The sequence below is a fragment of the Coturnix japonica genome, chromosome Z (genome assembly GCF_054131305.1).
Source record: "Coturnix japonica strain WE chromosome Z, WE-NBRP24, whole genome shotgun sequence".
Taxonomy (NCBI): Eukaryota; Metazoa; Chordata; class Aves; order Galliformes; family Phasianidae; genus Coturnix; species Coturnix japonica.
Window position 1 is genome coordinate 58,502,613 of NC_140702.1, and position 144,179 is coordinate 58,646,791.

A 144,179-nucleotide genomic window follows, 5' to 3' on the forward strand; every position below is an offset into this window, starting at 1 on the left:
CTTACAGTGCATTATGGCATTATGTGGAGCAACGCAGCAAAGGAAGTTTTTGAGAAGGGAAAGCAAATAATCCAGATCCTTCTGCTTGCTGGCTTTACTGTTAAATGAAACAAAGTGAAAGGACCTGCTCAGGAAATCCAGTTCCTAGGTATAAAGTGGCAGGATGGATGTTGTCACATCCCAACAGATGTTCCCGGGCATAGTGGGCTTTTGGAGGATGCACGTTCCAAACTACAGCCTCATTGTAATCCCCCTTTATCAGGTGACACAGAAGAAGAACAATATTACATTGGGCCCTGAGCAGCAGCAGGCTTTTGAACAGATTAAACAGGAAATAGCCCATGCTGTGGCCCTGGGGCCAGTATGGACGGGATGGGATGTAAAGAACATCCTCTACACTGCTGCTGGAGAGAAAGGTCCCACTTGGAGTCTGAGGCAAAGAGCCTCAGGAGAGACCCGAGGCCGACCCCTGGGATTCTGGAGTCGAGTGTATAAGGGGTCTGAAGAGTGCTACACTCCAACTGAGAAGGAGATCTTAGCCATGTATGAAGGGGGTTTGGGCTGCTTCCAAAGTAGTCGGTACTGAAATGCAGCTCCTTCTGGCACCTCGACTGCCAGTGCTGAACTGGATGTTCAAAGGACAGGTTCCCTCCACCCATCTTGCTACCGATGCCACCTGAAGCAAGAGGATTGTGCTGATTGCACAATGAGCGCAGATGGGAAACCTCAATCGTCCAGGAATCCTAGAGGTGATTATGGACTGGCCTGAAGGCAAAAAGTTTGGAACATCACCAGCAGAAGAGATGTCACGTGCTAAAGAGGCCCCATCATACAACAAACTACCAGAAAATGAAATTTGCCTTGCTCACCAATGGATTGTGTCATAGTGTAGGGAAGCAACACAAATGGAAAGCTGCTGTATGGAGCCCCACACAAGTTGCAGAGGCCACTGAAGGAAAAGGAGGATTGAGCCAATTTGCAGAGGTGAAGGCTGTCCAGCTGGCCTTAGTTGTTGCTGAACAGGAGAGGTGGCCAATGCTGTATCTTTATACTGACTCATGGATGGTGGCAAATACCTTATGGGGGTGGTTACAGTGGAGGGGGCAAAATAACTGGTAAAGAAGGGGTAAACCTATTCGGGCTACTGAACTGTGGAAAGACATTGCTGCCTGAATAAAATATATGGTTGTAAAGGTGCGTCACGTGGATGCTCATGTGCCCAAGAGTCGGGCTACTGAAGAACAACAAAACAACTGTCAGGTAGATAAAGCTGCCAGAACTGAGGTGGCTCAAATAGACTTGGACTGGCAGAATAAAGGCGAATTATTTCTAGCCCAATGGGCCCATGAGACCTTGGGCCATCAAGGAAGAGACACGACATATAAGTGGGACAGAGATCGAGGGGTGGACTTAACTGTGGATGCTATTGCACAGGTTATTCATGACTGTAAAACATGCGCCATAATTAAACAAGGATGAAACCTCTCTGGGAGGAAGGGCGATGGCAAAAGTATAAATATGGGGAGGCATGGCAGGTTGATTATATCACCTTGCCACAATCTTGCAGTGGTAAGTGTTATGTGCTTACCATGGTGGAGGCAACCACTGGGTGGCTTGAAACACATGCTGCACCCCATGCTACTGCCCAAAACACAATATTGGGTTTTGAGAAACAAGTTCTCTGGTGACATGGCACCCAAGAAATAATTGAGTCTGATAATGGGACTCATTTCAAAAATTCCCTTGTAAATACTTGGGCCAAAGATCATGGCATTGAGTGGGCTTATAATACCCCTACCATGCACCAGCTTCTGGTAAAATTGAACGATACAATGGGTTGTTAAAAACCACGTTGAAAGCAATGGGTGGTGGAACATTTAAGCACTGGGAGATGCATTTGGCAGAAGCCACCTGGTTGGTCAGCACCCAAGGATCTATCAATCATGATGGTCCAGCCAGCTCCCTACATACTGCCAAGAGAGATAGGGTCCCCATAGTACATGTAAAGAACATGTTGGGAAAAGCAGTTTGGGTCCTTCCAGCTACTGGGAAGGGAAAGTCTCTTCTGTTTTCACCCACGGATCTGGGTCCGCTTGGTGGGCAATGGAGAAAAATGGGGATATTCAGTGTGTACCACAAGAGATTTTGATGTTGGAGGAGTGCAGTCAGTAATTCCATATATATATATAGGTTTAGCCTCTTCTGTTTTTGCCCAGGGACCTGGGTCTGCTGCGTGGATGATGGAGAAAAATGGGGATATTCAGTGTGTACCACAAAGGATTTTGATGCTGGGGGAGTGCAGTCAGTAATTCCATGTATATATATGGGTTTGTGTGTGTGTGTGTGTTTAATCCTTGTTAATTATGGTTTGTTGGTATATATTAAGCATGATGTAGTGATATAGAATAAGGGGTGGAATGTCATGGTTTGATGATTTTTGGTTACTGGTATTCCACATCTTAACATCATGTAATGCAATGGGAGTTAATGGGAGTTAAAGTGTTAATGCTCCAGTTCTGGGTACCTGCCTGGAGAAGAACTCCATTCCCCGGGGGGCTTTGCGGTCAGAGAGGAGATAGAACTCCTGGCAAGGTGACCTGATCAGGCTCTTCTCTCATTCACCTCCTCTCTGCTGCATGTCCCAACTGCGCGCATCACTTCATTATTACTGTAAGGCCTACAGCGTTTCGGACAGTCTTTCCCTCATTATACTTCATTTATTAGCTTCAGTTCTAATTATATTGTATTACAGTGTATTATCTTGCATTCCGATACCATATTCAGTAAATTAGTTTGTTTCTGCTCAGATCATTGCCGCTGTTTTTAATTATTTTGGGTTCCCCTGTTTCCCTTTTCTGGAGGTGCGGATTTTGTGAAGTCCCTCCACCCCACGAGTCATGGAACCAGGCTGAAGCAGCCTGTCAACCACTGACAAGGACAAAGCATAGGAAGAATAAAATTTCATCACAGAACTCTGACAAATGCCTTGAGAGCTCACTAAGAATTGCAGCCATTGCCAGTGAAGTAGGGTGACACATTAGTTTCACAAATACCAGGTCATATACCTCACTGTTTTATGTTGCTATTGTTCACTTTATGTTCTGATAAATATCTTAAAATACTTTGTTGTTGATGTACAAGTACATATAAAATATATGTGGCCCAAGGCAATTCCTGTTTGCTCAATGTGGACCAGGCAACCCAAAAAGACACCCTTAGAGTATTTTGTAACACCAGTGAGTTCACTTGAGTTTCTTTAGCTAATTTAATTTCTAACATAACATATGAATATTGGGATATGGAATCACAGAATGACTTGGGTTGGAAGGGACCTCAAGGATCACCCAGTTCCATTCCTGCTCCCTGTGAGCAGACACCACCCATCTGATCAGGTTGCCCGGGACCCCATCTAGCATGGCCTGCAATGCCTCCAAGGATGGGGCATCCACAGCTCTGGGCAGCCTTTCCAATGCCTCACTGCCTTCTGAGTAAAGAATTTCTTCCTAACATCTAGCTTAAGTCTGTTGTTGTTGTTTAAATCCATTCAACCTTAACTATCACCATCTGCCTGCATAAAGTCTCTTCTGTTCATAAGCTCCTCTCAAGTACAGGAAGGCTGTGATTATGTCTCCCCCCAGCCTTCTTTCCTACAGGCTGAGCAAGCCTAGCTTCCCTAGCCTGTCTTCATAAGAGGGGTGCTGCAGCCGTCTGAACTTTGTGGCCCTCCTCTGGACACACTCCAGCTGCTCTACATCCTTTTTGTGTTTGGGGCCCCAGGCCTGTATGCAGTGATGTGGAACTGAGTCAGTCAAATCTCTTACAGAAGTCCAAGCAGTTGATAATCGTTTCTTCCTCCTCTGCTTGACTTTAATCCCAGGGAACAGAATGCTCCCACACTTTCAGAAAGCTGTCCTTAAACAGCTGCCAGCTCTGCTCCATTCCTTTACCCCTAAGAGGAGTTTCCCAGGGGATCTCATCCACTAACTCCTTAAAAAGCTGTAAGTTCACTCTCCTGAAGTAAAAGGTCCTGACTCTGTTCTTTGCCAGGCCCATATTCCTCAAGATCACAAACTATGCCAGGCCATAGTTGCTACAGCCCAGTCTGTCTCCAAACGTAACCCTCTTAATCATCTCCTTTGAGTTGCTGAGCACCAGGTCCACTAACACTGCACCCCATTCTGGGACATCCTGCATGAGAAACAGTTGCTTCCATACTATTCCTCTGCACAAACCTAGAGATGCAGCCAGGCTGTAGATCATAGTGGGTACCAAAGAGGACACGCAGAAAAGAGGCAATTAAATTCCGCCCACTTTCACTAATCCTTGCAAGTGACATGGCCTGTACAAGCTGAAATTGCAGCCCCTTAAGAAACTGACTGTGTGACAGACCTTGCTGTACTTACTGGATCTAAACCAAAGCTGAAGCAGTACGAACAAATACAAGCAACTAACGTGTCACAGCAGTGAATGATGTGGTCAATTACTATGATGGGCGGGCACTACTTGACAAGGACAATCATATTCTGTTTCCTGTGCTATAAAGCAACATTTATAAGGATGCACCAGAGAAACATTTGCTCCTGTGTTGCCTGCATATATTGCTGTTACTCCATAACCGTAATTCATAAACAGGTTCTACAAGTTAGAAAACAAGTAATTCAGTTTTCTGAAACACTCCTTCCTGAATATGCATGTTCCTGAATCACTGATTTTTAGAACTCTGTAAAATGAAGGTGAATTCTGGAGTACTTTTTGGTTATCTTTCTTCGCCATTTACTGTGGTCTTAAAGAAGATGAGATACCACACACAAAACAAATGACTGATGCTAGTTAATATAGTTAGTTATGCTCTCAGCTCTGCATGATGCCACAGTGCTATAGTTACCATTTTCCTGAACCTTAAGACAGATCAGAGTGGATTATGGCTGCTGTGTAGAGTTAATGCTAGCTTCTTCAAAAAAGCTATGCCTTGTCTTTAACAACAAACATGTCATCAAAACATTAAGCAACTTCACTCAGGACACTCATACAAAGCCTGTAAGACAAATGCTCTTGTTTCTGAAAAGCAATAACTGGGATTTCTTTAGCAGTATTAAGTTGCTAACAGACTTGGAATGCCATTGGCTCCTGGAGGACAAATGAAAGACGTGGTCATTTCAAATCAAGCATTTAACTGGAATTACTACAATCCCATTTTTGTTGCCAGATCAGATTATATCCTATTGTAGGAAGATACTGAGATGAAGTTCATGACTGAAGAATACAGATTTCAGTTATGGCAGCATCAATCCCCATGTCAAAGAGTATACTGAAAAATACAGTTTTGTTTGGAAGTCCAGCACTTCAGCCACAAAAGAACTGAATGCTTTTAAAATATGAAGTAGTATCTTCTCTTCTGTTGTTCATGATAAAATAGCACAAATTCTTCTTAGTAGGAACCAAAATGTGGATGCTGTATTCTGCTGCATTTGTGAAAAGAGCTTCTCCCTTTTCAGTCACTTGGGATTAGATAAGGTAAATACAGATAAGTAAATACAGAAGTTCTTTCGCTCTTCTGGTAAAGTCTATGAGAAATGGATGCCTTCCGAGTTGAAGCCATGCAAGAGTCTGAAAAAAGTGAGATATCCATGTCACAATTTCTACTAATTTATACAGGAGATTAAGTCATTAAGAAATGCTTACTGGCAAACTTTGAAGACAGGACATCCAAAATTAAATACAAGAAAGAATTGTTACACAGCTTATATTGGAAGTTACTACTAAGTTTGCCACCTTAGAGATACAGGTATACTTCCACTGCAGTTATTTATGTTGCATCTTATCAGGTTTCCTACATCTCTGTAAAGAGTGGTAACAGCACTGATTGTTGTGCTGACAAACATGTAGGAATTTCAGATGATTCCCATTCCAACTTAAAGTTAATAGCCAGAAGGTAGAGCACAGTATAGTAGGCAATTACTAATATTTCCAAATTATGGCATAGATTAAGGCCCAATCCTGAAAATAGGTAAGAGCCTGCAGAAAAATGACATTAGTCAATCATGTTATTAGAAGAAGAGAGGTAGAAGTGCCTAGTACACACATTACAGAAGTAGGGATCTTTATATGGTTGCTTATGAATACTGTAAGCAGCAGTTAAAATACAAACAGAGCTTAAGTGTTCAAGTCGGAAAGAAAAGAGTGTTTGGTATTCAGTGGAACATAGGGATACTACTTTTCCTATGTGACCCAATATTAATCTGTTCAGCATAGGTACAGGTGAATCCAAGAAGCAGGTGGAATCCAAAGAAACTTAAAAGGATGACTTAAAGAGAAAATAATTACCGAATGAAATCATCTATATCCATGGAACGGGCTCGTTTTTCAGAGTAACCTGTATCTTTTAGGACTGTCTGTATTTTCTCTGAAATTTTGAAGTTTTCAGGTATTTCCTATCAATGGAAAATAGGATACAAATTACTTTCCTAGTCAAAGCACAGAAAAATATCAATTTATTATTTCCCTTGCTTTTAGAAGACATCTTTTAAGCAATGTAAGCTGTATTTTTCTTTTCCCCCTATGGATTACTGTATTCTTGTGCCTGAAATGATACATTAGAACATTCACTATAAATGAATCACTAACAGTGTTGCTAAGCTGACACAAAGTTTTCATAGCAGACTGTGAGATCAGTCCTTGAGACATGTGCAGCCACAGCATTAACAATCTCCTCAGATTTAATTTTTTTCACTGCAATTTAGTAACAGTTTCAGATCTTACTTTAAGAAAAAAGTAGAATTCCTCCCAAAATCTTCTCAGACATGCTTTGACATGTTGAGCCTTTCCACTGTGATTTTTTATACTTATAACATTAGAATTTAGGTCACAGCACACACGCTTAAAATTTAATGTATCAAGAAGGAACTTACTGCATTATGTAAGGAACAATGAATTCGGTAGTTGTGATCCAGCAACTGCTCTACAGCACTTGACCTAAAAGAGATGTAAATCTAGAATGAAAGCTGATCTTTATTTTTTTCCTATCTGTTTGCCTTCACTATAAAAAGCAATTAATGATTACATAGAGTTGTTCTTTTTAAACAGGTACCTGTTAAAAGAGTTTTCTCCTAAAAGTTTCATTTTGTAAGAGTCTGTGATCTCAGCATAAACCCTCCTTCAAAGTTTATCCCAGACTCTGAAGGCACGCATTTAACACTGCTAGAAATTTTCATTAAGTGAATGGTTAACCACATGAGCTCTCAAAGCTTGAAAATTGTTCCTCAAATAGAATTTACTTACTTGAAGGCTGCAGAAAGTGTCTTGTTTTTCCTAACGAAGGCAATCCTTACCAGACCATCCCATTCCTGAAAGGAAAATACAGCTGCTACAATCAGGAATAAACACTTGGTAATTCTGCAATACTAAATGATCTTTCAGGAGAGTACCTTTCTCAAGAATTCCATGAAAACCCATACAATCTTGAACAAAGTAATACAAGTTGAGGAGAAGCAATAAAAAAATACATCACTCAATAAAACAATTTACTCTTTCCTGTGGCCAGCACCTCCAGGCCAAACTTTAACTGCTGTAGATGCAAGATGCTTCAAGAATATTTGGCTATTGCTGGACAAGGTTGAAAAAGTCTTTATTTTTTAAATACTTTGATCTTAAACTCCAAAAATACTATCTTGTAGCATCTGAGACTGTGAAGAGTCACTTGAAGACACTCTTAGACACTCCTTTTATCATAAACAACAAAGTCATCTGCCAGAAGAATCTCTGGGATGGCACTATGAAAGGTACATTACGAGTTGCAACTCTCTGACTGATGATGATGGAATTATTATCTCAGTTTTGTCAGAACCGGAATCATAGAACTGCTTATGTTGAAACAGACATTAAAGATCACATATTTCCAACTCATCTGCCATAGGCAGGGACAACTTCTATGTTATCGGTTACTCAAAGACCTCAACCAACATGGTGTGTAATGCCTCCTTAGATGGGGCAACCACAGCTTCTCTAGGAAGCCAGTGCCTGTGCCTCACTGCCCTCTGAGCAAAGAATTTCTTAACATCTTACCTAAAATCTCCTCTTCAGCTTAAAACCATTTTCCTTTCTCCTATCTGCCTCTGTAAAAGGTCAGTCTTCCTCTTGCTTATAAACTTCCTTTATGTAAAAGAAGATGGCAATGAGGTCTCTTCACAGACTTCTCCAGGCTTAACAAATACAGCTCCCTCAGCCTGCATTCACAGGAGGAGCATTGAAGTTGTCTTCAAATGACAACAACCATTTTTGAAGCCCTGTTCCAGTCCCATCCCAACATTTCTACATTCTTCTTGTGTTTAGGGCCCCAAGACTGAATGCAGTATTCCAGTTGAGGCCCCACAAGGGCAGATCAAAGGGGAACATTCCCATCCCTTATCCTGCTGGCCACCCCTGTTGATGCAGCCCAAGATACACTCAGTCTCCCAGGCTGCAAGCTCGTACTGCTGGCTTGCATCAAGCTTTGCATCCACAAGGATCCCTAGGTCCTCCTTTTCAAGGCAGCTCTCAAAGAGTTCTTTTCTTAGTATGCACACATATCTGGGACTGCTTGAAACACCTTGAAGTTGGCCTGGCTGAACTTCCTTAGGTTCACACAAGCCCACTTTTCAAGCCTCTCCAGGTCCCTCCCTCTGGATGGCATCCCTTCCTTCTGTTGTATCAACTGCACCACTCAGCTCAGAGTCATCTGCAAACTTCCTGAGGGTACACTGAATCCTGCTTTCCAGATTACTGGCAGAGATGCTGAAGAATACTCATCCTAAGATGTCTGTGGGTAAGACATCAGCCTCTACCTGGACACAGACCTGCTGACCACAACCTTCTGGCTGTGACCATCTAACCAATTCCTTCACTTCACCTTTCAAACCTACATCTTCTCAATCTATAGATAAATATGTGGTATGACAGCATGCCAAAGGCCTTGCAGAAGTTCAGGAAGATGTCATCACTACCTCTCCTTTGTTCACTGATTTTGTCACTCCATCCCAGAATTCCATCCAACTGACCCTTGGGGAAGTTACTCTGGCTGTTTTGTATCACCTCCTTGTCTTGCATGCAAGATAATAAGTAGTCCATTACATTGTTAGTAAAGTACATGATGCTCACCTGGAAGTTGATGGGTGGTGGTGGGTTCTTTGGCTCTATTCTGACAACACTGGATTCAACTTTAGGAGGAGGTTTGAAGTTGTTTTTCCCAACCTGTTAAAAGTTAAGCAGCTGCACGATTAAGCTGCATATCTCCACATTCACAGAAACGCAATTTCCTCTTCTATAGCTTTGTTATGTAATGCAGAATGGCATACCTTCATCAGATGGTCCACTCGAGCTAATAACTGAGTATTAATAGAAAGTCTGCAGTATAGCTTACTTCCTGGCTTTGCAACCAAACGAAGTGCAAATTCTCTTTGAAACATAAGTATTGCACACCTGGGAGAAACAGAAACGAGCAAAGAAATTCTAAGTTTAACCAACTTTTAAGTCAAAAGCCAACAAGCAGTTAGAAAACACAGTTTTTTTCCCCACTTGAAGAGTACACACACTAGCTTAGTTAATTAGCTTGGACTGCTAAAAAAAAAAAAGCCTTCAGTGAAAGCAGCTGAATTGTTTCAGAGCTACTACAGAATTGATCCTTTCAAACGGATGATGATCAGAGACAGGGGCTAGTCTCACAGTTTCATGCATGGCTAACAAATAATCTTGAGTACTTCTATGACAAATCCTTCAAATCCAAGTTCTCTAACCAGTAACATCAGTAAATGTTGTGACATATTGATATCTTGAGAACTAAAAATTTTTTTAGGAGTATCTATAAAACCTGGGGGGCTTTTTCTTCTACCTGGCAATCCAGAACATTGCTTCTCCACATACCTGAAAAAGGGTCTATGAAGCAATAACTTGAAAACAAACGGTGAAGAAATCTGAGAAAAAAGAGTAGTAATATCAGTACAACTTCTCAGCAATTATGAAAAAAAAAATAAAATGAATTGTCACGTTATTTAGTCTATACCTGGTAAGGCAAGTTGGCTACACACGCATCAAAGAATGGTAGGTCTGTTTTCAAGACATCTCCAACCTTGATTTCAAGTTTGTTTGCCAGACACCTATAGAACACCAGGGTTATCTTTAAATAAGTGTGTTGCCAGTGTTTGCCAAGGCAGCTCCACTGCTTTAAGTTTATGTAATTTCCACAGCTGATACTTACGTGCCTTGGACTCGTTTCTGAAGTTCACCCACAAGTCTGGGATCAATTTCACAAGCAATAACCTGAAAATAACATATATATTTGCAATGCTTCATATGAACTCCTGACTGGGGCTAAAATTACAATTGTAAAACAGGTACAAGCAAGTGCTGCGACAGGATTAAGCAGCTTTTCATCAGTCTATACGTGTTTTTTTCCCTGCCATCAGGAAAACATGCAAGAGATACAAAAACTTACCTTTTTCACTTTCTCCAGCATTTTTACAGTCAGGTTACCAGTTCCAGGGCCTACTTCCAGAACAACATCCGTGCGCCGCAACGCTGCCTAAGAATAAACAGCATGGCAGTGTTATTCTAGAATAAATCTTTATTGTAGTCATTCAGTTTCCAAATGGAAGGTCCGTGCAGCTCAGTAAGAGCACGAACTGCACCAACACCCGGAGCACGCACCTTCTCGATGATGCTGTTGACGACCAGGGGGTTCTTCAGGATGTGCTGCCCGGCGCTGGTGTTGAACAGGATCCCTGCGGCAGAGACAGGCCGTGCGGTCAGATCGCCAGCCCGACCGGCACATCCGCAACCCACGAGCCGTTCAAGGCTGGCACTCACCGTTGGCGCGGCCCTCCTGGAGCTGCTGCCGCTTCCTCCCCTTCACCTTCGGCATGGCGGCTCCGCTCCACGTGCGGCCAAGGGATGTCTGTGTGTGTGTGTGTGTGAGCGGGGCGGAGCTCCCGGCAGGCAGCACAGCATCGCGGGACTACGGCGGCCGCGTGGGGGCGGGAGGGTGGCGCTCCGCCCCGCCTGGGGCCGGGCAGCGCTCAGAGCTGCGACCGCCCCGTCACGGCTGTAGCACCGTCTCGTACTCTCACAGCGACGTAACTCGGAGGCGGGGCGCGGGGTGGAGCGGGGCGGCCTTCCGCGACCCGTGGCGTGCTGTGGTGTGGCGGGCTGGGCTGGTTGGGGGTGCGGCGCCGAGCGGGGCTGGTCGGTGCTGGGCCCGGCGCGCTGCGGCGTGGAGGCGGCAGGGAGCGGCGGGACGAGCGGAGGGAGCGGCCTGTGCCGGGCGGGGCGAGCCGACAAGTTGCGCGGCGTCGTGCGCGGCTCTTCGGGCGCTGTGAGTCGGGCAGGTGCCGCTGTTCCATTGCCGCGGGCCCGACGGGACGAGCGATCCGCGCTGCCATCGTGTGATCCGCACGGCCACGGGGCCGCAACGAACGGGTCCGAGCGGGGAGCGCCGAGGGGAGCCGCGTATTCACACACGGCTGTTTTGTGCCCTTAGGCTGACAGCACACGGGAAAGCAGCTGCTCCCCAAGTCGCGTAGAGGGGCTCGGCACGGCTGCGGTGAGTTCAGTCTGCCCTTTCTGTTGCCTTACAGCACGTGTGAGGTGTCACGGCCCCGCAGCTGCCTTCGAAGCTGGCTTCGACTTCCTGGAGCTCCGGCGCTCGCCTGTGTCGCTGCCTGTCCTGTCCCATCGCTGTGCCTCTCTGTTAGGAGGCTGTGTGCCATAAATCCGTATGTATGCCATTCTAAAGGCTTTTATTGCCCCAAAATGAACGTGTTACGCTTTTAAAAGCATATCATCAGGTGTAGGTTTTAACTGCTTGTTGGAATGGTTTAATGTGAATTTATTTGATTAATTAAGCAGTTAATAATTAGTTTAATGCCTCTGTGTGAGAGCAGGCTGAAGTTTGCGTTTTTATGTCTGCTGTTGTGAAGTATTCAGTCATGTTTATGAAATGGCAAAGGTGAGCAGAGTTTGGGAGAAATTAGATGAATGAGATGGGCTGTGTGAGTTTAAATCATCATGGTAAGTTTCCAGTGACTGGAAAAGGGGAAGCATAACCCTCATTTTCTAAAAGGGGAAAAAAAATATGCAGGGAACTGAAACATTTACCTGGACTTGTGCAAAGTGTTTGGCTTTGTCCCCTGCAATGTCTTGGCCTCCAAATTGGAGAAAAATGGATTTGACGGATGGTCCACTTGCTGGATAAGGAATTGGCAGGATGGTTGTACTCAGAGAGTTGTGGTCAGCAGCTCAGTGTCCAGGTGGAAACAGATGACAAGTGGTGTGCCTCTCAGGCCAGTACTGTTTAACATCTTTGCAGTGGGATTGAGTTTACCCTCATGGCAGATGACACAAAGCTGGGTGGTGTGGTTAACATACTAGTGGAAAGGGATACCCAGCGGCTATCTTGGTCCAGAGGGACCTTGACAGGCTTGAGAGATAGGTCCGTTCCAACCTCTTGGTGTTTAGCGAGGCCAAGTGCAAGGCCTTTGGGCAGTCCCAAGCAGAGACACAGGTTGGGTGGAGAATGGCTTGAGAGCAGCCCTGAGGAGAAGGACTTGGGAGTGTCAGTTGGTGAAAGGCTCAGTGTGAACCAGGAATGAACTCTTGCAACCCAGAAGGCCAACCGTATCCTGATAAGAATGGGCAGCAGGCGATTATGCCCCGTGATACTCCAACAGGAATACTGCGCCCAGTTCTGGGGGCCCCAACACAAGAAGGACATGGAACTGTTGGAGCAGGTCCAGACAAAGGCCATGAAAATGATCTGAGGGCTGGTACAACTACAGGGACAGGTTGTGGTTTCAGCCTGGAGAAGAGGAGTCTCTGAGGTGGCATTATAGTGGCCTTTCAGTACCTGCAGGGGGTCTACAGGAAAGCTGTGGAGGGACTATTTGTAAGGGCATGTAGTGACAGGTTGAGGGGAAATAGCTTTAAACTGGAAGAGGGTGGATTTAAACTAGATATAGGAAGAAATTATTTACTGTGTGGGTGGTGGGACACAGGAACAGGTTGCTTGGAGAAGTTCTGGATGCCCCCTCCCTAGATTTGTTCAGGGCCAGCCTGGATGGGGCTTTGAGCAACCTGGTCTGGAGGGATGTGTCCCTGCTTATAGCAGGGGGGTTGGAATTGGATGTTAGTGAAGGTCACTTTCAACCATTCTGTGATTCTTTGAAACCTTACTGATAAAGAATGAAAATATTTCTTCCTTTGTGCATTCCTTTCTCCTTTTTCTGTGTTGTTGGTGCTGAGCCCCGTGACATGTTTTTTCCTGAGCAGTGTCCAACCATCCTCCTTTGAATAGTCCCACTATCATTTCTTATTGCCTGCACCTTCTGTAAGGAGTTTTGGTCAGTTTGCTTTTGTTCTTGTGTTCCACCTTCTTTCTTTGCCCTGCCACCTTTCTTTTTCCCATGTCAGCTGATTTTTATTTCAAATATGGGTTTTAGTTCCACTGTACCAATAGGTTTGTATGCAGATTCTGTTGTGAGTTGTAGTCTACCAAAATTCATTCTAACATAGATGTGTTTATTTTTCTTCCTTATTACAACTATAATTGGGCAAAGTGTAGATGATGTTTCCTATTTACATAAAGAAATAATGAGCTATTTTTGAAAGTCTTCCTAAGGACTAACATGCAGTTGTGGTGATTTTGGTCATTAGAGTAGTTGCTAACTATAATACTTGTAGTATTTTTGTTTGTTTTTGCTGCTCAGTAGGAACATGAACATCTAGTGTGATTGACACAGGCACTATAACCTCAGGAAAAGAGGCTCGTAAGAAGATGATGGAGAGAGGTTGGAATAATTGCCAGCTGTTCCTGAAATTGAAATGCTTACAGTCACTGCTGATGGCATGGAACACTGACAGCAATGCTAGCTTTCATCTGAAGTATGTTTTCAGAAGACAAGCCATTGCTGTTTCTTGTGTCTGTTCAGAACAGAAATTTTGTTTTTCCTGTTTTCCTCAAAACAAATGTGCTGAAAAAAAAGTCTCTACTTGAATCTCCCAATCTGCAGCTTCTAGCTTTTAGCCCCTGTAGTGTCATCTGCATTAACCTGGAGTCATTCTTGCCTTCTTTGTATGTGCCCCTCCTGTGGTCATTTTTATGTGTCTTTTCAGCCAACCTGTAGCTCCCACATTATCAGACTGAACACAACCTCTATTCGTAAGTCCTTTACTCCAACCTCCTTTTGTGAGTCCTCTATCCATAAGTGGTAACACCCCTGAAGCCACTTGCCATATTCCTCCTAAAGTCATCCAATATGTAGTTAACATTATTTTCAGTGAGAACACTGTATTTTTGTGAAATATTAGTTTCAGAGAATCTAACTGAAACTGTTTCTGTACTTCATCGTGGTGGAAAATATTTCATTGAATTAACAAAAGATAACAAAGTTATACAAATTAATTCCTTGGGTATGTGTGAGTTACTATGCTGATTCTTTGGAGTGTAGAAAAAGCAAAGGTTTTAGATATTTTCTGGTAACATTTTTTGCCCATTTGCAGATATGTAGCTGTTCTTGGTTTGTTTTCATAGCTAACGCAATTCTAGAATTTGATTGTATTTCAGTGTTACGAGAAAAGAACCTGAATACTCACCTTCCTCCATCTTCAGTCATTTAAAGAGTGCAAGGGCAAGCACAGATTTTATTTATAAACTGTAAACAAAAATTACCCCATCTTCAGCAAAATCACTACCTTTGTAGTTGTTGTGTTGCTCATCACCTAATGTTGTTTGAGGAATTAGAGTCGACAGTGCCCGTGTGTGGATGACTAGACATCTTGAGGGCAGTTAAATTCAGATGCCCTATATCTAGTAAGTCCTCAAACCAGAGTCTTGTGGAGGAAATAACACTGAAGGATCGTCTGCTTCTGATAATCTTACTTGGGCATCTGTATGGTCTTTCTCAGAGACAAAAATAATCAGTTAAGTAACTTTTTATTCTGACCTTTTAAGGTCATTCCTCTAGCAATGCCTGCCCATATTTTTATGACTTTTTTTTAGTGAAAATATAAACTTTTTAACGTATGTTTGAAGCTTTGTAAACATGTTTGTTTTGTTTTGTTTTTGTTATCCATATCTGTCAGGTAATCACTTTGAAACAAGAAAATGGTGAAATCCTGGTGGGTATTTGTGTTGTACTAACTTCAGTAAGTCAGTCATCTGACAAGACCTGTTGTTGGTGAAGCACATAAAGTTTTAGTGATCATACCATTCCCAGGGAAGGAGGTGAAAGAAAGAAAGGCTGCCTTTTTTTTTTTCTTTTTCTTTTTTTTTTTTTTTTTCTCCTGTATCCTTCTTGCATTGAATATTGATATCAAACACTGGGATGTGTGCTGCAGAATCAGTGTTGATAGGCAGGCAGCTTTCTGAGTAACTTTTAGAAGTTCTGTAGGGGGGAGTGGGTTCATTTCACATTGAAACTAATTGCTGTTTTGTTGTTATTTTTTACTAGGTGCTTGTTCAGTGGTGTGGGACTGTGGGATAAGAATGTACTTCTTCTGGAATGAAAATAATTTGGCTTTTAAATAGAAACAAGCGAAGTCACTTCAAATACAGAGTATAATTTTGGTCAAGCAGGAATTGAGCTGTGATTTCCTCCTTAATGCAAGCTCTGTGCCTACTTCTCTCAGCTTTTCACACGTTTACTTCTTTTCCTCCTTTCCTTTCCATCACTTACTTTTTTAGGGTCTGTGAAACTCTGTTGGCTAGGCTAGACAAACTTCCTTTATGCAGTGATTATACCAGAAAAATCTGAATATACATTTTATTGATGCTTTGTGTGAGCTTAGTTTACTGAAGCTGTTAGTGCTTTGCAATAGAGATCCTATTGTGATCCTTTCCTTTCAAGTTAATCCTGTTTTTCTGTGCTGTCAATTTGTTCCTAGTGAATTTTGGCTGTTCAGTGAGGTAGACAGACTGAGGTGTTCAAGATATAAAGTATCTGCAGAAAATAAAGACATTGCATTATTTCACCTAAATACCTCTTAATACTCCCTGTGATGTCAACGACATTATTTGCAGGTTTCTCATTTAGTGATTATTTTGAATGAAAAAATGAACCTGTCAAGACTTCTAGTATAACATCAGGGCTTTACTTTGATGTTGATTCTTTGTTCTGGGCGCTGTTCCACAAAGGGAAAACCATTTCCAGTTGGATTTTACTGTATAAGTCAAGGTCCTGGTTTTGTGGAAATTGATGGTCTCCTAAGAAGCAAGCTGAGGATTTGGGTGCTTAAATTTGTTATGGTCTCATAATTGTAGGAAATTTGTAGGGGATCTGTAGGGTGATGAAGGTTAAAATGATTGGTACAAGTAGTTGAGGAGAAATAGGAAGCATTTTGGCTTTGCAGTGCCAAAGAGAGATACAAAGCAGAGAGATACAAAGATATATTGTATGGAAGGTATAAAGCAGAAGATTACTTGTTTGTTCTTATTAGTTATTGCTGTTAAGAGATTATTTAGTGGTTACTAGTTTTGAAAGTATGCTTTTTTTTTAATTTATCTGTGAGTTTTTAACTTGAAAACATTTTTTTTGTCGGTTTTCGTTAAGGAGGATGTAAATTGTGAGGTCTTTAATCTTGTTCGTTTATTTTGATGTTAGGATGATGTTTTTCTCAAAAATTAAAATTTCAGACCTGTTTTGGAATAAGGGTTGATTTGTGACTTTCTTAATGTAATCCTGTCAAGTTTCCACTTAATTTTTTTTGTGTGAATGTTGAAATGATAAGCTTTGCTTTCTAATATTGAAGAAAGGTAAATTCTTGAGCCTTTTCGTAGAAATAATCTGTGCTTGGTTGTTTAAGAGAATTAAGTATAGTAATATTTTAAATCAGATCTATATTGCAGTAAGTTTACTTAGGTTATAAATAAGAACTTCTATAGGCAGAAAACTGGCTATGCTCACTGTCAGATGTAATTGTTTCTGTGTATTTTCCTCTTTATTTCATTGTAATTCTTCTTCTGCAGTCATTATAAATGTAATCTCTGCCTTGTGTCAACCAGAGAGTAATGATTTTGTTTTTCTTTACACCGTGTAAATATGTATTTATGTTTGAAATTAAGCAGTTGACATTCTCAGTTTGTCTGATTGGTCTATTGTATGTTAAATAGATAATAAATACATGTATATTGAGGAAAATTCAGTTTCATTTAGAACTCTAGTTGAGTAGAATTCCACAATTCACCCTCTTTTGAATAGACATAAAATGCCTGGATTCTAGATGGACAGTTGGAGTAGCTGGTGTAGAGGTCTTAGAGATTTTATGAATTACAGAAATTAACTATCTGAAATGTATCACCTTTTCTTTAGGAGCAAAATTATTCAGTAAATAGCTTTTAATACTCTACATCTTGCTTGTTTCAGGTAACCTCATGGTTTTACCTGCTTACTTCTGAAGTTCTAGTTGCAGTTTGCTGTCTGCTGTGCTTCACACAAGGTAACCAATTAATATCCAGATATTTTCTCTAATCCTTCAAATCTAGTAAACATGCTCATAGTTATAGATTATGCTTGCTTTTACTGTGGAGAATTTTCTGAAAGTAAATTAGTTTAATCAGTCTGTACCTTGACAGTGCTTATGAGTGGGTGGGATGTTATCTTACACTATGTAGTCTAATAAAAAATCAGTACAGGATGTTTAGATAATGTGCATAGAAATTACCAGTCTATATTTGCTGTCTTTTTTTTCTTAAGTGTTTTTTCTTTTTTCAATGCTCTCAGGTTTTCATGGATCTCAACAGTGCAAGCAGTATTGTTTTGCAAGTCTTGACCCAAGCTACCAGTCAAGATACTGTAGTGCTGAAGCCAGCTGAGGAACAACTGAAGCAGTGGGAGACACAGCCAGGCTTTTACTCTGTATTGTTGGTAAGATACGATGAAAAAAGTGCCGTTTCTTAAACTGTCAGCAAGCTGAAGGTGGCTTTTTAGAATAGTGTTGTATAGTTACCTCTGGCTGAGGGTGGCATTGAGTTGTCATGGTCCAGCTTGCTGGTGTTCTTACACAAGCTGTGCTTGGCATTGTTCTTGCTGTTGCTGAGGAGATTTGATTGCCAGTCATTTAGGTAAAGGAGGAAATAGAACTTCTAGCAGCATGAGTGGTTGAGCCTCTAGTGTTAAACCTGCTACTGGCATGTTTTGAGATATTAGAAGATAGCAGATGGCCAGGAGGACCCTTGCTGAAGGAGGTGGTAACATTGGTATGTACCTAGGCAGTACCACCTTTGTTGTGGAGGTGATGCGTATTGGGACAGTTTTCATAGAATAAAAGCTTCTTCAGTGTATTCAGTTTGATACTCAGGTAGTACTGATTTCCTTCTTGTCTGTGATAGAGGGTTTTCTAGGGAGATTAGATGACCTGGCTGGTAGTAAGGTTCCAGGAATAGGGAAGATGAGAACCTTCTTTTACTGCTACTGCTGATGAAACAGATCTGTTAATATCATGCAAGGTGATGAACTACATATTCTCTAAGAAGCAGAGAATCTCTACTTCTTTGTTTAACTTCATTATGGCACTTAGACTGTCTGGAAGAAAAGGTATTTGGTACCTTCTTAGTGGAGCAAGGGTTGTAGCAGCTGGTTGTAAATGAAGAGTTGTTAAGACATTCAATCCCTATGGGAAAGGGAAATAATGTAATTACTGATGTCAGATACCTCTTCTGGGATAAAGAGAATAGAGAAAAGTATAATGTGTGATGAAATGTGTATCTTTGAATCTACAGTTTGTAGTACCTAGATGTTGTTACGTGTTTTTGTACTTCTTTTGTAGTTGTTACATACCTTGTGATGAATAGAAATGGAAAGGCAGTTAGAATGCTTGTTTGTTTTGTGAAATAGGCTCTGTCTTTTGCCAGTTCTATGAGTTTTTATTGTTTAGCTTTGTTCCTGTAATTCTGTGGCAGCATTACAGCTACAACCTTTGATGTTTATCTAATGGTTGCTAGTTAATTTTCAAAAGCACCATGTAAAATAATTACTGTATGCATTTGTGCATACATGTACATACATGTGTGTAGGAATGTGTGTATGAATGAATATGTATATGTATGTCTTTAGCAGTTGAAGCTAATTTTCAGACACAAGCATAGGCAAACTGACAGTTTCTATCCTACCAGCATTGAGCATTTTTGTAAGCTCTTAATATTAGTTGTAACATATTTTGCTTGTCTGTCAAATGCTGACTGATGCGATTTGTTTCTATACACTCTTGTACACAGAAGGGTGTGTTTGTGCATGTGTATGTCTATACATTTGCCAGTGCGTGTTTTTGTGCAGCTTCTTTCTGTTTGATCACTTTTAACTTTTTTTTTTTTTCTTTTTTTTCTTTTAAAAAAACACAACCAACAGAACATCTTTACAAATCATGCCCTGGATGTGAATGTCAGATGGTTAGCTGTATTGTATTTTAAAAATGGAATTGATCGTTACTGGAGACGAGTTGCACCGCAGTAAGTTCTGACTACCTTTCTCTTAACCTGCAGTAGCTGAAGTTCTGGTGTCCAGCAGATGTCAGTGTTGGACTGTGTGGATGGTAAATTCTTTGGTGATCCTGTGAGTTGTTGAAGACTTGTGTGTGTCACATAAAAATGCACTCTACCACCTGAATCCTTATTAATTTCATAAATTCTATAACTTTCTGTCCACTTGGCTTATCATAAATTTCTGTACTTAAGGTGTCTCTTCTTTTGCTTTGCTTGTAAATGCCAAAGCTAACTTATAATATTTTTATTTGTAGTAATGAGTTGTGGGTTTACTGTTTTGGGGATGCTTGACACAAGAGACAGTTAAGGCAAGGGCCTTCATGAGCTCACAAAATAATGGAAATCATAACGTTGAACAATTGGAACATGTTCTTTGTTTGCTGTTCCTTAAGGCGACAGATCTCTGTAATCACTGAAATGTGCAGGCTGTAATTAATTGAGGTTAGATTTCTTAGGTGCATTAATAGTGTCTTCCATGCTGTAGAAGCCATTCAGATTATGCCTGCATATTTGGAAATTACATGCTGTGTTTGTGTATTTACAAATACAACAAAAATACAAGCACCGTGGAAATTTTTCTTCTGTCAGTAAATGAAAGTACACGGACTCCATAATTAAAAGTCAGTTTTTACTTTGTATAGTTTTTCTTGTCTCAATATCTTACTCTGTGCTTCTCTTTTACCAATTGGGTCTGTGTAGGTCACAGTAAAACCTGATGCCAAAAGACCTTATAAATACTTGAGTGTTTCACTTTTCCTTCACATACGTTGAGATAGTTGAAAAACAAGGGTTGGCATCTTCATGGTTTACATTTGCACATTATTTTCTTTGAATATATATTTCAGTTTGACAGTCTTCACCCCATCACTACAGTGCACAAATTGTAGTAATTGTTTAACTTCTGTGTCTAACAGTAGTGACAAGTCTAAATAAGAATTACTGAGTTTTGTTGGAAATGAAATTATATTCTAATAAATGTATCCTGACAGTGCTCTTTCTGAAGAAGAAAAAACAACATTGCGTGCTGGACTTATTGCCAACTTTAATGAACCAGTGAATCAGGTAGGTGATAATTAACTGATTTGGTATATATATCATAATTCAGTATTCTTTGTCTTTAGCTGTTATTGCTTAGTTTTGCTTTTTGTTCTGTTGCTGGTTGCAGTGACAGTTTGTTACCCTTTGCTGTTTATGCAGACATTTGGTGAGATAGTTCATGGAATGGATGTAGCCCAAGAATGACTTTTTCCACTCCCCCTCCTTAGTGACTTTCTTTTTTCAGATGTGTCTGTACACTGATCTGTCTCTCAGTGTAACTGCATCAGGAAGGGTGGTGGCAGTGGTGTAGCAGGAATGAGCTGTTAAGAATATTGCAGCATAGACCCAGTTAAGCAATATTGCTGCCTCGTGTCTAATCATTGCATAAGAGAACTTAAATAAACGCAATAAAGATTCAGTAGGATAGTGTCTAGTCATACGTAATTTAAAGTGACTAAGCTGCTGTTTTGATTAGAATGAGGAGTTACTGTTGAGTTTTGAGCCATTAACATTGGCTCTAAATATTCATATGCAAGATGAATCAGTCTTCCTTCTGCTAATGGATTCTTGCTTATACAAATAGAAGATTCTAGAAGGAATTATTAGTTAATATTTTAAGCTAGGTCTTGACTTTGATCACTTTAGTAGTCTTAATGTGAAATGTAAACATTGCTTCCAGTTTAGCATTTTTCTTAATATTTAATCATAAAGTTGAAATAGGTTTTTTTTGCACACTTTAAAACAGCTTTAGGAAAAAAAAAAAAAAAAAGGTGCAAAAACTTGCTAAGTTAACTTGGTTTTAATTGAGGCTTTGGCTGTTAAATTCTGCAGTGTTTGTTTCCTGGATGGTCTTTGACTTTATGGTACCTGTGTATTGTTTTGATTTTTGTTTCGTTTTATTTTTCAGATAGCAACTCAGATCTCTGTACTCATTGCTAAAGTTGCCAGGGTGGACTGCCCAAGGCAATGGCCAGAACTTATACCCACACTTCTAGAATCTGTGAAAGTCCAAGATGACCTCCGACAGCACAGAGCGTTACTTACATTTTATCATGTTACGAAGACCCTGGCTTCCAAACGACTTGCTGCAGACAGGAAACTTTTCTATGATGTAAGTAACGTGATACAGTGATGTACAGCATAAGAAAACAACTTGTCTTACATGCTTTTCACTTCCCTCTGACGAGCTGAAAATGAAATAATGGCAGTTATGTGGACTTTTACATCTGCCCCTGAAGTGGAGACGTGCTTACTTTGGGTGAATGTACCATATGTAGTTCTTGAAAGTCAATTGCTATATGAAATAAACATATTTCAAACTTTTATTCATTTTTAATCTGATTTGAAGCAGCGTTTGAGGCATGGACTCAGATGTGAACGATCCAAATTGTTTATTACAAGTTCTCACATCCCTTATATACCTTCACAAGTTTTTGTTTGCTAACTTTCCCATCCGCCCTTAACAACTTTCCCAGCCACCTTTACATGTCAATGAAGCATTCTACAAATACTTTTCAACTGTCCATGCAGGCACATGTCCAATCAGAGCTGTGAGACCCTTCTTCTCCTTCCAGAGATGTCCGTGGTTCTCATGCTTGTTTATCTTGCTCCACAGCTGCTGCTCTGAACAGCTTTTCTTGTATTCCCACAATTTGAGTGGTTTTTTAATATTTTTATGAAGAAACAGAGTTTTATCTGCAGCACAATCTTTGTAAATCAAGGGTTGGTTAACATATCGCAAAACAGATCTTACAATATGTAAACTAGCACAGTTTTTGGAAGAGTGTTCTAGATCCATAATTCAGTGGTCTTTAAAAATGCTGGATTTTAGACTCTATTTTTTCCTTTATTGTCAATTGGAATGTGTTTGTGATGATTTTGCCTTCATGAGATCAACTTCTTTCTCCAGATTAATTGGAAAATAGGATTTGAATGAAAATGTCAAATCTTGTCTCAAGGAGTTTGCATTTTCTGTTTTAAGAGCCTGCTGTTTAGAATGCAGATTTGTCTTTAGCTGCATTTGCAGTCATATTTGGAGTTAGACAGTGATGTGACATGATTAACTGAATGTAGCAAATTAAACATCGGTTTAACTGTGTTGCGGAGAAAAAAAATAACAAAAAATCTGAACTGTATACATGCACAGCTTTTAGAACTTCAGGTGGAAAAAGAAAGATTTTAAAGCATGTGATACTGTGCTTCATATTTAAGTTTTTTTTTATTTTTTTTTAATCTCTTCTAGAAGCAGCAAACTTTTGAGGTAAAGGGAATTCACATCTCTTATGTGACATTTGACTCCTCTTGGAACTTGTCTCATAACAAATAATGGAGCCTAAGCATTTTTCCAATTTTTTAGTAACTGCACGTCAGAATATGTGTAGTAGAAAGAGAACATCATTTTTCATCCTAACTCTCTGTCTTACTTTTGAATGTTCATAACCTTGGAGGGGCATTCTACCTTTCTAATATTTCTGTGAACTTTTAAAGAAAAATAACAAAATTGTTGTGTTTAGCTCATTGTTTTGCTATGGTGGGTTTTTGTCTATTTTTTTTGTCCTAAGAGAGGAAGAGACTTTCAAAGACTGTCTTACTTCTAGTACTGCTAGTTTGGGTATTTTTGACAGTTTTTCATTCATATTTTATTTTCTGTTTTGTATTTCTTGAACTCCTTGAACTACAGAAGCAAAGGAGGAATAAAAATGATGTTGATAGACTTCTTGTATTTGTGATCATGTGTTCTTTGACAGTATCAGCTCTTGAACAAACTCATATGATCATTTTCTGCTATGCAGCAATTTTTTTTTTTTTGTTTAATTTCTGAAAAGCAATCGTCAGTGGACCTCTCTTGTAGTGTTTGCCACATCTGGTCTTTTGTTGTTAAAGAACAGTATGGAACAGTAGTACATAATGAGCTGAAGTAGTAGAAGCTGCAGTATTATTTCCATAAAGACACATTAGCAATATCCTTCCTTACAATTTATTTTTTTGCCAACTCTTTGAGATACGGTCCAGAATAGGACACTTCAGTATAAATCCTTATGGTCATTGGCAGCCTACAAGATCTAACAGTGAACAGGTCTTCCATCTTTGATTTTTACCATTACTTTTCATCTTGAGCAGTTTTCATGTATGATAACCCTTTATGTTTGTTCTTCTTTCATTACTACCACCATCAATCTTCACATATTTCATTGACTAAATTTAAGGCAGTCTAAGTCTGTGAATAGGTTTTCTTAATTTGTGTTACTGCAGTACTTGATTGATATTTAAACGACATCAAATGTGAAAATATGTGATGGATTCTCCTATTGGGTAGTGTGTGTATTTGTGATTCTCTTCCACCACTTATTAATAAAGTAGTTAGTTTTAAATTCTGTCAGCTGTGCTATATTTTAAATTGTGTGAGTTGAAGTCGGAGTTTGTGGTTATCATAAAAATTAGCTTGTGTAGACACTGTTCAATACTATTTGATTAGATGTATACATGCAACTCCTACCTGTATTCCCAGAGTAAGTTGAGTCAGATGTTAGCTATGCTGTGAGACAAATTGCTTAAATCTTGTGAGACAGGAGGCAATCAGGAGAGCTTTGAGCTTTTTGAAGCTTATTCTATAGCTAGAATTGATGAAAATCAAATAAGAAAGGAGGCAACTTTAGGTTGCCTCTAAAGTTTGCCGAGACTACAACGTCTGTAGTTGCCTGGGCCCTGGTAGAATCCATCATAACATATTTGAGATAAGACAAGAAGTTTTTTCCAAACAAGAAACAAGATGTTTGGAAAACATCTTTAATCTAGTATGACTCAGTACAACAAAGGAATGAGTGTAACACTGTTGTCCATATTATCCAAGAAGGTAGAGTGAATAATTTAAGCCTAAACTGGCTGTTAAACTGTACAAATTTATCATAGGTGGCAGATCCAGGAAATTAAGTACATTGTTGATTTTTTTTTCTTTCTCAGCTCGCATCTGGTATTTATAGCTTTGCATGTTCCTTGTGGAATCATCATACAGATACGTTCCTACAACAGGCTTGCACTGGGAATGAAGCTGCTGCCTCAAATTCATTAGAAAGAACTTTGTTGTCATTGAAAGGTAATAATACCAAATAATATTAAATATGTTATTGTTCTCTTCGTATCAAATGATCAAGCCTTCTCTGGTAAACAGTCTTAGTGATACATAACAGATCCATGCCTATTGAGTAAATAGACATGCCTATAGCAGGGCAGAATGAGGTGGTGCTTTGGAAGAGGAAGAAATACCTTTGTTCCTCTGTATGCACTGTTCTGATATGCTTGTGGAAGTCAAAGTTTAGGAGGTGAGAAAGTGGGGGAAGTGACAAGATGCCATTTTGTGCGTGTTTGCATCTGTCTGTCTTATTTTAAGCACTTAACTGAGGAAACTGATTGATAAGTTTATGTTAAGTTCATCTTAGGATCAGTGAAGAGGTATAGCCATATCAGTCAGTTTAAATTTTTAGATCAGTTTAGACTGATGCTCAAGAACTTATCAGCGAAACTAATGTGTATTTGTGCTACATTTTCTTGCACTGAGGAATTATTTGTGTGCATACCTGTGATATGGTTGATAGCAGTTTTTAGACATTTCAGAGGTTGTGGCATAGGGTGGATTTGGGTTTCTGGCAGTAAAAAGCCTGAGAAAATTAATAAGGTGATGTATGGGCCATATCTGACTTGTTCCTTTTATAAAACCAGCTCCTTAATGGGTGAATATGTAAAACTTTTGTAGAACTCTTCTTGATGATTCAGTATTTTTGTGTTTTCGTAACTAGTTTTCACTTAATATATTGAATTTTAAAATAATTCAATGAGATTATCATCATGTTATGTGTAGTAGGACCATCTGAAAGCCCAAAATTAATGTTTTATTTGGAGAACTGGAAGAAGTGCAAAGCAACTAGTCATGTTCTGAACTATCTTGGAACAAGGGCTGAGAAATATCTGCTCAGTAATTTCTTTTTTCCTAGTTCTTCGTAAACTAACAGTCCATGGATTTGTAGAACCTCATCGAAATGTAGAGGTGATGGTAAGTAACTTTCATCTGTTCCTATGCTTACATTAGAAATCTTCTTTTATTGTTTCAGCTTTAAGCAGGCCTGTGTAACCTTTTGGCTGCCTGGGCTATGCTGAGCAAACAGAAATTGTCTTGGGGTGCATAACACAAGGTTTGATCTGAAAGTAATGCCTCCTATTTATTTCCTTGCAAACTACAACAGATAGAGCACAGTAACACTACTGTTAGAGCAAAATCTCAGCTGTAAAACATTAATTTTCAATCTAGTCACCTCCATCAGCTATGCATTGTTGCTAGTGATGAAGGAGAGCCTACATGGTGTGCTTGTAATAGTCTGCACCAGTGAAAGTGACCTGCTGTTGCTGCTGCTGAAATGTACCACCCAACACCTCAGTGTGCTCACATCAACTGTATAGTCTCAATTGATGTTCAGCAAGCACCAGCGAATGTCAGTCAGTGCCATTTTTTCCTCATTGAGGAATTTAGAGGCACATCTTTGCTTCATACGTACTTGTGCCATTTGGTCAGACTGCCTCTCTGCTGCCAACTGTCTTATGGCTTCATAATAATGGAATATTGACAGGGAGATTAACCCTAATCACACCACCAGCATCCACCTCTGATATCCTGGGCCAATATAACAAAATAGCAGGCATTACTTTTGGAGCAGCCATCATAAACTTATGCTGTGAATCATATATATAAGTAACAGAACTTACCTTAATTTTTAATACTTCTTTATTGAAACAAAAAATGCACAACAAAAGCCCAGAACCAGTGGGATACGTGGTCTTTTTTTGTGTGTGAAATTAATGCATCAATCCCTGTTTTGATGGCAGTGGCTGCAATTGTTAGTGAGCTCTCGAGGTCAGAGATTTTTGGTTATATGTTACTCCTGTACTTAAACTTTGAGAACAGTTGTTCACAAGGGAATATGCTGCTAAGAAGTGACGGTGTGAATGAGGCTGACTCTGAAGTGAGGCTGGGCTGTGGTGGCCATGGGGTTGGGCATGTCTGGTTTAAAGAATGTTCTCGGTTAATGATCAATGTAATGTCATATTTGTCCATGACTGAAAAAAAAGCCAAAAAAACAACAAAAAAAGAAGAAACCCAAACTTTTCCCTTCTCCATAAACTCACACTCAGAAGTTGAGAGCAGTTGTATGCATCCAATTAGATGCTGCGTTCAAGAGGAAATATTGTAAAACATATATCTGTATTTTTGCATACGCATTTTTGCTGCTTGTGTGGAACAAGGTCAGTTCAGATGCAGTTTGATAGCTACCTTATTATGGGTTTCATGGGAAAATTGTATGTCCACTGTAATTAATTACTGAATTAAAAGTGATCAGGACAACAAGTTGTCTGAGCTGGTAACATGTCTGAACTGACTTCAGTTTAACTGTCTACTCATGCTGTACTACAAATAGGTTTAATCTTTAATCATATCCTTTTATATTTTTCAGGGTTTTCTACATGCGCTGTTTGAACGGCTAAAACAGTTTCTGGAGTGCAGTAAGTACCTTAATGTTTGTGCCTCTGTTAGTTAAATACTGGATTTTGTATAAAGAGTAATGCAGTTATATCAAAATGATATTTTTTCATACTCACGACTTTCAGTTTATAACTTTGAGCTTATTCTGCTATAGACTGTTCTCTGGCTTCTATAATCCCTGAACTACAAATAATACAAGTTATTCTCCAGTATTAATATCTTGAAATATAGTTACCCAGAAATAAATGAGTCTGAAAAAATGATTGTTGTTGAATATCTGATTTATCAGGTAGAAATATACGGACGGGAAATGTTTGCAGAGATCGTCTAGAAAAGACTATAATTCTGTTCACTAAAGTGGTAAGTCAATTCTGTGGTTGCTGAATGGTTTTCAGTAGTGAGTCCCTATTCAATTATGTCTGTTTATTAAAGGCTGTAGGTCTCAGATCTCTTAAAGAAAGGGAGGGTACTGCAAATTCTTTGTTATAAAGTACCCTTTCCTTTATTTTTTTCAGAAATGCTTTTGCCAGAATTGAATTTGTTGTATTTAATGGACGGGTTTAAAATGTGTCAGATATGTTTTATAAACTGCATTGTTCCCAGGCTGGTCTAGTTTAAAACAAGTATTGTTTCTTAAACAAAATTATCATCTTGAATATGAACCAAGAATTTCATGGAGAAATTAACTGTTCATTAAGCACAAATACCGATCTGTATGTAATTTAGATTTTCTGTGATTTCATAAATATAAGTGAGATTTGATTTATCTTTCTGCTTCTCTACTTGCTTAATTTTTAGCTTTTGGACTTTCTGGATCAACATCCTTTTTCATTTACACCGTTAATTCAGAGATCATTGGAGTTTGCTGTGAGCTACGTTTTCACAGAGGCTGGTGAAGGAGTTGTATTTGAGCGCTTTATTGTACAGTGCATGAATCTCATCAAGATGATTGTAAAAAACTATGCTTACAAGCCATCCAAATATATTGAAGGTACTACTGCTATTTGCTAAAACAACTTTTTATCTTGAATATTTTGCTGGTAGTTGCCAGCAGTTAAGTTCCCTGAAGGCATTCCTTTATAGGACTTGATGCTTCAATACTTAGCAATTAGTGCTTCTGTCTCTCTATTGATAATTCTTATTTTGATAGTTAAAGTACATGGACATTGACTTGCAGAGGTCATTTCAAATTATGAGGAATGCTAATATCTTTCCTTTAATTGTCTTAGTTTTTGCAGAAGTCATTTTAAAAAGTATGAAGGTATGGAATTTGGCAATTTTTATCAAATAGCTTAATAATTTAATATTAAGCTATTAAATATAATATTAAATTATTGGGTGTTGTAATTATCTAATACTGGAACTCTGAAATACAGAAACACTTTGAATTTATGGGATGCAGTGAAAAGCAAAAGTTTATGTTCTGTTTCTGTAGGACTGTTGCATACATACCTCTGTAAACGCATAATGAAAAGTAGTTCTCTTTAGCTCTTTATGATATTCTATTTTTTTAAAAATTCCATAGTAGTTTGGCATTTGCCCAAAATGAAAAAGCATTTAGCATTCTCTTTCACGTTTTAGAAGGTTTCATGAGCACTGTGTTGTCAGGACTATGCAAGCCAAACATCTAAAGTCCTTCAAAATGTTGGTGTATTTTACTACCTATGAACTTCAGTACTATTCCATGATTCACAGAAGTGTTCTAAAATCCAATTTTTGCAAGTAGAAATTGCTATTAATAATCAAAGTTTCATTTGAATTTTTGAAATAGAAGCGTAGTTACTTGAGGCATGAAGAACATAGTATATTCTAATAAAAGCTATAGCATTTGACATTTTGAGAACTGTGATTCAAAAAGAATTGTAATACAGAAAAATCATTTTTCTTCAGTTCTGACTGACATGTAGTGTATATGTTGGTTGTATAGTTTGCAGTATATTTATTGCTGCTTTCAGTAACTGTGTTGGCTGTACAGCGTGCAGTATTTGTATTTATTGCTACTTGCTATAAGTAGAGTTAACTCCTTACCAAAAAATGCACACTAAAAAAACAAAACTATCACCATCAAAGAAACCACCTGAGTTGTTTTTAAGATTATATTTGGATATGCTTTCTAAATAGCAATAAATGAAACTATTTGAAGTCTGTTTGCCATAATTGATTAGTAATGCTATATGTAAAAGAATAACACTAAAGCAACAGTGAAACTGTTTATCACCTTCGTAGTAGCCGAAAAGTGTTGTAGCACTATTCAGTCTGATAGTTCTGCTTGAGAACTCTTAAATGAATGTAGGAGTTTAACTTGCTGTAAAAGAAAACAGCACCAAAAACCTGAATGAAAATCTGCCATGAAAACAGCCCTTTTTTTTTTTCCTGAGGATGAGGATTTCTAAATTGTAACTTTCTAGTGCTGTTTGATCAGTAAGGTGTTTAATTATAACCTGGAATTTTTTGCATTTCATTTCAGATAGCAGCCCTGAAACTCTTGAAGCACATAAGATAAAGACAGCCTTTTTCACATATCCAACACTAATGGAGATATGTAGGAGATTAGTCACTCACTATTTTCTACTGACAGAGGAAGAATTGACAATGTGGGAAGAAGACCCAGAAGGCTTCAGTAAGAAATATGTTGTTTAGTTGGCTGTAGTTTATTTGGATACTAATGGATATTAATGGATATTAAGAGTTTCATATGCACATAACCTCTAGAAATAAATTACCTCCTATAATATTAGCTGGTTTGGGTTTGTTTTTTTTTTTTTTTGTTTTTTTTTTTAATGTCTTCGTACATAGGCAAATCCTTCATCCATAATGTTTCTATAATATGAGATTTCTCAGTCATCTGGTTTTTTTGCGTATCTAAATACTAAATTTTAATTGAACCACAGTTGAAATAATGCTTCCTTCTTTTCTTTGTGAAATAACAGCTGTAGAGGAGACAGGAGGAGATTCTTGGAAGTACAGTCTCAGAGTGAGTGTTTCAATTTGAAATAAAACATTTGACGCCTATGAATGCACTTTTACCTAGGAAAGATGATACTTGGTGGACAGATAAGCTCATACTTAATAATCATAATAATAAATTAAAATGTCAAATGAATTAGTATAAGTTAACTTAATGCGTTTCCCAGTATTGAAACATTTTAGAATGTACTGGAAACTATGCACTTTTTTCCCCATGTTAGAACATGGAATTTGAATATTTGCATTGTGTATTATGTGATTAAGTCCATATTTATTAAGTTATGGTTATTAAATTAAGGTCCAGTTGAAGTTGTCTCTTCTTTAAACTGGTAACTGATGTTGCCGTTAATGACTTTGTCAGATGTAATGAATGAAGAATGTTTTAGATACATCTGCACCTTTTAGTTCAGATCCAGGTGTGCTTTTGGAGTGAATCTCTCTGTTATCTGTGCTATGCTTTGCTATGCAAGGAGAACTCAAAGCTTATTTGCTGGGTTACTTTCAGATTAGAACTAGAAAAAGCAACCCTGCACATGTCTTCCGAAAAATGTGCAATCATATCAATTGAATGAACTAGAATTAATTAAATAACCCCAAAAGTAATGGAAAAGAAAGCTGAAATATCTACAGTTGCTGGCTTCTCAGTTCTTACTGTTTTATTCCACCAATCCACTCTTGTACCACAGAGCTTGCTAACATAGACACTTTCATCAAAATCATATATACTGTATAATGCCAAATGCTTTTTCATATAAAACTGTTTTTCGTAAAGTATATTACGTTTTAAATTATCACTTTGGTGTAAGATATTTGGCACTCAAGAAATTTAGCCTAAAATACATTTTAGTTGCCTTTATTTAATTCTTAAACATATTCTTTCAATTTTTCAGCCATGCACGGAAGTTCTTTTTATTGATATTTTCCATGAATATAATCAGACGCTTACTCCTGTACTTTTAGAAATGGTTCACAGTCTGCAAGGTAAGTTGTTTAAAACATAAAGGAACAAAAAATGTAGCATTCTTTGCCTTTTATGAACAGTTTCTCAGCTTCAGTGAAATGTGACACAATTTTGCCTTCTGTTTTCTGATGTTACAGAGTGCATTCATGTGGTGTTTTTGAAAGCATGTTAATATTCTAAGATTGCTAAACTTAGTGTGAGGAAAATGCAGTGTGTGTATAGGTAGAGGTGATTCTAGGTGGCTAAACCATTTCTATGCCTGTGAGCTTTCACGCTTTCTTGAGAATGATTGATCAAGTTTAATGAAGTCTTTAAGTTGGTTTTAACAGGGAGCTTCCTTTTCAGTCTTGCAGGGCTGTTTATGTTAGTTCTACCATGTTTATGCAGAAGTCAGGAAAAAGACCTTTTAAAAGGAAAACTAGAATTATTCTCTTTGGAGACTCAAGAGTACTTTCCATTTCTGATGAATTTATTCTAAAACCTTAGCCATTTTTGTACAAAATCTGAAGTGTTTGTATGCTGAGAAATTATTAAAGTTTTCTTTTTATAGTGGCTGTGGAAGTTAAGAAATCATAGCTGTCACTTTTTCTCCAGTCATTTTGGGTTAGATTTTGTAAGGTTGCATCATACTTTATTTACTATATTGTTTTGCATTTACAGAGTGGATAAGTGCCTACTATTAAATAGAAAATACAGTCAGAAAATGAGTATTTCTGATTTCACATCCAGCATCTTTTCTTATGTATTTGGTGTCTGTAATTTTCTGGATGATTTGCTATGCTGGAAATGGCATAAGGCTCATTACAAAAGGTTTGGCAGTTAATTTGTTTTCCAAGAATTAAAGATACTGCTTTTACACTAAGAGACGTGCTCAAGCATGCGTTTCTTGCTCCCATTGCCCCTAGTTGCATTTCCCAGATATTTTTTATTTGAGAATTAAAGTACTAGATGATATTTAGAAATTATTCATTCTCAAGACACTGGAAAATGTTTACTTACACATTCTAAGCAGAAGTCCTCACTTGTATGTAGTATGTGGAAGTTAGGTCTAGGTAGTGACAGCTGGCAATAGTACCACATGGTAGACAGAGGCTTTTGTTGTTTGTGGATTTTGAGTCTGCTCATTAAAATACAACCTTCTGGCTTTTTGTTGCTATTAAAGTTTGTCAGCTCTGAAATAATGAGTTAAAAGTACGGTATGAAAACAGATCTTATTTCAAGTACATTCACTGAAAAAAAATGTCAGAACTGAAATGCTGAATTGTAATTAAAAATAATGAAGCTGTCTTAATTTACAGCGTGTTTAGTTCAATTATAAACTCTTAAAGAGTTTGCTGGCATTGTTTTAGTTACACCTTTTTCTTCAACTGTTTGTCTTGTAGGAACCACCAACTTGGAAGATACCAGTGCTATACTGATTAAAGATGCTGGTAAATTAAATTTTGCTTTACCTTTGAAGGAACAGAGCTGCTGTTGTGTATGTGCTTGACTTAAGGATTATATGAAGATCTATTCATATAATAGAAGTAATTATATGAGTTATATGAACTGCAACATCCATGAAGATATTCTAACCATTTTTTAAATGGAGGTATTTTATGTCGTAAGAATTGTCTGAGAGCTGTAACAGAACCATTCTTAAGAGAATGAATTCTTCATTGTGTGTCGAGCTTTTGACTGCTTTCAGCAGTCTATGAGTTTTCTTCTGTCATACCTTTTGTTAAAGTATCCATGTTCTTGATAGTGCTCTTGGGAGTATATTTCTTGGTTTTGTTTTCATTCTTTTAGTCAGTTTATAACTTTTTTTTTTTTTTTTTTTAAATTAAATTAGCCTGATTATAAATAAATGAAAAATGAAACATTTAAGCAAAGAATAAGCATAACTGTTGTTTTTCTTCAGTGTATAATGCAGTTGGACTGGCTGCCTATGAACTATTTGATAGTGTGGATTTCGATCAGTGGTTTAAAAATCAACTCCTAGCAGAACTTCAGGTTTCTCATAACAGGTAAATATTTTGGACTGTTACATATTCCTCATATAAGCATGAATTCTTAATACAAATTGGAAAGATACAGTGTCTCATTATTGTAGGCCTGAAAAATGATCAGTATTGAAACACATCTGTTAAATGAACAGAGTGTGAAATATGAATAGGTAAACAGCCACTGATGTGGTTATGAAGCTTGTCTTTTTTAATAATATTTAAGGTGTTATCAGGTCCACTTTCCATATTCTATAAAGATATTATATGTTTTCCTCTTTCAGCTGTTTAACTTGATTAAGCTTTCACAGAAAAATCGTATTTGCTTGTTTTAAAGGTACTTAGTTAGGCCCTCTGAGTTCCCATAGCCTTTTAAGCAGCCAGGTCTCATTGAAGTCTGTGAAAGTGATTTCTGTGAATATCTTAGCTAAGGTAGTAATTTGTTCTTTTGTTGCACTCCATTCTCTTCAAGCATAATCCATCTGTAGCACTCTGGTTCATTCTGCCAGAAATAAAGTAGGGAAGTGAGAGCAAATTTGAGTTGTGTTAGACAACTGTGAATAATTGAAGCTGACTCTATGTAAAGTGTTTTATAGAGCCTGTCTACTAGTGGCTTTGTTTCCTGCCAAATTCCTGTTCAACTGGATCATCTTCTTATAAGTACCTCTTTTCATTAGTATCTGTCTTATGATATTGTGAAAGATTACTTTTGGCATCTCAGAGCAGAGATAGACTCTGTCTGTCTCAACAACTGTATAGAAGAACAGTATTCTTCCCTGTACCTCGAGCTGTCACTCTTCAGTCTGGTAGGACAGCAAATGCTATTACATATGGTCTTATCAGGTGGGTTCCAAATCACCCTTTGACTCTGATTTATTAGGTTTCATTTTTCTCATTAAAGTCATTGAAAGTGACCCTAATGTCCTTTGAAAACCTTTGCTATTTTTCTTCTGTGTTTGAAAATTCAGATAACTGTTAAGTCTGGTAAAATGAATTATTGAACTAATTTATATGCTAATGCCTATAGGAGGTACAATAAATTTTAAGTCATTTTCTGCAAGCAGTGAGAATTACTAGTTGGCTTTTTTTATTTGTAAATGGCAGTTTTAAGCATATTCTTTGCAAACACAGTTGAATTTCATGTGCAGTGGAAGATGCTGCTAAACTCAAGAAAATTAAAATAGTTGCCATTACAATACACTTTTTTTTTTTTTTAATTACTTACTTTTGGCTGTATAAACTTGATTTAGAGTTGTAGAATTACCACAGTTGTTTACTTGGTGTCTCCTAATGTTTTCCCTTTTTTTTTGCTCATTAGTCTTGCTGACTTTAATAAAACATGTTTGCAGCTTCATTCTGCTGCCCACTGGTGGTCAAGCACTATAGTGCTTTGGCTAAATGTCAGGAGAACAGGGGAAAATTAAGATACTGTACATATGCTTAATCCTTTGCTGCTGTGCTCTAACAGCACTCATCTCTGAATAAAGCTGCCAATTGTATTTGTAGCTTATGCTGGCTTTGGCATATTTATGGCATCTATCCGTATACCCCAGCATAAGTGAAAACTGGCAGAAATCCTCAGTGGCTGATTTAGTTATATTTAGAGTAGGAACATACTGTCTGGGTGGGATCTGTGACAGCTCAAGATGAAATACCTGTGGGGACGAGAGCTTAAAGTAGAGGTGAGTCTATAACTTTGAAGCCTTGCTTGAACTCCTTCTACTGCCATCATACCTGGAGACAACCAAGGTAGTTCTTACCTTGGGGTTGTGTGGCTGCTGCTGAGTGCATGGTGAGAGCAGCACAGCTAAGGCCTGAGCAACACATGGCAGCGTGTGCAGTGCAGAAACTTTTTGAAGCCCAGGGACGGTAGGTTTAGGTGAGATATAAGGAAAAATTCTTTAATGGTGAGGCACTGGAACAGGTTGCCCAGTGATGTGGTTGATGCCCCATTCCTGGAGACTTTCAAGGTGAAACTGGATCAGGCCATGGGCAACCTGATCTAACTGTGATTTACCTGATGGTTTCAGCAGAGTTGGACTAGATGGCCTTCAGAGATCCCTTCCAACTCTAAGGATTTTATGATTCTAAGATTCTAATGTAATGAAAGGGGGCCATGTTAGAAGCGCTGTTTTAATGGCACCTTCAGGAAAAGATGTGCAGTTCAGATATAGGAGATCAGTGGGTATGATCTACCCTTCCACAGACTGTCATATTGTACACAAGCATGATAATCACCAGTTAGGTTAAATTTGTGGATGAAAACCTGGGGGCTGCTGGCAGTGACCAGAGAATTTGCTGCAATTTGTTTTCTGTGAATATCTTCAGCTGTTGTGAGAGTGATAGTGAGACTGTCTACCACGACCATAGCACTCAGTAATTAACTAAATCTTTTCCAGTCTGAATTATTCTATGATTCTGTAAGGAGTGGGTGATAAAGAATGCAGATTAGAAGTATGGATTGTATTACAAGTACCACCAGAACTGAGAACATTTGCTGTTGGGAGACAGCCATGTACTCCTGTCAAATGTCATCTAAAGCTTATCTTTAAATAATAGTGGTTTGAAAACTATTCAAGACTGTTTTCCAGAGGAAAAAAAATAAAATACTTTTTTCAATGATCTGAATTTGATGAGGTTGCATATCAGGCATGAGTATTCCAAGAATGGAGAAAGTTGTTTTGTCACAGGTGCTTAAATAAATAGTAGGACAGGACAGGTGTCAGTGAGGCGGTCTCTTGTGAAAGACATGCTACAGCAGCATTTGGTAAGAAATTATTCCTGCTTCACTGTCACTCAGTAAATCTAAAGCAAGAGTAGAATGTTTTTCCTCATTAGCTTTGTGTTCCAGTCTGATGAAATGCTGCACATATGCTACTTTGACAACGCCATACTCTCTGAAGGTGTGCTTTGTCAATTGTCTTATGGTTATGGGAATTTTTAATAAACTAGATTTATTCACTGTAAAGAAACTTCAGTAAGTTGTTTAAATTGATGTCTTCGTGACTTATGAAGTGAGAATTAAATAAAATGAAAAATATATTAATGATGCAAAATAGATTGTTACTTGAAAACCTTTGGTAGGATTTGTCTTGCCAAACTCTTTATGTCTGCAAGTTAAATACTGGTCTTAAAAAAAAACAACAAGCAAATGTTCTAATAATTATCCTGGGAAAATTGTTTCTTATCAGATTTCTTTTTTCAGCAAATTATTTTAGTACAGCAAGTGAGAGTTAATGAGTACCTTTTTTTTTTTGTTTCTCCTTCTACTTTGAGATATAAACCAATACGTCGACGGGTAATTTGGCTGATTGGACAGTGGATTTCAGTCAAATTCAAATCAGACTTGAGGCCTTTGTTGTATGAGGCAATTCGTAACTTGCTTCAAGACCAAGACTTAGTGGTGAGTGTAAATAAGTGATGTTTTCTGCTAGATCTTTTATTTAAACACTGGTGATACATAAATTCCATGCTTTCTGTAAAGGTTGTTGAGAACTCTGTAATGCTGCCTTTCAAAGTCTATTACGTTTTATAGAAAATAGTATGTTGGGAAGTTCTGGGGGTGCCCACTTCTGGATTTTCATGATCAATCATGAAACCAAATATCATGATGCTTGCCAGGTGATAATTGTGGGCGAATGACTGTCAGAAGCAAATCTGTGTTTTTGTTGTTGTTTTTCTTTTTAAACAGAGGTGTGAAGTGTCTTGTTAGAGCTCATTTATTAACTTGCAGATACTTTGTGTAGATAAAACAGTTTTTCTGTGATACAGTCAGTGTAGAAATACAGTATTTTTAAAGCATCGACATAGCTGTTCTTTGCTGGCCAAATAACATAAACAGCATTGATTGAATAAAACTCTGGAGTTTCAAGCAGCGATTTCCATTTACCGTCATGTAAAGTTAAGCTGAGAATCTGCATTCCTATTTCTTTGTTTTAAACAGAGCTAACGTTTACCCAGCAAAGAAGACCAAAAATCCCATGAAAACAATCAAAAGTGAAAAATCTGGCTAGCTTGTTCTTTAATTATTACTAGTTGGCAATCCAACAGTTCTCTGATGCCATACAGCTTCAGCAGAGCAGCAAGGATATCTTTGTCAAGTATGTGACTTGAAAGCAAGAGCTTTCCAAGCATCCACCAAGAAAGGAATTGCCACTTGTTGAATTTATTTATTTATTTACTTTTCAAGTGACAGCAAGATGTGATAATTCCAATTAAACGTCCACATTATACGAGTTTTTGTCATGGGCTAGGTATTTTGTTTAACATTTTCTTGACCTCTGTGATTTTGCTTGAGCACTTTATCCAGGTAGTATCTCTGGGCACTGCAAAATAAACTGTAGAGCATCCTAAAACAAAATCAAAGAAACGTGTCAGAGTAAACTAAACAAATCTTTTTACAGGATTATAGAAGAAGCACAACAGTTGAATTATCAAAACAACAGTTTTTCAGATACTGTGCTGAGAAGCAGAAAGCTTAATGGGCACAAGGATGATGCATCTTGACTTTTGTCTTTCAGGTCCGTATTGAGACAGCTACAACACTGAAGTTAAATATCCTTTAATTAAAAAAGATGCTGGCTAGATGTTAACAGAGAAATTCATATTTGCTGGGAAAAAAAAAAAAGTAGCTTTAAACTTACTGCCATTTTTTCTTTGTTATTGTTGCGTGAAATGCTTGCTTATTGGAGTCTTCCATCTATGTATAATGTGTATTACTTTCCTTAATGGCTGTTTACCCGTAGATGACTTTGAATTCAGAACTGACCAGTTCCTACCGGTAAGGTCATTTATATGTATGTAATCTCATGAGCTGATACATTTACAAATGAAAAACAATGTAATTTCCCATTTTGTTTGTGTGTGTGTGTGCATTTACTTATAGTTTGCATAAGGCAAAACACATAAAGATTCATACTGCTGCTTGTAATGTTTTTAATGCACAGTATTCAATCAGACAATTCTAATCTTCTCTGTTGTGTGATGATTAGAATTTCCTATTGTCACATTTATATAAACATGTATGTGCATGTATGTATATGTGTGTATATATATGTGTGTGTGTATGTATGCATATAAAGTGTATATATATCCCCAAACTGGATGACCACACCTTTGCTCTGATTGGAACAGTGTGTTCCTTCTGTAGAGATGTTCTTCAGCCTCATAGAATTTTATTTATGAAGTTGTGGTTATACTTATTGAAACATGAAAATTATGTATGTTCACAGTGATTACATATTTGAACTGTTAAATAACAGAGTATCTGATTTCTCTATCTGGTTTATGCTGTGAATATTAATTGTGCATTTTTTGAAAAAGCAACATTTTGCACACCTTATAATTGTCTTTTTGAGGTCATAAATGTCTTAGTATTGTTAGCACACTGATATACTACCAATTCATATTGGCAGCTGCATTTTTGATTATCTAATGCTTTATTATTTCTTTTTCTTACAGTATTTGGAATCCATGTTTACGCTGCTCTTTCAGCTTCTTCAGGATGTAACAGAATGTGACACGAAAATGCATGTCCTTCATGTTCTGTCCTGTGTGAATGAAAGAGTCAATGTACAGGTATTTTTTCCCAGACTTCAAACAGCATTAGCTTTGGACTGACACCACAGAGAACTTTAAAAATATTTTTCAGCTTGTACAAAATTAGTAGAAAAATATCCTGGTTACTAGGCTGGTTTTAGTTATGGTAGATGCCTGCAGTATTTGCTTAGTCATCTTATGATTTTTAGTTCTTTATCCTTTGTCTAATATTGATTTATTTTTTTTCCCCATTAGTAATCTTTTGAAAACATTTATATGTTGGCTCACCTTTTGGAGTACAGAATAAATTCTACTGCTTACTGTAATGTAGTTCTTGCAGTTTTGAAGAAGTTGCTGTTTTCTATTCCAGTTGTCAAGTCTTATGTCTGATCTATAATTTTACTGAGTTTCATCAGTTTTAACTTATTGTTTCCTATTTTCTGCATAAACATTATTATCATCATTAGTTTGCTATAGACTGGGTGCTGAATTTAAACCACCATGCAGTCAGAAAGCAGCTCAATTGCAAAGTAAAGAATGCAGTGTTTTAGAAAGAGGAAAGAGAAGTAAATTCAAGCAATTGTATTTTTAACTATGACAAAAGTAGCGTTTACATATCAGAAACAACACTGGGGATAAATTAATGACCTTGTTTCACACATTAAGAAACATGTTTATGTATTGAATTTCAGATACGGCCGTATGTAGGATGTTTGGTTCAGTATTTACCTCTTCTTTGGAAACAGAGTGAGGAGCACAATATGTTACGGTGTGCTATTCTAACTACCTTAATCCATCTTGTTCAGGTAAGATGTCAAAATTTTCTAACATTTTCTTCAGTATTCCTGAAGGAGACTTACCTATGGTTTGTGTATATCATGTTTTTTTAACATATGTATTTATATGATAAATATGTAATGTTCAGATATACTGTGGTTTTAAAGACTATTGCTAAATGCTGTTCATTCTTAAAATAAAAACATGAGACTGTGATAATGGAGGTAATAATGGCTGATGTTAAGCATTCAATGTTAAGCATTCAATTTTGCTTCTTGAGGCTTGCTTAGGAAATGTACTTCTGTAATCAAATTTTCATGTGTTCTGGAGGACTGACATTTTGATTTTGTAATCTTAGAACTGAGCCTCTCTTATTGTCCATCAAGCATCTAGTTCTGTCTTCATTTTTTTTAGGTGTTAGAAGTGTCAGTCTCCTCTTAAACAGAGTGTATGACTCAGGCTTGATTCTGCAGTGGAGGTGCATCTCTTTTTCCCATTGTATTCCATTCAGCTTTTGGGGGTTCAGCATTCCTTTTTGGTTTCATACTTTAAAAAAACTGCAGGAAATAAGCAGTTTCTAAATCACAGGTCAACATACAGGTCACCATAATAAGCTATAGTGTGGCTTTTTAAAATTTGGGTTTTAATTCAACTTACCATCAAATGTTTGTTTAAATTCTGAGATTTTGTCCTAATGTTTTTATGAGTTGACTTTGGCATTAACTAATTATGGGTCAGCTTCTGTGTTTAGCATTCTGACCCATCTTTGTTTTTACTATTGACTTTTTACTGTGCAACCTCCATATGCTTTTTTTTTTTTTAATGTAGCATGTGGGAAAAAATACCTCATCTCTTCATAAATATCCCAGCTTTTATGTTCTCCTCTGCTTTGTGCTTGTGTTATATGGAGCAGAGATAATAGCAGCTTTGAACCTACTTTGTTACATAATAGATTTGTATTACGTACAATTGTATGTCTGTTTCAGACTTTTTTTCCTTCTTTTGAGAATTCATCCCAAGCTTCATTTTTGAGCATACTTGGCTATCTCCTCTTTTTTTCAGTATGTTATAAAATGGAATAGTCAGAGCTATCAAAATGTCTTTCAGCAGGGACTACTATCGCCTTGCCTTTGTTAGCAAGTACATCTAGGTGCAGTAATAATAAAGTAATAATGCTGGGAAGAGAAGTGAATATAGTGATTCTCAGACCATAATTTTTCTCCCACAGATTTTTGATTATCTCTTTTCGAGAAAGTTGTATTAAACCTTCTATTGCCAGAATATGTTGTTACTGTATAAAAACATTGAATTTCACAGAATCATAGAATGACTTGGGTCAGAAGCGATCTCAAGAATCATCAAGTTCCAGCACCCCCAGCTGCCCCAAGCAGTTGCTAACTGCTAGTTCAAGTACTAGACCAGGTTGTCCAGGATGTCTTTCATCGTGGCCTTGAACACCTGCAGTGATGGGACATCCACCAGCTCCTGGGCAACAAGTTCCAGCACCTCAACACAGAGTAGTTTTACCTATGGTTGTTTATAGTTGCCCATACACCTGCTTTTCAAGACCCAGGGTAGTGTTTCAGGTGGTGGTGTGGGGCATGAGATATTTTTCCAGTCATCTGATGGTTGCTCTCACCACTATAAGCACCTTTATGACCTTTGCCATTGTGATTTTGATGTAATCTACCTGCCAGGCATCCCTGTATTTGTATTTTAGTCATCCTCCTCCAAACCAAAAAGGTCTTATCTGCTTGGCTTGTCTAAATACAGTATGTTTCACATTCACAGATGGTCTGCAATAGCATGGTCAAGTAAATTCCTTGATCCCAAGGCCATCTATTCATCGCATCTTTTCCTCTATGGCATGAAGCACCATGGGCTCACTGATTTAGAAATAATTCAACCTTATGTTGCCAGTCCAAGTATACCTGAGCATATTCAATTTTAGCAGCCTAATCCATCTTCTTGTTCTGATGTTTTTCAGTGACATGACTCTTCTACTTTTCTAAATGCTAGTTGTCAGAACTATAAGTAATCTAATTCCTCCACAGACTTGCTTTAGGTACAGACACCAATAATTTTGAAGGCTTATGAAAGTTACTATTTGCTTTATCTACAGATAGTATTTAAATAAATGAAATGAATTTCTAATCTGTGAATAAAAAGATACAGGTTATTAGTAAATAATCCTTAAATTTGAAATAAGTAGAAATATCTATCCTTTTGTCAATAAAAATATGGGTAAAATGTAGTAGGTTAATTAAAAGAATTACAGAATAAAACAATATGTGGCTATGTTGTCTACAGAATCCGTACTAGTAAGAGCTTCCTTAATATGCCATCCTACCTTCTCCACTCTGTACCGTATTGCAAAAAAGATGTAGTAGAAGTAGCAAAGACTGAAAAGGGGTTGTAGAATGTAGACCAGTATCAATACAGGAAGATGCAGAATGTGTAGATAGTGTTTAACATGGGGAAGTGTTTGAGTGGATATTAGTAGTAGTCTTTGAAAACAATAAATAGCAAGGTATTATGTATTACCAATAAAGGGAAAAAAATATCGTTCTCTTAAAAGCCAAGGTAGTTCAAACAAAGTATTTCTGAGTTACGTAACTTGTGAAACTTTTTGGTACTGGCCTATAAGGAGGCCAATAGTGATTGAACATATTTATGGAAGATTCTTTTACTTCACTGTTGTCTTTTTTTCTAAAGATGGAAGTATTTTGAAACAATAGCAATAGCAATAAATTATTCTACAAAAGTCTTGACTGAAAAGCAATAGTTCACAAATATCTGAAAAAACTATTAGTAATTGCACAAAAGTAGCATTCTGATACTTTTTTTTTTTTTTTTACTGGCTCAGTTTTCCTAAGTAGCAATACTACAAGACTGGTTGTTTCCAGTTTAAGAACTCAAACCTTCATAAAATGAGTTGTAGTTTATGAGTGGTTACCTTGAACTCCCAACAGCCCCCCGAAAAACCATCCAAACAAAAAACAACAATAAAAACAAACAGAAACACTTTATAAATCTGTGCATCTTTGTTTGGTAATAAGAACAAATATAAATCCTCCTCCACATTCTGAAAAAATATATGAAAAGTTTTAAACTGTGCCTAGGCCCAAGGATAAATTTCTTTCTTGATTTTTAATGTAATTTAGGCATTTTCTCATTTGCTGTTTATGTGAGCTGTGGGAAAGAGTACGACCAGAGAATCTTATTTAGGGGAGGGTTTTGTTTAGAACTTTTTTCTTGCAGACTGTTGGTAAGCTGCTTGTTCTCAGAAACAAAACAACAAATGAAGAAACTAAAGACATGTTGATAGAAAGGTCAAACATTTTCATGTATGAAATTAAATTCAGGGTCTGAGTTCTAAAATGGATGTTTACACATATGAATAGAACAGTATCACAGATCTTTTTTTCTGTTCTCAAAATGCTTAACTTAAGGTTTTTGAAGCATTTAACCTTAAACAAAAAAAAAAATGTTGTTTACTTTTGCAGGGCCTGGGAGCAGATAGCAAAAACCTCTATCCTTTTCTGCTTCCGATTATTCAGCTAAGTACAGATGTTTCCCAGCCTCCGCATGTCTATCTTCTGGAAGATGGACTGGAGTTGTGGTAAGAATATTCTTTTCCTAATTCTCAGCTTTTTTCTTTTTTTTTTTTTTTTTTTTTTTTTTTAAATATATCCCCAGAAGAAAAGAAGGAATGTAACTCTTAATACAGTTAAAACTTTTGTGTATGTTCTGGATAACTTAGCTCAACACCATGTTGTGTCATATGTTTTCTCAGAAGAACTGAGGTTAAGAAGTCAGTAAAAATTAACATGATTAAATCCAAATAGTTCAGTAGGAGATCCATTTTCATATAGTTCATAGCAAGCTATGGTTTTATATTGATAATGAACAGGAAGATAAAGCTGACACTCCAGGGTGCTTACTAAACTAACAATTTGACATGCTTGACTTGAGCACAGTAACCCACTGATTGTCAGAACTAGTTGATGGAAGGGATACTGGAGTTAAGTATCATGAATAAAATGCAGAAGCTACTTTTACTGGTCTCCTGCTCTTTGGTGGCTGAAGATAAAAGATGGTCCTACAATCTGCCATAGGGCTAATTGCTGATGTTTCTGATGCAGCTGACCTTCTGAAGGGAAGAAACTGTTTTCTAGACCAAATTCAGCAAAATATAATTTTCCAGTCAAGTAAGAATATATTGAGTTTGCCTTGAAGTAACAAGAGATTCCTGAGATCTGAATTGTAGATAAATATTTGTAGTTCCAGTGCCTAACCCCTAGAAGATCTCTTTTATGTATGACAAAACTAAGGTTTTATAACACTGTTGGTGAGAGGGAAACAACTTTGAAGTGCATTATGTCCACAGTATTTAAGACAAGGTTTAAGATACCAGGTCAGGACTTCCATATTACTAATGCTGATCTTGAGATGATTATTCCAGTGCCTATACTGGAGATTGTATACATGATATTTTAAGATGTTCCAAAGGAGGCATGTCCAACCTGTGGCCAACACATGGCCCTGGACAGGTATTAATTAGCCCAGTTTCCTATTGCTGCATAATCATAGAAACTCCCTACCAAACAGCCTGGACCTTGACAGGCACCCGTCATTTAGCAACAACCAAAACATCAGTCCATGTTCTAGAGCATCAGAGTGATCTGGATGGAGCTGGCAGATGTAGGTGGGACTCTGACTGCTTCTTAAAAGGAGACCAGCTAAGATATTTATGTAACGTAAGCCAGTTTGGGTGGGGCCCTAGGTAACCTGGTCTACTATTAAATGTGGAGGTTAGCAGCCCTGCCTGTGGTGGGGGGGTTGGAGTTTCGTGATCCCTGAGGTCCCTTCCAACCCAGGCCATTCTGTGATTCTGTGGTAGAATGCTTTATATATACAATAATCCCACACCTAGGCTCTGAACACAAACTAGAATACATTGCTGTGGTGTTAAGCATGAATTTCGTACATACTTACCCTTCTCAAATGTGAGGAATTTTAAATTGATATATTGACCATATAGTTGTCATTTTATGGTGATCAATGCATTATTTTAGACCTAAAAAGTGTGTGGGAAAAAATTAAAGACTTGAACTATTTGCGACCACAGCTGTTCCTTGGAAGTGTGTAGCACTGCATGTGTTGTCCTTACAATAGCAAAACATGTCAGAACAGTGTTCCCGCTCTTGGCAAGAGCCAAGCCTCTACCAGCACACAGGCTGTAAAGAACTGATATGCTTCAAGCAATTGCTACACATTATTTGTGGTTCCTAGAAGGTACGATTCTTCACATCTGTCAAAGCAATTGATTAATGCTTTTCATAAGTTTTATGAAGTATTTCATTTATTCTTAGGTTAGTGACATTGGAGAATAGCCCATGTCTTACACCTGAGCTGCTGAGAATATTTCAGAACATGTCAGCCCTTCTTGGTGAGTTTTCCACTAATAAAATTTCTGAGGTGTTTTTTTTCCCTGCCATCAGGAGTGTTCATGTGTTAAATAATGCCACTGTGGCTGCAAGACCTGAGGAATCAGCAAAATTTTAACTATTCAGAAAGGTAGAATAAGGTTTGTGTTTGTCTTTTGTATCTTCTTTAGTATTTTTATGTACTTGCTGGAGTTGTGGGTTCTTTTGTTTTTAAATAGCTTGAAGCTTCTTTCTACCAAAGAGATAAATTTTATTTTGTTATTTCTGAGGTTTTTAAAGAATCACTACAAATTTTAACACAAAATTTGCTGAGTTTACTGACGTTGATTAATGGAGTATTTTGCCTGCTCTGCTTAAAAACACAAAGAGCATCCTGTCCAGCAAATGTTTTGATTTCCATGGGCCAAAACAGTGCATGCGTTGGCTGGAAAACAGAAGGCATTCTGGTACATACTGACCTGCACTTCTCTTTTGTTTACATTAGGGGAATCTGGCTCAACTACTTCCACATAAAGTATAAATATGACAACATGGCATTGAGGTGATACTTTTGTAAAACTTTTTAGTTATAAAAGCTATGGTATTTCTAGTATCCCTCATACAGATCCTTTTTGAAAATGTCTTGCTCACTGATGATTCTGCAAGTTAGTTATAGAACTAATACTGAGCAGTTATCTAGTAGTTTCTGCACTACACAAGTAGCTGAAACTCAGAGCATTTAAGAAAAATCTCTCCATCCCATCCTTCCCACCACAGTGATGTAACTGTTAAAACAAGGTAGTTTAGTTGGGAAGGTTTGCTTTCTTTTCCAGAGATATCTGAAAGAGCTTTTCACTTTCAGTTGAGAGCATAACTAAGTGCAGGTGGGATCTCATGACAGCAGAGTATACGAGGACTAATAAAAGTACTACTAATGCTGATATACTGGAATCTTTTGATGAAGATGTTGGATCGCTTTTATTTATAACTTCATCTCTCTTCAAGTCAGGATATTTAAATATTCAAAACAAGTGATAACAAGGCATAACCTTGTGGTTGTGACAAGGAGGAGTTGGTTGTGACGAGGAGTGGCTTGGCCTCTTCTCCCAGGCAACAAACAGAACCTGAGGAAATGGCCACAAGTTGTATCAGATAAGGTTTAGACTGGACATAAGATGGAACTTTTTCTCTCAGAGAGTGGTCAGGCACTGGAATGGCTGACCAGGGAGGTGGTGGAGTTGCCATCCCTGGCAGTGTTCAAGAGGCATCTGGATAAGGAACTAGGAGATATGGTTTAGTGGTTTTCTGAAGGTATGGTAAAGGGAGCACAGTTGGACAAGATGATCTTGTAGGTCCTTTCCAACCTTGTGATTCTATTACTCTATAACCTATGCAAATGCTGAACTATTAAAATAGTTATGCATTTAGAGTTCTTGCATATCAGATAACTGAAGTCTGTCTTTTTTTCCTTCTGATTATAATTAACTGTTGAAACTCCCTAGAACTTTTCCAGTGTTACAGTGGAAAACCAACTGTAGTTTCTGTCATAGAGTATTTTCTCTGGAAGTTTTTCTATTATATACATCAGTAGGCGCAAGCCATGGTTTTGTGTAGTCTGCATGCATTTAAGGTGTGAAACAGACATCAGGTCTTAGCCAGTTGCTGGTGCTTGTTTAATCTGATAAAGAATTCTGACAAAAACTTATATAAAAATCTTTTCCTGTTTTCCCTGACTTAAAAAAAATAAAATAAAATATTATTTTTAACCAGAATAATAATTAAAGATTGCAGAACAAGACTGCTTAATTCACTAAGAAAAGTCTCTCAGACTGTTTCTAAATGAAGGTAGCAAGCTCTTGAAAGTGTTCTGGTGTTCTGTTTTGTTCTCAAACAGTGAAGGTTGTTGTCTGTCAGCACTAGCATCAAACTAACCGTGAAAGTTTGAAACTTTAGTTTTGCTATGAATTGTGTTTTTGTTCTGGAGTGATTTTTTTCTTTTTTTTTAGCAGTTTCAGATGAGGCCTGAGGATGTCTGTTTTGTCCTCTCTCTCTTAAAAACTATGGCTGTATACCATCTCTTAAATCTATGTGCTTTCCTTACTGAAGTACCCAAGATACGGCCTAATGCCTAGTGTATTTTAGTCTAAAAGCTCAATGCCATTTGATTTGGTATCAGGGTGAGAAGGTCAGGCCTGAAATCAGTACTTCATTCATTCTACTCAGCATTTACTCACTCAGATTTATTGATGCAGAGGAGAGATGATTTTTCAATATGTGCAGATCTCTTGAGTTCTAAATGTTTTTAGGAATTAACTATTTTAGTGATATTTCAGTTTTGAATACAAGTTCCTAAATTGTACTTTATTTTATTCTTTTTTTAATTTTCCAGAACTGAGTTCAGAAAACCTCAAAAATTGCTTTAAGATCATCAATGCCTATGTTTTCTTATCATCAACAGAGTTTTTACAGGTATGTTGCCGTATTATAAATGTCACTCTAGTCTTACTGTCAAATGACTGGTTTTTCCTTTTTTTTTGTTTTTAAACTTGTGTTGAGAAGCACTGGACATATACCAAAATTTATTCACTTGTTCGTTTATGTATTTATGAGCATGCCATTTGGATTCATCTTTATCGCACACGGTGAACACCCAATAAAATCAGATTTCAGAAAGAATAGAATTACTGCCACTAATTAAGTAGTTTCCTGCCTGAAAAGGTCATTTGCAGAGTAGTAATTGTGTTGAGTTTAACAGGTTAAGGTTATGATCATAAATTCTGTCAAGAAATGAACAAGATGCATTATGCCATGTTTTCAATTCTTGTCCATAAGAAAATTCATTGAGATTGTTTTGAAATGTATACATAAAGAGCTGTTATATGTTTTATATCTGTCTTTTAATTTCAGACATATGCTGTTGACTTGTGTCGATCATTTTGTGAACTCTTAAAGGACGTAACTACTGAAGGTCAAGTTCAAGCTTTGAAGGTAGAGTACAGAGAAAATGTTAAATTCTGCAGCTCTCATCATCTGTATATGTATATTTTAAAATATGATTTAAATATAGAGAATGTCAAAGAAAACAGTTTGTTTAACATTTTGTTAACGATTAGTGTTATACTGGAGTTTTTTAAAGTCTGTGTAAAGTGTGTATATTGGGAGCCAAGTACACATATATTTAAAAAAAAAAAACAAAAAAAAACCCTTACATTCATTATTTTTACCCAGAGAAGGATAGTGTGATCCCAAATACAGCACTGTAAAAAAATAAAAATAAATCAATAAATCACCTGATTGGCAGTTCCTGTATTACAAAGTTTTGTAATGCTTTCTTTAAGTCATATGCTTCCAAGGATTTTTTCTTAATGTAATTCTGAAGTAATTTGAGTCCCCTTTACAGATGGATTTAGTTTAAGAGTCCATGAAATCCTTCCCACTTTATGTAGATTACTAAAGAAAGGAAGTTAGTGAGGACTTTTACCCCTATCAATGCTGTTTTTTTCTATAGCATGGTAGCAGCACATTTCAACAGCCATATGATCAATTCCAGTATGGCAAATATTATGCTATCCTTACAAAACCTTGAGGACACTGGAGCCACAAAACAAGAACTGTGTATGCAAGTAACTTGATTTAGTCTGTGAATGTCACTGAATTTATGGAAGTTGGGAAAAGCCAATCTAGGTTGCTCAATTCTAATTGAATTATAAAATAGAGAGGACTACCCAAAGCATAACATAAAAGGTATTTACACTTAGGTAGAATATACTTTCAGTAGTTTTGTATTTTGTTGGCAGTCAGCAGTGAACTTCCAGTCAGAGCTTTATAGTATATGCAATTTGAAATCTTTAATTACAGTTTTTATATGCACGTTTTTGTCTAACTTATTTTTGTTCTTAAGGTTGTGGAAAATGTCCTAAAAGTAAATCCTATTTTGGGTCCTCAAATGTTTCAGCCTCTTCTTCCATCAGTATTCAGGGGGATTATAGATGGGGAGGTAAGAGTAGCTCTTTTTAACTTCCCTTTTCCTGTTGAACCTTCCTTTGTCCAGTGCAGTTTTCCCATGATTAAATTTCACGTTTTCTCTAGTTCAAGTCTGTCTGTCTGGATTTTTGGTGGCTATTTTTAAGGTTCATACACAGTAAAGCAGTTGTAGAAAAATTGAAGAAAAGTACTCACCGTGATTCAGTATTTTAGTAAAATGCCACAAGTTTTATTTTGCTTTTCCTTCATTAATAAAACTGAAAAGGTGCTATGATTCCACTGGCTTTATTTAGCCAGATTCTATGTAGAAGTTAAGGCATTTTGTTGTGCTTTTAAAAAAAAAAAGATTTAAGTTTTTTATATAAAGTAACATCACCTTGCATGTTGGGGTAGCTGTTTTGGTAGAAGCAGGCCCTGGTTTGCCATAGTTTTCGTATTGTGTCAGGAAATTTTCTGGTAATGATTGCTCAATATTGTGTTTTCAGATAATTTCAAATTATAATTTATAATTTAAATTACGTAAAGGATGCCTGCAAGTATTTCCATATATTTTTGTGGTGAATGTTATTATTATTATTTTTTAAATATTTAATTGAACTAAAAGCTATTTGTTCTGGTTTATTTTCATCTCAGAGATACCCAATGCTGATGTCTACTTATCTGGGGGTCATGGGTAGAGTTCTTCTACAAAATGCAAGTTTTTTTTCATTACTTTTGAACCAGATAGCATGTGAATCAGGCCAGGAGGTAAGGATGTTTGTGTTTCAGCTGGATTGCATGCAAAGTCTAATTCTTTAAATGTGGAAGAACTTTTCCCTGTGCTTTCCATGTTTGTTCTTCCCCAGTGCAAGCACATTCCCTTTCTCTTGCTTTGTTCCTTCTTATGAACATCTTGTAAGAAGTTTTACACTTCCCTGCATTTTGGATAAAACATCTCATAAGAAATTTTATGCAGTCTCTTAATTCTCTTCCTGCAGCATCACATAGTAGACCCAATAAGCTCTTTTAGTTTGTGTGATGTCATAGGGTGAAAATTTCTTTTTGTCCTATCCAGAAGGGTTTTGCACCAGAGACAATGGTTTCTTGGTCATCCTTCTGTGATAGTTTCTAGAACAGTTGGTTCAGCATTCTCAGCTTTCTCTGGAGTTCCTTTCCCAAAGTGTTTTGCTATGTGTTGAAGAAAAATTTACTAATTTCCTTACCCTGGGGTTTCAAAAACTCGATGTCAAGACTTTTTTTTTTTTTTTTTTTTTTTTTCTTTTAATTACTACCTGTGAAGGTTAAAAAAAAAAAAAAAAAAAAAAAAAGCCAGTTTTTGTGTTCTGAGGTTCTCGAAAACAGTGATTTGGTGTTCTGAATCTATGTTCTGTCTAGGAATTAATTTTAACTTTGAGGTTACAATTATAAGGGGGTTCAGGGCCTGTGAACATTATCATAAATAATAAGAAGCAAAACCAAGTATATCTGTTGATACAGCTTCTCTCAGGTATTTATGATTATTTCTCATTGCAGTTGGGCCATATTCTTGGCAACATGATTGAAATGTGGGTTGATCGGATGGATAACATCACTCAGCCAGAGAGAAGAAAACTGTCTGCGTTGGCACTGATCTCACTTCTACCTTCGCTGAATAGGTGAGAGAATTTGAAATGCTGTAAAAAGAATACTTTGAAGCTGTTTAAGATGGTTTGTAAGACCTTTCACTATTCTACAAATTCATATTCATTTATAAGTAGTTTTATTATATCTTTATTTGGGCTAAAGAAGCTTAAAATACACACTTTTCATACTACCTACCTTCTGTGCTGCCTCATGGCAATATACCTGTAACTTCTTCTGTTTCTTTGAAAATGTCATTTAGCAAAAGTGAAAAAACAGCACTGTATTTTATTGCACATTCTTATGCTAATATTTGACTAGCTGCTTCTCTCATCTGTAGTTGCTTTAGTCAGCTGATTTGTCTTTTGGTGTCCTTTCCCAGGAACAATATTTATTCAGTCCTGCTTCAAGTTGAGGACTTATTCTTAGTATTCATCCTGTTTTTCCACTTTATGATATTGAGTGGAAGAGTTGCTATGGAAAGCTAATAGCGTGTTTGCACTGTATAGCGAGTAGCTGATACTGTTGCCCTTTGACATGGTCATTAGTGGATAAAGGCACATAGCATTTCTTCAATGACAATTCTGAACGGTGTTACTCTGAGTTTGTATTGTCACTAATGGGAGTCTTGTGTAATTCTTGTTCAGGTAAGAGTTCTGTTTTTAATTATTTTCAGATAATATTATCTGCTTTAAAAGTCAGAAATACAATATTGTGTGAGTTTGTTTAGTCTGACAAATTTCATGACAAATATGAAGTATTTTCCAATGATAACTTAGGTATTGTTTACAAATCCTGAAGTTGTACTAATGTTTATAAAGCTGTAGAGTTATTTAATCCCAAAAAACTGAGGAACATCTTCAACTTAGAGATTTGTTTTTAGTGTGCACACGAAGCTTTCATTTTCCCCCAGATCATTAAGATGGACATCTAGCCAAAAGTGAACCAAGCAATTGCTTTCAGAAAGCTCTTTTGTTTTTCAGTAAACGTAAATGTTATCACATGTTTGAAACAATCTTTTTGAGGTGTTAGCTAAAATTTAAGTAACTGAAATACATACCTATCTTTCAATGAAGTGCTTTTCATAGAGAGGAAGGAAAAAAGAATTTGTTTGGATAATGTTGTTATTGTGAACTACCTTAAGCTGAACTTCCTGCTGCAAGAGCCAATTACTTCTGGCAGTTCTCAACATAATAAAACATCTGCAAATGGCAGTTTTATTTTTCAGATATTCAAATTACTTAAGAATGCTTATTCCCCAGTAAAAACAGCGTCTTTTTACTGGACATGTTTCTGTAGAGGCTATAAAAATTTTACTGGACAAGTAATAGGCTGCCAGAGCCAAACATAAATTCAGATGAAGTACCTGAAATTGATTTTGTCAAGTGCTGAACAATGTGAATCACTGTTCTGGGCATTTCATAGAAGGTACATTATATATGCTTGCTGCATCTCACATCTCATGCTTCTGTTAAAACAAAATTTTACAGTTACACTTCTTTTGCAAGCTGGTTTGCATTGCTTAAGCAATAATATATTAAAATACAGCACTTAATCAGAATATTCAACTTTCTCAAGAAAAGATTAGTATTTTTTCCTTTTGAAATACCTTATTAATTGGATTCCCAAGTAGATATTTCTTCATATATCCCAAGCAATTACAAGATTTCTCAGCTGCAGAAGCAGAACAGGTTTTGTGTCCTGAGGATGGCAGCAGGGCTGGCTCATTCAGGAAAGCCAAGCATGCTGCTGATTGCTGTTCTGTGTGCTGCAAAGCACATTTCCACTCTCAGCTCACTCCTACAGGGTTGATGGTCATCAGTGCTACTGTTAACAATGGCTTGTTGAGATTTGGCTGTAGGGAATATGGACATCTGTGCTGCATCCAGAGCTTCCTGTGATTTTGCTCTTTTATTTTTTTTTTCTTCCCCGGTTGCTTCCTTTAGAGTATAGCCAGAGCTGTTCTAAAAAATATAGGGTTATTTTAGAGGAAAACAAGGGTATAAACAAAAGTGGGGAAGGTGGAGTTGAAAATGAAGATAACGCATTCTTTGTTCTTTCACATAATTACTTCAGTGATAAAATGTTGGTGACTGATATCGTGCCTCTAAACTGTGTAGTGTTCATTCACTATATTTAGGTAGTTTTCTAGTTAGTTGTCACATTCACAAATGTAGGTATGCAGATGGACTTGTTACTTTCTGCATTTTTGGTGAAGTGAAAGCTTCCTTTGTTATTCAGTTAAGAGAAGTATGGCAGAAATCAATTCTTTTTTAAAGTATATTGCTCTCTCAACACAGAACAAAGGATTTAAAACATGGTATACTATAGGAAATAGCTTCATTGCAGTTGCAATTCACAGTGGTTCTCAGGTTGATTATCTGGCTTTAGCTGGTTATAAAGTGAGAGTTTATTAGCTGAACTGTAGGTTTTTAGTGTAGGTAGTATCATTAAGTTGTAAGCAACAACCCCTTCCATTTATCATGTATGCGTGTAGTCCATCGGTCCAGCATCCTGTTTATCTTCCTGCTCACAGCTGCACATTGTGGTAGGTTTTAGTTCATATTAAAAAAAAAAAAAAAAGAAAAAGAAAAAGAAAAAAGTAAAAAGGACACGTGGTGTGTTTCTTTCCTGAGTTCTGTGTTGCAGCACCTTTTCACTTAGCAGTAATTTCCTGGTTTTAAATGTTTGGTTTTGTGTAAATCAAATGCTACCTAATTATTTGCTTTTGCTGTCTGAATCTGACCACTGGAATTGTCAGGATCTTGTGATTGAGCCATTCTCCACATTCATTTTCTAGCTTTTCTTTTTTTGTTGTTTAAAGAATCTTTATCTGATTTGAATAACTGTAGCGTCTAGCAGCAAGATTTAGGCAGTAGTGTTACACTTAAAGAGTAATGTTCTCTCCATGCATGCCACCTGAGGAGGAAATACATGCAGGCACACAGTAGCTCAAACATTGAGTACTTTTTATTTTGAAAAGCATAGAAGGACTTTGATGGGGGAGAATCACTTCAGAACTAGGATGTGAGATGTGAGAACCCACAGCAAGCGGTAGTCCTGAGGATGAGTATATTCTCAAAAGTCCTTAATTCTTACTCAGATTTAGTCAAATTCTGATTGCCTAAAATCTTAGTTGTTGTCCCAGACCTTCTAGATTGTTCTTTTAATAGCATATGTATAATTGAGTTAGATTAAATATGCCCTTGGTCCCTTAAACACTGCCTACTGAACATGGTTGGGAGTAGTGCTGTAAATTACCACTGTGGTAGGGGCTACATGTTAAGATAAATTTCTTAAGCATTCTATTTCTGAAGATCGAAGTGGCTTAAATTGTCCCTCTTCTCATAACTATAAACCCATGGACGGAATCAATATGTGAAGTTTGTCTCTCTGTGTAGCATCAGAATGATGAAGGTCCCTCCCAAAGTAATGCTTTGAATTTGTTTCTATGGTAACTATAACAGATGTTAAAAGCACAGTAACACTATTCGGTAGAACAAATTGTCATCTACAGAACACTGTTTTTCAGCAGTCACCACCATTAGCTGTGCACTTTTTGCAGCAATGAACGAGAGCCTTCATGCTGTGTTTGTAGTAATTGTGCCAGCAGAGGTGACGCACGGTTTCACAGCTGCTGTGATGGTGTCATTCTTAGGAAGATCACTGCCTGAACAAATGAAAGTCAGAAGGCACCAAATCTGGACTACGGTGGATGTGCTAGGACAGTCCAGCCAAGATTAGTAATGTGCTCTATCATCTTCAGACTTGTATGGCGCCTGGAATTATTGTGCTGTAAGAGAAAGACTGCCTTCTCTGTCCTGACTCCAGAAGTTAGAGCTGTCAGCTCTGTCAGCATTGAGATGCTGCAGTCAAAGTTGTTGATTTGTCTGAGTTCCATGAAATCCAGAAGGATCTCTCATTTCCTATCTCAAAAGACAGTGCATGTCATTTTGTCCACTGAGGGCTGCTCCTTGAACAACTTCTTTGATGGGGAATTCACATGTTGCCATTCTGTGGACTCATTTTTCATAGAGGTGATACCATGTCTTATGTACAGTAATGATGCAATCCAGGAAACTGCAATGCAGTTACCTTCAGCCTTGCACTGCATACGTAGATCTTGATAGACTTGCATGTGATTTTCTTTCTCTTGTGTTCCTGGGACCCAGCTGCCACGAACTTTGATACTCCAACATTGCCACCACTGTTTCTGTCATATTGAAGCCAATATTGAGCACCATACGCAGCTCCCTGGTTATGATCTGCTGATTAGCATTGTTGCGCTGATAGAGACACTCCTTACTTGGTTGTGTGACAGCTGTGCCTGGCATCTAAGATGTGGCCCATCTTTCATGTTCCTGTTGCCAGTGCTGAAGTGCACTACCTACTGTTTCACTGTGCTCATATCCACTGTTCAGTCTCCATCAATATCCAGCAAGCATTGCTGGATGTCAGTGGGTAATATTTTTTTCCACATGGAGGAATTCAGTTCTGCACCCTTGTTTCATATGCATTTCCATGTTAGATGCAATTCTGACAGACTGCCCCTGTGCTGCCATCTGTCACACAGCAACAGCACGTGACAGGGTATTGGTGAGAAGGCTCAGCCTCTACTGCCGTACCACCAACATCCACCTCTGACATTGTGAGGCAGAATAATAAAATAGGAGGCATTACTTTCAGAGCAGCTCTTCTACAACATTTTGGAACGCTGTGATTCCAAGTAGTTTACACTTTATTTTGCAAATCAGAGTCTGTTTTTATTCTTCTGTCTAACTGCATATCTTGGTAGAACCCAACTGACACTGGAAGGTATTAGGAAGCAAATGGGATGTTTTAGACTCTATTAGGAAACGTAAGCAGCAGATTGGGAAAAACAGTAACAGTAATCAGGTTAGCTTGGTGAGTTCCCTAGCTGTAATCGTGGATAGAATTTGTTGTACCATATTGAAAGATAAGCACTGCTCTTATATGGCAGTAATGCTGGTGTCATTATTGCCATGCTTTTTGTTCATGAAAAGAGGATTACCACCACTGCATTTACTGAAAGCTGTTGAAATCTAGGTCATAATTTTACATCTGTTTTCAGTCTAGTTTCAATTGTTAGAGATTCTTGCAAAGTTAATTTCAAATCTCTTAGATATCTGCTGGATAAGGCTGCTCCACTGCCTGCTACTTGTTCAACTGCAGCATTTTTCTTTACATCATAGGCATTTGCAAGATCTCTCTGGTCTCAGAGTAACGCTAGGTTAGAAAAAGATTCCCATTGCATTGCCTGAGAGCACAGTATTAGCCTGTGTGCTGAAAAGAGGTTGTTGTGGGTTGTAATGTTAGCTGTAATGCTGCTTACACTGAGCAGTATCTTTGTGCATATCTGCAATTTGTAATCCAAGCTGGATTTCTAATTGATCCAAACTCTGTTTGATCTTGCTTTCACTGGAAAAGAGAAAGCACAAGAAATGTAATACAACATGTTATTTTATTGCCAGCTCCTCTTAGCAGTTTTGGACCATATCAGAGTAGAATGGCTTTGTGATCTGTTCTTGTTTCATAAGGTTGTGAAGCCCTGAAGGTTTTTACTGACTTCTGATGTCTGTGTCCTTCAGCTGATTTTTGTTTGTCTGGTTGAAGTCTGACCCGTGAAAGGCTGTGATTTCTGTTTAAGGGAAAAAAAAGAAAGAAAAAAAGAAAAAGATAAAAAAGAGAAATGAATGAAAACTCCAACACTTGATTTTTTTTTTCCTCTTGTTGGCCCATAAAATTTTCATCGTAAGTGCAGGGTAAACCTTAATGGAAGATCAGTGAATACTTCAAGATAGAACTTGCATATACATGAAGAGGTTGCCATATAAAATGGACTTGTTGTCTACATACGTCTTCCATATCCGAACACTGACATTTGTAACCCGTTATCTGATTATATATATATTGATTCCTAGTGGATGCTTTCAAATGCAGAGTAGTCTGATTATTTCTATTGCCAGTTGTTTTGATTGATCTGTCGGTATGTCAGTTTAAGCTATCGTATGTCTGAATTTCTTGTTAAAAATTCTTGTGATACTTTGTAGGGAAAGATGTGTTATTTGCGTACTGTTAGTGGTGGTTAATGGGAAAGAAGAAGAACAAATCGTTAAGTCAAAATACTGAAGATTTCAAAGGCAGTCACTCAAAGATTTGAGTAAGAAGGTAGTAGTTTCTTAATAGGCTTCTTCCAGTTATATACTGTTTCTGAGGATAATTTCTTTAAGAACTTGCCTGTAAATTTATTCTGCTCTTCATTTCTTTGTGCAGTGAATTCTTGGAGGTGCCTTTCAAGACAGCTGACTAATTTTAATGATCATTCTCACTCAACATACCAATGTAGAATGAGTAGTACAGCTCCAAAATAGAGGCAGCTTTTGATATACTAAGCTTCTGAATAGTTTTTCTTTGTCATTTTTGGCACTTGAGTAGCTTGAATAATATTCCAGTGTTCATACTTCTATGGGTCCAAATGTATTTATATGGAAAAACTATTGTGAGGAAAAGGTTAAAAGCCAAAGACATTATTCTGGTTTGTTCCACTCGTATCTAATCTTCATGTAAATGAATGTCTGCATTTTCTTGCAGTTTATCAAATCTGATATGTCACCCAGTATGATTCTGGCAGGTATAATTGACATTCTGTGAGTACAAGTACTTATAACATGCAATTATAAATCTTCATTAGGTTATTACAAAAGTTAATTTTTCTTTGTCATTCATTAAAGTTACTTTGTTAGAAAAACTTTCATGAAACTGTCAATATGGAATGTTAGGAAATGGCAAGAACATGCCTAATATCATATATTCCTTTAGAGCTGTTACATATTCCTTTCTAATGTCAGAAATTGTTACTTGACTGTTTACATCATCCCAATGAAGAAAGATGGGCCTACTTTTGAAGGTAATGCTCTGTCTTCCTGTTTATTTACCAAGTCAGATGTGTGCTTATTCTCATGTAGTCACCTCTCTTGACCTGCTGGCCATGCTGCCAATGGCACCCCAGGTTTCCATTGACCTTCTTGGCCTCCAGGGCACACTGCTGGCTCATGGCTGACCTGTTGTCCACCAGGACACTAAGGTTCTTCTCTGCAGAGCTCTTTTCCAACAGGTCATCCCCTGTACTGATGCGCACGTGGTTGTTCCTCCCCAGGTTTGGACCCTCCTTGTCCTTCAACAAGGGGGAATAGATTTCATCTAAGATAGACAAGATTTAGATGAGATAATGGGAGGAGGTTTTTCACACAGAGGGTGGTGATGGACTGAAAAAGTTGCCCAAGGAGGCCCCATCCCTGGAGGTTTTCAAGGCCAGGCTGAATGTGGCTCTTTCCAGCCTGGTCTGGTGCTCGGTGACGCTGCATATGGTGGGGGGGTTCAAAAAGATGATCTTTGGGGTCCCATACCATTTATGAAAGGGTGATATGTATTTTCTTATCCTCAATAGGAAAAGTAATCCTGTACTTTTCTCTTTCTTTTATTTTTTTCCTCAGCATGTTTCAAGTCCTCCTTGATTCTGCCTGTTTATTTAATAGTAAAAACTGCCAACTATAAAAAGGCAATTAAATTACAAAGATTGTTTCTAAGTTATTTATTTATTTTTTTTGATTGTACGTGTTTGCATGTGTGTTTTGTATTGTGAGTTTATTAAGCAAGAATGCTTCTGCTGAGTGATCACTTTCATGTTGCAGCTTCTGTGTCTCCCCTTCATAACAATTACAGTTGCTATTGTATGACAGTCCAACAGTACCCTTTGGAAAACAGAAATCTTCAGTTATTGAAGCAGCAAATGAAGACTTCCTTTTTCCCTCCCTCCCTACAGGCAGCAGTACTTGAAGGAATCTCTCCCATAGTTTGGATGTTTCCCTAATCATCACATAGACTGTACTTAGCTATCTGATTATTTGGTGTTCTGAGGACAATACTCCTATTTATTTCACTTTACATAATTGGCTATGTAAAACACATTAAAAGAAAAGTCAAATTTGAAAATGATAGTTACTTCCAAAGAACAGTCTGTTTTCCTGTTGGCTTAATGGTCTCAGGGTAAAGAACCAAATGCTCTGCGGATTATGAGTTCTGTTTGATAAAGGCTATGCTTAAATTGGACCACTGACCAATCATACCGATTCTAGTAATTTCGATTTTTATTAGATATTTTAAGAGAAATTAACATTTCTAGAATTAAAGATCATCAGATGGTTGTAATGTCGGGCCATAAGTGAGAGGATTACTAACAGTATACATGTGCACTAAGTCTTCATCTGCACAAGGGACGCTGAAGGAAACTGAAGCCATGAACCTGGGATGTAGCTTTTATGGCATACATAGCGCTGCACAGATAGTTGACTTAATAAACATGGCCTGAAATAAAACTTAGCTATGTGACTTGGTCAAGTCTGAGATGCAACTTAAAAATATATTGTAAATACATAATATGCATGTGCATAAATCTGTATGTAAATCATGTACATAATGTAAATGTTCCACACAGTGACATGTCACAAAATTCTCACATCCAAGATTATCAAGGCCTCCTGGCTCAGCTTAGAGGGGGTTTGCCTGGCTGGCACAGCTGAGGTGCCATGGCAGTGGTTCTCTAGTCCCTGCCTTCCAAACATCACTGTTCTCCATTTTGCAATACTTCACATGCATGAAGGGCCGTTTTGTTATGCAGGCAGATGGAACAATATAAATTGATGTTTATTTGCACTGTTATGAATAGATATGCTTTATTGTAATACCTAACTATCTTGACAAATCTTTTTAGAGCTCTCCTACTTTAAAAAAGTTTTTTTGTTTTTTTTTTTTTTGTTTTTTTTTTTGTTTTGTTTGTTGGTTTTTTTTTTTTGAGTAGCAGTTACAGATTGAGATAATTCTTAGTTTTCTAGAAACATCTAGTTGAGATTTCCTTTCCAACAATACTTCTGAAGCACAGATAAAATGGCTTCCTGTCTGACAGTTTCCTGTATCCATGGCAACCTCACTTTAACTACTTCTTACTTAGTTTCCTGAATGAACAGTTGCAAATCCAGGGGCAAAATGTGAGAGCTGTGTTACACAGCAGTATCAGTTTTTCAAGCTTTTCGCAGATGGGTATTGACAGATGATAACAGCCTAAAATCTGCAAAACAGTGAAAGAACAGAAATGAACTTCAGATTTGGGGTAAGGAGTTGTTTCTGCTTATTTTGAATGTAATTCAAGTTTATAAAAGGCAAAATTTAAGCTGTAAACAAAAGGAAACTTGTTGGCACTTTACTTGAGAGCAATTGGAAAAGTTCCTTGTCATTTTTATCTACTTAAGCTCGTTAGTATTCAGTACTGTGAATTTACTAGAAGCTGTTATTTTGTCAGCTTCTGTTCTGGGACTAGTTAAGTATTTTCCAGCTATTTTGGCTGAATCATAGAGTCATATGATCGTATTGTAAAATCATCTGCTATTTTGGCAGTGATTTGTTTCACTTTTCATTTACTTTGAATTTTTTTTCCATATAGTTCGTAAACTTACGTTTTTCTTTGAAATTGCTTATTTGGCCTCATAGGGCAATGTATTTAAAATACCAATCTTGAAAGTAAAACTTATACATATATATGTATATATATGTATTATTGTTAAGAATCCTAAGATTTCAAATGAACCATATTCATAAACTTTTTTTCTATCTCTACTAGCAAAGTCAGAAATGAGTGAGAAGGCCAAAGACAGGGATATGTGTGGACTACAAAGTTTTTCACCCTGCACAGGAGCATTCCTGCATCTCCTTAGTGGTTTTCTTTTGTTGCTGCTTCAGAAGGAGGTTCTTGGCTGTCCAGCTGTTTGCCAGCTCTGCACAGGGAGGCAAGTTACCTGTCATAACTTGGGTCTTTCAAGCATCCCTCGGAACTTCCCCAAAACTACAATCCTTGTATACTTCAGTGGGAATAATATATCTCATGTCATTCCGAATGAATTAGCAGGCCTTCATAAACTTGCTGCACTTTACATGGATAATTCCAGTATTTCATATGTCCACCCAAAGGCTTTTGTGGATCTTCCCAAACTTTGCTACTTGCATCTAAATAACAATAATATTAAACGCCTGGATCCAGGAATTTTTGAAGGTCTTTCCAATCTTCATTATTTATACCTTCAGAATAATCAAATAGCTTTTGTTCCCCGAGGATTATTTAGTGATCTCCTTTCTGTTAGATATTTAACACTTCAAAGAAATCGTCTCAGTATCCTTGGAAGTGGAACTTTTTTGGGAATGAGAAATCTTCAAACACTTAACCTAGCCAATAATAGGATTTCACGGATATCAGATGCAGCATTTTGTCATCTTGAAAACCTTGTATACTTGTTCCTTGAAGGTAACAACTTAACACTTGTGCCATCAAATGCCATCGGAAGGCTCAGAAATCTTGAAAGACTTTCTTTATCTCACAATCCTATTAGATCAATACAGTGTTTTGCATTTAAAGGACTTAACAAGCTTAGATATCTGTCTTTAAAAAGTGTAAAGCTAAAACATATTGCTATAAACGGATTTTTTGGGTTAAGCAACCTTAGCCAGTTAATCTTAAGTTATAATGACTTAGAAAATATAAACTCCAGCACTTTCACTTATTTGAACAGTTTAAAGTATCTGCAGTTAGACCGAAATAAAATAACCAGTATTGGTGATGGGGTCTTTGAAAAAATGGGGCAGTCACTTAAAATCCTCAATTTAGCATTTAACAGTATTACAGAATTGCAACCTAAAGTGCTCGAACCCTTAGTGTCTTTAACTCATCTACACGTAAATTATAATCCTTGGAACTGTAGCTGCAAAATGCTTGGGTTACTTACGTGGCTGGCATCATCTCCCATTTCTGTTAAGATTCTGTGTCAGAATCCTCTCAGTATGCGTGGCAGACCTCTGCATTACATTAGGTGGACTCAGTTTGCAAACTGCAGTAGCCTCACTGCCAGCCCTGAAGCAGCCTGGAATCTAGAATCTGCAGGTACCCATCCCAGTCCTTCCACTTTGCTGATGGCTTGGCATAAGGGAAACAGGCACAGAACATTTGAGCAGTTTATTAAGGCAGATACAAAATACATTACTCTATGGGAGGGAACTGCAGCTACATCTGTGTCTTATGGAGAAAACACTGCTGCTGAAACTCATTCACAGGCACCCATGATAATATCAGCTTTACCAGTACAAATACCAGCACAGATTATACCTGTTACCGGAACTGTAGAAGCAAAAAGTTTGTTTCCAACAGATGTTGCTCCTGTATCATTACAGACATCAGTACTTTGTACACAACAGGTTGAAAAGATGAATCAGGCCTTTGATGTTTTACTGGCCTTTTTTGTTCTGGCTTGTGCTGTGATCTTGTTCCTAATCTACAAAATCATTCACTTTAGACAGAAACTAAAGGTGCTGGAAAACTCAGGAGAGAAGAGAATAGAATATTATGGTTTTTATCAACCTGGCAGATACAACATAAATGATGCAGTGCAGTCTCTAACTGAGAATTCAGTGGGAGATTCAGAACTGGACCAAATTAGGCTGCTCAAGCGAACAGCATCTGAAAGTCAGGCACAGGTCATATTGTTTGAACATTCATCACTGTAATTTACCTCTGTTAATTTGATGTTAATTTTACTGCAATCTGAAATGTCAAGAAGTCAAGAATTCGATTTTCTAAAAAAAATCAGATGGTTGATAGAATTGTGGAAAACAGTATAATTTGAGTTTATTTGCTTTCTCAGTGTTCTGAAGTTTATTGATTTTTTATTTTTTTTTTTATTAAATGTCATTTAAAACTGATACCTGTGTTCCTGTTGTAGGATTCTTTCACCTGTAACGCAAGTATGTGTTCAGTAGAAAGAATGTACATAGTATTTATTTTGCAGTACTAATAGGTATTAAGTTTCTGTAGTAATTACGTAGCTAACTTGAAATTGAAGGTAATAGTAGCAGGACCATGAAGCCAAGAAACCCCTGGGGAAAGAAAACAGAGCTATGCTTAATGTATTTACTGCATTCACAGTTTCTTTTCTGCCTCAGAAATCTTTACTGTTAAAAAATGAACATATTTACTGCTGGTGTGTTGAAACTCCTGATGGAAAAAAAAAAAAAAAAAAAAAGTGATAAAATTCTGTTCATATCTCACATTTTAACATAAAAATTTGTGTACTCAGTCTGTATAATGAATATATTAAAAAGGTGAATTTTTAATAGTGTGTATCTCTATCATTTTGTGGTTGTAACTTCTTAGGAGTTCATGTGGAAGCTAAATGTTGCATTCAAAAATTGATGAAGTTTATAATATCTCTGATAATGGAATTGGTTAATTATTGTCTGTAAAAAGACATTTTCATTTATGTAGTTAAGTTTGAGGAAGTCTTTGGCTAGATGAGGGCTATAAACTGAAGACATGTGCTGAGGATAATTAAGTATTTGTGTATTTTTGTCAAAATATGTTTTCTTAGAGAAGGCTGCGTTCTAGGACTGTGCTTGAAGTGATGGGTATTATGCAAACCATGTAGTCTGCATTTGTTTAAACTTTTTCATTTTTATTTAGAGTATCAATGTTCTGTTTATGTTATTGTTAGGTTACATCTAGTGTATTCTGGTTTCATTTTCAGCCTGAATTTCTCTGGATTTGGTTTTTGTTACTCCAGTAATTCAAACTTTAGACAGGAACAAGTTACAGAAATAGGTTCTAAATGGTCCAATCCTATTAAGTTTTCAACTAGCTGGAGAGTGCTTAATCTTCACAGATTCAAATATGAATCCTAGAGGCATCAGTCGCTTGGTTCATATCAGCAGCTCAATTTACAGGAGCGTCATTTTTGCATAGGGAAGAATGCATAACAGTGTTTTGATAGCCATGGTGTTGATTCAGCTTTATACTTGCACAGAAATATCTTACACTCCCAAGATCTGGCCTGGAGACCTGAGTGAGTGTTCTTCAGATGTGTGGGATGCTATAGGGTTTCTGGCTCCAGTCAGCCTTCTTCCAGCATAGCTAATGTGCATGGCCATGCTGTTGCATGTCAGCCTGTTTGCTTGTTTCCAGTGCACTTCCAGGAAGGACAGAATATTTTCTGCTGCCAGTAGAAATGTAGACCTTGCCTGTACTATAATGGGCGTGAACATGGAAGTCTACACTGTGTGCCTCTGTTGTTGCTTCCTACACCTTCCTAAAACCTAAGTTTTGTTGTTATTTACTTTCATTGTATTGTAGCACTATATTTTATTCTAATTTAATGTATACTAGGTGAAATTTCTGTCTTATGGAACACTTAATTCTGCTAGTTGAGCAAAAGCTTAAACTGTTTTGAGTTTTGTGACTAGAAACTTCGTATTATATATGCTTTTGTAGACATAGATACTGATTTTTTTGTTTGTGTGTTTCTTTTCTTAGGGGAAAAAATGCTGATTACTCAAATTCATGCTTAATTTTTTTCACTCTGATACAGCAGTGCTTTATTCTTTAACCCCTTTTTGTCTTGCCTATATAATTGGTTCTGGTAGGTGTTACATTTACTCGACTTTTTTTGTGTTTGAGGTTGCTTTTGTTCTCATTTAATAACAGCTGCACTATGTGTAATTCTATGTCAGTAGGTCTGTTAGTCTTCTGTTCTTCATATCTAAGCTTTCAGTTTTATGTGGATGTCTTCTGAAGTAACAGTCTTTATTAGCACCTGAGTGATGATCATTTTACTCAAAGCTACTTAACTAGGAAACAGGAATGTTATGTCTGTGTGTGGTACATATGTTTGTTTAAATCATCGGAGAATAGGGAATTCAGAAGTCTCAGTAGTGCCTGTGCTTTTTCTTTTTTCTTTTTTATTAAAGACAAGATGATTTTTATTCATTTATTGTTCTATGTAGGTAATATGAAAGATCCCTTTTGTGATTACAGAAATAAGGTGTTAACTGCATCTTTGGAACTGGATCCTGGACTGGTTTAAGTCCCAACTTACAACTTCATAGAAGCTGTAAGCCTCTCATTCTGGTCCTGATAACTTAAGGTCCTTAGAAAATCAGTTATAACTTTATGCTGCTACTTGTTATGCTGCTGACCTTGATTGGATGCAATTGAAAGGTGGAACTGGTTAAATGCTGCCTTCGTCCTGAGCTGAGATTTTCTGTATGAACAGTATTAAGTGTTTAGTTTTGCAACAAAAGTTCAGCAAAATATGTTGTCCATTTCTTTTCTGAAGCCACCCTTAAGAACTTTCCAGTGTGTTTCTTAAAACAGCCAGTCTAATTTTAGACTTCTAAAAAGAGATTTCCTTGATTTGCAAGGCTCTTCCCTTTTCTTCCATGAAAATGACACCTGATATCTCATTGTGCTGCCACTGAACTTCAGCCCAAGTTGCTTTTTTTTTTTTTTGCTGTTGTGGTTCTGGTTTTTTTTTTCAAATCACAGTAAGCATAGGCTGCCTTTATTTCCCCCCAGTGTATGTCTCAGGTTCTAAGAATAGTTCTATTGTTTAATGACTTTTCACTTGATAAACGTTTCAGGGTGTGTCTGATAGGAAGAAACTGTCTCCTTTCAAGAGAAAAAAGGAGAGAAAAGGGGAAAAGATGGTTTATCTTCACTGAAAATTGCAGGTAGCTGATAGCTTATTTTGAAAGGCCTTCTGTATTCTGCAGCACTGCTTTCCTCCAGAAAATTACCATTACATTTCTGTTATTCACTTCAAAAAGAGGTAATATCGCTAAGTTAAGATAAAAAGAACATTTCCAAGTAAAGCAAACTCTGATTTCTCAGCATGCTTTACAGCTAATTATCAGGAACTCTAATTTTTAACCACCTTTTCTTGTGGGTTTGTCTCAGATCACTGGATACATGAGTTAACTGAAAAGGGCCTCCCCCCCTGTGTACTTCTGTTAGTCTGTGAGCCTGGCAGAGAGGAAAAAGAAAGGGGGGAAAAAATTAATGAGCATTGTGCTTACATTTTTATATTTTGGTTAATTAACATAACCCCCCTGTATAGATTGACCATAGTTAGCACCTGCAGCAGCTGAAGATACTGTGCCTACATTTGGTTAAATATTTTCCTCTCCTCTTTCCCCTACAAGTAAAATTTTGCAGTTCCTGTGGCAATGAGGTGTTCTTCATGTGGCTTGAAAGGAACAAATTTAGCTACCATGTAGCTGATAGCAACTATACTATTAATTAAAATGCTGCATACTTACAGAGCACAGTGTAATCCTCCGAGATGCACTGTTCTTGGTTGAATTCCCTAGGTCCTCTTTTGAAAGGATTGTGAGGACAGCTGTTTCCTTTCTTACAGTGGAAAATACTAACCATGCTAATGGGGATTTTCCTAGATGTATGTTGTTAAAGGAAAAAAGAAAAAAAAAAGTATGAGGGGAAAAAAGCCTTAATGAAGGTAGGTGTGCTTTGTAGGAATCTGGCTCAACTGAGGAAATTCATAAATCTGAGGGCTTGTTCTGCAGGCTGCTGAACAAGCATTGCTCATTTTCTGTAGATTGTTTGCTTTCTGCTTTGGAGGAGGTAGGGAAGCTGTTTGGCCAGGGAAGAAGGTCTTTTCTAAGATGTAAGTGGCAACAGTAAGAGGTCAGACTGAACAAAAGTTCCACCCCTTTTCATTCCTGAACGTGCTGGAGTTTCAGCTTTCAGCATTTGAATGCAGTTCTACTTCTGGCATCTGACCTTAGCTAAATAAAATTTATGAAGAGTTTTCATTTGAAAACAAAATGATCACAAGTTGAATCATAATTATATCAAAACAAATTTAAAGGAAATATTTTATATGCTTAATATTCAAAACTTGATAGGCTTTTTTTTTTCCCCCAAGTCATCCATTTCAATACAGTTTGTTATGTATTTGCGATTTTGTATGTCTGCAGCAGCCAACTCTGGGAAAAATGAACACAGAAATTCCACAATTGTGCTAATTGAACTCATTAATCAATAGCAGTGAAGCATGAAAGAGTTGTCATTTATCATCACTGATCAGATTTTTCCATTTCTTTGCCAGTAGCTGAAACTGTTGTTCACTTGCAGAGTGCCTTTAACCCATCTGTAGCTCATAGAGTGTGAGGCTGTGCACTGGTAGGCAAACCCACAATAGCAGGGAACTGGGCAGAAGAGACAGCAATCAGAGCAACTAGAAGCTGCTGGTACCTGCTTTTTCATCTGGAGTCTGGGAGGTCGTGGTTGCATGCCCTTCTCACACTACAGGTGTGAGAATTCACAAGGGTTTAAATGATTTAGGGGATTGGTGTCGTTTGGGACACTGAGAGTATCCAACCTGGCCTTCAGCTTCTGAAGATCGGAAGATACTCATATTTATTTCCCCTTTTTTTTTTTTTTTTCAGGCCCTGGTGCTACCTACCAGCTTTCTTTGCTCTGATAATTCAAATGACAAGAGCTAGAAGTGCTTAAGTAGAGCTGAAACATGCTTCTACCTTTCTAATTAAGAAAATTTGCTTCTGTAGGTGGAGTTACCTTTCAACCCCTTATGGAATGTCATTAAGCTGTCCAGGACATTAAAGTAATGCTCATGAGGCTGAAGAGAAAGCAAGAAGGAATGTGCTAGCTTTACATGCTGTTCTTTTTGCATCAAATAGTAATGTTAGAAAATATGTGAATGTGTTAGAAGCAGAAACAAGTGCTCTGGCCTTTCTAAATTTTCAGTGACACGGGACAATTCATTCTAATAAAAATGCTTCAATTGTGAGTCTGCTAACTTTAGGTCCCTTACCTAATAATAATAAATAGTTGGAATTAGCTGCTTGATAGCATGCTCAGCTAGGTGGTGAGCAGTGAAAACACTACTGGTAAATGTGCCTTACAGTTATAGAACAAATTCCCTGTTCAGTTACTTAAGCCAAGACACTTTTCTTTTCCAGTGTTATCCAAGATAAATTTTGTGGTATCATCCATGTTACGCTGGAAGGTCTGTATGATGTTATGACTGAAGATCCTGAAACAGGAACTTACAAAGAGTAAGTGAAAAATGATTTTGGGGTTTTACAATAGTAAGAGTTTTGAATACGTGTGTGTTAGTGTTTTGACAGGAAAACTCCATCGGTGGTTGAGATGTGCTAATAGGAGTCAGTTCTTGTGATTGGTGGTATTATAGCAAGATTGGAAACTTTTGGTCCTAAGAATACACTGTGAGATTGGGGAGCAGTGTAAGATGGAAATTAATTTTTTATTTTATATATTTATGATTTTATATCATTCAGAACATCTATTAAATGGTGACAAAATATGAATGTTCTTAGCTTTGCTTTTTGTTCACTTGAGCCCAGAGTTTCCTTGAATGTGACGTCTAAGATCAACTAAGATCATTCCCTAAGTGTATGATGTACAATGAACATACCCAGTGTACTCAGCTCTCTGTGGTGTGAAGATACTTGGAAATCTACTCTTCAGGCAGTTTTTGCCAGTCAGTGTTCCACCTGATGTACCAGCCACTATGAAGCATATCTGAAAAGGCAATTTTCTGAACTGGGAGAAGGGTTTGTTTATGGTGGCAAGACTCTGGGCTGCTCAGAATGCACTGCCACCAGCACTACACTCATTTGTCCTCTGCTAGCTAGTGGTGTTACAGAAAATCTGGAGAAGTCAAAAACACTGAATGAGGGGTGTTTAGGACAGAGACTGTAACGTTGTTTTCTTCTGTAATGATTATGTAGTTTTAGAATGAAGAGCAGTAAGGCAAAAATAACAACTGTAAGTGTTCTGCGGGATATCCCTACAGACATGTGTGCAAAAAATCAAACATTTTCTGATTTTCAGATAATTTCCTGGTGACAAAATGGACTATACCTGAAATAATTATTAAATGCTTAAGGGGATCATTTGAGGCCCTGAAGCCAGCTGATATAGTCCACATGCATGCTTTAATTTCATCTCCCCTTAAAACAGATGGGTTGCTCACAATGGTCCACACACACTAAGCCTGAACTATGCTGATGAACTTCTTGCAGAATTCTGGCTGACCCACTCTCAGCATTTTGCTCTGTTTATCAGTGTAGAAGATATAACTGCAAAGACTGAGAATATGCTTTGATGCTGTGCTTTGATTTCTATCAGAATCAACACAGTAAAATCCCTGCTCTTTCTAAACGTGCTACTTTCTAACAGTCTTGGAAAGTAACAAAACCTTGTCATGTTTAATTTTGCGCTTTAAGCTTGAATACCAATAGAACTTGTCATTATGCATTCCAGACTCTGGACACCACTTTAGCTTTACAAGATACAGGCTCACTGAAGTAAGGACATATTTATGTGAACAGATGCCATGTAAATTGTTCAAAAGGATTTGACATTCATGTTAAAAAATTTTGAAGTAATTTGAAAGTAAATAAAGAAGACATCTGGAGCAGCGTGTGCTATTGTCTGTCTTCACATTAAAGAGTGTATTTAAGCTTGAACAGGGACAGAAAAAAAGACTGATTGTGTATGCCACTGATTATCATAATTGTCAACTACTTCAGGCTGAAGATTAAAAGAACAGGTGTGTTTAGTACAGGAAAGTTAAGGCTGAAGCAATATAGAGCTGCAGACTGTGAAGGATGAAACAAGGGTAAATATGCACAAGGAAAACAGTACAAATGAAATGATAGCAGTGGCTTGAGCATAAGCTGACCCCAAATACATGTACATTAGAAACTTAATGAAGTATCTGTATGCGCGCAGTGAGTCTGAGTTGGACAGTGGTTTTTGAAAGCAAGCCTGAAGCCCTTTTTCTTGCAGTGCTACAAACAAAAATATAAGACTGAGATTAATAGTTCAAAACTTCTGATGTTCAAACAACTTTGCAAAAATTCACAAACAACAAACTGATTTCTTCATACTTATTTGGAAGTCCGATGACTGCTGCATGGCTTTGCTGGAGAACCTTTTCAGCCTGCATTAATCCCTAAAGACATAAGTTTTAATTTACCCATGTCATCGTTTCAGGATAGCTATTTCCCCATGAAGTGTAGTTCCTATTCTCAATTAAGAACAAAGTATATATAATTGATGGCATCCTGTGTTTTTAGTAATGCTTTAAAGTAACTTTTAATGACAGTGTGTAGTCAAGCTATTTTTATTCCCATTCTTAGCTGCCTGCTGCTGTCTCATTTTGAAGAACCCAAAGTTACAGAAGATGAGGAGCCTCCCACAGAACAAGACAAAAGGAAAAAATTGGTAAGCTTTAAATGTTACTCAGTTATAGAACTAAATGGGTAATGTGCTCATCCCAGACAAAATTCTTTGCCTTTAGACCTGGTTCATTTATTGTTTCTTGAATTCACCTCATGAATCAAAAGAAAGAAAAGGCTCTGATGACAGACAGACTTTGTAGCCACAGCATCGATACTTCTGCATTCCTTTTGAGTTATAGAAGATGTTATCAGAATAAATATAATCTCGGCACAGGATCTGAACATGGCAAAGAGGGTTTCTTGAAAAACACAGGAGGGTAAATCTTTGCAAAACGTTGAGGCTGATCAAGTTTCCCAAATTTAAGACAGACTCTTATTATACTGAACTGTGTGCTTTGCTTGAAGAGCTGTATGCCTGAATAAAACATTTTTCTACTGTAGAGGACTCTGTGGACCTCTCCACAGTTTGTGCATCTGACCCGATCTGTGGATGGTTCACAACTGAAACAGTTTTGTAAGAGTTCAGGGAAATTTATTCCTCACTTGCACAGAAAACTGCAGAGCACAAATGCTGTAGAATAAACCAGTCTGATCTTGGTATTGGGTAATTGCAGAATGTTGAGCAGGTTGATAGAGCAGATGTATGTAGCCCTGTTGTGCAGTTACTCTTTCTGACATACCTCATTTTGTTAAACTGTTGTCTGCCTTTGGTTTGTTCGTTTTTTTGTCTTTCTTTTAAATAGTGATTAATAAACAGATCCTTTTATAACAAACAGCAGAATGTCTTACACACACTTCAGCTATCAGTGGTGTCTTACAAGAAATTCCTGGCATCTTGCAATGCCATATTTAAAGAAAATGTATTATATATTTCCGTAATTCAATTTTGCTTGACAGTATCTCTGGACTTGGTTAAATTTGGTATTCTTCCGTCTTACAGGTTTAAGTGAATTAGTGTGCTTATTTCAGAATGATGGTGTTCATCCTTAGTGCTTTTGGTGTTTCTTGAGGTACACATCCATCTTGTTTAGAGGGATACCTACTTAGCTACAGATATCATATCTGTACAAATATATATGAGATATAGATGTTGTATGTCACATGTCAGAATAATATGCATGGATGGGGATATGTTTATTGAGAGATCTCTAGGCTCACTTGACTAATATCTGTGAATATAGATTTAAATAGACGTGTATGCATTGGTTTTGGTAATCAGATTTTAAAGAAATGAATTTGAAGTTACATTCCTTTTGTGTTCTTAGTGTTCTTTGAAAATACTGAAACGATGTATATTCTTTTGGCTAACTCTTTTAGTGAGTTCCTCTTAATTTTATATTTACAGGTAGACTTCAATAGTTTGGGCATGTGTTTGGTAGTTTTGACGTGGTAGCTTTAATATGGGCTACCGTGAATGCAGATACATGGGAAGAATGAAGAGCTTGTTATTCTGTGGCTAGTATCATTCTTTCATCCTAAATGATACAGTATAGTGAGTATCCTAGTGAAGGTGAAATTCTGGGATCACATTTACTATGAAGTCACTGACCAGTTGGGTAATTTAACTGTTTTTGTCAGTGATTAAAGAGAAGTGGCTGTGCTTTGGCAGTGAGGGTCCATAACCTGTAATGACATGAGTCATGTTATATTTTATATACAAAAGACATTTTCCTTGAGCATTACCGCTTGCTTTCCTTTTCTCTTGAAGGAACTGCTTGTGACTTTCCATCTGCTGATCTTTAATGTGCGACTTGAACATGCTGTCAGCCTTTGTTCCTTTTAAGTTTTACACAGAACATGTTGTCATACCTGAAAATGAATGCAGAGGAAGCTGCTGTAATCTCTTAATCTAGGCCTATCTGTGTACATGTTTTCTAGGTTTGTATTAGAAAATCCTTGCTCCTTTCAGGCCTCTGTTACGAAAGGCTCATTTTACTTATCTCGTTGCCTTAAGTAGCTGATTATTCCCAATCCATCTCAGTCTTGACCTTTCTCTGTCGCATTTCCAGCTACTATAAATTTTTAGTCTGTTCGTTCTCTGTTCTCTGCAATTTCTCGTAGCTATTAAAGAAAATAAAGGCTAGTTGGTGAGATAATCTGCTGGAGATTTATTCTGAATCCCAGATGATAGCACTCAGTATACATTCTTCTGGATAACTTTGCATTTGTGAAAACTTCTGCTTAGTTCAAATTGCCCTGGTTTCAGCAGCACAAGTGATACAGATCATTTGGATAGGTTGCTAGCAGTGGTTGTTTTTGACACTGGGCTTTAAGAGCACCAATAGGTTTTGATTTGAAAAAAATGGATTAAAAATAGAACACCTGAGACCACTTCCATCCACCTGCACTGGAATCTTCTTCCTCTCTGTATCAGCACCAGCACGCACAATTTATGTGATGTTCAGAACAACAATCAGTAACAGATACCTCTGGAGAAACAAAGGTGGGAATAAATAGTTGAAGTGAAAAAAGGAAGATGAGAAACCACCTAAAGGGAATCTGCAGTTGATTTAAGAAAGCTTTCTGTCTCTTGTTCTGTTTTATTCCTGCAAGAGGTTTATATCCTCTTTTGTGTTCTAATGCTGAATCAGAAGCTTGTATGGCAAGGCTCAAAAGTTTAAACCTTATAAGATGATACTGAAAAGATAAATGGGATTCTCTCTTTGAAGATAATAAGATTTTGCAAGGCCACAAATATGAGGAAAAATTATTGTGGTCCTTGTGAAGTATCACCTCCTGATGTTTGTTCAGGGTCTGGATGCTTTTCTTCGATCTCTCTCTTTATTCTGTCATTGCTTCCTCTCTTCACTCTTTTGCTTAGCTAATAATTACTGAAGGTCGTTCTAGTGCTTTAGAATTTTATGATTTCATAAAATCTACATTTACCAAATAATAGCGTAATTTATTTTAATTGTGAATATATCCAGGAAAATGTGAATAGATAGTGAGTGATTCATTGCATGTAGTATATAGTCCAAGGGTGTTTTTGGTGCTCCCTCAATATATATTTTCATGAGCTCCATTGTCACAGATCACTTTTTTACTCTACCCTATGGTAGAAAGTAACTGATTAATTCAAGACTTTGTATTCTGAGGAAAGTAAATAGATAATTGACATTGCAGTAAGCAAAATGAGCAAGTTTTATGAGGTAAAACTTGCAAAATGTTTACTGCAGTGTTTGGGATGTAGATTTTTTATTCTGCATGCTTAGGTCTGTGACCAATTTGTAGATTAATCCAAGGCCCATTGAAATCTGTGAAAAACCCAGCTATTGTCTGTGCCCATTTTACATTCTTAGATCATTTTCAAAAGTAAAGGAAGGGTCACATTCTAATGCTGAAAAGATCATATCTTACCTTTGAAATGTAAAATAACTGAATAGCATCAAATGGTGAGGGATCAAAGGCTAAGGCAACAGTATTGGTAGGAATACAGAGGGAAGGATGAGGTTTACAATATGAAAGTTGGCAATAATAAAATAGTTATTATCTTCTGTGATAAGTACATGTTTTGAGGTGCTATACTTTGTTTTTATTTTCATAATAAACCACTAATAGGCAAACGTAGTTATTTACGTTGTGGTAAGCAATATGTTCGTGTGGTGGTGTCAGTCAGCATTTTCACTAGTTTTGGCTGTGGCATTATTTAGTAAATAAGTAAGTCTTGGAAGTTTAATGTCTTCCGCTCTTCATTAAAATTCAGATATTCCATTTTTCCTATTACTCTGAAACAGAAAATATATTCTTTATCTTCTACTGCGGTCTTTTTTATTTCAAAGAATGCAGCTCTGTGGCATGTGTGAATTACTTATTTTTACTTATTATTACTCACTACACATTATAATAGTTTTTTTCAAGTTGTTTTTTTTACAGGATTAATCCGTTAATGTTAGTAAAAAATGACATGTCTCATTTGAGAGTTACCTCTGATTGCTTCTGTTAAGGGAAGAAGAGATGAGGTCTCAGGCTGTAGACATCTGTGCTCTTACTGATGACTTGTCATGTTCAAACCTATTTGTCAGAACAGGTACCTTATTACATAAGGTAGCTTATTGAATAAGGAGTGCTTCCTGTATTGCATTTCCATTTGATAAAAACTCTGTGTGATGCTAATGGCATCCCATAACTTCTAGTAAGAGAAGAATTAAATGCCTTATTTCCTATTTCTGATTCCACTCAGCAAGGAAATTTGAAAAAAAAAAAAAATTAAAAAAATGTTACTGAAATGTAGTGGGCTCCAGTCTATCCTTTTATATAGCAAAAATCCTCAGTGCTTTTCACTCTAAGTTTTTATGGGGTGGTTGCTAAGATAATGTTATAATTTGTTGTGACTTGTGCCATACGTACCATGAAAAAAGACTGAAAAGGAATTAAGCACAGTTGTGCAAACTGCATGTGCCCATTTCTGCAGGGAATCTGAGCTCAGGAAGTTTCCTTTATCAGTGGGTTCTGAGACTTAGCATTACATTTTGCGTTTAGATTTTGCAGCATTATTAATGCTTCATGTTGAGGCAAGCGTTTATCTGTATACAGTAGTTTTGTATCTATTTCAATATCCTACTTCTTTGTGATTCCAGGTGCCCTTACCTCCTTCCAGCCTTGTAGGCTGAGGGACATCCATGTCCCTAGCCTGTCCGCACTTCTGACTTAAGTCATGAGTAGCTTCTCTGCCAACAAAGCAGCTTTGAAACTACTTTATCATACAAAAGGGTATGACCCCGCAGCAGACTGGATTAATGTTTTGAGAGTTGCTATCAATAGTTTTAAATTGACATTTTTCATTTTGCTTCTCAATTAATTACAGAGAAAATATTTCTCTCCTGGGCTTAGCTTACTGAAGAGATGAGTGTCTGAAGAGTACTTTTAAAAGTTCATTGCATATATATTTTTTTCTCCTTTCCTACAGCTTGCCCTAAAGGACCCTGTACACACTGTGTCATTGCAGCAGTTCGTCTATGAGAAGCTAAAGGCACAGCAGGAACTGCTGGGAGAACAAGGCTTCCATGCGCTTATGGAGACAGTGGATACAGAAGTAGTTGCACAGCTACAAGAATTTTTACAAGGCTTCTAAATAAAATGAAATAAAGAACCAAGGTTTTGTATGTTCAACTTCCAAAAAAATTTTAAAAAGTTCCAGCCATCTCTTGTTTGAAAGAGCCTACTGAAAGCTGAAAATAGTTTGTGTTAAAAAAGAAAAAGTTCTTTTGTTTCTCCACTGTAAGATTGATAGAATAAATGTAAATTGGCTTCTGACTACAGTTTGCCAAGTGTTCTGTGAGTTGTTTTTCTGCATGTGAGGAAATAAGCATAATAGTATTTGTTTTCTGCTCTGTTGATGGTCAAAAAAGCAAACACACACACAAAATGTTTGATTTCACAGAGGAGAAGAATCTGATTTCCAATCAAATAATACCCTGAGTTCTGTGCCTCATACAGAACTGCTCATGACAGCATTTTTCTGCAGCTGCTTAAGTAGGGAACTGTTTCAGCAGGAAATACTCAGTTTTTAATTGGTGCTTATTAAGCATTATATGCTCTCATAGACCTGCCTCTGTCTAAGATACCCAGGCTTAAATAAAACCCTGAATACTGCTTTTTCCTTTCAAAAGAAAAAGCTGCCATATGTGAATGCTCTCACAAAATGAGAGGGTTTACCTGTACTGGAGGTACTTAAGCTATCAGAGTGACTGGGGCCTACTGAGAAGTGTCCTCTGCATAAAAGTAATGATATCCCAAATCTGTTTAGCCCATTTGATTTTTTTAGAGCAAGCCCTGTAGATATAAGGAGAATATTAGCCTCAGGAAAAAAGACAGAGAAATCTTAGGAATTGTTGGTGACTCAAAGGCAGTGTTCTTCCTTCATTATTGGCTGTATTTCTCAACAGAATGAAGTAAGGGGAAGGGGAACAAGGAGAAACCTGTTTTAATTTAGTTCTTCTATAGCGACGGACATCTTGGGTCAGGTGTCAGAAGGGACAGTGATTTCCTTGTAAGTGAACTGTGTACAGCACATAACTGTTCCCTGTTATACAACTGTACCACAAATTATGATACTTTCAAGGAGGCAAACGTAGAAATATCAGACTTGAGGAGGATGCCACCCTTCTGGTTTGGTTTATATGAATGCTGTGGCACCTGGACAGGCTGGTCCAGGTGAACATTTTGAGGTTCAGTAAATCCAAGTGCAAGGTCTTGCACTTGGGTTGTGGCAATCCCTTCTATCAGTGTAAGCTGGGGGATGAAAGGATGGAGTGTAGCCCTGCTGGAAATGTCCTGGGGTTATATTACATTAAGTGTGGTGACAGACTGGCATAAGTTACCCAGAGATGGGGGTGGATGCTTCAACCCCTGGAGATTCTCAGGGTCAGGGTGGATGGGGCTCTGCACAATTCTCTCCTTGCAGGAGAGTTGGACTAAGTGACTATTAAGGATGCCTTCGAACTCCAATGATTCTGTGATTCTGCGAAGTGCTACCTGTAAATTAGAGAATGAAGTCTTCCTGCACTGACGTTATTGGATTTATAAGGAGTGACATTCCTGTCACTTAGTCACTACAGCTCATGTGGGCTTGAACTTTCCTCATACCTCTTAAGATTGACTAAAAGCTTCTTTGCATGAATATATGTTCACACAGTTATTATTTCTATTGCTGGTTCCAAAACATTTAAATAGAATCTATTTAATAGACTTAGTGGCTTACTTTCTATAGAGTAACTTGCCTTTAATGAAATAGCAACACATAAATAGACTTAAAGATGTAAGTACTCACCGAATGTCTACCTTTTCAGATGGACTTGCAGTGTTGAATAATGAAACTGAGTAGTTACTAAAGTACTATAGTTTTAGGTAGCTTTACAACTAGTTTTACTTATCAAGTCTCTTGGTTACATGTTCTACCACAGCTTCTGTTGCTGAGGTAAAAAAAACCTGCCGCCTACTCCAAATTTGTTGTTGCTATGGAACTAACTTTGGTGACACTATAGCATTATTTTCCAGTAATGTTCCTAGGCTTTCATCAAAGCAACGTTTCCATGACTGCATACATGTTATATGCTGTAGCAATACCAGGTAGTGCTGGATTTAGTAGCATTCCTGGCTTTTTGTTTCACGAAGCTATGTCATAAACCAGGAGACAGTAAGGAGCCTGATAATGTATACCAGAAGGAGTTCCCTCTAACCCAGCAGTACAATTCAGTACCAGCAACTGGCTGCTTTGTCACTTCACAACTTTCTCCTTGCCCTGCTACTGTTTCCTCATTCAGCCATACAAACTGAAGGATGTTGTAAAGCAATAAAGCTGCGAGTAGAAAAATTCTTTCAGGAGAGAAGGTAATTTCCATTTGATTTGTTTCAGATAAAAAGAGACTTGGATTGTACACTACATTGTATCTGTTGTGGTTTTAAAGAATGTCAATATATAACTCTATCCACAGATAGAAGTTATTATTTTTGTCATCAGTTTCATTATTATGAACATTTTCTCACTTGCTGTCCTGAGTTCTTTCTCTTTCTTAAAGCAGAGAAGGTCTGCAGAGGTTAATGAGTAACTAATTTCAGTCAACTCTGGGCTGCACTTGGACTTAAAATTGCTCTTATCCGGAGCCTCAGTTTATTTCTTTTTCATTGAAGACATAACGCCAGAGTACTTAGTAATTGTTACTGGAAAGTCTAAGGTTGGATGGCTGGAATTCAAATAATTACCTACAGATCTGAGACTTGACTCTTGACTGAATATATCCATAACCGTATGAGCTTTTTCCCATACTACCCTTCTGGGAAGAAACAGTTTTGAAAAGCTTTCTGCAGAGAAAGTTTGACCATTCCCTGCTTTCCGTGGCAGAGGCAGCTGGCCAATCTGTCTGCAAAAGGCATTTCTTAACCCTACTTCCTAACTGGGATCAGTGAGATCTTAGAAAAATTGCTGCAGTTTGTCTGTACATTACCTGCATGTCACTTCCTCATTCGTCTTTACCAGCATCAGCGTATCTGGAGTAGAGCTCGATGATTCAGGACTTGCAAGGTGAAAAGGGCTACAGAGCTGGTGGCATTGCACTGGTAGTGCTTACATCACACTGAGCTGCTGGGCCCTGCTGGTGCTAACTCTGCATGGCATCACTGCACAGCATGCAGAGCAATCTCAAGTCACACAGCACTACCTGTAACCTTTAAGCACATTTCACTAACATCCCTTGTGCATCTCCACGTGGTGCTCCCAGACATCTCAGGCTGAAGAGGGTCCTACTTACTCTCTCCAGCCTTGGGCAGAAGGACAATGTGGTGTCAGGGCTGTATGCAGCACCTGTATCAGGAGGGACCCATCAGCACCACCTTGAACAGATGAACCAGACCTGTTCTGTTCTCTGCAGGGTTCAGACCTCACATCACCCCATGTGCTGAAGTGCTAACAGCAGGTTCTTTTGGTGCACGCAACTGACGTCAGCACAGGCACTGACAGGAGTGAGGGATGTACTTTTGGCTAATAACCACAGAATAATGTTGTGATTAACCTTCTGAGTGATATTTCTGACTCAGCGTGTTAATTTATTTTTGTATGCATCAGGGCACAAGTTAAATTTGTCGGTGGATGTTAAGCTTTTCTTATTGGAAGATTTTACTCCGGGACTTGGACTACAAATTAAAACAGCTGTCATTACTGTACTGCTTATCTGAAAACAGTTATCAGCACAATGCAAACAAGTGTCTGCCTGCACACGGTACCATTCCAGCACTGAAACAATGGATAAACTGAGTACTACAACAAACTGCATGAAACAGAAGACACAAAATAGTTTCTGAAATTCTCCTGAGGAAGGATCTTTGGTCCTGCTGTATTTTCAGATTTGTTTGTCAAAGAAAACAGTAAATTGAGGTGTTTTGTTTTGTTTTTGTTTTGGTTTTTGTTTTTCTACAGCATAATTGAGCTCCTGAGGTTTACAGCTTTTATCACTTCACCTTTCAGAAGAAGCAGTAGCTGTGAAGCTGAAGACATGCCTTTTCTGCCTGATAAGAGCTCAGTGTCTGTGCATGATGGGGGGCAAGGGGAGGGGTACAAGGTCTCAGGAGACGCTGTAAGGCTCCACCTGGCCCCAGAAGCCCTGGAGAAAGGCATTTCAGAAAACTCTCTTCACTGTGAGGTAGTTGAAGTAAAGCTCTCAGACTGGCAGGATGCAACTGTATGAATTTGCAGAAGGAAGCCTGGCTCCAGCAGTGCTCTCTGGAGACAGCAGAGGAGGAAAGAAGGGCTGTGTCTTGCTGGGTTGTTGAAGTTAACTCTGCAGGCACATTATTCAGTCTACAAAGGAAAGGATGTCAGAGTGCTGAGATGTTTTCCTTCCTGATACAAAGCCATCTTGTCTGTTTTCCAAGGGTTGGACCACAATTTTTATTTTAAAACGGACAGTCTCATAGTGGGATCGCCTTAGCAAAACAGTTGATGAAAATCTGCTTTTCTTCTTTTTTGGTCCTTGTGGGTATCTTCAGGACCAGGAATGCTGATCAAAGTCCTAAATGGAGTCACTGCTCATAACAGTGATCCACACTAGATGGGTTCATTTATTTGGTGGTGCAGTAATGACGATATTACTTCTATAGACCAAATTGCAGACACACTGCCAGATCCACAGTCAACATCATTCAGTAACTTTTACTATACTTGGTGGTTTTTCACTTTGGCATAATTTACACCAGTTATGAAAGAGGACACTAAAATAATTGTAAAGGACCAAAAATGAATTTGCTGCAAATGAGGCAATTCTGCTACCAAGATGCAGGTGTAACTAAAGTATGGTGTTTAAAATAACATTCCATGCTGAAGGACATTTCATGTCTGAAGTCAGCGGTGGCTGTCAGCAGGTGGCAAACTTGTCCCCTGGGCTGCAGCAGTGCAAGTAATTGGCCTTTTCACTTTCTTTGCAAAGGAAGGAAAAAAAATGATGGCTTTGCAAAAAAGAAAAAAGAAATCCATATCTATATATATATACACGCACTTATGTCTGATAGGTGACCCAAGTCTTAATGCTGTATTTCTTTTTCAGATTTCTTAACCAGCATTTAATATAATGGCAGCAACTTTTGTAATAAAGCTGTCACTTTTTGAGCATGTCAAAAATCCAGAAGATTTAAAATAAATATTCTTAGGTGAGACAATTTGCTGAACCTGCATTTTTTCCCACTAACTAAAACTAGTTTTCAGTTTCTGCATTTCATCACCTCCAGAAAGCTTACCTCATTCTATTATGGAACTTCATATTTGAAACGACAGCAAAAACAAGTCAATAATTAGTCATTTTGATTGTGATTGTGTATTGTCATCACTTTCTTCGGTGATTTTTAACTGCTTCCTAACAGGAAAGATCACTGAAGCAGTGTTTTGAAATAGAGATAAGATGCTTAAATGATGTGACTGAATTGAAAGCTGATTTTTTTCCAGTATTTGTGCCAGAAACATCTTTGGCGTTACTTGGGGAGAATAACAGAATGTGTGATGTGCAGTATTTGTGTTTTAAGCTGAGAATGTGTTTCCCCACTTATTCAGGAAAAGCAACCGAATCAACCATATGCTGTAGACAACTATAATGCCAGTTTAAGAAATCTGGAATTTCTCATAAGCAAATTCTCAGAGAGTGCCCAAATCTGCAGAACAGCAATTACAGATATTTTGCTGCATGGCTGTGTTCCAGAAGCACATGAGTAATTTCTGAAGTAGACTTTGAAGTATTTGAAAACAAATATTATTTCAGTTGGGCTACTTTCTTTATTCCATCTGTTAACTGATTTTTTTGTTTTAGTTAAATAAAATTTGACAGCTGTATCTTCCAGGTGTTTTTGCAGGTTGATGAGGAAAACTTGAAACCCACATATAACACGAATGTGAGGTTTTGTACATGTATGTGGAACTTTCGACTTTGCAGTTTCAAAACAGAAATCCCCAACATATCACTTTAACTGTGGCGGCTCTCCCACTCATCTTTAAGCATCATGCAGGTCGTGCAATGAAACACAAAAATAAGCTGCACATTCACTGGAGTTTATTATTATTAAAATATCTTAGTCATCAAACTCATAAAATGCTCTGTTAAGCATTTTCTCACTTTTAGCACTGAGAGAACTTCATCTTTTTTTTATATGTATAACAAATGCACAACAGTTCACTAGCACTCGTATGTTTTCAAGTTTTTGATATATAAGTGAAAATCTTGAATATAAGGCCCTGAGCACGACAGTCAAGGACAAGAAGATGGATTAATACAATAGCTGTAGGTGTAGGAAGCCATAAGAATCCTGTGTTGTCTTATATATTGCCTATGTTTCTTACCCATTTTATTCAATGTTACTGTAATGCAGAATGCACCCAGAATAGCTCCTGGATCCCAGGACGCTTCTTCTGCTTTTTTTTTTTTTTTCCCTAGCTTTGCTTAGTTATTGAAACATTTTGTTGTACCGTCTTCCTTTTGAAGTCAGCCTGAAACCCTGCAAACAGAATTGCTCTGCTCCACAGCAGTTCTATTCCCTCCTGCCCCAAGAAAATTGCCTCTGCTTAAAATCAGCAAGTATCTGTGGGCCTCTTTCTTGAGCTTGCTGGAGCCTGTTGACAAAGTATGGCTGAATGAAATGAGGAGGACTTTGAAAATGTCATATCACTAATGCTGGTGAGGGAAGAAGGCTGTTCCACATGTGAGATCCTAACATCTTAATAATTAGAGATGGAAAGCAGATGGGGAATAGGCATTTCTCAACATGGTATAAGACTTATAGCAAGATGATATAATGTTCTCAATTAGATCTTGTTCTTATTAAATTTTACTGATGGTTTGGAAGTGTCGATGAACAGTTAATTGGCAAAAAAATGCCAGTGAAGTAGGAACTGTAAGTTATGTAATTGAGCAGGGTGGTCTAGCAGTACAAAGGCAGATGAAGCTGAGAAAGAGTAATGAGCCTTGCAAGAGGTGTTCAGAGGCAGCCTTCAGGTATAGCTGGTTAAATGGAAATCCAGCTACAGAGTGGAGGAGAGAGCATTTGAACAAGGTCACTTAATTATGGAGAAGAAAGGCTTTTATACAATTGCTTTTTGTCAGAAGGGATATGTTGAGACCACCAAACACAATCCTCCTTCCCAAGTGAGGTCAGCTACAAATGTTTGTGCAGGACCACGTCCAGCTGAAAGCAACTGTTTTCACTGATGGAGAGTTGACAACCCCTTCTGGGCAACATGCTTGGCTGCCCTCACAGTGAGAAAGTGTTTCTTGAAGTTCAGGTGGAATTTCATGGGTTTAGGTTTATGCCTGGTAGCCCTTTGTCCTTCAGTGGACACCACTGAGAAGAGTCTGGTCCCTCTTATTTATACCACTTAATCAGTCACTTACACACTTGCAAAAGACTTCTAATCTTGTTCAAATCAAAAGGCACTTATTGTTGAGAGGTTTAGGGGAAAAGTACAGTGTAAATAATGTACTGGAAATGTCTACCCTCTAAGGAAGGCAATATGAATGAAATCCTGTGGAGGAAGGCCTTGATCTAAATATTGCTTGTAGTGAAAAGGAAACAAGAGCACTCCCGAGCTTGAACAGAGTACTTCCAAGCTTTAGGGTCCAAGGGCTGGACCCAAACTAAGAAGAGTGTAAGGATTCCCACAGGCTGAAGGGTGGCTGCAAAAAATCTCTAATGAGAAGTAATCTGAAGTACAGATATCTGAACCTTGTTAAAGACAGTATTTCAGGAGCAAGAGCAAGAGGAGGAAAGGTCCTCTCTAAAATGTACAGATCTCTTTGTTCTATTGCAAAGAGAGGAGTTCTGATTTGGTGAAAGGAAGAATGAGGATAGGAGCAGAGTTTTTACCCTGAGCTTTCGGCTGATGAACTGCATCATTACAAGTTAATTTTATGATTTGATCACAAAGTTTGAATTTGTTCATGAGGTCTGAGTTGATATTGAACAGTTTATGATGGGATCATTTTGACTTGTTTCATAAGCTATCTGGCTTGAAGACAGGTGATCCTTCGAACTTCTCTTGTTTGAAGGCTCAGGCTGTGGATTGGAGCACATCACTGATTGTCTTTTATGCATACAGCCACATGCATGTTTGTATTGCAACTGACACAAAGCCAGTAGTAATTTTTTTCATAACAGTATGAGAAACCCAGTGAATGTAAGTCTCTGGTGTTCAAGGTCCTTGCTTTAATGTGTAGAAATGTATGACTTTAGCATCAAAGACACACTGAAATACATAGTGCCTTATTATCCACTGGTGCTTGAGAAAATAACTCGATTTAATTTGCACTTTGTGTAAAATATGTTTATAAACAGTGAAGTAATGATACAAGACAGATTTAGAAGTTGCTGTTGTTGTGTTCTGTCCCTTTCTTATTACTTCTATGCAACATTAAAGTTTTACAGAATGCTTAAACCTAACAGGGCATATCAGAGGCTGTTCTATTTTTATATTTTTTGAACCTCTTTTATGAGTTGTTGTTTTAAAGAACTCCATGATGTTGCTCTTGGTTGATAACTGTTAGAATGGCATTTCTCTATTTATGAAAGTAAAAAAGAAAAAAAAATAAAGAAAAAAAGAAAGGAAAAAGAAGTTCTCGTGTTGGTTTCATTTTTGTTTGTTTGTTTTAGGTTTTTGTTTTTGTGTCTTATTTGTTTGGCTACTTATAACACCAATTTGTCAGGCCATCATTAATAAGCTTCATTGCAATTACAGATGTATAGGATAAGCAAATTAGCAAAAAACTAGAAAATCATCAATGGCATTAGAGAACCTTGTTTGTTCAAGATCTTGTGAGTTTGATAGGCAGGTAGTTGGAAATTGAGGTGAAAATTTTCTCAGGCTTCCAGAAATGTCCTATATTTCCTTTTATTTGCAGTTCAGAATGATCAGTTCTCTCTGATCTGAACACTGAGACAGTAGCATGGACCTCATAGAATCACTCCTGCAGGTTAATTTTATACCATTTGCACATTACAGTCTATGAATCTCAGCAGACTGGACATGACCCAGTTATGTTCTTTGCTGTGAGGTTTCACTGCACAGCTCAGAATGGGACAGTCTCAACTGCCTGCTTGGAAAAGGCAAATGCAGTAGTCAGAGGATGCCCTCAGAAAGAACTCAGAAATAGATTGCCCTACAGAGGGATAGGAGAGAACAAGTCAGCTATGGAGGAGAGAGTGGGAAAGACAAAGAAGAAAATGAGAGCTGATGTGAAGACAAAAGTAAGAAATGTATGGTGGTGAGCTATGAAAATGTTAAATACAAATGGATGTAAAACAGGAAAAAGAACAGTGCTGGAGTGGTTGTTCATACCATAGCGATGGAAACTATGACATATCTCTTGCAGTTAGGAGTGCATTGAGGGGTCTTTAAGAGAGGAACCGAGAAGCAAAAATTTAAAGGCAGAAAACATCCTGCTCTCACAAATACCACCCGTACTGTTTTATTTGGGTGATTCTATGTGGAGCCAGGAGTTGGACTCAATGATCTTTATTGGTGCCTTCCAACTTGGTATTTTCCATGATTCTGTGTTTCTATATGAAGTTACCACTTGGCTCACTATTTGCGCATGATGTCCACCTGTTTCAAGTAGGAATTATGCTGTATTTGCTTGGTCCACTAAGACTCACAGTGAAGACGCACAAGGCTGCAGGGGTTCAGAGCATAACATGTCAGTGGTAAGTTGCTGAGTTACAGTAACATGAATGCTTCTAGTCATTTCCACATAGCTCAAATAGGGATGTCAAGTATTACCAGTGAAAAACCTGGCATTGAACCGTGGATGTGATCCTACAAAACAGTGGGATATTTTCCTTCCCCTTCAGGCAGAGATTGTCCTGTGGGATCTGATCTCTGGAGCTGTCAGTCTACTGACTCTAAATCCACTCATGGTTACTTTAACACCTCTTTCAGCAGAAGCAATATAATCTGCAGTCTGTATCATTTCCACTTGCCCACGGTTATAGCTGCACTTTAAAAAGTCAACAAAAACTCAGTAATAAAAGAAGGTACTTTCTGTGTGCAAGTTCCTGGTTAAATACAAGTTCTCACTCATCTTCATTTTGTAGTAAATTGAGGTGAAATAACACAAGCTTTGAGCCCATGAATAGGACAGATTATAATAAGAGTTATTCCTTTTCTATCTGGAGGTACAATTTAGAGTGAAGCAGCTATGCCACAATAATAAACCAACTCTGTCACTCGAATAAATTGCCAGCAACTGTGACTAAGGTAATTGATACATCGTCCAAGGCACCCACTTCTCTTCTCTGTCATGTGAAATGTCAAAATGTAGCTCGGGAATAGCTCAATTATTTGTGCTTGGAGTAAGGGATGGAAAGAGATTTTTCTCCCTCTTTGGTTGTTTAGGGACCAATAAAGCAGAATAATTTTATAGTTTACTGCATAGATACAACCAGAGTGCTCACACACAGGCCCAGGAAAACTGCATCTAGGTGGATCTGCACAGCATCAGAATAGGTCAAATAAGGCCTGTCCCTCATTGCAGTGATGCAGCATTAATGCCTATTTGTCAGAGTTAGCCTGAATTTATTAGCTTGAGTTGCTTCATGTCTAAGTAAGTGCTAAGAAACAAACACTCTTGAACTGACCAAATTCCGCAGCATGGAAATTTGGGTATTTCTATACTTGCTACATTCTTAATCCACAGCCTGGTTATTACAGTTCATAAGTGCAAACTCTGTCTCACCAAAGCTAAAGCCAATTAAAAATACAGTGCTGGGTTTGATAAGTACTTGTAGAGGTGTTAAGGAAATGGATCTAGACAACATAAATTCTTTAAGAATACATGAAAAATACTTTAAATGTGATCTCTTCACCCAGTGAAATAAACACCCAGGGAAATAAACACTGTTGAAATTCAATGTCTATGTCCCTGCCACAGCTGTGTCAGTGACATGGTGCATGAAGACCACTGCTCCTGAGGCAAGAGGCTCTTACTGGAGCAGCAAAGGCAACTGAATCAGTGGATTGGGTGAACAGTGAAAGAATTAGGAAACTGCTTAATGTTCCCTCCTATGGGCTCTTTGTGGAGCTCTGTCTGTACTGTACATAAGAGATTGCTGTTCATGTACATGCGCTCTGGCCATTTTGCCATCCCTTCTACCTCCAAGATGGCCAGATGCTGCGCACTGCAGGCTCCTGCTAGTGCTCCTGGCATTTCATGATGCACATTCAGTGCTGTGCTGTGGCAGTGGTTAAGGCACTGCAGACTAATACTACTCTTGTTAACATTATTTTTTTGCTCCACATTCTCCTTACCCCTGATTAGTGCTTCAGGGTGTAGGATGGTGTGTTCCACTGTGTCTTTCTTCGTAAGTAGTAATTGTTACTGCTGAAATAGCATAGCTAACACTGTAAGACTCTTCTGTGTGAAAAGCAAAACAAAACAAAATAAAAAATTATGCTTATTCAAGAGTTATTTTATGATCCACTAAAAACACCAGATGTATCAAGGCAAATTCCTCAGCTGGTTGCATTGCTATAACTTGTAGAAGACTGACATATGAGTTTTTTTCTGCGTTGAGATGCAGCATGTATATTAGCCCCAGTTTTAGCTAGTTGCTGTTAAATTTGCCAAAAGCAAATGTCTGCCCATAGTCCCTGTGTTTCAGCAGAGCCTCAGATGAGCAAAGCTACCAATTTAAGGCTTGAAGAAAGGAAGGACAAAAGCATTATAAATGGGATAATGACAATATCTAAGAGCAATGCATGGAAGTGGGAAGAATAATCCTGTACAATTACTTCTAACAGATGATAGTGAGTCCTAACAGCATGATACTGTTTTCCATCCCTGTAAGAGATGAATGGGAAGACAGAACCAATAACTATCTTCTGGGGTGAAATGTTCCCAAATACGTAATGACAATTATTCCTGAGAGTTTACTGCTTTTGATGCGCAGGAGGGAGCAAAGGGAATAAATTGGATAGACTTGCTTACATTAGCAGCCTTTACCAGAGCTCTTTTTTCAAGTCTACAGCTGAATATGGGCAATGCCATTAAGCCCAGGTACTGCCAATCGATCATATTACATATTCCGTTCCACCACTGCTGTGGTGCTTCTATAACAATACAGACTGCTGGCTGTATGGCTAATTAAACAACCAGCCCTGGGAAAAGCAATGCAGACGATTACACCTACCCTCTTCTGAAACGCTGTACTTCATGACCCAAAGAAGGTTCTGTGTGCTCCACAGAAGAGCTAAACTAAAGATCCCACAGTTCCAAGCAATCACAAGGAACAGAATTTTAAAGTTGTCTCTGTTTCAATGAGTTTGACAAAGAGCCTTTAACCGGCTGCACTGAGCAGTTAACATCTGCTGTCAGTAATGAGGAAGGAATTGCTCAGAGCTAAGTAGCTACAATGCCTATGCCTGCAACATCTGAAGTATGGTGAACCATGTAATTAGATAAATGCCAAATTCATCTTAACTTCCTAATTTTAGCACCGCCCTCCACCAACACCTGAAGTAGATCCCAATTCATTGCAGGATCACCACGGATCTCAGAGCTTTAGTCAGAATATGCAAAGAATATGATTTTTTATAGTGACTTTTGATATTCTTGGCATATCTATAAATCCTCTTTTTCATCTTTTATTCCTGTCATCAGAGATATCCTTTCCCACTGAGTTGCCCTGATAAAAAAAAAGAGAAAAAGCTATGAAAATCATATTTAAAAAGTTAGGCTGCTTCCTCTAGCAGCTGTGGTGGTATGAGAGAGCACATTAGGAAAACATGGCTCTGAGTTATTCAATGGGAGGTTTCAGTGATACACAAACTGGCAAGACTGTAAATGTCAAGAAGTCAGTCTTCTGGGCATAAATGAGGCAACAAGCAGCATGAGAACCCCTCTGATAATTCTGGAGATGTCTTTGAGGTAAATGTGAGGGCCATGATGAGTAGATTTGTTCCTCTGGGAAATTATTTGTGTCAAAAAATAATCAGGCATTGTGAACCACTGTTTTCTCCACTCATATGTACTTCTGAGGACTGTGCTTAAAAGAGATAACAGGAAAGCAGAAAATAGTGCCCCACGGAATGTGGTGTGTATGTTATGACCCTCACCAATGTCCAGGAGAAACGTGTTTTGTGTCACTAGATTGTTAAGGCCTAGATGAAGGCTGCAAGTCTGTTAAGTCTACTGTCAGAGATAAAAAATGTAGTGTTTATCAAGTAAAATATTCTAAACCAAATTGCCAATGTTTTTTATTTCTTCTTTCTGCCCAAGAGACTGACTGAGGAGAAGAGCAGGTTGTCACAATGAAGAGTGAGTTGTGGGGCATTTTTAGAAAGTCATTGCTCAGAAACCTGAGAAATGCAACTACATTTATAGCTTTGGGTATAGCTTTGGAACCAGTGTGTGGCATGTCTGAAAGTAGTCATACTTAGCACAGCGTTTTTTCAGACACAAGATTAACTGTATGCAGTGTTCAGACAGGAATTTTCTCAGTTTGCTTGGTCTGTGGCCAGCCTTTTGAGATATGTGAACATTTTTAGTATACAGATGCCTGAGAAGCTTTGTAACTCTTAACACAAATACACAGAGTGGGAGGAGGCTTGTCTGATTATAGATATATAGTAAAGCAGGTGTGTATTCATACAAATTTGTTGTTTTCGTTCATCACCAGTCCCTGGAAAGGGACTGAAATTTGTTAGGTGAAACATATTTCTCCTGAAGATGTTCAGACTGTTTGTCATTTTTCGCTGTGGCTGGTGAACTTCGGAAGGAAAGATAATGTCAGCCGAACCTCAGCCCACCGTGATAACATGAGCTGATATGTGCACTGGTTCTTAAAGTTTATGTTCTTCATTCTCATTGACTGTTAAAGTTCATTCTACATTTTAAACCTGTTGTTGTATGAGCAGGAATGAATCTTGCACTCGCATGTATCTACCAGGCCTAAAACAGAAAATTACACTTCCAAAAATTTGTCAATAATGAGAAACTGATAACCAGCATATTCCATGTAATTATCTCACAGTATTTTTACTGAACTCTCCCTTGTTGTTTGTGAGTTTCAGTCTTTTTCTCTGTTGTTGTCTCATGTCCTGGATCAGTCCAGTCAGCTGTGCAGTTAGCTTGTAATCCTCGTCATGCAGAAACTAGGATTTCTTGAGACCCCCCACCTCTGAACATGGAAAGACTTTGGGAAGCCAACACAGTAACAACATGTACTTGTGTTGGAGAATGGTGCTCAGCCTCTGAGCCAAACACAAGGCTCAAACAAAACCTCTGTCAGTATAGAGAGACTTCAGCAACACCTGTGACTTCTTCAACTTAATTTTTTCTTTTTTTTCTTTTTCAATTGTTTTGAAATTTTTCTCTGTGTTGTAAAACAGTGAGAGTAATCTACAGACTGATGGCAGGGCTGAGGACTTGGAATTGGATACATGGCAGGATTTTCATCTTCAGAGAGCAAAGGCTGATGCTTGGACATAGCAGCTGTTTTTCTTGATAGGCTTTTAGTGAGAGTATGATAGTATCACAGAAGATTGTATAATGATGAAAAATCAAAATAAGTGCACATGGAAGTACAAAGGTCATGCTATGTTTTGTTCTAAAAGCTGAGATTTAAGGGCAATATTGTGAACGATGGGGATGGCTAATTGCTGTTGGTGATGCTGATGGCTAATTGAGTGTCCAGTGTGGACACTCCTGTTTTTGAAATAATGGTTTGCTGGAGATAACTCTGCAAGTTTCTAAACTACTGTTGGTTTAGAAACCATTTAAACCTTCACTTAATGCTGATAGCATTAATGGTTTACAAATTAGAACAGAGATGGCAAGATTTCTGGAGCAGGATCTTGGACGCATTATTGATTATCCAGCCTGAGGAAAGTCCTCTTCTTAGTTTGCACTGCCTAGTGAATTGCAGTAATGCTTGCCTAATTTATATAATATTCTGAAGTTAATTTAGTTAGCTTATGAAATTATTTGAAAGTCTTGGAATAAATTCATTTTAACTAGAAGATTTCAGGGATTGTGAAGTTTCACAAAGCAATATAAGCTTTAATGAAACCAGCATCACCTTTTTGGTTTTGTTGTACTTAATGTCCACACTGAGCGAAAATGGAGAGGGACAGATAAAACATCAAAAGACATGTACTGGTAAAATAAATGCTAATGTATCCTAGTGCACAATATCTAGAAAGTGAGTTAAAACAGGTGAAAAGAAGTGAGACTTTTCTTCTTTGGTCCAGTGAATGTGGGACAGGAAAAGGCAGGAATACACGTAGAGTCTGAGAGAGTAAAAAGAAAAAGACTTATTACAGTGAATTCTGGTCAGAATTCAGTTCAGTTTCTTGATTCTGTTGGATTTCAGATTAACATCCAAAATTTGAGATCTTTGCTTATATTTTTCAAACCATAAAATCTCACTAAGAAAAACCTTGTGCTTTTTAGCAATATGAATGCTGAGTGATGAACATCTGGTGTGTTGGGGTTTGCTAGTTTTGACAGACCAGCTTATGTCAGCAAGACTCAGTATTATGAACCAGTAACTTCAGGTAAAGCGATAAAGGATGCATGTGTGCTTTTCTCTCCCTTCTTCTCTCTTTACATTTTTTTTTTTTTAATTATATATATATGTATTTTTTTTTCTGAAGCAGGAACCACTTCCACAGACTCTAAATGTGCAATAACATTCATGGTTACTACATGTAATGCTTTTGTCTTTATCAGATTTGATTTCCTTAAAACACAGTCTCATGTGAACTGATATTTAAAGCTTAAAGCTCCATTGGTTGATGCAAATATGTATTTTATACACCTACAAGCTTTCTTTCTTTCTTTCTTTTTTATTTTTTTTTATTTTTATTTTTTTCCTTGATTTTAAAAGCAAAATTGCATGAGTCAATGGTATAAAAAGGAAGTAAAAAAGTTCAAAAGATTTTCCATTGCTTGGGTTTATTTGATGTCAGACAACCATATGGGAGGAACTTTAGAAACAGAATTCAGAGGTGAAACATCTATGTTTTACTGTATTCATTTGTGCTTGGCTCTGGTCATCATTTGTAAAACCCACAGCTGGCAAAGAACTGGTAGGTGTAAGACTGCCAGATAAATGTAGATGCTGCAGAAATTAACACTGCAGATGGTGCTCCTAACTGTGAATCCTTTGGCTTGGCTTATTACACTGAAAAGGAGGATGTGCAAAGGAGGTGGATGCACAGGACCTGTGGGTGGGAATGCATATGTCTCCAAGGTAAAGGCTGTAAGACAAAAGCCAGGCTAACCTTGCAATACATTTTGTGCCTCTGTATCCTCAGCCCGGTTTAGCTGAAAGCTCATTTTGTTGCTCTGTGATCTCATTTTCTTTGAGAAGCTTTGCTCCTGAGGTAGTGCCAGTACAAGAGAAGGAATGTGAAAGCACAGAGATAGATGCCAGATAGCATTTTGTTTCACCCCTTGTTTTCAACATTCATTCTAAAGATGAATTCACATGGCTCAAATTGTGGTCCTGAAACCAGGATATAAAGAGTAGGCTCACTGTTCAGGTGCCATGATGGGGTTGCAGGGAGTGGCAATGGATGAGCTCATGGCAACCAACCCAAGGCAGCAAAGAGCATGACCTGTGCTCAGGGGCTGCAGCATGCAGGTGGTGCAGAAGCTTTCTTTAATTGAGTAATCACATCTAGAGGCTGTTTGTCCATAGCTTTACACAAAACTCATTAATCTCTAATAAGCTCATGGCTTTTTGCTCTGTTCCACCACTTGGCCTTGTCAACTGGCCTCAGACTGGCTAAATCTGACCACTTCACCTTCCGTGTTAGACCAGAGAGGACGAAGGGGATTCAGCAGTCATATTGTTATCCTGTTTCCTGCAGATAGAAGGTATCAGGATGGAAAAAATCAAATTCATTCAAAAAAACATTGCCTTTTCTTTCACTTCACCTCAGAAATGTAAAGTGCGGCCATCATTCTAAACAATGAAAAAGTTACCATTTTTCTGGTACACTGGAATTATAAGAGGAAATGAATAGTTCTTTGCAGATAAGGACACAAATAGTCTATATTGTTCCAAGCTGTTTCTCCTCTGTGCCTTACTGACCTTTAAGATGAAGGGAGAAGAAGCAACAATAAAAGCAGCAAGAGGGAATTGTGCGAAGCACAAGAAAGGATATTGAGGTTTCAGGGGAATTAGCTGAGAGGGATGAATACAGTGTTATAGTTCCAGTCCCTCTCATTCTGAGCTTCTGGCTGCTGTCCTCCTAGCAGGCTCTGGATCAGATGTTTGGTTCAGAGTTCCAGCCCTTCCTGACCCTCCATTGCTCATAGGCATATTCTTTACCCAACCACACTGGCAGGATCAATAAAAGTAGCTTGAATGTCTGTCTGCAAACATTGCAGTACACAGTGTGCTTGGAAAATCAATATAATTGGAAGGTGTGCCTGCAGGGAAACTTGTGAGCTATCCAGCTATGAAGATCAAATTCTAATTTTGTACACTCTGCTTTCAAATATGCTGATGAGTTCATTGTTTGCTTTGTAATGATCGATTTTCAGTTGATAGAGCTAGTCCAAATTAAATCAACGTTTAGTCAAGCATGATCTGATCATGTTAGTATCTAACCATGCAAGGACTAACTGGAACCAATTCATACTGTGATCATTTTTGTTGTCTATACATATATATGTTTTCATTATCACCTTGTATGCAGGCATACACACACAATTATCTCAGATTTCCTTGTAATTTTTTACTTTAAGCCAGTGTTATTTTCATCATGCTTATAACACTAATAGTATGTGTAATTAATGTTCAGCTTATTTCCTGTAAAGTGAAGTAGAGGTGTGAGGTTGGTTTGTTTTCATTCCCCAGTAGCCTGAAATATATCTGGATAACAGTTTTGAATACGGTCTTTCAACTGACTGTTCCTCTCAGTCTGTAGATCTTCTCCGGCTCGCACAGCATGGGAGAAGCAGTGCAGCTTTATTCAACTGAAGGAACAAAAGCCTGGCTTGTGCCCTTCCTGATGCATCTTTAGATGCACAAGAAAGTGCATCTGAAATAGTGTTGCTGATAGCAATTCTACTACTATACTGTTATAATCACTGGGGAGGGCAGATCCTTGGCATCTTGCTCTTGTTCTCCTGTAAAGGAAAAACAGTGCTCACATATGTCAAGTAAACATTGCCCAAGGGACTGTCTACACTTGCTGCAGAGCTTCTGTATTCCTGCTGGCTGCCCTGGAGCAGCTTATGGAGGAAAGACGGGTGTATCCTGCCAATAGAAATGTACATTTTGCAGATGTGAGGAATTATTGTGTATTTAAGAAAGAGTGACTTGGGGTCAGTTTAGAAGTCTGCAATGTTTGCTTTGTACTAGTGATATCCTCATGATTTTTTTTTCCCCATAAGGCTTTTTTGTTTGTTTGTTTGTTTTTAATTTTATTTTAAATTTATTTTTAATTCCACCAATGCTACCTTGATATCAGACTTTTCTCTCCATTTTTTTATATGAAAAGAGGGAAAATTTTGATTTGTTAATTTGCACTTTCAATAGCCTTCTTAAATTCTGAACACCTCTAAGCAACCCTCCTGAAGAATGTGCCTCAGTGATGAGGAGCCCATATTTCTGGGGACTAACCAGTTGCCTTGAGCGAGGAGAGAGTGGGAAGAGATAGGAGAGAGCCCATAGCTGGAGGAAACAACGCTGCTCAAAGCTGACTGTTGCTGCTCTTGAAGTCCTGCGTCTGTCCCTTGTGGCTGTGGACTATTCATGTGATATTTTAAAGCAATTTTCATTCACGCTAAGGCTAATGAATTGTGCTAAAGCAAGTTCTTAATTATCTGCTCTGCAGAATTTTAATACTTTACCCTTAAATGAACAGTAATGTATTTCACACTGTAAATCCTTGGTATCATCAGAAGATAAGTGAATTTATATCTCTTGTGATTTTCTTTGAGATTTTGTATCCAAAGGCTGTAATGTCCATGAGTTGAGCAAGTTTATTTATTTATTTATTTTCTTTTCTATCCTCAGACATCTAACATGATATAGCCAGGAATTATTTAGCTGAAAGTCATTAAACTCATTTCAACAGCATTCTTTACATAGATTCATAGAGCAAGCTTTATTGATTTAGAGGATTTTTGATGTTGTTAACTTCTTAGATTTAGAGCTGCTGATCTTATCATACTATGTAGATTGCACCATCCATGATTCCTTTTAAGGAAAGTAAGTCAGCAGTTCTCTATTCTTCAGCAAGATGTCAAATGTACTAGATCCTAGTCTTCCTGTTTAGAGAAATAAACTTTAAGAAAACAGTGTATGGCAACTTGTAGAATGTAAGTAGCTTACAACAATGAAAAGCAGAATGGAAAATAAGATGCTTCCAAATCTCAAGATCATAAATGGCGCCACTCTTTTACTTTGACTCTTCTCATTTTCCATCTGCCAGGTTTTACCCTACAAATTTCTTCCACTGTCACTGACAGAACTGCAGATTTACTGTGTCTCTTGTAATCCTGATGGCTTATACACACTTCTTTGGAAATGCTATTTCTTTTAGTTCTGGGTCAGATATTTTGCTGTGCATTGGACTATTTTTTTGTTGAACTGGTCGTCTTCTTGAAGGCTGAGATCAATAACATTTTTCTACAATATGGGAAGTTTAATAGGATTATGGAATACACAGTGCATTAGTTCTTTCCTATTTATTCCAAGTCTGTGACTATCATTTTCACAGCAACACCATCCCTTCTTTCTGTTCAGAACTTATACCTGTTAGCTGGAACTCATAATGCTACACTGAAGAAGGGAAATAAAAACTTATATATTTTGTACAAAATTTAACAAGTCTTAAGTCAGTGCTTCCTATTCAACCAGATCATTACCATTCTCCTACCATCACATGGTGAAGACAACAATCAAACATGGCAGTAATCATTTGCTCTCAGGTTAGTTCTTTTGTGATTATATTCATAGAACCACCATGTTTGGAAAAGGCCTCAAAGATCAACCAGACCAACTATCCACCTATCACCAATATTTCCCACTAAACCACATCTCTTAGAACAAGATCTAAATGTTTCTTGAACACATCCAGGGAATGGCGACTCCACCATCTCCCCTGGCAGCTGTTCCAGTACCTGACCACTCTCTCAGAGAAGTATTTCCTAACATTCAACCTGAATCTCCCCTGGCACAATTTGAGACCATTTCATCTAGTCCTATTGCTGCTTACATGAGAGTAGAGGCTGACACTCACCTCATCCTGTTTAGCCCTGAGAAAAGAAGGCTGAGAGGGGACTTGATCCAGGTTTATAAATACCTGAGGTGTGGGAGCCATAGTGGTGGGGCTGGTCTCTTTCAGTAGAGCGTGGGGACAGGACTAGGGGTAATGTGATGAAAGTACAGCATAGGAAGTTCTGCACAAATGTGCGGAAGAACTTCTTTACAGTGAGGGTGACGGAGCACTGGAACAGGCTGCACAGGGAGGTGGTGGAGTCTCCTTCTCTGGAGATATTCAAGACCCGACTGGACGCCTGTGTGACGTGGTGTAGGGAGCCTGCTTTGTCAGGGGGGTTGGACTCGGTGATCTCTAGAGGTCCATTCCAACCCCTACAGTTCTGTGATTCTGTGATTCTGTGATCCCAGTGTACCTTCTGGTAGTTGCAAAAAGCAATAAGGTCACCTCTGAGCCTTCTTTTCTCCAGATAGAACAATCCCAGATCCCTCAGCTGCTCCTTCCCTGCCTGTTCCTCTGAAGAGTGTGTATTCATCCATTGCAGCATCCAGTTGTAGGAGCAATTACACCAAGTTTTCATAATGGCAAGAAAGTCACAGTTTGCCTGCCACACAATGGCTTCCAGATCTTCCCGCTTGTTGCCCATTGGTGTGCATTGGTATAGATGTATTTCAATTGAGCCACTTGCCTTACCCCCAGTTCCATCATCATTCCTCTAGGCTTATTTCTAGGGCCTGGTTTTGTTTCCTTCCCCCTTAATACCTAGTTTAAATCCCTCTAAAATAACCCTGCCAGCTCCTGGGCTAGATTCATTCCCTGCTTTGAAATAGGTGAGACCCACCGACAGCCATCAGATCAGGTGCCAAGTAAACTGCCCCATGGTCAAAAGAGCCAAAATTCTTGTATTTGCACCAGCCTCTGAGCCTTATACTTATGGGACTGATTTTTCTGCTCCTTTCAGTATCTTTCTCTCAGGATCCAACTCTTGGTCTTATTGAATTTCATCCCATTGAATGCTCAGCTATACAGCCTGTCCAGACCCCTCTAAAGGACCTTCCAGCCTCCAGGCAGATCAACACTTACTCCTCATAGAAGGAGATCAGGTTGGTAAAGAAGGACCTGCCTTCAATGAACCCATGCTAGCGGAGCCTGATCCCCCAGCTGTCCATCCCATACTGTGTGATCTCCCTCAAGATGAACTGTTCCATAACCCTTCCTGCCATCAACATCAGATGACAGGCCTGTGGTTCCCAAGTTCTTCTTTGCGACCCTTCTTGTAGATGAGAGGGGCACTGGCAAGGCTCCAATCCTCTGGGACTTCTCTAGCTGACCAGAAACACTGATAGATGATAAAAAGGGACCTGGCAATCAACTCCTTCAGCTCCCTCAGCATCCTCCAATAAGATAAACTGTAAAGATGAATAATGCCACAACTGTACATCTAACTGGCAACCAAAAAACAGTATTAATGAAGCAGAGTAACTGAAGCCTTTGGCATGGATAACCTACCCATGGTTATCCAGGATGTTGCTTGTGGTTGTGCTTGTGCTTGGAATTTTAAAGGAATTGAAGAACTTTACATGTTCATTTGCCTTAAGTCATTCATGCGCATTGAAAATCCCTCTAATACAAACAGGACAGCCTTTTTTTCTAACAGCCATTTTTCTAACTTCATCAAAACTATGCTATGTGGAAACTGATTGGAAATATCAGTGCTTTGTTTCATTTGAAGTTCTTGGTGACCACACCAGGGCTTCATTGCATATGAACTTTCAAAATGCAGCACTTCTAGTTCCTGTTCTGAACTTTGCATCTGACAGTCAGTCTTTGGTATGAGAAAATTTATTCGCAGTTGTTGAGTCTTCAAAATTCAAAGGGATAAAATTATCAGTACGAAAATTAATTTTCATACTTCTGTCATTGATGTATTATTAGTAAGACTTGGCAGAGCTTGCAAGACCATCTGTCTTTCTGTGCCTATCTTCAGCTTACTGCTTTTCTGTGAAAAGAAATCAGATTTTGTCCAGTGAGACAGCTCTGCCAAATGTTCACTGGTTGTTCATTGGTTTCTTACGTGGCTAGTTGTCTTAACAACCAATGCCATCTCAAGCTATATGGTGAAAGCAAAACATCAAAGCAAACTTACTAGCAACAGGTTAGGTAAAATCAGCATCAAGAACTCATAGGTATAGTGCTGTGAATCTTAGTGCTTCCTTTTACTGGCCAGAAATGCCTAAAGGGGAATATAGTGTCAGAATACCCTTTTTCTGGTTCTAGCTCCAGGAAAGACATAATACACACAGAAATAAGCACGTTGCAAGTTCTGTTGGCCTAAGAAATGTTTTGCATTGGAGAATTCTGGAAAACAATTCAGTTCCCTCCCCCTATTCACACATTTGTAATCCTTCAGCAGAAAGCATTTTTTAAATTATTATTATTATTTCTTTTTCCACAGGAATTTAAGCACTTCTCATAATCACACTACCAGTTCAACTCAGCTCAGGATAAGCAAGGTGGCAGGTAAGCTGGCAAAACAAAGTAAGTAAATGATCCATGTTTTGTACCTCCACCTTCAGTTTCCTAAGCAAAAAGAAGTCAGATGAATTTGTGTATACATGCAGAACTTTGTGAGGTGGTCATATGCAGGGTGTTCTGTGCTTTATTTTTATATGGCAGTAGTGGCACTTGAAAAGAAAGCAGCTTCTAAAAGTAAATGTCTGTGAAACCTTGAAATAAAAATCAAATCATAAGGGTGCCACTCACTCACTTTGCGATGACTGAGGTTGCAGCTATGTGGAAATAGAATGACTTTGCTGTCTTGCTTTAATCTGAATCTGAACTATCTTAATCTGACAGTCTGAACCAAGCTGTTCCCATCATGTTCATTTCACATGCAGAATGCTCGAGCTGCTCAAGAAAACAGTGTTATTATCATGTTATAATACACGGATTTCCCTTTATTGCCTGGCAAAACAGTCAGATTCATGGGGTTTATTAGCACTTCAACCTCAAGTTCTAACTTGGAGCTGGTGGGAGGGTCCTGAAGTTCCTGCTGGCAGTATTTTGTGAGGCTGACAAGCTGTAGTGAGTTTCTGAAAACCCTTTCACATTTCAGATGTGCCCCATCCCCTGCTTATGGAAATGAGCTGAGAAATAGCAGACTCTGCACAGAAACCTTCACATGCTTCTTTGTCTGTTCTTGCTTGCCATAGGAGGAGTCACCAACTATCCAGCTACTGCTGTCCTTTCAACAGATGCTGTAGCGCACTCACGCTTCATCACGATGACTGCATGTGTCTTTCTTTAGATGCTAGTTTTCCCTTGTGAGACTGAAGAGCCATGGAGACAGCAGCCAGTTTCTGTGATACAGACCACAGGCTTCTTTGCAGTTAAGGGAGGCCCATATACTGACATGTTTTCTTCTTACATATACAGTATGTGGTGCAAACATTGAAACAGTACATGGATAACAGCTATTAAATGGCTTATAAATGTACTTTTTATACACCTTGGGAAATCAACTTGATTTTTCTACTTTGACAGGACTTGGCAAACTTCCAAGTCTTGACAAACAGCAGTTAGTACTCTTCCTATTTAGAGTTTCTGTCAATGTGCTTCTCCTTTCATGAACCAGTATTATCTCTTACAGATTGATATGTTTTTTTGGTCAGGCTATCAAGTGCAATAAGGTCACCTCAGTTTGTCACTATCTTTGGCACCTGGAAAATAGTATTTTTCCTAGCCAGAACTTTCTGACTTCTCTGAAGCTGTGAAAACAGCTGTCTTCCCTCTAGCAATGCTTTGTTTCCTTAATTTGTTGTTCTTCAAAATGCTTCTTGAATGTTATACCAGTTACAGAGAACACATTTGATATTAAAAAAGGTTCAAAAACTCACTCCTATATTCTCCATGTTTATCATTTAATCAGAGATTAAAATGCCAAAGATAAGAGGTTTAGCTCTACTTGGTAGTGTCCACAGGTTGGTGACCCAGAGAGTTAGAAAATAATTATTTATTCCTAGATAGTTTTCATTCAGTTATGGATTTTTACGTTTCTATGCAGGTAGCTCTGACAGTAACATCTCCCATTTATTTCCATGGAAATTGCAACAGATACAAAGAGCACAACAAAACTATTTGATTAAGCAAATTCTCAGCCACAAAACACTGTTTTTCAATAGTCACTATCATTTGTGATGCATTTTTACCATGATGAATAAGAGACTGGATACTACACTTGTAAAAACTGTATGGCCATTTGAAACATAACTTGTCTTCCATGTTGCTGTCACCACTGCTGAAATGCACCACCTCCTGACCTACTGTGCTATCATCCACTGCTTGGTCTCCAGAAAAGTTCCGCAAACATCAATTAATGTAAATGTGTTTTTTCTGCATGTAGGAATTCAATGACATACCTTTTCTTCACTCTTACATCCATGTCAGACACCACCTTGTCACAGTGCTCCTCTGCTGCCACCTGTCACTTAGAACATTGGTGAAAAGGATCAACCTCCATTGGCATACCACTAACATCCACTTTTGACATTGTGGACCAATATAATAAAATAGGATGCATTACTTTTAGAACAGCCATGTTGTATGGGAACTGTGGAGTCACAGCCTGAACCACTGATTAAACACCAGGGGAAAGGACTTGGTCAGCCCTGGGAGCACAGGTGAAGGCAATTCAGCTGTGTGACTGGAAGGGGTGGAGCCTGGCCACACCTCTCCTAGACCCCATTTAGGGGCTGACTGCTCCTTTGGAGGGATTTCTTCCTGGAGATCCCTCTTCTGGGGAGTTTAACCCAGCAAACCTGGAATCTTCTGATATGGGTGAGCAATCTTCTTCCCCTCCTTTATAGCACCTTTCTATTATGTCAGTTCTTCCATCATTACTCCTTTGTTGTAACAGCTTTCACACTGTATTGATCTGTCCAACCACTACACATGTACTGCTGTTATCTGTTATTAACAGACTTACTTAATGTGTTTGATTTAGGACTGTACAAAACACACTACGCATCCTATCTTTTAGGCCAGTATTAACTGAACAGGTTAACAGAAGCAGGCAGTTTTTCAGTCAGAAAGTTACCGCATCACTTGAAAATTTTGGATATATAATTTCATCTGTTTTCTCAGTTTCTTGAAGGCTCTTCTCCTGACTTGTTGCATTTACATTACTGGCACGATTAAGCCCAAGGTGTTCTCACCTGCTGCTTGTTCTTTCTGCTTTGATTTCTGTGCCACAAAACTTACTTTCCTATGCCAAATTCTTCATTTATGAAGTTTTGCATAAAATTGTTACAGAATTTTAGCTTCCTTATGTAACAGTTACATAAAACTTACAAAGAATTATGAAGAATTTATAGCTTTGTTGGACTGATAAGGTTACAGGGGAGATTAACATTTACTGGGTCTTTGATGTAGAACTTCTAGACTCCAATACTGAGTAATGTGGGGAGATTCTGATTGTCTGATTTGTAAGGCTAAATCTATATTTAAATTTACATTTAAATGCATGTATTTAATTCTATACTGCTTGAAGTACCATTAAATCATGATTTTGTGCTAACATGGAAGCAAACAGAAGATCTTGCTGTGTATTGAAGTACCTATGTGGCTTGATATATCTTTTCTAAAGATGTTTTAGTCTGCAAGACTACACGTGAAATGCTAATTTATATCTAATTGTAGCACTTGGCCTCTGATAGTGTCACAGATTTTTTTGAGGTAAGTGGGAGTTTTCCTTCTAATATTAGATAAATTATACATTAAAGGGGAAAGAAGTTTAGCAGAAAATACATTCCCTTGCATTCAAGTTTGTCCACAAATGTCAGAGGACCTGGGAACCATTCTGAGATTGAGTGATGCCTATTTTACTGCTGTAAGTCTTGTTACTTTTGAATTAGCTGGTGCAGCCACCCTCATGGAGTTTGGTCACGCTCAGTGTGAACTCTCATTGATAGATTAATGAAGAGTACTCTTCATTAAAGCAGAAGGTTACAGATTATTTTGGATTACCACTGATAAATATGCTGTCTTCAGAACACCTGTGAGTACCAAGTGTGAATAATACAGCCAATGGCAAATGTGTTAAAGCATGGAATAATTCCACGCAGATATCTGAATTTCCTAGGGAAGCACTTGCTATAGCCAGATCTGTGAATATCACTCAAAAGGTGTCACTGTGCAAGGAAGAGAGGCTTATCTCACTGGCTGGTCCCAGAAATCTGTGATGTCCTCCTGACTTGTCTGTTTCGTCTTCTCCAGAAATCCTACCCTTCTAGTCTGTTTTCATACTGTTTATTCATTTCTGACAGGAGCTTGAGTGACTCTAATAATATGTCTTTATTTCAATTGGTGTGACAGAAAATGACAACTATTCAGTTCAACAGTTCCACAGTACCAAGTTCCCATCCTTATAGTGTTATCACAAAGCCTGGCTGTGGTGTCTACGTTTTGCCTCCTTGCCATATCTCTTAGAGTCATCATACCATGCTTTCCTAACTAATATATACTACAAACATGTAAGGTTGCAGCTCGTGTTGCTTAGGGAATTATCATGGCAGAGGTTCCTTGCGTATTCACTGTGCTCTGTCCAGGTGGATTTCTCAATATTGTACCTTCTTTTAAGAGGGGAACATCTCAGTAAACAAATACCCCACAATAAACACATTTGCCAATATCCAGAAGAACATTTCAATACCTATATAATATTCACACCACATTTCAGTCTTACAAAATGGATGTATCCATAGTGCTGTAACACACAGTGATGTTCTGGACTTTTTGCTGGTCTTTGCAGTGTCTCCTATCTTGGGCAAGTAAAGTTGGCTTAATTTGACTGCAGGTGTCAGTGGAAAACTAAATCTCACTGTGATATCTAAACCTGTCTGGCATGATTAATGGAGGATAACATGATGAACTGAAAAGTGTCAGAAAATATTTGCATTAGTATTAACCTACTTTCTTAAACATAAGAGTTTTTGATGACAATAATATTTGTGCCTTATAATTTGTGTTTATCGCATACATCCATGTATCAATGGAATGGTAAACTCACAGAGTTTCCAAATACCTAAACACACACACTATATATATATATATATATATGCAATTAGATTCTGAAAATGTATGTTTCTTGTTTATGTAGAAGCAAAGGCTTAATGTTTGAACTACTCTGTATGAGGTGAGAAGGCAGTAATGCTCGAATCCCACACTGAAGCTGATTTGTTGGATGTTGTCTTTTAACAGTTCTGACCCATAGTGAACATAGTGCAGCTAAGGGAAACATCTGAGAAATATGATGTGGCTGAGGATGACAAAATTCCCATAGTGCAATGTACAGAAGTAGCTCTTAAAAAGGTACAGCTTTATTCCAAAGAAATATCCACTTAAATATAGACCAATGAAGTGCGTTCTCTCCAAATGACATTAATTGCTTTATTGTCCTTAATGGAATAAAAAGTTCTGCTTTGACTTTCCATCCTCATTCACATACTGAAGGACTGGAGAATCATTTTCATAGTAGCTGCATGAAAAATGCTACTCTGTTTTCTTTATATGATCTTGGAAGATTTAAAAAAAATCTGCACAGAAATACAACCTAACAGACTCCGTAATTATGTAATAGTTCCCCTCAAACCTAACTGTTAGTGAAAAGAAACATTCTGGGAAGGCTTCTCAAATCCAGTCCTGGATTGAAGAGATTAGGCCAAGGTGTAAATCAGACCAAAAGAAGAGGTATGGGTGTAACTGAAAGAATTCCTTAAAGGATCATTTTAACTTCTAAATGTCTTCTTATGGAGACAAGGGCTGTGTGACCATCAATTTGCAGTTCTTAGGGAAAAACAGAAGAATAAAAAGTTTATTAGATACACCTTTTATTTGCAGTACAGAAAACTTGTCATTGCTGTTTGGTTATGGTATGAAATTATTCTGAGCATTTTGAGGACTGTTGCTCCCTGTTTCACAAATTTTCTCTCCCATAGGAGGGCAAAATTAACCCCATTCTTCCAAACTGCAGGCTTAATCCCAAGTAAAGAGAACATCTGAGTTGGCTTGTTGATATTATTCGTGTGTTTAAATATAATAAATTAAAATAAAGAAACATTAAATGCAAACCAAAAGTACTCACGGAAAGAGACTTCAAAGCAAGTGCTTCATCAGCGGATGGCTCTATGTAGGAGAGCTTTCAGGATTTTTTGGTGTGAAGATGCATCTCGGTGAGAAAAATGAGAACACAACAGTGTCCTTCATAAGAAGATAATGAGAAGATTATTGCATGGCACATTGTTTAGCTGTATAATAAAATACTTTGTCTTTCTTGAAAAATGATTGTTGACATTTCATTGTCTCATGATCTATTCACTGAATACAAATCTCTTTAAGTCTCTTCATGGGCTGGTACACCTAATGAAGGTCGTGAATATATGGTATCCAACTGGCTTAAAGAAGATTATGTTAATAAATGGGCACAAAAGAGAACAGGAACTCTTTAAAACTGGACTTGGTACATGACATGGTAGGAAAAGCACTTTTAGATAAGTAATTTATCCAGTACTGAAATACATCACAAATAAAAAATAAATGCAAAAATTGAAACTTAAAGGGGCAAATAAAAACCCCACTTCAGTATTTCTTCATCCTGGAAATCTTTGTAATTGAATCCTTAAGGACCTGAATTTCCTCACTTTTATCCATTTTCAGTGTAAAGCACTTAAAGGAAGTTTTTTCTGTCTTGAGAGGTCATCTGCACCTTCTGAGGTCAAACTGTTGAATTCCCAGCTAATGGGAACTCTGATGTGAACTGTGTGCTAGGGGGGATGAGGCTTCATGAGTTCCTTGCCCTCTGACATTTCTCAGTCAACATTAGTTGGCCTTGGCTGTTGTCTTCTTTATTCACAAAGTAGACAGCCTGCAAGACAACAAAGCTACTTAACATTTACAGTGGGCCAAGGTAGACTGGGCTGCCATTCTAATTTCATGAGGAAAAAATAAAGGTAAAATTTATTTGTATTTGCTGAGCCAGCAACTTTAGTTTCAAAGGTTTGCAAAACCATTGTTCTTAAAAGTAGTTAAATAGTATTCATGTCAGTGTTAAATGATTACTTGGTTTCCTGTAATGTAGTACAAATCAGGTATAAATATGTCATTACAGAATCCAATCAAAAAGCAGATTAAATCTTATCTAACTGATGGAAGGGAACAGGTACAAGTAAAACTGAGGTAAATCATGAAACTTTGGGAAATTTTGCCTTATTCATTTTTTGGTAATGTTGTATTTGATTTAATCTGAGGTCTGATGGAAATTGTACAGACCTAGTCATTACTGTGAGGTGATATCTCAGCACAGACATTGATTCATGTGCTTAAAAAAAATTAAAGTAGCTATCATTAACAAAACTTTATCTTGTCTAGGGAGTCAAATTCCAATAAAATGGGGGATGTAATTTCTTTAACTCCATTTTGTATTTGGGTTTTGGAAAAATATAGAGCTCAGAGGAAGGTACGAGCTTTCTGCTGAGGCTTTTTGTGTGATATAGCAAAGATGCTGCTAACTGAAGTGGTCAAGGGGAAGGTTTACACTCCAGACATTTGCCTCATTGATATTACTGGTGTAAAGTCAAGATTCCTTTCAAATTATCTCAAGTGATGAAAATACATAGAAATACTAAACAAGCCTTTACTTTTCACAGAATCACAGGGGTTGGAAGAAACCACAGTCATCAAATCTAGCCATTCTTTGCTAAAGGAAGTTTGCTACAACAGTTCGCACAGGTAGACAGCCAGCTGGGTCTTGAATGTCTCCATAGAAAGAGACTCCATAACCTCCATGAGGAACCTGTTCCAGTGCTCCATTACCCTTACTGCAAAGTTCTTCTACGTGTTTGTATGGAACTTCCAGTGTTCAAATTCTGGGCCATTACTCTTCATCCTATCACTGCACACCACCAAGAAGAGCCTGTCCACATCCATTTACCTACCACTTCCCTTTAGATGTTTATAAACATTAATCATGTCCTCCCTCAGACTTCTTTTCCCCAGGCTGAACAGATCCAGGTTACTCAGCCTTTCCTCATAGTGGAGATGCTCTAGGCCTTTTATCATCTTTGTGGCCCTTTGTTGGACTCCCTCCCTCTCTATCCTTTCCTGAGCTGGGGAGTGCAGAAGGAATCTCTGTGTTTACTTATCTCTCAGTGAAAATTCGCGGAAGAAAAATACAATCATGTTTAGTCATAAAATGCGTAGTAGAATGGGGAGTTCTTTATAAAGTAAACAGGCCTGTATACTGTAACCTGCGGGATTTTAGGTGAAGCTAGGGTAGGTTACACTTAGAGCATAGTATTGGTTCAGGACTACACATCCAATTTCATCCCAGGTTATCACAATGAGCTTTTAATTTGTAGAAATTATCATGGTAGATAGATACTGCAGATGTTGCTAAACTTGCCTTGATGCTAAGCTTTTAAAATCCCTATATACAGGTATTAAAATCTTTGAGTAGTCAACATTAAAACTCTCAGCTACTAGCAGTAGTCTTGCACTGCTAAAAGAACACTTGGGATAGTGGCCAGTGACTTCAAAGAGCACATGGGGTAAATAAAAATGAAACTGCATTACAAAACACCACCTTGCAGCAAGTCAGATGGGAGGTTCTGTTGTCTCCTAAACTGTCTTCTTGGTACATGATAACTTACTGCTCATTTCATACTAGATAAAAATGAGTAAGTATGCAGTTCTGGTAATGAAACTTTATTTATAAATACAGTGAAGCACAGGAGAAGGAGGTGCAGTTTCTGCTTTGCTGTCCTGTCAGCATGGCTCATTTATTTCAAGGTATTAATAGAGTAACTTTCAAGGGCATCTTTTGAAGTCCTTCTTTGCAGAGAGAAAGTTGGAAATAGGAGACAACTGACTCAAACTGAGTTTGAGAAAATGCTGTTTTCATTTTTTTTTTTTAATTTAGTCAACATATTTTGTGATGTCTGTTCTAACTTTGTTAGTCTTTAAGGGGATTCAGAGGTTGAAACTTATCAGTATACTGCAGATCATGACAATGCTGATTTCTTTGTCTTTCTAGAAAGCAAATAGATGCTGATGGCTCTCAAGCCTATCATAAAACAAAGTAGTGTTCTGAACTGTCATATCTGGATTCAGTTTGTTTGATGTTAAGGCTTAATATTTTATATTATATATTAACATTATCTTGTGTAGCAACGTTTGTCATATTATTCTAGTAAAGCAGATGACTACTAAATCTAGACACCCTAAAAGCATGCCTTATGTTGGGTTGACAGTTAATACTGAGGTAGTACTTAGAAGCAGAATATGAAAGGACTCAGCTTTTGCCTTTTGTTTTGAAGGAATGCCTCAAAGGGATTAAGTCCAAATCACAGATTCATAGAATGAGTTGGGTTGGAAGGGACCTTTAAGATAATGTAGTTCCAACCTCTCTGCTATAGGCAGGGACACCTCCCTCTACACCAGGCTGCTCAAAGCCCCATCCAGCCTGGCCTTGAATGCCTCCAGGGAGGGAGCGTGCAGTCTCTCTGTGCAGTCTGTCCCAGTGTCTGATCATCCTCACAGAAAATAATTTCTCCCTAATACCTGGTCTAAATCTACCCTCTTCCAGTTTAAAAGTCTTTCCCCTCATCCTGTCACTACAAACCTTTATGAAATGGCCCTCCCCAGCTTTCCTGTAGTCCTCCTTCAGGTACCAGAAGGTCCCTATAAGGTCTCCTCATAGCTTTCTCTTCTCCAGGTTGAAGGGCCCCAGCTCTCTCAGCCTGTCCTTGTAGGGGAGATGCTCCAGCCTGCTGTTCACCAAGTCCAGAATTTTTGTACCATTTTCTACAATATATCAAGCCTTGCTGTCAGTGTGAAGTATTGAGCAGGAGTAATTTCAGATCAGAGATTTATCTAGATCCTTTATCTCAAGAGCATATCTTCCTTGGCTTTCTCTAATAGCACAATTTCCATGAAATTGAGCTACTGAGATTTTGACTTAGGCAGGGCTCAGCTGATTTATACCACAGAAAAGAAATCAGCATAAGTTTGATCAAAGATTAAAAGATTGGAATGAAGTTTTGAGAATAATCACTTGGGAGCTTGATCTGTGTTCTCCATTTTAATGAAGAAATTGTAAGACATTATTTAAGAAAGTAAATCCTATTTAATGAATGAAAAGAATGGATGATAGATGAATGAAATGCCTTCTTAAAGCATCACTTCCCAATTTGTTCATCCTGTTTTGCTAACAAAGCTTTGTCATTTGCTTTTCTCTAAGAGTTCTTCATTTTTTTATTTTTTAAATTTTTTTTCCCCTCAAATGTTCACATGAATGTATCCTTCTGGGAAGAAAGCTTTGTTTGTTCTTTTTGCTTCTGCTCACTATCACTCCAAGAGAACACGACTGAAGTAGTGAAATGAAGTGGCTGAAAGAAAGATCGCTAAAGGCTCAGGAAACAGTTTTCAGTGGGTCTCTTCACTCCTGCATCATGAAGGAGAAATCCTGATAAGCAGTGGCCAACAATTCTGGGCTACTTCTGTTCATGATACAGTATCTTCTATAAGATAATGCCTTCTGTCAGTGTCCATCCTGTTCCATCTGTCATCCCCTGACATCCTGGTACTCTGTCCTCCCAGGTCTTGGGGCAGGGGGAATTGTAATATTAATAGAAAGCACTTCACGTACCTAAAGTTCTTTGCTAAAGAGGAGATATACATTGTCTCTAATTTTCTTCAGTCTCAAAGACTGGTCACTCCTTGCTGTGTGTTAATAATCAGGCAATATGTTGTACTTGTCCTGATGGAGGCAACTGTCAAAGTTTTAAGTGCATTTCTGTGTTCAGTTATCCATGTCAGGTAATGAGGTGATCAGACCTTCTTGTATATAAATATTCTCTTGGAAAAAGGACTGATGACCTTGTCATGGCAGATCCGTGAAATCAGAGCTTCAGAGACTCCTTTTGCCAATAAAACCAGAACCAAACCATTATGAAAACGCTGGTAATGCTCTCTTCTTTTGACATTATGTCTATAGTAAGTTTGGAAGGAAACCTTTGGATACCTACACATCAAATTAACCATAAGCAATCCTCATTTTCACTTTTAATATGAATTTCTTGATGTTTTCTGAAATTGTTTTTCTTATTTCTTTAGGAAATAGGATTTGTCTTAGCACTGGGGAAAAACTGGCTGAAGAAATTAGAGGTACTAACACATATGTAAAACCTGATTCAATGAAACAAAGTACGTTCTGAAAAGGCTCACTTCTAAACTGTTTCACATGGCAAATTGGGAACTGATTAAACTACTGCTAATGATGAACTTGTGGGCAACACATCATTAAGCTTCCTGAAACAGAGATATAATTTGTGTAAGAACAAGTTTCTATGAGTCACATATTTCAAATATCGGCCAAGTAGAACATTCATTATTTGTTAATACACTGAGTAAAAAAGTTATAGATATTGTAGGAATTCTTTGTTTTACTTACAATTATTTAAAGTAAGGAAAGATTGAATATGAAAATGTGCATGGTTTTCAGGTGTGAAGATAAAAGGATATAACAGAAAACTGAGTAGAACAATGCCTTCTGTTTACGACAAGACCATCACAGAACTATATTTGTCATTAGAAGAGTTTCATTTTTCAGATGCAGTCTTTTTTTCTAAGCAATCTGCTTTCAATATTGCAGTATTTATTATGCCTGTATAGATAGAAAGAAATATTACAAAGTTAATGAAAGTAACAAAACCCATGAAATTGTTATGGAAAAACTTAAAGAGAATGTTTTGTAGAACACCAGACTATCCTTCACAGATTGTTTTTTCCAACTGCGGATCATCACTTCTGCTCAGCTTTTTGTTTGGTCAGCTGCTAGTCTTTATCAACCCTGCTATAGGCTGATCCTCCACCCCATATAATCATCATATAGTGTTGACATTTTTTCTCCACTACTGTTCAATTTTTCATACTTTTCATGTTGGTAATTTTCAGTTCATGAATTACTTGTTATTTTCTTCACTGTTTTCACATTTCTTGTTTTGCCTGGCTTTAGCTTTATGATACTTTTTCACAGCTCAATAACTATTATTGAAATAATGCTAAGCAAGGGTTGCTGAGCTGTGCTATAACAATCTGGGGCCTTTGTTACAGTAGCAGAAATGCAGCCTGGGGATGTGTGCCAGTTGAGTTATTGATTTCCTGAGATCCCTTTAGAAACCCCTCAGAAATTGCAAGCTGTCCAATAAACCAAATAAATGTGATATGCCTGTATTTCTTGGGTTTTTTTGGTTGTTGTTGTATGACATATGTGCAATAACATATGTGAAAGAATGCATTATCAGATTCTGGATCTTAATATGGAACATTAGCAAATCTATAAAATATGGAAATTTAATTAAAGATTTAGAAAAATGGGCAAGCATGTTGACATAATTCCACTGCATTTTGTTCTGATCTATTGACATGTGCGTTTGAGGGGCTCATAACTCCACTGTTGAAGGGAAATATAGAACTAGTATTAAGGAATAGCATTTTTGACAGTTAGGATTTTAAATTTCAGAATGGTAAAGTCAACACTGCATTCAGAAAGGCAGAGCTTGAAGGAAAAATATTCAACTCCTTCTTTTTTGATTAATGTGATCTCCTTGGATTTTAGAAGTTATTTGTGTTAAGATGCTGACTATAGCATCTGAATAGTGAAACTGAATTTCTATGAATATTTTTGTAATTATGTAATTCATTCCAGCCACATTCACTTCTCCTTGGGAAATCTCAGAACATTTTTGTGTATCAGGATTTCATAGGCAGTGAGTATTAGAACAAATTTTGCTGCAAACAGTGGAATGGCTTATAAGTATGCATAACCAACCAATGAAGATTGTGAAGATATGAACTAATTTATGAACTGTGATCTCTTCAAAGCAGAACATGTCATATTTCCTGTTTAGAAATATGGGAGAACATACATGAATCAATACCAGCTCAGCACTAATGACTGCTTAGTGTCAGTGACTGGAAGTAAAACAAGACAACACACAATGAAAATTTAATAGAAGGTTAACTTTTAGGATAGCCTTTCTGTGAAGACAAATTAATAAAGGACCTGTGACTGTAAATGCAAAAGACTTGTTATATATGGAACTCTCTCTGAAGGTAATATGTTTTTTTTTTCCAAGGAAACTACAACAGATACAAGGAGCATAGTGACACTATTTGAGCAAATTCTGAGCTACACCTTTCAACACAATCAGTCATTAGCTATATGTTTTTGCCAGTGATGTACAAGGACCTTCATGCCTCTCTAACTAAAACCTGCTCTAGTAGAGCTGACCCTCTGTTTCACAGCTGCTATGACGATGTTGTTGCCAGGAAAATGTTGCCCATGCAGTCCATCTCTCATTGGCCCAAACAGATAAAAGTCAGAAGGTACCAAATATGAACTATACCGTGAGTGCAGTAGAACAAGCCAGCTAAGGTTGGCAATGCTCACTGTGGTCTTCATACTGGTATAGAGCCTGATGCTGTTGTGTTACAAGAGAAATGTTGTCTTCTCCTCTGCTCTGACTAGAAGTTTGAGACTATAAAACAAAAAGAAGTCCTTCAAAGAAAGAAGTGGGAAAAGACCCAAAACAGGAGAGGCAAATTCTAAAAAGTGTGAGAGCAGTAATTTAAATTTTCAGCTTTCTTCACAATATGACAATGTAATTCCAAAACATTTAATCTGCTGAAGTTTATCAGGCAAGAAAGAAGGCTGATAATTATTTAAAGTAGGAAATCTGACTTTTGACTTCATGGAAATGTTTTTGAAAGAAGGAAGGTACTGGAGTGATCAAAATTTAAGGAAATTTTATTTGATATCTTGAAGCTTATACTGCTTGTTAATTCTTATATTTCATGTATTAATGAAAGACAGTTGAAAATTTTCAGCTTGTCCTAGTTTGAGCTGAGTTTCAACAGAAGAACCTACAAATGGTGATTAATTTAATAAATACAGAGTTGTTTTTCTATGGAGAACTATAATTTAGAGGTTCAATTGGATTTTTCAGTGGCAATCTTTAAAAAATATCAATGTGTGCAGATTGTCCAGTTAATCAGAGTTACAATAGCATAGATTCCATCAATAGCATATTCATCTTTGTGTAAGCATAGCTTAATTTCTGTGGCTGTGCATCATGGCACTCAACAAGTAGGAATAGTGAGAATGAAAACTAATTGGGTGTGCCAAACGTCTGCATGATCATAAGATGCAATTCCATCTGGACTTGTTTTCATAGTAAATTACTGTAGTTGTTAAAATAAAAGATTGTCCAGTGACTTAATTAGAAAAGCTGCATAGTTTTCTAATGAAAACAAACAGGACCAATGAAGAATAAGCACATTTGAAACAATAAATAAGAAAAAAAAAAAAGGAAGCTTTGCCAAAATTAGATGTTATAACTGTTCCTTATCTGTTCTGTATCATAACAATGGATCTGCAGCTGTTTACACATTCATCATTCTGTATGCATCCTTTGCCCATTCAGTAGCTCTTGGTTTTACAGCAGTTTGGTGCTGTACAGCAGTGTGTCTGACCACAGTCTGTCAGCTGCATCTGGACATTAACAAGGAATGTCCAGGAGGTCTTACCTGGCAGCATGAACATGACAGTGAACATGGCGCTGGTAGTCAATTTGATTTCAAGAGGAACCAGAAGATTGGTTCAGCCTCATAATGAATAATATTCCTTGCATGAGGCTGTTGCTTTTCCATGTGCTTTGCCATATGTGAGATTTCCAAAACAACAGCCCACAACAGCTGCTGAAATGAAGACTGTGCAAGGATGCATCAGGAAATGTGGGGAAACTGAAATGGCAAGGCTTTGTTGGTGGTTGATGGGGCTGGCTGATACCTCCCACTCTGAAGGGAACTAAATCTGGGAAAGAACTGTGTCATCCAGGGAGAAGACCTTCCCTTGGCATCAAGATCTGACTTCCAAAGCAACATGTTCAGAGTACATGCATGTCCCGTCCTCCCACCACCACCAAGAGCTCAGTTGCCACGTTCTTTATGTCCTACCTAGGCAGCTTCTCTCTCAGAAGCAAAGATAAAGACTGAAATCTTTCTTCCCAGAGGATTTGAACTTGGGTATGCTTTTCTTTTCTCAGTAATTCACACTTAAGTTTTCTATGGTGGGACTTTGAAACTTTTATTTCAAAATAAAATAGTGCAAGATGATTGATGTGAGAGTGGTGCATCAGCGGCTCAGGATAAGCAACTGCTGCTGGAGGAGTGGTTAGTAGCGTGAGTCCTGGTTAGTAGCAGGAAGGAAAGTGTGTGGTATGCCTCATGTTTTGTGGTAAGGCAGGAGGGGTTTTTCCTTATTGTACTTCCTGTCCAGCCAACAAGGTTATTCTCATCTACTTCTGACATGAACTCTCTCCTCCTCCTCTGTGAAAGTTGCCTCCAAGTGACTCCCTGCAGCAGCAAGATCTTTTCCCTTACTGCATTTTTATGCAGAATGTTATTTTTTCAACTGACCCCGATATCTTCTGCTAAATGGGAAGCCTTTTTGCAGTTTTTTTCATTCAATAAAGATTTCAGGATAGTTAGACTGAAGTCACGAACAGGAAAAAAATCCGTTTGATTCAAGTAAAAGAAAGTTCTGGGAAATCTATTTTTGTCATTTGCTTGGAAAGGATGGGATTATTTTAGAGCTTTGCATATAAAATATATCCATTTACTGTATAAAAGCATTGTCAAAAAGTGATTAGAGATAGGAGCGAAAAACTATAACTGAGAAAGATATGTAACCATCTTAAAAAAAAATCTGACGTAAAGAAAAATTCATCTTATATAAAATTAAAAGTGAAATATTTAAACAATTGCAGCTAAACAGTCAGTCTAAAAACTTATCTTGTGATTACACAAATTGTAACACTGAGGGGAAAAGCTAGAAAAAAATAGTGTTCTCTCTTCTCTGAGGGTGTTTTTCTTCTCTCTCTACAGCATGTCTTACACTGGCTGATTAGAAGTCAGCAGAATTTTAATGCAGAATACGGTATTTCACGCTCTCTTCAAGCATGTAATTTTGGTGAGGTTACATAATATTATTGTGACACTAATGATAAGTTTACTCATGCCTGCTGTTGTTTCAGCTTAAAGGCAGAGTGCAGTCAGCCAGCTAAGGATCTCAGAAGATTATGTCCTTCCTCTCATGATCAATAAGAAAAATAAATACAACACAAAAACAGGAGCAAAACTAGTCCACCTAACATAAAAATCTTAAAAATGAAAATATATATTATAGGGTCAAACCTGCATCTTAAGGAGAAATGCATTTTAGGAAAGAATTCTTTACCCAGACGGCAGTGAGGATTGGCACAGGCTGCCCAGAGAAGCTGTGGGTGCCCCATCCCTGGAGTTGCTCAGGACCGGGCTGGATGGAGCCCTGGAGGTGCCTATGGGAGGGAGTCTGGAACTAAATGATCTTTTAGACTCTTTCCAACTTAAACCATGATGTTATTTAATGATAGAGTAATCCAACGAAGTTGTAGACAAAATCTATTCTTGTTGCTAATGAAGCTACAACACATAAAACCAAAAATAGAATTCTAAACTTGGTGTATATCAGAAGTTGACTAAGTAAGCACAAATTTCCCTTATTATGAGAATAATAAGGAGGAAAAAGAAGTGGATTTGTGATATCAGGATTACTTGAGAAAGTATGATAGAGGAAGCAGAGGGTTGCATTTTAGTCAAGAGAAAGGCTCCTCCAATTAATTCAAGGTGCCCAATTTCATGTGCTGTCTTACAGATCATTCTGTTAAATCCTGTCACTTGAGAAAAATTCCCACAGTTTCTTATACAGGTCATGGTTATTATTTCCACTATCTTAAGCTTACCTGAAAGTAGGCTGCAAAAATAAACCCTCCGTTTTTTCAATTAAGTTCTTGAAATAGATTCTAGTTGACAGATGTCATGAATTTAAGTGATATAGATAAGTAGGTATATTGAGTATCATCTACGACATCTCATTAAGAAAGTAAGAAAGCATTCTTACTTTTCAGTCAGAACTTATTTTTTTTTTTCTTTTAATAGAAAGTAGATGTATTTTATAAGCTAACCTCATTCTGATACAATAGGAGAATCTTTGCCTCTTCCCTTTTTCAGGCTGGATATCAGGAAAAAGCTTTCGAGAAGAGTGGCCAGGAACTGGAGCAGGGTGGAAAGTTCTCTAAAATCTTTCAAGCCCCCAAAAATATATGTATATATATATTTTTTGGGGCTTGAAAGATTTATATATATATATATATATTTATATAAAAATTCAAATACAAGAAAAGAATTCAATTTTTGATTGTTGTAAATAAAGTATTAATATTTGTTCTTGGCTGAGGCTTAAGTTTTAAAAAGCCTTATTTCATGCTCTCACCATTGCTGTTACCTAATGATTACGTGCTCTAATATATTTTTGTAAATATCTCTGAAAGCTTCTCTTCTACTGCTTAATAACGATACATTTTCTGTTCTGGATGAACGTACCTTTTTTATGTGCTCCTGTCCTTAGGTTCTAATATAGAACTTTAAAGTAAATAATGCTAAAAAAAAAAAAAAAAAAAAAAAAAGGGAGAGGGAGAGGGATGATATTTTGTTAAAATGTTTAAGGTATGATGTAAAAATATACAAAGATTTAACAGTGCAAATCCCTTAAAGAAATGTCTGACAATGTCTGTAATTGCATTCCACACCACATGTATTCCTGAAGTGTTCTCCATCTACAAAGTAGCTTGAAAATTCTTCCATACTTTATGGCTGTGTTGTTTTGAAAGGCAGCCTCTTGCAGTGAGAAAGCAAATCTCATAACCTGTATAACAATTTTCTCCTCTGATTTCCTCTCCTTTTTGTTCAGTATATGAAACTGCTACTCCAAGAGATATTGGTTAAACTTTAATATAGATTTTGGTTCTGATATTGCCAGGCAGAACTGTCACTTATTCAAAAATGGTAAGAAGGAGCTAACTGCTTCTTTAATTTGGTCTGTTCTCTTCCTCAGATTATGCATGTGGAAGGTACAAGAGATAATTTGAACGATGGACTCAGTAGACAAGAGTAGTGAAGTACTGTAGATAACACCGCGGTTGACAGTCATAGCAGTTCTCTCTGCAAAAGTAACTGACAAATAGCCAAGGAAATGCAGTGTCTCAGGTTTGTCATGTCAGAAGTCATGGCATATCTTTTTCCTTCCATGGCATTTGCCAGACTGACTTACTCTTAACAGCAAGTTACTTGTTCGTGTTCCTCTGGCACCTCTTTGCATCTTTTTCCATATACAATGTCTTCAGGCTCTTTCCTTCTTACTTCCATAAGTCTTTTCTAGTTTTGTGTGTTCTTCATGACCTTAAAATGGGCTTACTTTACTTTCAAAAGTATAAAGCCAAACTTTTGGCAGGTTTCCAATCTCTGGTAGCTACTGTTTTCACACTGAGCTACTGGGGGAGAAGTACTGAATTTGAGAATTGAACTCAAATTTTTAGAGCACATCTGGATATCTGAAGTCCTCATAGCACATGGTAAAGAGAGGGACAAGTATGAGCCAATCTATCAAACTTAAGGAGAAGCATGGTTGGCAGATACCAATTGTTGGCATGGCTGATACCATGGTTGTCTGATTCACCCACTAGGCCATATTACTAATAACTAAAAAAACAACCCTTTCAGATGTTTTAAGGTTTTTAAATACTTGGGCAGATATATGATTAAATGACTGCAAAAATTTGGATGAATACATGACAGTGGAATGTGGGTTTTTAAAATATTTTTTCTTCTTATTGTCTGGGATTCAAGAGGACCAACCAAGAGGAATTTGGTTGCAGTGTGCCCTATTACCATTGTTACTGCTCAGAGGCACTTTGCAAAACTAAGAAAGCAGATTTCAGTTTAGCTCTTAATCTTCTTTCCAATTATTCTTATGTACAGCTTTCAACTTAAATTTTTACTCCATTGTCTACAGATCCAACCTTCTGTTCTTTGTCCAAGTTAATGCCTGGGAAAGTCTAAGAACAGTATAGATGCTTTATGTTTTCTCATTACACATTTTCAACTTCTATAATTGTGTTCAAGGGATCTCCTCTGAATGTTATGTTTATGTAGGAGGAAATATATACGGTGATGATTGTTCAGATACTCCCTGAAGCCACCTAATACTCCTGCATTCACAGCATCCTACGGGAAAGATTTCCAACAGCTCTGTGTCCACAGAATCACAGAATCAGGAAGGTTGGAAAAGTCCGCTAGGATCATCTGATCCAACCACTGACCCATCATCATCATGCCCACTAAACAATGTCCATTAATGCTACATCTACACATTTCTTGAACACCTCCAGGATCGGTGGCTCTACCACATCCCTGGGCAGACTGTTATGCATTGCCACGTTCTGAGAATAAATTTTTCCTAATATCCAACTTTAACTTCACCTGGTACAACTTAAGTCCATCCTATCACTAGTTACCTGGGAAAAGAAGCCATCTTCCACCTCACTACAGCCTGTTTTCAAGTCATAGTAGAGAGTGATAATCTGGCCCCTGAGCCTCCTCTTCCCACACTGAACAATCCCAGTTCCCTCAGCCACTTCCACAAGATCTGTGCCCCAGATCCCTCACAGCTTCATTGTCCTTCTCTGGACATGCTCCAGGGCTTTGATACTTTTCTTACAAGTCTTCTTACAGGGAGTACTGAGCACAGTAGTCAAAGTGTGGCTTGACCAAACCGGGTGGATGCCCGTGACAAATGGTGTCCCCCAAGGGGTCTGGCTTGGATCCAGTGCCCTTCAAGATGATTCTATGATTCTATTTAGGATCTGCTTTCTGAGCAGACACCTCTTGCTCCTTCTGAACTCTGCACCAACCACCTTTCTTTTATGTTCCCATTTCATTTACATTAACAGAAGGAACAGTCAGTCCCTGTCCATTCCCTTTATGATGACTGTGATCTCAAAAGACCCTGATGATGTCCTCAAGATTAGTCATTTTTCAAGACTGTTTGAAATCAGCCTGTTTAACTATTCCTCTCATGAAGGCATTTTCACAATTTTGAGTGTCTTTGATGCTTGTATTCAAAAACTTTCCAGTCCTAGCACATTTTCTTTGAAGGCTGGGATTAAAGGCAGCTCAAAGTATTCAAGGTATTTTATTCAAGTAATGAATTTGTACAGACACAATTACATTTTGTGTTTCTGTTTCCTATTACTATCCTAAAAATCCTAAATGGGTAAATCAATTATTTTGATTGCTGTGGAACTGGGAGCAGTTCTTTGTCTGTCTCAACACCAATGTGTGAGGAACAGTTGAGAGTTAACGACCCGCTGATGGCCCACCATTTCCCTGCATGTCAGCTTATTTAATCAATTTTCTGCTTTGCCTGTTACTCTTTGGCTTTTTTACTCCCACTTTTCTCTTGATCAGGGTAACTTGATCTCCTATCTGAGACAGCCCAGATTTGCAAAATTTGTGCAAAGCTGCTTGTGTTTGAAGATTCGGTTTCCAGAAGTGTTGCATTTGATCTCCAGCTTCCTCCAAAACATTTCTTCCTTTCTTCCCAAATGACAAGAGTTTTTAGTAACTTTGTGTTCAGGAGAAAATGCTATGTCCTACCAGCCTCCAAAGCTTACATAAGGATGGTGTGCATATTCCAGGAAACACAGAGTGCAGCTTCTTTCCCTTGCTTTCAAGCCAGGTTTTGATAACATTTTTGATTTTCATTCTATGTTAAGACGATTAATAAGTTAAGCTTCAAATTTATATTAAACAAAAATAGAAATTGACATGTGAGCCATTGTGGTAGGTTAGCCCTTCTGCAAGAATATAAATCATAAAGCATTGGTGGAAGTAGGTAGTAGTAGAAGGAGGGACAGGCTACTTGGGGAGATTACGAGGAAGCTTCTAAGGTATGCAGGGAGGAAGTTTGGAAGGCAAAAGCCCAAATTGAAATCAGATTGGCCAGTGCAGTAAAAGAGAATAAGAAATCCTTTAACAAATATATCAGTGGTAAGAGAAGAACCAAGGAGAATTTCCATCCTTTAGTTGATGCAGGGGGAAATGTGACCACTAAGGATAATGAGAAGGCTTAGATCCTCAATGCCTTCTTTACATCTGCCTTTAAATGTCAGATCAGTTATCTTTAGGGCATTTTACACTTTTTCACTTGCTGATGTGACTCCCATCTAGAAGAAGGGCTGTAAGGAGTGTCTGGGGCACTACAGGCCTGTCAGCCTGACCTTGCTACCAGGGAAAGTTCTGGAGCAAATCACCTTGGGTAAGATCACACAGCACATGAGTAGCATCTGGAGGATCAGGTCCAGTCAGCATGGGTCCATGAAAGGCAGGTCATGCTTGACCAACCTCATCTCCTTCTATGACTGGGTAACCACACTGGCAGATGAGGGAAAGACTGTCGATGTAGTCTACTTCAGCAAAGCCTTTGACATGGTCTCTCACAGTATTCTCCTGGGGAAAACTGGCTGCCCGAGGCTTGGACAGGTATACCCTTCTTTGGGTAAGGAAATGGCTAGAGGGCCGTGCCCAATGGGTAGTGGTTAATGGAGTTAAGTCCAGCTGACAACCCATTACAAGTGGTGTCCCTCAGGAGTCAGTGCTGGGGCCCATCTTGTTTAGTATCTGTCTATTGATGAACTAGATGAGGGGATTGAGTGTACCCTCAGTAAGTTTGCAGATGACACCAAGTTGGGAGGTGGTGTCGATTTGCCTGAAGGTAGGGAGATCATTCAGAGGGATCTAGAATAATCTATGAATATCAGATCCTGGGAAGCATCTGATTGGTGGAACCTTCTGCCCTCCATCTCCATACTTAGTAAAAAGCAAGATCTGCTTTTTTTTTTTTTTCTTTTTTCTTTTTCTTTTTCTTTTTCCTTTTTTTTTTTTTTTTTTTGGTGATGAAGTGCAGTTCACACCGCTTCTCATACTGAAGGATCCTCATGCCTCTCTTTTATTAGCTTGGGAAGGGAAGATTTTCTTTTCATCTTCCACAAAGACCTCCTACTTCTAACCCCCTGCCATGCGCAGGCATGCCACCCACCAGCTCAGGTTGTCCAGAGCCATATCCAGCCTGGCCCTGAGCACCTCTAAGAATGGGACACCCATAGCTTCTCTGGACAGCCATTGCCTGTGCTTCAACACCCATTCCCAGTAAAGAATTTTCCCCTAATATCTATTCTATATCTGTACTCTTTTAGTTTAAAACCATTTGCTGTTGTCCTGTCACTATTGACCTGAGTATAAAGTAGGTGTCCTTCCTGATTATAGGCTCCATTTAAGTGCTGGAAGGCTAAAATGGAGCTTCCCCGTATTTCTCTCCAGGCTGAACAAGCTCAGCTCCCTCATCCTCTCTTTTAGGAGGGGCACTCCAGCTCTCCTGTGGACCCCTTCAACAGCTCCTCATCTTTCTTTTATTGGGGCCCCAGCCCTGGATGCAGTGCTGCAGGTGGGGCCTCATGAGGACACAGCAGAAGAGGACAGTCCTCTCCATCTCCCTGCTGGCCACCCCACTTCTGTTGCAGCTCAGGATACAATTGGTCTTCTGAGCTGCAAGTGTATGCTGCTGGCTCATGTCAAGCTTTTTGTCCACTGGGACCCTCAAGCCCTTCTCCACAGGGCTGCTCTTATTGAATTCTTCTCCCAGTCTGTACTACACATCTGTTATTGCCCTGACTTGAGCACAAAAGCTTCCACTTGGCTTTACTGAACTTACATGAACTTACAGTTCATGTAGGCCCATTATTCAAGCTTGTCCAAGTCCCCCAGGATGGTATACCCTCCTTCTGTCCTACCAGTTGCACTATTCAGAATGATAGGATCTCTAATAATTAATGGCAACTCATCATTCATTTTCATTACACTATTATGCAAATCTTCTGAGAACATTCAGGACCAGGAAAACATCCATGTTATTAACTTCGCAGAGAGTCTAGTGATTCATATATCCCCTTGTTGCTGATGATCCCTGAGGATGTAATATGAAAATTGACTTAAAATAACCTAACCAGGAACAAGAAGGAGGAGTTATTTTGTATTAACTCAGCCAGAAGTGCCTCAGAACTAACAGACTGAGACAACTGAGGTAATAACATTGGAAACTTGTCCTGTATCTTGGTGAAAGCAGAACTGCAGGCTTATCTTTACCTAATGTTCCAGAAGTTGACCAGTTAAGAGAGTTTAGAAGTTGACCAGTTATACAGTTACAGAGGATTACTTGTCAAGAAAACATGCTTTTAGTAAAGGTCTGGGTGGTGCAGGTGTGCGTTTTGTACACAGTTTTGCGTAACTGTATTGAAATAACCATCACGTAAGAGAAAAGTGGGTGAATGGTTTCATTTTTTGAATAATTTATAGTGTAGATATGTTTACACTATGCTAGTGTGTTTTAGTTCATAACATCACAGTACACACATTAGTCTCAATTTTAAAATAGCCATTGGAAACGTTGCTGATCGAAGTCCAAGCATTACCTTCTGTTAGTAGCTGATACTGTTGTTGTTCTGGGTGTGCTAGATTCTCTCTTTTTAAAATGAGCTATGATTCTCATTTGAATGCCATGAAGCACAGTAAGGCAATCTCTACTTATATCTCAAACTTCATATCTTTAACACTTTTTACTTCAAACAAAGTAAATCTAAAAGTCTGGGGGTTTCTTAGGGACAACAAAGCTAACATAGCAGCGTAAGTTGTTCATGAATTCTGCCTACTGGCATATAAGAGGAACCTAAGCAAGGACTGAATCCATGGAGGAAATGAACTTGACAATTGCTGTGGACTGTGATAAATCAGCAGTTCTGTGGGACAGAACAAATTACAGTTTAATATTCTCTCTTGTAAATGGCTATATCTTATGGAACATAAGGATAGGTAATAAATGAAGGACTTGAAAGGGCATTGTAAGAGGACTGCTGGCACATTTTGGCACACTGTATACTACTGTAGTACTGTGGAGGTCTTCAGATAGATGCATTAAGCAATACATTGCTCTAGAAGGGCCTTAGCTAATATCTTTTCTCACCTCCAGTCCTAACTTTTCAGAACAAAGGTATTTTATTTAAAAACAAGGCTCCTGCACATTGTTTGCTTATGGTTGCAAGGAAAGATATTAGATTCTAAACATGGGAAAATGGTTTCATGATTTGGATGAAGACAAGGGGAAATTTTTGTTAACAACCAGTTGTTTTTCTGTTAGAAATCATCTCTCTTACATGAAGATCTTAAACATCTCATGGAAAAATGTACATTTAAATCCTTCCTAAACATGTGCTTTACAGTAGGCAAAGCTGGAAAGCAAGCCTGGGGTGCCCTTGCACTTACGATGTACATGCAGTATTATGAAAAATGTGTATCTTAAATATGTATTGCATTCCATGATAAGATCCAATTGAAAATTGGGAGAATTAAATTAGCTAAGAATCTTCTTGGGAGTGGGAAAAAAAATGATAAACCTCAGGTTGCAACACAAATGAATCATATTTATGAATTATGGGTTTAACAGAAGTGGGAATTATGATATAGCTCAAGAGGGTAGATGGCATTTTCAGATCTGATGAAGTAAGGCCATTCTGAAGGGGCATTTAAGGGAACTGAGGATAGAAGATGGCAGACTGGGTTTCCAAAAGAGGAAACTGCTTGGAAGAGAGTATGGAAAGGTACACGAGTGAAGGAAATTATGTTGGTTGTCTAGGTTTATTGAATAGCCTTCTTAAATAGTGTTGTGGTCAAGGTATGTACAGATCATTTAGCTAAGAAAACCACTATGAGCTCAGTATTATCTTTAGTTCAACTGATATAAATTCTTACATTTATGATGAAGAAAAGAGGTAAGAAAGACTCCTCATTAGCTTCAGAGTAATGAAAACTTTGTCTTCACATGGGAGTAATCAAATCCTCAGGATGCATTTTTTCCCCTAACACTGCATTATTACTCTGATTTTGGATTGTTATGTATTCAGGGGCACTGTAATTTAAAGAGTGTAACTTAACATTTTTTCTTTTAAGCTCAGAAAGGTGTGGGATTTTCTGTTATGATTTAAGCTTTGTAACAGTTTTCTATTAACCAGCCATACAGTGAATGCATACAAATATCTGAAAAATAATCAACTTCTTTGAAGAAGTATGTTTTTCCTGTCTTTAATCCAGGATACAAATATTTTAAAATATGTACTTTGCTGGATCCTTAAGAGTTTAAATTTGTTATATCAGAATGCTTAAATCCACAAGTTTGTGGACAACATCAAGGTTTGAGAGATGGGCTTGTGAGAAAAATATGTGGTTCAACAAGGTCAAGTGCAGGGTTCTGAACTTCTATCAGAGCAATCCCGAGCATTAATATTGGCTGAGTGATGAGTAGATATAGTGCTTAGCAGAGAATTCTGGTGGATGAAAACTTGAATTTGAGCATGAGGCATGCACGTGCAACCTAGAAATCCAGATGTATCCTGGACTGAAAAATGTGAGGGAAATGATTGTGCCCCTTTACCCTCTTCTCATACTCTCATTTGGAGTATTGCATCCAGACCTGGGTTCTCCAACACAAGAAAGATGTGGAGCTGTGCTACAAAGCTGAATTTATACAGTAAAAGGATGGTTATTATACAGAAAGTAACTGAGTTTTACTGATTCCAAAAATTTGAGTCTTTCCTTTGCTGGTTATGAATAAACAGGAGATATTAAGATTTTTCTTCAACTTTGGATCTGCACAATGGTGTTCAAACACACTTTTTAAAATTATATAATCTTTTACTTATTTAGTCACTCTGACGTATTATTTCAACTTTTTTATTTTTTCTTTCAGTGAATTTGTGTGTAACATGAGTCAAAACTATGAAGTTACATACCAAGTAGTTCTACGGGTGGTGTTTTCATACATTCTGATAAAGATTGCATTACTGTGGCTCTATAAAATAAGTGCTTGAGAAGTGGAACAATTAAAATGAATATTCTTCTATGCTCCGTGCTGCATCTGTGCACATACTGGGATGAAAGATGAAGAAGTAAAAGAGGGAGTCTCTGATGAACTTATTTAGAAGAAATTCTATTATACGAAAAAAGCTTTTCTATCAACTAAAATGCAATTTCAGATTTAAGGAGTAAGCCTTTGAAAGGCTTCTCATAGAAAACAATTACTGACAGCCCTGATGAGCAATTCTAATGGGAAATGAAAGGCTGCATTAGGTTTTAATTAAGGAGTATTTAATTTTATTTAAGAGTAGGACTAGACTATAGTTACTTTGTTCAATTTTATGCAAAACTGGTTACTTTAGCTACAGAAGTACCTATCAAATATTTGGGGGTATTTAAGTGGCATTTTAGAGGTGAGACCAATGAGCAATTGTCTGGTAGATTAATTATTCTGGTTCTGTGTGAGTGTTAAAACGCGTTTTTAAAAAATTATATGGAGATATTTTCCAAGTATATTATGTATGCAGTGGAATTCTATATTAAGCACTTCCTGTACATTTTCCATGAAGGCTACCATTGCAGTATTTTTGTAAGGTCCATTCAAAATACAAAATATCCTCAGCTGATTGGGGTACCATATAAGGAAGAGCTAATGAGAGCCCCTGGCAAGTGTAAATGAGATCTTTCTGGTATACTATGCTGAAAGGTACATTGGGCTTCATGCTGAAGAGCTCTGGAGTTTTTCAGCAGACTTAGTGTCAGATAGAAGTATGTCAGATTCTCATATAATATCCGTGTACTGAGGAATTACATGGTATGTGGGCATTTCTATGCAGTAATAATATGTGTGTAGGTTCTCTTCATAGGTGGCTAATTAAAATTTTTAGGAAGTTTCTTCATAGTAGGATGCAAGTCTTCAGGGGGGAAACATTAAACAAGTATTTATCCCCCATTATTTTAATTCTCTAATTAAATTAATTCTCTATGTGTTTTTTTCTTCTCTTGATAGCAGGGGGAAACAGATCCATGATAAAAACAGCAGTGGGAACGTGCAGAGGGAAATTGTGTCCTGCAGAAATGTAACTCCAACTTAAAACTGATGAGAAATTCTCTCTAAAAAGCAGCACCTCTTTTGCTGGAAGAGTAGATCTGTTTTACTTCATCTGTATCTTTTTAGTGAAAGAAAGGTTTACTTCTCAGGGATATTTGAGATGTATACTTTAAGTGATGTAAATCTGAGTGGGCTGACTGTGCTGAAGCTGTGGGTTATTTTCCAGCATTTTCCCAAGTTGCTCTGTGACTGTATCAAGACAGCCATCTGCAATAGTTGTGGCAAAACCTGCTGTACCAACAAGCCCCATATGGACACACTTTTTTGAGATACAAGGATCTAAGTTGACAAATCTGTGCATACCTGAAGGAGGTGGGCAAAGAAAATAGAACCAGGTTCTTGTTACTGGTGCCCAGTGTCAGGAGAAGGGGCAGTGGGCACAGACTGCAGTGAAGGAGGTTCTATCTGAATGTCCGGAAATACTTTTTCACTCCTAAGGTATACAAACACCTGGGAATGTCTCCTCCTAAGGCTCTAAAAAGAGCTCATCACCAAAGGCTGCCCAGACATGTCTTGGATGTCATGATCTGGGTGTCCCTGCTTGACATATGTTGGATCAGTTGAGCTCCAGAGGTCTCTTCCAACCTAACAGTTCTGTGATTTTATGATTTAATGGTATAACATGAAGACACAACGAAATCTCTTGACTTTTATGAAGCAGTTAAACAGCATATTAAAGCGATTTTCTTTAACCTTTATCAACATATGTGGTATGGATACTGATGGTGCACTGGTGATAGTCAGTAAAAAAGAGGGACTCATAAAATCAATAGAAGATTATACAGTTAACAACAATAATTCACATTTGATGAAATATCAGTGCATCAGGTATCAAGAAAATTTACATGCAAAAGCTTTAAAAATGGATAATAGATAATGTAATGTGAGTTGTCATCAAAGCTATAAATTCTGTGAAGTCCAAGGGACTGAATAGCCAGTTCTAGGACTTCCTTGAAAGTATGGAGGCTGATTATAGGGTCGTCATTTACTTTTCTGAACGAAGGTGACTAAATTTGTGTTAAAAAAATAAAAGAACTTTGAATAGAGAAATCAAGTCCTCTATGGAATCTAAAGGAAAATTTGTGTCAGAGCATGAAGATGAAAAATAGCTTGCAGATTTAGCATCTTTGGTGGATTTGACCACTCATATAAGTGAGTTAAACATGTGAAAGTCAACTGAAAGTGAAAATCACCTTATCTGTGCTGTGTTTCAGAAAATAACTGAAATTTTAGCAAGCTCAAATTATGGTAAATAAATTCATGCATTTGGATATACTGACTAAACGGTCTTGGGAACAGTGAAAAATATGCAGCTGTACTTTCCATTTTGATAAAAAAATATTGAGGCTTCAAGATTTCAAACAAATCATTATTTTTTGTGTATCTGCCACTCCATTTTCAGTAGACATAATTACCTCACTTGCAAATACATAGAATTGCAACCAAATATTTAACTCAAAGAAAAACTTGTTCGTATCTCTTTACTAGACATTTATAACCTGTCTCTTACTGGAGAAAAATATTCCTCACTTCACAGTCACACCTTATTCATGTCGTTACTTCTTGACAGTATGTATATTTGTGAGCAATTATTGTCAAGGATGAAGCACAGGCAGAGAAATATTTCATCAAAAATCTCTGACGAATGCCTTGAGAATTCATGAAGAATGGCAACCACTCACACTGAATCAGCCTGATGCATTAATTTTACAAAAACAAGGTAAAATATCCCACTAGTTTTATGTTTCTCTTGCTCCCTCTTTTGTTAAGTATATACATGAAGTTTATTATATGTCCTATATGTAGCCCATGGAAATTCCTGTTCACTCAATGCAGCTGAAGCAAGCCAAAGTGTTGGACAGCTATGATTTAGAAGATAAGAAATTGTAAATAGTTGCAGGAGTGTACAGCTTGTAGTAATTTATTATTACTATTATTGTTATTTTTCCCTCCTAACTTTGCTCTGTTAACAGTCTGGCTCTCTAAACCATTAAAGAATTAAAACTATTAAGTATAATTCCAGACTGATGAAGGTTCAGCATGGTATTGATTTCATTTTCCATCTGTTGCTTTAATGTTTCTAAGGCAATGTGCAAATAAACTACTGCATAGGACACTCAAATGCTGTACAAGTTGGTGAATGTCATCTGTACTAAAATGAACCAGATAAAAAAGTAGTCTGATCATTCTAAACAAGTGTTCATTATCCTTTCTCAAGGAAATGTCTCAGCAGACTCATTCATTCTTTCTTATGTTTACATACATTTTACATACATCACATTTCTCTGGTTAGGAGTAATTAAAAAAATAAATAAATAAAATCCGCTTTCTCTAGGTCTCCTTCCTTGCTGATTTAAATTTACAGATGTTAAAGTTGTTCTATGTCACTGCTTAGACTGCTTTTCCCTCTAAGTTAAAGCTGTTGGTTATGAGCTAGGTTACCCCTTGTTTTAAATCAGCCAGCAATATTGTACTTAGTTGTTTACTCATCCAGTTGCTGGGGGTTCTTTGTGGTTGGTTCTGAGTGGTTAATATGAACAGATAGCAGACCTGTTTGAGTTCAGTGGAGTCAGGGTAAGACAAGCAACCATAGAACCAGCTGAAGCTTAAGCTCTTTGGAGTGATGACTGCTATGACACCATTATACAACTGTGAGCTTCCTCTTCTTGGTACCCACTATATGCAAAGCAAAGAGTTTGTAGTAAGAAAACAAATTTTAAAAGTCTATTTCACAATAGAAAGGTGAGAGCAGGCACAGATGCCAGACTGATCTGTTGGGGAAGAAGCATGTAGCAGAAATTGTATGACTAATTTTTCTAATGTCAGTATTTCTACTACAGGGCTGAAAGCAGTAAAAGGCTACTTATTAAACAGAGTAAGTTTGAAAGTCACACAAAGAATATGTTTATGTCATGGAAATGTTCCACTTATATTTGAAATGAAAAACACTTGCATACCTGGAGGATCATTTAAGACAAATAGATTTAATATTTATGCAAATACACTTTGAATGTTGCTGGTGATATAAGGTAAGTATTTTGAATGTAGAAAATATTAATTTCTTGTAGCCTCTCTGAGAAAGAAAGAAAGCCTTTCGTGATTTTTTCTCTTTTTTACTGGGTTAAAATTTTTTTTCTCTTTTTTACTGGGTTAGAGATTGATGCGTATGCTAAATGCAAATTCCACCAATAAATGAAGAGCAGAGAGTATTAAACATGTTTGCCAAAAGGAACCTTCTTGGGAAGATTTTGTACCCTAACCAAATTTCACTCACTCCCCCCTACACTATTTTTCTTGCACTTCAGTTTTTGTCTCAGTTGATGCTCCTGGCTCCTTGAGGCAGCTATATTAATATCTCCTATATATGCATGTTCCCATTCCTTGTTCTTTTTTTTTTTTTAACCATAGTTTCCAGAGGCCAGAAACTAAGCATAGAAGAAAGCCAGCTGAAGAATCAGCTGTGGTGTAAAGAGAAATGCAGGGGGGCAAAGAGAAAATGGAGAAGTGATGAATTTTCTGACTGCTCACATCTCATAAATATGGGAAGGGATCACAAAACCTTATGTGATTTAACACCAGTGGGTGCTCTCCAGAACAAAGGAACGGTACTAGGAAGAAATTCTACTCTTTTTAAGTGTATTTGCATGCCAAAATGACAGTAATTCCTGACAATTTAGTATTTATATATTGTTTCTTTGTATATCCTTACACCACTCATAAAGCCACGATTTAAGTGAGGAATTCAGTCATGAAAAATCCTAGTTTCTTGTGAGCTTAAAAGTGACTTGCTGAAGCTGTATGTCACTGAGGAGGATCACAATGTGGTGATATTTGAGAAGAAGAATAAAAGTAGAAGAATTTGTGCCTATGAAAAGCATTGTCACACTTATCTCCAGGGAAGAAGAATTAAATAACAGCCCTTGGTTACTGATGAGTATAAATGAATTCTTCTCTCACTGCTAAAGCTAGATACGATTACCTTGGGATTTGCTAGCTATGTAAGTCAGGTTTTTGTTACTTCAGCACAAAAACCGAGAACAGTAAGACATTTTAGCTGAGTGTTTTTTTTCCTCTTCTGTTTGCTTAGATTTTATGGGATATTTGTATTAAATACCTGTAGTGCCATGTAAAATGTCAATAAAGTTGAAAAGACGCTCCTATTTCAAAGTGAATTTATGATAAAAATGCAAGTATCTTTAGGTACCTGTGAATTTCCTGTGTTCACCTTGGCATGTGGTACAAACAGTTGCTATAAATCACTATCTTTCTTGTAAACTTCCTGTCCTATACTGTGAGGGGAAAAAGCAAGGCTGATGGTTTGCTTCCACAATCTGTTTCCATAGTGTAAGGAAAGTGATTGAGCTTTATCCTTTAGCATGGAAGCGTGACCCAAATTTGGAATCTTATTCCAAACCAAGCCAACCATTGCTTTGTAGAATTACTGACTTCACCTCTCTATGCAAGCATGCTTTCATTAGTTGCAGGGCCTGGCCACTCTTCTGGCAGCTGGCTTTACATGCCAATGTGGATTCACAAAATTTCCAGTCATTATCTCAATATCATGACAAAGAACAAATGCTACTTAACAAGCACATTTTCCTAATTTTAGAAGTTTTCTAGAGGTGACATTTGTTGTGTTTTTTGGGAGGAAAGGGCTTGTTTTTATTTTCAGAATGTGTCCAGCAACCTATGTGTTAGATACATTGACCAAGAATAGGCAAGTGTGGCTCATCACTCAGAGATGTAATTCACTAGAAATGGATTTTCCCTTTTGTATTTCTGTGTTTTTGATGTATTTTGCCCTTTGGGTTTTCATGCGCTCTATATATGTATTTTTAGAAATTATTTGAATCAGTGGCTGGCTTTTCAGAAAAATTGCAGGAATAATTTGCCTGCAGGGACCTATCCAAGTTTTGAAGCAGTGAATTAGAAATCATTAAAATCCACATCTAGATATCTGTTTTCTATATATCTTCAAAAAGGTAAACCTTTCTACTTTAGTTACTATGAACTTCTGCTTGAGTATTTATTGAGCAAAAATTGAGTGAAATTCTTCTTATATTGCAATTATACTGTAATGGAACAGTTATTTTGGGTCAACAGCACAATAATTTTATACAGATATATTTGGTGCAGGTTAATTTTCTCTGAGGTTAATGGCAGAGCAGTGAAACTGAAACAATAGCATCATAGGAATAAAGACCCACCTACGTAATGAAATCCTTCACGATCTTGTGTGTCAGATTTAAGTTAAGACATTTCTTTGCTCTGCACATCCTTTGTTGCCTGTTGTGTTGTATTTATTTCTCATTTGAGTGTATGTGCAATCCTCCACTGGATAATTTTTGGTCATATTCTGTAATCTTTTTCTGTGTTTCAATCAGTGAAATGCCCAAAGCAGCTAGAAGACCTTTTTGGAGTAAGATACCTGAAGAGAGTTCATGCCTCTTCACAGCAGCAACCACACATCCAAATTTTAATATGCTTTTAGACAATAAAACAATCGAGAGCATTACTTGAACAAAGACCAAAAGAGATTTCTCAAGCAGTTATGCTTTAAAGAAAACAAACAGCATCACGGGAAGTATTTTCACTGCACTCTTTCCTTGTGCTTCTCCAAAGGAATTTAGAAATGGAAAAAAGTGTTTTTAAGTTCAATGTATTGTATTTATGCAATACTTACATTCATAATAAAAGTGGGAATTGTTTACAGAAGCAACTATAGTTTTCTGGTCAGCTAAAAAAAAAATCACAGCAGTTTGGAATGACTGTAGCAGCTGATTCTTAGAAGAAGGACCAATAAGCTATGCTGTAGCAGATGTTACTGATGGAACTAAGATTTTTTCTAATAGGAATGTATGTATTGTATAGAATTAAATATGAAATGTCCAGGGTACACTGACAGGAGAAAAGCAGATGACAGTGTGCCAGAGATGCTAGTGGCTTCTGATGATAACAGCATTGCCTTCAGGTACTGTGTGTGGTCACAGCAGATACAGCAGGTGAGTGTGATCAAGAAGTGTGCTTAAACGTAATATGAAACGGACAAAAGTGTTAAGAGATAGAAATAATCAGCTGTAATAAACAAGAGGGTCCATTGGATGTCTCCGTTGTTCTGTTTCAAGGAAGCAGTATCTCTCTCATAGAATCAGCTTGGTAACTACAGGATGTGGTTTTTAGGCTGTTCAGTTATGCAGAAAAGAGCTTACTTATTTAAGTGATAACAGTAATGAGCACCATAATGATAACAACCTGAATGGCTGTTTTAAGATTTCACATTTTTGTTAGTGGGATAGGTTTCCATGGTGTTATCCAACATTTTTGATACTGTGATAATATGTAAAAAAGTAAATAATACTGAAGTATTCCACCTAAAGATTGTAAACCACGGCTGTTTTTATAATGTTAGATAAAGTGCATAAAAACATTTTATAAAAAAGTCTTAACACTAACTTATTTGCTACATCACGTTTTTATATGAATAAGGAAAAAACATGCTATTTCCTGTTCAAGAAGGAGCTGGATGGAGAATGAGAAATTCAGCTGTTGTATGGTTTAGCTCCTGTTTCTGCCATAAGCACCAGTAAATAATGGCTTTTCTTGCCTCAGCGCTAAGAAACAGAAAATGCCGTTAGTAATGTAGTAATGATGTGCAATGGTAAATCTGAGGGAAACTTGACCATCTTTTCTTCAAAAAAGACAACAGAATAATGGAATAAAGACTGAGTTTAACTTATGTGTGATTTGTTAGAAATTGGATTTTTCATTTATAAATTTTACGTCATCACATAGTGTTATAATTTTACTGTGGGCTTTTTTCTTCTTTTTTTTTTTTTCTTCTTCTTTTTTTTTTTTCTTTTTCTTTTCTCTTATTCTAAGTGCCATGTGTGGCACTCACAGTTTGTGTAGGATTTCTTCCTATGCATCTCTGAAGCTTATTGCACAGAGTCTCTTTCTGTGCAAGGTAGGAACAGCTGAAGTCAGGAGGTGATTAATCTGAATCTGCTGCTGTGCTTTTGGGATGTTTCTGTGGTCTATCCTCCTCCCATATTTTATTTTTGATCCTTGCAGCACTTTAAAAGTTCCAGACACAAGTGTTTGTAAAGCTGAGAGGATGAAAATGTTAGAGAAAAATTCATATAATGGGTATATGGATGGTAGACATATGTTGGGCTTTGTTTTATTTTAGAGGTGAGCATGTATTTGTAATAAAAAGTAGATGGCTTGGAGCTTAAAATAGGTGTCTGACCTACTGCAACAAAATAAAGTAAATAGCCCTTTTGAAAAGTTGCATCTAAATTGCAAATTACTTCCTGTCTCCAGGGATCTGGAGCAGTGGCTCTTTTTTTTTCCCTTCTACTCCACCCCCACCCCCACCCCTCCCTCACTCTCCCCCTCCCCCACACACATAGGAGGGCAAAAGAAAGAGAGCAAAACAATTCTGAGCCAAAACTGTTCATTTGTTCTCATTACAGGTATGAAATCTGCCTTCTATGATATAGACGGTGCAGGCAGGAGTTTAACAAGTGACACCAACATTGCATTTGGAGCCTGAAATCTTCTGCCTGGACTGGGAAAAGAGCCCTGTGGTAGGCAGGTATTTTTGTACAACACCAAATTACAGAAATAACAATAGTGAGGGCAATTAAAAGCCGATGGGCTGAAATTTATTTGAAGAAAACACAACTGTCATTTCTTAAGCAGAAAAACATACAAGAAATATTTTCTTGGTACTCCTATTATCCTAACTTCCACTGAAATATTTTCTGTGGGAAAGTATCTAGGGGATACAACTGTATAAACTGCAATGTTTGTTCAGAAACTACAGCCCTCATTTTAATACGTGCCAAGATCCCAAAAGAAAGAACTGGTAAGAAAAAGATTGCTTGTTTTTTGAGAAGAATGGATAAAGAGGAGAATTTGTAGGAGATGTTGCTCTAAATACGTAATCAGTCTCTCTGCCTTCTGCTTTTCTGCAGTTTTTTGTTTTTTTTCTTCCTAAGAAATGTCAACTCCGAAATAAGTGGGAGTCTGTGTTCAGTAACTCCCACCAGTGGTTTTAAAATAGGAAGAGGATTTATTACACTGCATTCAGTGTTTCAGCACCATTCTGTGCAGATAACTGCTGTCAGTGCCAATCCCAGTGGGCTTTGTTTAGGTAGTGGCTTGGTGTAACTCTTGGAAAGAGCTGGGATCCCCAGTCTTTGGATTATGAAGATGTCTAATGCAGTTTAGGTACACAGTCATGATAATAAATTATTTTTAAAATAAACAAACAAACAAAACAAACAAAGAAGAAACAAGCACAACATACGCATAGACACACAAAAAGCCAGTTCCAAAACCAACCACCATCACCAAGAAAGAAACTGGGGATTGTTAATACACCCATGTTTTATTCAAGTGGCTGTGTTCATGAAGCCACCCACTGCATGATTTTGATAGAGGAAAAAAAGGCAAAATATCTTTCATCTGTCAGTCACTCGTTTTGTTTTTTTGTTTGTTTGTTTGTTTGTTTGTTCCATAAATATGTAAAGAAAAGAGAAAACTGCTACCATCAAGAAAATCTGTTTCTGATTTTGGTAGAAACCAGAGAAAGAAAACTCATTATCCTTCTGCAGTAACCTCTCTTGAAGTTAAAGCTGCCAGAATTTTTGCAGGACAGAGTGGCTGGAAATTTTCAGAGGATTTGAAACAATAATTAAACCAAAATCTCAGTTTAACAGCTAATAGTTCACATCACTAGGTCCTGCAGATATTTCTAGCTTCAGGTCATGAGTTCCCTTCTGTTACCACCATCCCGGACAGCCAAGTAGTTTTCGGTTGTGCAAACCAAACAGCTCTAAGCTCAGCCAGACAGCAGTTACTTACAAATGTTTCCCACAAGTAATGTAGATTTTAAGTGTTTTAAGTTATTTTGCTGAGCATGGAACTCAATCTTGATAGAACTTAGGAAAAACTTTGTAAAAAGCTTTAAGAACCTTCACTACATAGTTACGTGTTTCCCTATGTACATTCTTAGTAACAACTAGATAAATACCTTTAAAAGCTCTGGGAAAATGAAAACTGTTCTAATTAAAATTTTGAGGTTAAGTAGAGGTAAATTGACTTCTACTTTTCTTGTCTTCTCTGGATATGTGTCTTTAGCAACACAGAACAGAATGGTTTGCACATCCTATTATTTCCTATGAACATTGCCATTTGTCTTTTGTCTATAAAGTACTGTACAGTTCCTGTAACAGTAAATAATGACTAATAAAAATAATACACATTTCAAAGGCAGAATAGAGTACAGCCAGTCACCTTAACAATCAGGAAAATTCCTCTAATGCTGAAGCACTGCTGATTCAATACTGTACATAGAGGAAATGAGCAGGAAATTTGCATGTGGATTCTACTTGAGAGTGCAGATGAATAAATTTCTATTTTACATTGCAAATGTTTTTTAATACAGTTAGGAAATAAAGGATTTAACAAATGCATGTGAACCTATCTGCCAAAATGTCATTGTAACATGAAGCAATAAGTAAATGAGACTTAGAGAAGATGAAAGAGAAATATTAGCATAATCTATTGCCTAAAGAATAATTTTAAATCCTCCACTTGAAAGCCATCAGGACTGAGACTGCTCATCATATGGATCGAAAGTGCTTGTAGTCCCTATTTCCAAGACATCATCAAGTCTCAGGGTCATTCTCCAAAATTCTTAACTCTAGAGGAAAATTTTACTTCTTTACAGTGATATATATATATTTTTTTCCTAAGCAGCTTGTATATTCAAACACTTCATTGCTCCTTGGAACTTTGTTGACAGTAGACCAGGACAGGGACTGTGCATTTCCTTCGAAACACAAATTTTAGCCTGCTGACTGATGATGGTTGCCATGGGTACAGCAAAGCAGTGTCTCCTTTCCTCTGTACAGAAGAGAGCTTAAATACAGGTTCCTGGAGAAAGAGTTCAAAATAGAGAACAAAAACAGAGTTGGATTGTTTGATAGTTAACTGTGTTACAGAGAGAGTTTCGTATTCTGCCAGTTTTTTGTTAGAGAGAAACTACTTGCTATAGTCCTCAGTCATCTAGTTTGGAAATCACAACTGCAGTCCTTCAACCACTTGTCCTATTGTCTCCCACATGTAAAAATGACATCACCAGAGGTGGCAGTGTATTTTGATATTCTACCCATATTCCAGAACAATCTTATATTGTCATTGATTGCTGACAAGGTTCATTAGTCCACCCAGACTGTATGGTTTCCAGGTTTTCATCCACTGTCCTTTGTGTTTATCAAGGAAAAAAAGCTTCCCCATATCAATCCAACACACACATCTATATCTAGATTTGTATCTATATGTCTCTAATATACACCTTAACTTTTCCAAGCTATATAAGCTAACTTAACAACATGAAGGTTTATGATGGAATCTGTAAGGATATTTGGTCACTTAAGTTTCAGGCAGAAATGTACTATTTCTGGAGTACTCCATTTATCTGGATAAGTTTTCCTAGTGTAATATGTAGGTAGTTTTCATTCTCTTTCTCCCCTCTGTTTCTTAAACTGTGTGTTTGTTTTCCTGTTTTCATATTAATTCTCTCCCCAGTTATAGTTTCTGATGTAGATTTTTCATTGTTCCCCACAGGAGGACATTCAGTAATAAGGAAATTGGTGCTTTTTTCCTCTTTACCCTCTTTCTGCCAGTAGCAAATCTCTTTTAGTCAGGTTGAGGATCAGCCAGCTGCTCCTGCTCCACTGCTGAAGCCATCCATAAGCTGATGGCTCAGATTATCTCACTTTCTCTTCCAAAACTTCAATATGCCAAATGTTGTGCGAGAAGTCTAGAATCTGAAGAAATCCTACAAAGAATGGAACTTGAAAAGAAGGAACAGCTGGAGGCCATGTCTACATCCAGGTAACATCAGAAAGTGGCAGTAAAAGAACATTGTAAAGCTGGATTCAAGTATTACAGAGATTTTTAGAGGTGTTACTGAAAATAGTGTCTGTGCTTAGGTATAGGAATATTAATTCAGTTAAATTCTTGATCAAATTTTGCTTTCACAGGCAAAACCACACATCTGCAATAGATGAAAACAACCTTAAAAACTGAACACTACAGATTAAGTTCTAAGACATATTCCTACACGTTTCTTTCTGAAAGCAAACAAAATCTTGATAACATCTAGTAAATTATTACTAGCATTCAAGTGCATTACAATGATTCACGTGTACCCTGAAGAGGCTGCAGGGGACGAGGGGAAGGAGAAGTGTTATGAAATAAGTTTTTCCTATTTAAAAATATAAAAATATTGCATACAATGAACAGTAAATTTCTAAGAACAATCTTCTTGGAAATAATGATAATAATATAAAGCAATTTCTAAAAGTCTATAAAGAAGAAAAATATGAGTCAATGTTGATGATACCACTGAAAGTTACAACCACAGGCTGAATGCATCCACTGTTTGTTTCTGGGCTTAATATTTTAGAACTATTGAATATCTCTAGATAAAGTTGGTAGGTGCCACTGAAGTTAAATGAAGTTGCAGATGATCTGAGAATTCAGAACTTCAGAGTGTAGATGTTCCTGTTGATTATGCCTAAAAAAAAAAAAAGAGACCCCAAACTTTCCCAAATAGATATTGATTTTCTATAAAAAGACAAGAAGAAAACTGTGAAAGGATTTGGTGTGTACTGGTAACTCCCATGGTTTTTAACTTTTAACTTTTTAACTATACTTATTTTTTTTTCTATACAAACTATTTTTTCAGGAGTTTCATTTTTATTTAATTTTTATTGTGAAAAGATGCATTCTAATTGCTTCTTCAAGCTCTTGGTCTGGTCCTGATTTTTCTTTAAGGGGCAAGAATTATGAGTTTTGATGTGATTTTTTGCTCCTTTACAAAGCTCTGAAGTGATAAAAAGTAATAGATTTTGACTAAATTATGCATGCTGTCAATATCTTTTGTCAATACAGTAGTGACCGACTTACTGACTAGAGGCTAGTAGCCTATAAAACTGTCAAAAAAGAAAAGTAAAAAAGGAGAAAAAAAAAAAGAAGACAAAAGAAAACTCGAGCCTTGGGGTAAGAAGATTTTTGCTACGTAGTTCGAAGTTTGTTTTTTATACATTGACTAAAATGCAGGTTTTCGGGAGCTTATCTTTCAATCTGCTGCTGGCAGACCAGCATTGTCCTCTTTGATGCCAATAACTGTCACTGTGACATATTTTTTTTCTGTGATTCCTATAGAATTTTGTGACCTATCATTATAAAGAGGTAGTGGCAGCATGAATTTTAATGCTTGACTTGGTTTACTATATCTGATGTAAGACTTTTCTACAGATTTTTATGAGAAATAGGCTTCAGCAGCAAGAGAAATAGCATATCATTGCAGGTTGGATTGATTTTTTTTATTTTGATTTTCTTTCTTTTAAAATATGTATTACTTGGAAGCCTTCATATTGCATTCTTATCAAATGAGAAAACAAAGCTCCAACAGCAAGAAAGGGTCTTCTGCACTTCAGGGTAAAGCAGCCTCACAGGTTTGTGCTAATTTATGTGGCAATTAAATGAGCATACTTTTCCATACTGCATGGACTGTGAATATAACAATGAGTGAAAGTGAATCCTTTCAGAGGAGATTACAAAATTTCATTTATGCATGTTGTTTCTGTATTTCTACCAATTTCAGGCATTTTCACATTTTCACATAAAACACTTATGAATTCATAATTCCATGTCTTTACTCCTGAAAAGTCATGACTTCACCTTGTATCACTTAATCTGTTTCCATTCTCCCAAGTACATTCAAAATTCAAAAATCTTTTCTTATTTCTCAGAAGAGAAAATTGTCTCAAAACCAGAAGCTGATTTTACGTTGTACTGTTGAAATTGAATAATTTAGGAAATTGGACTGTGTTTTAAAAGAAGTTTGAGATCAGTGTTCTTGAAAATATTTGAGACCAGTCAGGCTAATGTGTAATTGCAATTAAACTTCTGCACTGAATGACACTGAAGTAGCTAGTAGTCCAACTAACAAGTCTAAATTAAATTTCAGCCCACATGTCACTTAGATTCTTTTGAAAATGGGGTCCATCAGGTTTCCCTTGAGCTTTTCTGTTTTTGCCTTGTTAGCTAGAACAGTGAATAGTAACAGAAATGCAGTGAGATAGTAAGAATACATCACTACTTTTACATTTGAGTATCATTTTTTGTTACCTGACTTCACAAATAATTCATATATAGTGAAATGTTGTGTTTCCTTTTTCAGTTGACAAGCACATTTCTATGTAATCAGTGATCAAATAAATGCATTCAGCATAGGTATGTGAAGAAAACAGAAATGTGGTAGCAAGTAAATTATTTTAATTGCTGAAACAGAGAAGGATATGAAAAAACTGCTCTGGAACTCTGTTGAATTTAAAAGAGAAACAGACCAAATTAAACTTACGTCTTGCTAAAGTGTACCTATGCTGATGTAAATTTTACTGGGTAGTCCCATTGTAATAGAATTGATTAGACATTGGGTACAAACAACATAGAAAATCTGGACACTGATTTGAGTTTTTAGCCACATTCCATACTCCTTCTTTCATGCAATATATTCTTGAAAATAAACTTCCAACTCCATTTCTCCTATCATCTTTATTTATGGTCATCTTCTTTTTGCAGTTGTTTCATCTCTCCCTGATATCCGTAATACATGGTTTGGAATTGCAGTTTTATCCTCTCAGAGGTGAAAAGAGAAAAATGCTGCAAAACTACTTGAGAACTTCCTTACCTAGTTATTCTGCATCTAGTGTGAGTGCTGCTTTACCCCAGCAGCAGCTCAGCACCCCACAGCCACTCACTCTTCCCAGGTGGAATGGGGAGAAAACTGGAAAGGTAAAAGCATGAAAACTTATGGGCAAAGCTAAACCTGCTTGCACAAGCAAAGCAAAACAAGCCAACAACATCTGGCACAGTTGTACAGCAACTACCAGTAAAGCAGGACTTAGAATGAATAGCAGTTTCTTGGGAAGACAAATGCCATTACTCCAAACATCCCTCCTCCTCCCAGCTTTTATTGATAAGCTTGATATCAAACAGAATGGAATGTCCCTTTGGCCAATCTGCATCAGCTGTCCCAGAATGGTTCCCTCCCAGCTCCTTGTGCAACCCCAGGTCTCTTTGGTAGGACAGTGTAAGATGCTGAAATGCCCTTGGATCTGTGTGTGCACTCCTCTGAAGCAACAAAAACATGAGTATGTTATCAACAGTATTTACATCACAAATAAAGAACATGGCACTGTGTAGGCGTTTATGAAGAAAAGTATCTCAGATAAAAATATGACAGTGATTTCAGTACTGGATTTGATTCCCAGTGCATTGTTCTCAACAGGACACATCCACAGCACTTTTTATTTTGTTAGAGTTTTTTATAGAAAGGTCATCTTGTGGTTGTATTCCTACCTGCACAAGAGGAGCAAAAAGGAGCAAAAAACATTTGCATTATATTTCTTTAGGCATGCTACTGAACCAGAGAAAGCCTATCTCAGAGTTTCTTGCTGATTCCAGAATAACTGTGTAACGAACTCCTCCTTTTTACCTTAATGTTTTCATTTTATTTTTTATGATTTTAGAGATATTTGGACCTGTAGAATTAATGAGCAAAATAAAGACCTGTTTAAATAGTCCTTAAGCTTACTATTTCCCACATATTTCTGTTAAAATGGATTGCAGATAGGTTTACATTTTGATGTAGATTAACTGCTGGCTTGCTCCTCAGGCAATCATTTGTTTTCAGGTGACAGTCGTTGCTAACTGGTACTTTAAAGTAATTTGTGTTCAGAAAGAAACCTTGCCTTTTAAACCCACTACTTTAGCACTTAGTATCTGTCAAGACAGAGAAAACCAAGACTATATTTGATGTTCTGTGAGCCTTTTCATTTTCTTTTAAAATTATTGAGTGTGCATTAAATACTTTTAAATCAAAAGCACATTATACAAAAAAATCGATGACTGAAAATATTCAAGATTCAAGCTTTGTTTCCTGGGCATTTTAATGCTGTATGAACTCACTCACAATGTTGTTTACAGTGCTTTACCAGAAGAAAGCATTCCTCAAGCGAAACAGCTTAGATTTCTTTTCACTTTGAATAATTCTTTGCTGTTGATCACATCTATGGGAGCAAATGAACTGAAATATTTGTTTCTAAACCAAAAGGAAAGTACAAGCAGTATTTAACTGACAAACCTGTGGCTTTCCAGTACTTGAAAGAAGTTTGTTAGTAAGAAGGAGATTGCCTTTTTAGACAATCTAATACTGAGAGGACAAGGGAGAATTATTTTGAACTAAACAAGTAAATTTGAATTTGTTTTTTGAATTAAACAAGTAAGAGATACAGATTAGACGATAGAGGAAAATTCTTTACTCAGAGGGCAGTGAGTAAAGGGCACAGCTGCCCAGAGAAGCTGTGGATCCCCCATCCCTGGAGGCATCCAGGGCCAGGTTGGATGGGGTCCTGCACAGTCTGAGCTGGTGGGGGGCAGCCCTGCCCTTGGCAGGGGACTGGAACTATACAGTCTTTGAGTCCTTTCCCATGCCCCAGTCATTCTATGAATTTTATGATTCTATGACCCTTTCTACTTACAGGGACAGGATGTACTCTTCTGCTACAGAGCTAGAATTGCCTGAATTTGGGTCTCACTGTGGACTGTCATGGTAGATGATGCTGGAAAGTGTTCCAGATCATCCATGGGATGCCTTAGCAATGCCTCCCTTCTCAGTTGCCTCCCTGTTAGTCTGATCATGAGACTGTTCTACAAGAAACAAATACATTGCAAACACTGCTTTACTACTGTCTTCTGATGTATCCTGTGCTCTCAGTATAAGTGTACTCCCTCCACAGTATTGTTGCATTGAACCATCAGATTCCAGAAGTCACTGGCAGAGCAAAAAAAAGTACTTGCAATATGGCACCTTCTGTTCCAAGCAATTTGCAGTGAATTCTATATAATATCCTGTCCTGAACCCAACTAAAAAATACTGAATAGACTACAATAATTCAACAGTTCCACTACGTCCTTTTTTTCTTTGGCTCTTGTTTTAGGTCAGACACTTTGATGTAGCTGGCTGTTTGCTGCTCTGGTCTCCTAGTATATAGTAGTCACATCCCTGCTTTTCACAGGTTTAAGCTGGAACACATCTTGCTGGGTGAAAAGAAGAGGAATTAAAATCTGATAGATACCTGCAGGTACCAGCATTTGCAAAGGTAGCAGGCAGAAGAGCTCAAACTTCCACACAAAGGAGAATTCTTACTTACTGACAATTTTCCAAGGTATCTCTGCAAAATGCTGAAATCCCCTTTGAAGTGGCAAAGCACCTCTCAATACTTATAAGCTCCCTTCATCCCCTTCAAGCCAGTAGGCCCTGTGCACTGGGCCTGTGCTGTTCTAAAAGATTCAAGATTCTGTTACATTCTCTGCAAACACTGCTCCTGCACAAAGGGAAAAGCTCTCTCCAAGTTATTGCCAAACACTACACAAGATGTATTTGTCAGCACCTTCCCTTCTTGAGGTGATGCATTGTTTCTCTTGGGACTTTTCTGTTTGTCACATTTACTTGATTTCTTTGAGGAGTAGGTAAACATGTGAGTCCAATTTGTGTTAAATCTATGTCTATGTATGTTAAAACAATGCTGTGTCAAGCCAGTATTCTATTATCATAATGTATTTACCAGAAAAATGTTATAAGTAGCGTAAGAGCCCTCTCTAACAAATAATCACATGAGAGCTCCACTTCAAATAAATATTCAACTAATCAGCCCATCTCTGGCACAGACAAAGAATTCAGCAGGCAATCAATATCCATCCTGCATACTTTTATATAACTGTCACAATACTTAGCAGCATTGTTGAAAGCTTTATAATGATCTTTTAAGAAACCTTATTAAATTAAAATATTAAAATATTAAAATTAATATAGTGCACATTTTAGTCTGAAATACCTTTAATCAAAAAAACCCACATACATTGAAATTTACTTATAAAAATCAGGCCTCATGCGGCTGTTACCTGCATTCTGCCTAAAGCTCAGTGTGAGTAAGAATATTTTTCTGGGGCTTTTCAGCCTTCACTCTGAAAATGGCTGTGATATTCAGTTGTGTCACTGCACGTCTTTGAAGAATCAGCTTTTTAAGACAATTGACACAACAAAGACTCAGCTTTTCTCCAAAACTGCAGCAAGTTTTGCCCCACAGAGTGTAGGTAGATGGGATGCATTTCAATTATTTTTCAATCTGCTAAGATGCTAGCTTAGACCTGTTAAGAATTCTGCATAAAAGCAGCACTTAATCATTTTTCTGTGTATTATATTCATGGGATGTGTTGCTGCCCCCCAGGTTCTCGGGTCTTCCAGTGTCTCTGTGCACTAGCTCTTTGAGGACTGGTCCATCAGCTCCTGCCAGTGCCTCCAGTAAAGCCCAGAGTTTTCCTCCCTCAGTATTGAACTTTACTATCCATCCCCAGGCCTTTAAGGAGCTGTGATAAGTTACATACGTACAGTAGCATGTATGAGATACTCAAATCTGTAATTCTGCTGATATTATGTGACTTGAAGTAAATAGCTATTACTTCTGCACATGTGTATTTCTTCCAAAAATTACAACAAAGACTTAGTAACTCTGGATACATAGAATTGTTACTAACACTCAGGTATTAATGCTACCATTTATGTTCCAGTATTGTAAATGCACCAGTGCACATGTTCGTATATTTACTGCTTTATGTATTTAACTCTCCTGATCGATTGGTCCTGTGCCCTTTGGAAGCTGACTATTGTCATTGCTTTTGGTATGTAACTTAAGAGTAATACAGGTTTACTCAGTAAAAATAAATCATATCTATGGCAAGTATGTTTAAATACTCTTCAAAAATGGAGAAAAAGATCTAGTATTTCTGTTTTGTATTTTTTTTAACTGTCACCATTTGTAACAATTGAAGTCTTATCTGATGCTGAAGAGTGATGGTTGTAGCCTACAGCTTAGTATTCAGGCTGAGCTGCTCAGATGTAACAAAGACTTGTTCAAGTAAAGCACAGAGATGCAGAGAAATGGCATTTCAAAATGAATACATCAAAATGTGAAGAGAGAAATGGTTCAGAGAAATGAAATGTATCACTCAGGCTCTGACTGAAATGAAATGGGAGCCACTGAGCTGACAGTGAACAAAAGGGGGAGTTAATAGAGTTTAATGAGAGGTTTGAAATGGTTTGGAAATTACTCTATAAATGATGTTTTGGTTTCTAGATGGTAGTTTAATTATAATTGAAATACTCATAGCATAATGATAATGGCAGAATGTGCTCCAGTGGTAGATGATTTCTGGCAGCAATTTAAAGGACAGCAGCACTAAAATGTGGTACCTTTCACCATATTGTCCATTGCCTCTAATGCCTGAGCTGAGATAGTTTGCTCTGCAGGTATTCACAGTAGAAGGGAACACTGAGATAGAATGAGATGTTCAGAAGTAGTTATCAGTCAACTTCAGGCAGTTGAAAGCCATTGATAAGAAAATGGGCACCCTGGCAGAAAAAAAGATGTATCTTTCACACTAAAGAGCAGACTGTTTGAGCAGAGCTCAATTTTATTTTATTTATAAAACAAAGTGAGAGTAATTAGAGAAAAGGGAAACAAGTTTAATTCTCATAAAGTCTTTATTTCAATCAGAAAGCAAAGACAGACATGCATGTATTGAGATTTTTTGATACTCTTTCTGTCATGTGATCTTAATTTTACATATCTTAGTAGTCAAAATAACTTTAATTTCTTAGGAGACTCATGTTTTGTAATGTAGGAAGAGTTATATGCTTTATAATACACATAATAATGCCATTTGACAACAGTGAACCTTTTCTTTGCTTTGATCTCATTGTTACTTTTTGATACAGTGAAACTACAATAAAGCATTTCAAAAAATGGTTTAGTGCATTGTGTCGCTAATTGTAAAAATGCCTTCGTAAGTGGCCTACAGCTCATGTTATTTAGCTTTTTAATAATATGGATTGCTTGAAAACCTGTGAATCTTGTGCAATGCAAACTGAGTACTTTATATTTTTCTAGAACTATGTAGAACAGAGGTAGGTTATTTTTCACATCAAGCTGTTTATTTGGTCAGAAATTTGCTAAAAGTATCTGTTGCCTAATGTAGTTTAACAATTTCACCTGTGATTTTCCTGTCATACCTATCAAGAAGTAGAACTTCTGATTTTAAGGAAGTACACTGTAGGATGTTGTCTTAGCATAAGAAATAACTTATATATACAGAGGCTGCCATTACATAAGGTAAACAAAATTATCAAGGTTGAGGGGACATTCAGAGAGAGAAATCCAGATAAAATGTCCGTATGAACAATGATCAGCAATGCAGAGAGATAAAGTAAACATTCATGATTAATGTGTAGTGCCCCACTTGGTCTGAAACAAAATATACTACTTTAGCTTCAGTGTGATTGTTTAGTAACATGAAGCATTCCGGTGTTTCTTAGTAGTCTAGGTTGACATAAAAGGACCTTACTAGGACAAGTGTAATGCCCTGCTGCTGCAGGTGTACTTTACACTACCATATGTGTGGTGCATATGCTATTCTCTTCAACCCTAAAAAGCTGTAAAGAGGGTTAAAACTGTGGTGGTGATTTGGTAGAATTTCATCCTTGAACCTATAATGATGCAGGTTTCAAAGACCATTCTTCCACTTAAATGGCTCTCCATCTTGCTGTAATAAATCTAATTCCATCCTCCCCTCAAATATATTGTTTTGTACTTTTCAACAACAGAAAAAATAACATGAACATTTGACATCTTTGTCTCATCTTAGGCACAAATATTTGGCTGAAAACAAAACACTGAAAGGAAGTTTGATTTCCTGAGTGAGAAGTTCAACATAACAATGATCTGCCAAATAAGGGATGCATCTCTTTGTTTTATTTTTGAGCACTTAGACCGATGTTTGTCATATCAGGATGAAATTTAATTAATTTCATGAGCTTGAGAGTCACATCAGGATCTCTGTGAGGTGCATTGGTAAAAACATAACCCTAAAATCTATTTCTCCAGCTTTTACATAGGCATCCAGTGAAATTCCTGATAGGAATCCTGCACAGATTCTCTATACCGTTTGTCTTTATCTATCTCTTTCCATTGCTAATATAAAGAACAGGGAAGTCCCTATGAAAGCCAAATCAGGCCAAAGGTGATGTCTTCCAAGATCCATATAGGCTCATTTTTGCAGACTATTCAATAATACTTGAAAGGATAGACAAAGAGGCAGATAGATACGTGAATTTATCCTTCTGAATCTTCTGAAAAAGAGAACTAAGAATTTCAAAAAAGCAATTGCTTCAGTCCTTTCACATGATATGAGCTGTTCAGTATCCTCTACTAGTGCAGATCTTCTTTCTTCCTCCATCTCACTTTTTGCTTTTCTGTTGTCACCTTTTA

General features: G+C 37.5%; 3 protein-coding genes across 15 annotated transcripts; 2 read left to right on the forward strand and 1 right to left on the reverse strand.

Moving 5' to 3' along the window:
* Positions 1 to 4,749: 4,749 nt before the first annotated feature.
* DIMT1 (DIM1 rRNA methyltransferase and ribosome maturation factor) lies at positions 4,750 to 10,938 on the reverse strand. 2 transcript variants are annotated; one of them, XM_032441479.2, is made up of 12 exons: positions 10,837 to 10,938; positions 10,678 to 10,751; positions 10,466 to 10,552; positions 10,229 to 10,290; positions 10,034 to 10,127; positions 9,895 to 9,944; positions 9,330 to 9,453; positions 9,133 to 9,225; positions 7,279 to 7,343; positions 6,909 to 6,972; positions 6,325 to 6,431; positions 4,750 to 5,607 (listed from the first exon to the last, which is right to left on the reverse strand). In XM_032441479.2, exons 1-12 carry the CDS (start codon positions 10,889 to 10,891, stop codon positions 5,565 to 5,567), a joined length of 918 nt encoding a protein of 305 aa, XP_032297370.2. In that variant the 5' UTR covers positions 10,892 to 10,938; the 3' UTR covers positions 4,750 to 5,564. The 2 variants fall into 2 exon arrangements, with proteins under 2 accessions (XP_032297370.2, XP_032297371.1); XM_032441480.2 differs by having other exon boundaries at positions 10,034 to 10,147.
* A 53-nt stretch (positions 10,939 to 10,991) lies between these two features.
* On the forward strand, positions 10,992 to 74,700 carry IPO11 (importin 11). Of its 12 annotated transcripts, XR_014939291.1 has the most exons (33): positions 11,142 to 11,341; positions 11,604 to 11,741; positions 17,385 to 17,457; positions 17,742 to 17,885; positions 19,365 to 19,465; positions 20,488 to 20,560; positions 21,444 to 21,647; positions 24,497 to 24,629; positions 25,525 to 25,583; positions 27,037 to 27,085; positions 27,355 to 27,425; positions 27,864 to 28,056; positions 29,533 to 29,685; positions 29,996 to 30,039; positions 30,923 to 31,013; positions 32,376 to 32,423; positions 32,894 to 32,999; positions 36,252 to 36,378; positions 37,496 to 37,529; positions 37,715 to 37,755; positions 38,436 to 38,552; positions 39,206 to 39,319; positions 42,797 to 42,912; positions 44,666 to 44,742; positions 47,109 to 47,188; positions 47,627 to 47,707; positions 48,621 to 48,716; positions 49,337 to 49,450; positions 50,216 to 50,337; positions 59,997 to 60,162; positions 67,193 to 67,288; positions 69,401 to 69,485; positions 74,349 to 74,700. XR_014939291.1 is itself a non-coding variant. In XM_085528586.1 (32 exons), the coding sequence occupies exons 4-32, from the start codon at positions 17,748 to 17,750 to the stop codon at positions 74,511 to 74,513; spliced, it is 2,928 nt and encodes a 975-aa protein (XP_085384712.1). In that variant the 5' UTR covers positions 10,992 to 11,102; positions 11,604 to 11,741; positions 17,385 to 17,457; positions 17,742 to 17,747; the 3' UTR covers positions 74,514 to 74,700. The 12 variants fall into 12 exon arrangements, 10 of the variants coding, with proteins under 10 accessions (XP_085384712.1, XP_085384714.1, XP_085384717.1 ...); XM_085528586.1 differs by lacking the exons at positions 11,142 to 11,341; positions 59,997 to 60,162 and adding an exon at positions 10,992 to 11,102; XM_085528588.1 differs by lacking the exon at positions 59,997 to 60,162 and having other exon boundaries at positions 11,000 to 11,165.
* On the forward strand, positions 59,357 to 62,533 carry LRRC70 (leucine rich repeat containing 70). Its single transcript, XM_015848790.3, has 2 exons — positions 59,357 to 59,489; positions 59,997 to 62,533. Exon 2 carries the CDS (start codon positions 60,008 to 60,010, stop codon positions 61,925 to 61,927), a length of 1,920 nt encoding a protein of 639 aa, XP_015704276.2. The 5' UTR covers positions 59,357 to 59,489; positions 59,997 to 60,007; the 3' UTR covers positions 61,928 to 62,533.
* Positions 74,701 to 144,179: the final 69,479 nt, after the last annotated feature.

What these genes read in the sequence shown, in the direction of transcription:
- DIMT1 (XM_032441479.2), bottom strand. Translation starts at nt 10,891, where the DNA reads ATGCCGAAGGTGAAGGGGAGGAAGCGGCAGCAGCTCCAGGAGGGCCGC. An exon ending in TGCTGGAGAAAGTGAAAAAG is followed by an intron (nt 10,291 to 10,465) that starts GTAAGTTTTTGT and finishes TGTTATTTTCAG; the next exon opens with GTTATTGCTTGTGAAATTGA. An exon ending in TAGCCAACTTGCCTTACCAG is followed by an intron (nt 9,945 to 10,033) that starts GTATAGACTAAA and finishes CTTTTTTCTCAG; the next exon opens with ATTTCTTCACCGTTTGTTTT.
- IPO11 (XM_085528586.1), top strand. Translation starts at nt 17,748, where the DNA reads ATGGATCTCAACAGTGCAAGCAGTATTGTTTTGCAAGTCTTGACCCAA. An exon ending in TTAATGAACCAGTGAATCAG is followed by an intron (nt 20,561 to 21,443) that starts GTAGGTGATAAT and finishes TTTATTTTTCAG; the next exon opens with ATAGCAACTCAGATCTCTGT. An exon ending in CATGTGAATCAGGCCAGGAG is followed by an intron (nt 49,451 to 50,215) that starts GTAAGGATGTTT and finishes TTCTCATTGCAG; the next exon opens with TTGGGCCATATTCTTGGCAA.
- LRRC70 (XM_015848790.3), top strand. Translation starts at nt 60,008, where the DNA reads ATGAGTGAGAAGGCCAAAGACAGGGATATGTGTGGACTACAAAGTTTT.